This window comes from Saimiri boliviensis, chromosome X, assembly GCF_048565385.1.
Source record: "Saimiri boliviensis isolate mSaiBol1 chromosome X, mSaiBol1.pri, whole genome shotgun sequence".
Lineage (NCBI taxonomy): Eukaryota > Metazoa > Chordata > Mammalia > Primates > Cebidae > Saimiri > Saimiri boliviensis.
This window is the reverse complement of record NC_133470.1, coordinates 101,146,279-101,249,999: the sequence shown is the minus strand read 5'-3', so window position 1 is coordinate 101,249,999 and position 103,721 is coordinate 101,146,279. Positions and strand designations below refer to the sequence as shown.

General features: G+C 41.2%; 2 protein-coding genes across 3 annotated transcripts; one reads left to right on the top strand and one right to left on the bottom strand.

The window, feature by feature from the left end:
* Window positions 1-2,509: 2,509 nt before the first annotated feature.
* Window positions 2,510-15,253, bottom strand: MMGT1 (membrane magnesium transporter 1). The gene is made up of 5 exons (XM_010351504.3): window positions 15,163-15,253; window positions 14,860-15,061; window positions 12,447-12,499; window positions 8,650-8,753; window positions 2,510-6,457 (listed from the first exon to the last, which is right to left on the bottom strand). Exons 2-5 carry the CDS (start codon window positions 14,936-14,938, stop codon window positions 6,298-6,300), a joined length of 396 nt encoding a protein of 131 aa, XP_010349806.1. The 5' UTR covers window positions 14,939-15,061; window positions 15,163-15,253; the 3' UTR covers window positions 2,510-6,297.
* A 12,523-nt stretch (window positions 15,254-27,776) lies between these two features.
* On the top strand, window positions 27,777-88,443 carry SLC9A6 (solute carrier family 9 member A6). Of its 2 annotated transcripts, XM_039464081.2 has the most exons (17): window positions 27,777-28,126; window positions 37,397-37,596; window positions 40,204-40,281; window positions 40,560-40,636; window positions 40,924-41,036; window positions 44,132-44,237; window positions 52,574-52,715; window positions 54,774-54,879; window positions 55,173-55,261; window positions 59,138-59,251; window positions 64,206-64,317; window positions 65,869-66,022; window positions 70,478-70,567; window positions 71,759-71,789; window positions 74,739-74,818; window positions 81,394-81,499; window positions 85,751-88,443. In XM_039464081.2, exons 1-17 carry the CDS (start codon window positions 27,802-27,804, stop codon window positions 86,021-86,023), a joined length of 2,196 nt encoding a protein of 731 aa, XP_039320015.1. In that variant the 5' UTR covers window positions 27,777-27,801; the 3' UTR covers window positions 86,024-88,443. The 2 variants fall into 2 exon arrangements, with proteins under 2 accessions (XP_039320015.1, XP_003940794.1); XM_003940745.4 differs by lacking the exon at window positions 70,478-70,567.
* The last annotated feature ends 15,278 nt before the right edge of the window (window positions 88,444-103,721 follow it).

The window sequence follows — 103,721 nt, the reverse complement described above, 5'->3', positions numbered from 1 at the left end:
CATCAGTAGCAAAAAGCGAACCTAGTGGCCAGACCTTGGTTTATACCATTCTTCAAGGAACCAGGCTCCTTGGCAAAATGCCTGATTCTAGAACTGGGGAAGGAAATATACAACACAAGCCTGAAACATCTTTGTAGTGCCAGAAAGGAAGTGTTCAAAAGCAAACAAACAACAACAACAAAGAAAAAAACCCACAATGACAATGATGGGAATACGTCAAAGGGACACAGGAGTCTAACTGAAAATGCTACCAAAGTCTGAAACTGGAACAATTTCAACAAAATATAGTATTAAAGGATAAAGCAAGGTATAAAATGAGTCAAGCTCATAAAAATAAGTGAATAAATGGGGGAGAAGAAACATCTCCCATGCAGAATTCCAATTATGTAGATACTCTATCCGCAAGGAGGTGCAGCATAACATTATCACTCCTTAAGCATGGGCTGTGCAGAGTGACTTCCTTTCAAAAAGTACAGTATGGAAAGGGGGGGAAAAAGAGAGTACATTGGGGAAATCTGACCAACACTACCTTAGCCAGGTGATCAAGATTAACATCAATAGTAATAATACATTTGTCCTTGATGTGATGAGAATAGCACCTTACCTTAGTGGTCTTCCTCCAAAAACATACACAACTTTATTTCCCTGAAATAAAATTTCAGGGAAAATATCAATATATTTTAGATTTGGACAAAATGATATGAAAGCTTATTTGAAAAATCATGTAAGAATAACTAGAAAAAAATCCTGAACAATGAGGTATGGACTGGTTTAATAACCAAAAAATCATCAGACAAATCCCAGTAGGGGAAGATTCTACAAAATACCTGACCAACACTCCTGAAGACTGTCAAGATCATCAAAAACAAGGGAAGTCTAAGAAACTGTCACAACCAAGAGATGCCAAGACATGATGACTAAACATGATGTGGTCCCCTTGATGGAATCCCAGAACACAAAAAGGACACTAGGAAAAACCAACAGAAATCTGAATAAAGTATGGACTTTAGTTAATAAAAATGTATTGATATTGCCTGATTGTGTCAAATGCCTCATGCTAACATATTAATAGGGGAAACTGAGTGTGGGGTATGTGGGAATTCTCTGTACTATCTTCCCATTTTCTCCATAAATCTAAAAGTTCTAAAAAATATTGTTTAGAAAATGCCAATTTACAAAAGTGGTAGACTGTTGAAAAGAGACTACAGAGACACACTAATCAATGGAATTTGTCAACCTTGATGGGGACAGCGATAAAAGCTATTTGGGGGATACATGGGAAAATATGAATATGAAATATTAGGTGGTTAATCCTTTTTTCAGTTGTGAGAATGGAATTGTGGCTAAATGGGAGAATGCCCTTACTCCTGTAGGAGGGACAAGCTGACATATTTAGGGATATCCTGAAGTGTGATGATAAAGTCTGCAAATTAGCTCGAATGAATCAGGAGCGGGGAAAAAAGCACATTTGGAGAGAGCAAAAGCAACAGTGGTAAAATGTTAAAAATGGTGAACCTAAATGAAAAGTATACAGGGTCCATCCTACTATTCCTCCATATTTTCTGTAGATATGAAATTTTTCAAAATAAAATTTCAGGGAAAATATCAATATTTTAGATTTGGACAAAATGATATGAAAGCTTATCTGAAAAAAATAAACATGCAAGAATAACTAGAAAAAATCCTGAAGAAGAATGAGGTATGGACTAGCAATATCCAAGATTAAAATGTATAATGATTTAAAATAATTAAAAGACTGGTATTTTTTCAACAGACTACAGAGCCCAGAAGCATATCTGAACAGTATGAATGAGGATGATGGTTTTTCCAATCAGTGTGGAAAGTTAATAAATGGGGTTGGAATACTTAGCTATTCAAGGGAGAAAAATGTTGAATCCTTTCCTCACTCCTACTACCTAGACAATTCCAAATGAATCAAAGATTTAAAAGTTGAAGAAAAACCTTAAAAGTATTGGAAAAATACATTAAATTTATTCTTAAATGCAGAGGCAGCCTTTATAAGCAAGGCAAAATCTCAGAAGCCATAAAGACTAAGTTTAACTACATAAATAAAACTTAGGAAAATATTATTAAACATGACAATGGACCAATTTTCTTAGCTTACAGAAAACTCATACAAATCAATAAAAAACATACCACCTAAGAGAAAACAGAACATGACTACGGAGTTCACAGGAAATATAAGTAACTGATAAACATGAAAATGTGTTCCATCTGCTTCATTAAAATGCATTAGACCTTCATTAAAATGCAAGATACCATTTATTCACTTTCACATAATCAGTCTTCAAAATTTTAGTACCCAGTATTGGCATGGGTTTGGCAAATAATCATTCTCATACGTTGTATGTGGAAGTAAACTGGGCAAAGTTTCCTAGAGGAGAGTTCAGCAGTAACTACTGAACTGAAAATAAAAAATACCCTCTGATTCAGCAATTCTATTGCTAGGAACCCTGTAGAATATAAACTCATTATATGCACAAGTATATTCATCACAATGTCATTTAATAAAATATTGGAAACAATCTAAAGAGCCTATCAATGTTTGAACATTTGTAACACATTCAAACATTAGAATACCACACAGTCATTTAAAATAACAAGGTATTTCTATATATACTGATACAGAGTGATCTCATAAAACACAGGTAGCAAAAAAAAGCAAGGTACAGAAGAATAGAGTCTGATTCCATTCATGTGAAATTTTTTAAAGTACATATTTGCTGACAAATAAAAAATTGTTTTCCTGTGAGAACGTACAAGACACTTGAAACTGGTTACTTTTGCAGAGAATTATTAGGGTAGAAGGGAAGGGGCCAAGTTTCTATGCCTTTCTGTACCATCTGATTTTGTCATGTGCGTGTATTAGCTTTCTTGCCCCCAATCCCCTAAGAACACTTGCTTAGCAGGTTATTTTGAGACATTCCTAGGTAGGTTTGAATATTGGTGGTGTTATTTTTCAAAATACTGTAGGTAAGTGCCAAGTTTTGCAATTTAGAATGTCCCCTTGGATTTTCACTAAACTTTCTATTTGCTCCCTGGATGCTTTAATCATAACGAATTCCTATTAAGTATAAAGTGACATTTTTTAATGGCAGTTTGGCTATTTAACAAATTCATGATAGACTCATTAGACACTAATGCTCAGGAACCCATTTTTATACCCCAAAGGGCATTTGATGATTTATCAGTATCATCGAGATTATATATTCTATTAAAAACATAAAATTGTAGTAAGATTTTACATGCACATTGAATTTAGTAAAACAGCAACACAGTAGAAAAATACAGTCACAAAATTAGCTCTTACATTTTTCTGGGGACAGAAAAGCAGAAGAAATGAGATTTAAAGTCCAAAAAACCCAAAAAGAACCCAAAAAACGCTATCAAAAACAGGTGAGACAATCATTTATTTATTGGACAGGGCAAGGTCATTCAAGGGGAGGAAACATATTCCAAAAACATGTGTTTACCTTGGTGTTACAGGCATTGATGCTCACAACAAACAACATTACTCAAAACATCATGAAAACAGGCTACATACAACCAGGAAGATGCTCTCAAGCCACTGGGAAGCCACAATGCTTAGGAAATAATCATTAGAGAGTTACAAAGCATAATCGTCTCCAAGATTCACTGCTATGCATATTCTGCGGCTGCACAGTATTTGGCTGGTTCCCTGGTTATTGAGTCTTCCTAGATTTTAAAGAGCCTTGACTGGTACACACCTCTGAACATTAGTCAAGTGAAGGCTTAACTAGCTCACATTGTCCTATTTTTGAACGTTCCTAGGCAATAATTGACTGTCTCATAGTACTGTAAATAAATTCTGTACTTAGTACATTTAGCAATGTTACAACGCATCCAAATCACCTTTAAGTCCTATGGTACATACTTGAAAAAGACAGCAGAAACTCATTGGTTTCAAAGAAGAAATTTGGTGAGCTCACCTGGCCCAAGATATGCAAGCTGCTAGCAAAGATAGACACAACTGAAAACTACTTTGTCAATTATTTGCCAAGTGACTTGGCCTGATATTTAGCAGGACTCTCCCTGACTGTGCAGGCAAAGATTTCAACATCCGTTCTAGAGACTAGCCACCATACTATAAGTAGTAGTATATCATGAATGCTTCCTTATGAGGAAAAACTAATAGCATAAGATTCACAGAGAAAAAATCTGTTAGGTATGTGGCCCTCCTGCCTGAAATCTATTGATTTCTACCAACCACTCCCTTTCACAGCAATAACAGTTTTCAAGATGAGAATTCACTCCATATAGAAAACCACATTCGGGAAGCCAGTTCCAAAAGACCAAATATTGTAGAACTCCATTTACAGGAAATGACCAGAACTGGCAAATCTACAGAGAGATAAATAGATTAGTGGTTGCCGGGGGCTAGGAGGTGGGCACTGGGAGAAAATGAGAGGTGACTGCTCAAAGGTGCAGTGTTTCTTTTTGGGTTAACAAAATGTTCTCAAACTGACTGTGGTCACGGTTACACAACTTTGTGAATACACTAAAAACCACTGAATTGTACCGTTAAAATGGGTGAATTGTAAGGTATATGAATTTCATCTCAATAATGTTACAAACATATTAAGAAAGGAAGACAGCCCCCAAAGAGAAGGAAACAAGAGGCTCTTCCAAACCAAATCATACCTGAGGAAACAGTAGCCAAGTCTGATGGAATGAGCTTGTTTCTTGCATGCTGTTTTAAGTTATCATCACTTTAACCAGATTTCACATTTTAATTCATTTCTAAATTACTTTCAGTTATCAGATTTCTAACTTTGTTCTCATTAAAGAGCAGAATCAGTGCTCAACAGACTGGGTTGGCATAACAAACCAAAACTAAACAACAAGAATAAAAACCCAATGAAAAAATAACTTCATGCTTTGGGGCTATGTGTTACCAGTCAGAAGAGAAGAGCTGAGGCTCATTTCTAAAAGAAAAAAAAAAAAATGTCTACAAGTACAATGGCATCTTATGACTTGTGCTTAAAGCACATTTCCTTTTAAAACCCGCATACGGTTATTCCCTTTACACCTATACAATTCAAAAAAAGCAATGTTTTTACACCTGTACAATCCAACAAAAGCAACGTTCTCTACAAAGAAATGTTGAGCTTCCTACTGCTCTCTAGCTCCAAGAGCTAGCCAATTTCCTTGAAAATAAAATTACCATTTCTAAAAATATCAACTCTGTATCCTCATCCTCACTTTCAGCACCATATAGTGAAGATGGAAAACTCGAAGCCTGCTATAAGTCAGAAACTACAAAACAATTTCTTAAATGACCTGATTTTTCTCAAAACATTAGTCCAAATATTGAGAATATATTTGGCCCAAATTCCTTTGAAGTCTGTCTTTAGATTAATGGCAAGTTTCCTTTATTTCGCTTATTCACTACTTTAGTATGAAGTAAACAGATTTTAAATCAGTTAAACTGGCTAATGACAATTTTCCTCAATGATTTTTCTTCTACATAGGCAAGATAATGAAATCACAAAAGGTCTTCAACTAGTCTTCAACTACTCTTACACTATATAATCAATTAGGGAAATTTTTACAGACAAAGGAGAACACAAGTAGCTTTACAGCAAGTTGAGCTTGTTAAATATATTTGTTCTGACAAAGAATTTCTGACACAGACATTGCCCACTACACACAGAACCTCAGAGAAGTGATGAAACAAGACAGCCAATAGTAGAAGGCATATGGGAGCAGGTTGGGGTGAAAAGTCACACATAAATTAAAAACTGGCAAGTACTTCTAAAGCACAGCCACTTTTTAGGGGACACAAGAAAAACTGTTAAATCACCATTTTGGTCTCATTAGGGAAGTCCATTTGTTAAGAACTGAAGACCATTTTACCATAATTCATGCTGCAAAATGCAGTAGTCACAGAGTATTTCCAAAAGGATTTCAAACATTGTAGTGCAAAAGAAAAGACATCTACGAAAATAAATAATCACAAAAAACACCAATGGTTTTCAAGGAAATGTGTTCAAAACAGTGGCTTTTACAAAAGATGTGGATTTGTTTTAAACGAAAAAAAAATTCCCTATATGAAATACCAAAGACCCATTTCACATATAACTTATACTGCATAATGATTGAATTAATAGTATATAAACAAGGGGCATGGTTTTTCCTAAAGTAGGTCTGAAAAATCAATATAAATACTAATGGGGGGGGAAGGAGTGTTTTATACCCCAAACTCCGATATTTCAGCTCTGTGTCTTGTCCTATTTATCATAATTTGTAAAAATCTTAACGACGCAGCGATTCAAGTTTTCGTAACTTCAATGATGTGTTAGAGGACAATGCATCTTGATTTGAAGAATTTGCTGTATCCGAAGGCCGGAACAGTACTCGACCACGATGATTAAATACATAAAAGGATGGGTGATTTCTTAATGTATCAAATGTCCTTAAAAGAAAAAAAGCATCAATTTTAGATAAACCTTTATAAAACCCTACTTGAAAATAAGCAGACTTCTAACGAATCATCAATTTGCTACGGGTTATATTTTTTAACAGATATTAACACATAAAATCCGACTGTAAATAATATTCATACTGTATCTCTTTTCCTGTATAAAGTAATTAAGAAACCTGAAAAAGCAGCATAAAGCTCTCAAATTTCTTCTTTTTTTAAAAAAAAGTAATGGGGTCTCATTCTGTTGCTCAGGCTGCAGTGCAGTGGTGCAAACATAGCTCACTGCAGCCTCAAACTCCTGGACTCAAGTGACCCTCCTGTCTCAGCCCCCCAAGTGCTGTAACTACAGCTGTGCACCACCACGCATGGCTAATTTTTTTTTTTTTTTTTTTTTTTTTTTTGTAGAGACAGGGTCTCCCAATGCTGCCCAGGTGGTCTCAGACTCCTGGACTCAAGCAATTCTCCTATCTCAGCCTCCCAAAGAGCTGAGATTACAGGTGTGAGCCACCATGCCTGCTCCTAATTTGTTTTTTATTCAGCCATTCCTTCCAGGATGCCTATGAATTACAACACAAATACTAGCTCAACTTTAATTGTCCCTGTAAATCTAACAGTAGCCCATGCCGAATAGTCTTTTTTAAAAAGCAGCACACAGATTACAGCTTTGATTATTCTCATTCATTTGGCTCTCATTATTCAAGCCATATGATCATTTCACTGATCTGTTTTCTAAGAATCTTTCAAGTACAACAAAAAATTCCTTTTAGCCCTCTGCACCTGCTATTATCCAAACTCACATACTTTTCTACTACCTACCTAATGACATTTGTTTTACTTCTTTCTTTCCTGGCCCCTTGCCTGTGATTTTTGGTAGACTCTTTGTAAGAGTAAGCAGTGATGACACTAAAGTATCCTTTCTACCTTTCCAGTGAGAGATAAAAGAGTTCACAAACACCTTGGTGTATGACCTTTCTGGTTTTTGTTTTTCAATATTATTTTCCTGGAAATGATAGGAGAACTCTTCCTTTGATACAAACACAAATCTCAGTCAGCCCACCTAAACATGCAAGCACACCCCCATATAAAAAAGGAGGCCTGATATCTAACTCTTCGAAATGTACATATTGGGTGAGGCACCATGGCTCACACCTGTAATCCCAGAACTTTGGGAAGCCAAGGTGGGTGGATCACTTGGAGGCCAGGAGTTTGAGACCATCCTGGCCAACATGGAGAAACCCCATCTCTACTAAAAATACAGAAGTTAGCCAGGTATGCTCGCGGGTTCCTTTAATCCCAGCTACCCAGGAGGCTGAGGCAGGAGAATCGCTTGAACTTTGGAGGAGGCGGAGGTTGCAGTGAGGCAAAATCACACCACTGCACTCCAGCCTGGTTGTTAGAGACCCTGTGTCAAAAAATAAATAAAATGTACATAATGAACTAAAAGTAAAAGAGGGGTATGAGTTTCCTGTAACACATAAATGTTTACTCTGACTCCTTCTAAGCAAATATTGTAAAGGGGTATCATGTCCAGGATAAAGAAGTTGGGTGAAGTCCAGGGATGGAACTGAACAAAGCTAAAGGATGATTTTAGGAAAGTAAAAATATGAAAAAGAAAAGCAGACACAGCTCATGAAAACAGTTTAGAAGTAGTCCAAGAGAAAAAAAGAAAGCAGAATAACAAATATACTTTTCATCCAGGAGTAGAAAAGGGCCTGGGAGCAGAGCTTATCTCCTAGAATAGGTTCAAGTGAGAGAAGAAACCGAAAACCACTTATTCTTCCAAAGACTATGCTGGGACAAGAGGATAGAAAGATGGTAGGAAGAGAGGGATGGAGGGAAAGAGAAAAGGGAAAAGGAGGGGAAGGAAGGAAAGGAAGGAGGAAGGTTAAAAATTCGGAGGCATTATTTTTCTATAAATCTATTTTCATCCATCTGTCCATCCAACCAACCAATCAATTTAAGCAACATCATTTTTTATTCTACGGTGAATAATCTGCCATTCATGTTCCATTTTTCTTACAACATCAAACGCCACCTCAATGTTTTTACCTCATTATTCATACAAACTGCGTAATCAAAATGCAGAAACAAAACTTTTATGTACCAGAAAATGTACACTTTAAATTATGTGAATACAGCAAACCTCTATGAAACTCAATACCTATGAAAAGGGAAAGACTTACTTATTTTTCAGTTCTGAAGTAGCATCCATGTCTTTAAACTCCCCTGCAATATGAACTATGCCGTAACAGGTAACTGCAAAGGCCAGAAGTGTCTGAAGAACTATCTGTGAGTATAAAGATTGAGATTACTAAATAACACAAATATTATTTTAAACATTTACAATTTTCTCTCCATCTCTTTATCACCTCTAACAGGTAGTCCTCTCAGGGCCACTATCAGGGAGACAATGCTTGCTTGAAATCACTGCGATTCAGATGCAATACAATCTAAAAATTCTGTGACTTGGTTGCCAAAATACTTCTGATGCTTCAATAAATAAACCTAGTGACATGTTCAAATAAGCAAAATCACTGAGTACCGAATGGTACTAAGCCACTCAGAACTCAATGATCAAATATTACCTGCTTCCAAGAGCAACAAAGAATTTTTAAGGTATTATTGGTAAATATCATAGAGTACAGAAAGCATATGTGCACAGTATAAAGCAATTAAAAGACCACGTACCCACCACCCAGCTGAACAGAACATTCCTAGTACCTTTCAAGTCCCATGTCCCTCTCAGACTGTATACTTCACCATCCCTCTCAAAGTTAACTATTGTCCTGAATTGTATATTACTGTTTCTTGCTTTTCTTGATAATTTTACCAGCTATTAAATATATACGAATCTCTAAAACATATATTCATTACTTTTGCCCATACTGAACTTTATTTAAATGAACTCAAATGTATTCTTTTGTGTCTAGCTTTCCTCACTCAACATTACGTTTGTGAGATGCATCCGTGGTATAGTACGTAGTTGTAGTCAGTACATTTTCATTGTGTGGTTTGTTTTTTTTTTTCTTTTTTTGAGACAGAGTCTCACTCTGTCATCCAGGCTAGAGTGCAATGGCTTGGACTCAACTCACTGCAACCTCTGCCCCCCAGGTTCAAGCAGTTCTCCGGCCTCAGCCTCCCAAGTAGCTGGGATTACAGGCACGTGCCACCACATCTGGCTAATTTTTGTATTTTTAGTAGAGACGAGGTTTCACCATGTTGGCCAGGCTGGTCTCAAACTCCTGACCTCCGGTGATCTGCCCACCTCGGCCTCCCAAAGTGCTGAGATTACAGGCGTGAGCCACCCGTGCTGGGCCAATTTTCACTGTGCTTTGTATTTCATTATATCAAAATGCCACACTTTATCCATTCTGCTGTTGTTAAGATATGTGGGTTGTTTCCTGTTACTTTCACAATCAACACAAATACTTATATGCATGTCTCTCAGTTCATATGTGCAAACACTGAGTGTAGACTATGCACATGTTCAATTTTACTGGGCAATACCAAATGCCTTTCCAAAGTGGCTGAGCAAGCAAAAATGCTGAATGTTTCATTTTAACCAATATGGGATTATGGGCATGTTCAGATTACAGAAAAAAGTTCTTTAGGCCGGGCGTGGTGGCTCAGTCTTGTGAACCCAGCACTTTGGGAGGCCGAGGAGGGCAGATCAGGAGGTCAGGAGATTGAGACCATCATGGCTAACATGGTGAAAACCCACCTCTACTTAAAAAATATATATACAGCTGGGTGCGGTGGCTCACGCCTGTAATCCCAGCACTTTGGGAGGCAGAGGCGGGTGGATCATGAGGTCAAGAGATCGAGACCATCCTGGTCAACATGGTGAAACCCCGTCTCTACTAAAAATACAAAAAATTAGCTGGGCATGGTGGCACGTGCCTGTAATCTCAGCTACTCAGGAGGCTGAGGCAGGAGAATTGCCTGAACCCAGGAGGCAGAGGTTGCGGTGAGCCGAGATCGCACCACTGCACTCCAGCCTGGGTAACAAGAGCAAAACTCCGTCTCAAAAAAAAAAAAAAAAAAGAAAAAAGAAAAAAATACATATATATGAATATATATATGAATATATATATATGAATATATATATGAATATATATATGAATATATATATATATATATATATATATATATATATATATAATTAGCCAGGTATGGTGGCAGGCACCTGTAATCCCAGCTACTCGGGATGCTAAGGCAGGAGAATTCCTTGAACCCGGGAGGCGGAGGTTGCAGTGAGCCAAGGTTGCACCACTGCACTCCAGCCTAGGCGACAGAGTGAGATTTAGCCTCAGGGGAAAATTCTTTAAAACAGAAATAAGAATGAGTGAGTGAGTGTTAGTGAGTGTGACTGTGTGAGTGTGTGTGTGTGCGCGTGCGTGTGTGTGTCCATCACAAAAAAAAGGGTGACAGGAGGCGTTAACAGCCTCATCAACCACATCTTTAATTATAGACAAAGTCAAAATTAGCCACAATCTATTTTCCTGTTTAAATTAAAACCTAACATTATATATCATACCATTTTACATTCCCACCACCAGTCTACCAAGAAGACTTGTATTATACAATGCAATCAAAGGTACTTTTAACAAAACTCTATATGAGCTGTCATGAAAATAAGATTGAAGCTGCTAATAAGTTAACTATAAAACTATACATATATACACATATAACTTTTTTTTTTTTTTGAGACAGTCTCGCTCTATGTCCTAGTCTGCAGTGCAGTGGCACGATCTTGGCTCACTGCAACCCCCAACTCCTGGGTTCAAATGATTTTTCTGCCTCAGCCTCCTGAGTAGCTGGGGCTACAGGTGCGTGCCACCATGCACAGCTAATTTTTGTTAATAGTGACAGGGTTTCACCATGTTGGCCAGGATAGTCTCAATCTTTTGACCTCATGATCCGCCTGCCTTGGCCTCCCAAAGTGCTGTGATTACAGGCATGAGCCACCGTGCCCGGCCTACATGTATAACTTTTTAAAGAAAAAAGTGTTTGTACTAAGTAAAACTACACATACATAATGTTGTTTGTGCATAGGAAGAAGACCAAACTACTACTGTACTCCAAACTGTTGGGGATCCAAGTGGAACTGTCAAGGAATGAGGCCAGTTTTCTTTTGTTGTTGCTGTTTTTATAATTGTATAGGGTCAGTTTTAATTTTTACTGTTTGATTTTGTTAAAAGAACTTAATATTTGTATAATTTCAAATCTAGTAAAGATAAAAATTGTGAGTGATGCTGGACTATTTATCATTTTTGTCTAAAAAAAGTACTTTCCTGGCAGGGTGTGGTGGCTCACACCTGTAATCCCAGCACTTTGGAAGGTTGGGGTGGGTGGATCACCTGAGGTCAGGAGTTCAAGACCAGCCTGGCCAACATGGGGAAACCCTGTCTCTACTAAAAAAATACAAAATATTAGCCAGGAGTGGTGGCAGGCACCGGTAATCCCAGCTACTTGGGAGGCTGAGGCAGGAGAATTGCTTGAACTTGGGAGGCAGAGGTTGCAGTGAGCCCAGATCACGCCACTGCACTCCAGCCTGGGCAACAAGAGCAAAACACCGTCTCAAAAAAATGCAAAACACAAAAAACAAAAAACACTTTTTTTCTTTCATTTTACTACCTATGCATGTCCCTAAACAATGTATTCTTGGCTTTATTTCCTTTACATAAAAAGGAACTTTTCTCAGAAATAAAGCCAAATCATCAACTTTTTAAGTCCATCCCATACTATGGACAGAGCAACTTCTAGAAAGACTATTTTAACTATAGTTTTAGAAACCAAACAGAGAAATCTTTTAAGGTTTCCAAATATTTGAGCTTTATAATGAGTGATGAAAAGTGGAGATCAGATGTTATTTTACGTCTGGAAAACTTTAAGAGACTAAAAACCAGTAATACAATTATAATAAGCTATGTGTCTAATTTTAAACATACATGTAATGGAATATAAATGACCAACTTACATCTATTGGCAGTGATTCATCTTCCTTTTCTGTTAGTCGCATATAAGAACGATCTATAAACCAGAAGCATACCATTAAGGAAATTGTAGCTCATTTTTCTTTCTTAAAATGCAAGCAAATCAATATACCAAAGAAGTGGCTGACTTACATGCTACATAAAGTAATGCTAATCCCGGATTCCTCAAAACCTCCTATCTTCCAAGGCAGTCAGCCCTATCTTACTGAACTATTTGATTTTCATCATCACTACCTGCTTTGTCACCTTATAAAATGGGTCAGAGTGACAGGTGAGCAAGTATGAGGCAGAAATACCTTAGTATAATTTTCCTTTCATTATTCTAGAAACTTCTCAAACTGTTACTTTCACTAACTCATCAAAGAAATCACAATTATTTAAAAGGTAAAGTCTACAGAAAATTTCAACTCTGAAACAGCACCATCACCACACAGTATGGATAAAATACTGTTATAGAAATGGTTCTCCTGAGAGGATACGCTGGGGCAGTGGTTGACAGGAATTCCATGAAATCAGTTTCTGCCTCTACCAGTTAATTATAATTCTGCTGCTGCTGCCTAACCTCAGGAGGCAGCAAAGAATAAAAGAATCGGGATTTGGAAACTGGTAAGCCTAAATCAGTGCCAGCTCTTCAATTTCCTATAATCTCATTTAATTAAAGAAGCTCTCAATGAGCATAATACATATCTCAAGTTCAGAGTGTTAAAATGGGGGGTGTCTTTAAAATCAAAGAAATACAGTACCTACTTTTTCATTACCTGAATTTCCACAACAGTAAAATGAGAATAATGTGAGGTGAGGATTAAACAAGATACAGTAAATAACTGGTGCCCTACTAGAACAAAGTTCATTACAGCAAAGATGAGCATGTCGCAGCGCCACACTGTGCTGTCTGCTGCCACAATCTGACATGACACACTTAGTCTTAAATGTATATATTACTCTCTCTCTAACATAAGCATGTATAATGGTCTTTATACATGAGCATGTATAAAGAGGTCTCACTGCAGTGGCAAATCCACAAGGCATTCTCATCACCCAAAACATAAAATACAAAAATCTTAATTCTAGATGAACCTAGGACAATCCCTATGTAATAACTTACTTTGGACTAAATAACTCAAATTGGTTTTGAGTGCATATGTATTGACTCTTAAAAGAGAATGTGTTTAGAGACATTTCTTAAGTTTTAACCTACAGGTTTGTCATAAAGACAAGAGTAAAAGAAACATCAAACCAATACCAAAGTAGATTTTGACTAATCTCCTATCTGGTTCAATTCCCAGCTAGATTGCATGAAGGCTCGCCTGATTCTAACACTACATTCAACCAGGAATTTCTTCATCCGTAAAATTAAGGGGTTGGAATTCAGTGAACTCCAAGAACGCTTCTCGCCCTACAATTATATAATTCTACAGCTAAAGCTTAGTGTAGAAAATGACAGAGTGCTCCAGTGTATCTTAATCTCCTCTAGGACAGTGTTTCTCAAACTAATGTGCATACAAATCACCTGGGGATCGTATTAAAACCAAGATTCTGATTGAACAGATCTGGCCTGAGCGTCTTCTAACTACCTGCCAGGTGGTGCTCATGATGCTGGTCTGTTGACCATACTTTAAGCAGCAAGGATCTAGGATACTTTCTTTCCTTAACCTCCCAGTTCCCCCCCCCCCAACAAAATGACTGTCCCTGCTTCCATGCATCCTTATATACTTTTAGCATACCACTTCATTGTAATTACTTCTTGATACACTTGTTTTCCTCTAGACTTTGAACTGGCTCAGGGCATCGCTGTATCTCTAAGCACCTAAGCACAGTGCAATTTCAACCAACGACCCAAAACTGAAGTTCATAACTCAGTGTAGCACAAATCTTTTGCCCAAGGTCACACAGATTTAGCGGTAATGCAAGTTTTCTAACAACCAGCCCTTCAGACTCCCAGTCCAGTGCTCTTTCTCCTGTACCACAGTGCCTCCCTGAGGCAATCGGTCACTTAACTACTCAGTCTTTGCCTGGACAGTCCAAGAGTGCCCAAGATTATTGTCCACTTTGTTGTCAGGGGACCATGAGCATCCAGAGTCCTCAATCCCACAACTGTGCCTAATCTGCCCCGTACTGGATCTGTCATCACTTGTCCTGGATTCCTGGAGACCCATTTTGAACCCTCCCAGACACCTCCTTCCAACTTTCCTGCAATTCCAGGCGCCACACTCTCCTCAAATTCAAACTCCAAACCTTCCACTGGTGACTCCTGCATTGATTTTCTTAGTCATTCCAAACTGTAAGGTCTCAAAGGACCATTAACCGGACATTCGCTCTGATGGTCCCTTAGAAGTGCGCCCACACACCGCCCCTAAGGTCCCACACCGGAGCGGTCCCCGTGCCCAAGGCACTTACGCTGCGCAGCGGAAAAGGCGGCGTGGGCTAGGGCAAAGAGACCGATGCCTACCAGCCCCTTCCAAAGCGACGGCGCCATAATGCCGAAGAAGCAGCAGCCCAGCAAAAGAAACGAAGGGTGGCGAAGCTGTTTCTTCTTCCACCTGCGGGTGTCCGCGCGCCGCAGAAAGATGACGTCACTGAAGTCCTGAGCGCCAAGTGTCTAAGTGGTGGAAAAGCCAGAGGGTCGTGAAAAAGCGGAAACAGGCATGCCGGGAAGAAGGAGAAAGCTACACGGAAAAAGGTCCGCGAGAACCCACGAACCTGCGCTACGGAGGCCTCTCTGGGAGGGGCGGGGCTCAACGGAGTCGTAAACGAAGACGCAAAAGCAGGAGCAATGCGGAAGCGAAGAGGAAGGACGCCGGCTAATCAGCGCGGGCCGCGACAGCGGGGCGGGGCCCGTGGCGAAAATAGGGTGGGGAAGAGGGGCGGGGGTCTGCGTAGAGAATGGGTGGGGCCGAGCGGCGGGGTGGGGAATAGGAGCGGGGCCTGCGACAGGTGGGTGTAGCCGAGAGGCGGGGCCTGGGATTGGTGGGTGTATCCAAGGGGGCAGGGTTTGGTGGGTGTGGCAGAGGGGCGGGGCCTTCGGGGAGGAGGTGGGGCGGAGGGGCGGGGCCTTCGTGGAGGAGGTGGGGCGGAGGGGCGGGGCCTTCGGGGAGGAGGTGGGGCGGACGGGCGGAGGGGCAGGGAGGAGGTGGGACCGAGGGGCGGGGCTGGGGTGGTGGAGAAAGGCAGTAGGTGCAGAATACAGACCCTGGACAGTTGTGTTTTGTGGGTTGGTTGGTTTGGGTTTTTCTTCAAACTGTGCCTTTTGTTTTCTGTAGGCCTTTCCTGTGCTTCTGCTCTGTGGGAACTGGCACTGCAGAAGGAGGCAAATGTGTTAAAACGAGAAGGCAGTTGGAGGGTCAAGGACAAAAACCCAGGATTTGGAGCCCCAAGTACTTGGCCAGCCGGAAGTGCTCAGTAAACCCTTTTAAGATCCTGGAGAAAGATTCAAGCAAAAAGAGGTGTGTAGGGTGGTGGGAGTGTTTTGTCATGAAAAGAACCAGCTTACATTAAGGAAGAAATGAAAGAGGAAATTTTAAAATGCTAATAACACAGTCTTGTCTTGTGGGTAAAATGTATACTCCTCTGCCCATTTTTCTTTGTTTTCATCTCCTAAAATGTAGACATTTAACAGTGAGCTTCTCCCCTTGACCTCATCACTCTGCTCTCCCCGGGCGAGCTCGCCCATTCATTCCCACCGCTTCAGCTGGTGTAGATATTTCAGTGATTCCAAATCGACATCTCTATCACAAATCTCTCTCCTTAGCTCCATGGCTGCATTTCTGACTACCTGCTAGGCGTTTATTTCCTGTGACATTTCAAACGTAATATGGCCAAAATGGAATTCATCCTTTTTTCCCCAAATTCTGCACCAGTTCCTCCAGTGACCCCTGACTGAGTGGCAAAGTTTTGTAAACTGCATATCACAAAGCAAATGCAAAGTATGATCACCATTCTTTTCCTTTAACGCAATCAGAATTCTGTGTTTTAGTCGCATCAATTTGCTTTTGCTCTAAGATGCCTCCTATCCCGACCACCTCTTTTAAATGTCCAAAATTCCCATTCCTGATCCCCTTACTCTGTTCTACTTTTTATATCACCTTCTAACATACTATACAATTTACCTATTTATTATGTTTGCTGTGTTACTGTTTACTGTCTGTCTTTTCCCACTGGAATGTAAGCTCTGAGAGGACAGAGATGTCTCTGTACCTAAAAGTTTAACTGTCATGTGGTGGGCATTCAATAAATGCTTGTTGAATGACAAATGAATGGATTACGGAAAAGAAGTGGGAGGGTATCCCTATTTGAAAAGATCTCTACAGAGAGTCCTTTCAATATTTTGAATTGGGCCCAAAAATCCCTATGGACTTGCATATACTGTCACATTTTGACAACCTTTTGATTGTAAACATTTTCTGATATGCTTGAGCTTCCTCAAAGCTGGAGGAAACAAATAAAGAAAACATCTCATTGGCTGGGCATAGTAGCACATGCTTGAAGTCCTAGCTGGTCCTAGCTACTCGGGAAGCTACAGAAGGAGGATTGCTTGATCCCAGGAGTTCAAGGCTGCAGTGAGCCATGATTATGCCACTACACGACAGCCTGAGTGACAGAGCGAGACCCTTTCTCTAACCAAAAAAAAGTAGAAGAAGACGTCTAAGATTCATCATATTTCCTCAACTTTACTTATATAATTTTTCTTCTAGATCTCATTTTCCAAACCTTTAGTCATAGTCATTATTTTTTCTGGGCCTTCTCCAATTTCTTCACCTCAAAGCCAAAATTTCACACAGTACTTGATCAATGTCAAGTGCCATGTAATGTATTCCTTACAAATGTAGTTTTGTTTATAAACTTCACAATCAGGAAGAACCAGGAGATAATCTCTCTGTAGTTGACAGGAAAGTGCTTCCTTCTCCACCCCTGGGAGCTAATAAGATAGAAAAGATAGTTGACCAAAAAAAATCTTAAAACTTTGTTTTAGCTAAGGTAATGGTCAAATTAAAATTAGCCTTTTCAGATTCCCTGTTAAATTACCCCTTCTTTGAGACCAGCCTGGCCATCATAGTGAAACCCCATTCTACTAAAAATACAAAAAAAAAAAAAAAATTAGCCGGGCGTGGTGGTGGGTGCCTGTAATTCCAGCTACTCGGGAGGCTGAGGCAGGAGAATTGCTTGAACCCAGGAGGCAGAGGTTGCCGTGAGCCAAGATCGCGCCATTGCACTCCAGCCTGGGCAACAAGAGTGAAACTCCCATCTCAAAAAAAAAAAAAAAGAAAATTACCCCTTCTAATATCAATTTATCTGAAGCAGAAAATGATTAAGAATTTTCTTATAGGACCTGAGATCTGGTTATTTTCCTTTAAAAGGATGAGTTTATAGGAAAAAAGAGAAATTCAATAATGAATCTGGTATTTGTATAAACCACCAATGCATTATCCTAGTCTTCAGGGACGTCACCCATGTCCAGATATTGAGTTTTGTTTTCTCTCTTGCCCTCTTAAGATGCATTTCTCACTCTTTTCTTTTTTACCTCTTTACCCATTATAGTGAGTCCAAGAGAAACTAGCCTAGTTTCACATTTTCTGGTAATACACGATTAAATTATGTTCAGGGACTGAGATTTTAATTGTCTTTTCTGTAGTTTCCAACCTGAAAGGAAGCCAAGGTATTCATACTCACAGTTACCAAGGACTGTATCATTCAAATAAGTACCCTGGGTCCACTCACATACAGTACTGTAAATTGCAGTTAATCCCAAATATGCAAGGTACAGCTAGTGGTAGCACTGTTTTCATGAGCTCCTAGAACAAAAGTCAAACCTCATGAGAAAGCGCATTTAAATTTCTAAGTGACCCCAGAAGTGCTGTTTGTTTTTCCAAAGCAAGAGCTATTTTCCATATGCACCTTGAATAAATGATGTGGATGTTATTAAAGGTGGGGATAATGGTCTTTAAAGCATTTCCTACTGAGGTGTTATTTGTGAAGACTCATCACATTTCCCAGGCTAGTTCACTGAATAGAGAAAGCATGGTGAAACCCCGTCTCTACTAAAAATACAAAAAATTAGCTGGGCATGGTGGCGCGTGCCTGTAATCCCAGCTACTCAGGAGGCTGAGGCAGGAGAATTGCTTGAACCCAGGAGGCGGAGGTTGCGGTGAGCCGAGATCGTGCCATTGCACTCCAGCCTGGGTAATAAGAGCAAAACTCCGTCTCAAAAAAAAAAAAAAAAAAGAGAAAGCACTGCTATCCCAGACTTGTCTTGACTTTGTTACATGCCACTGAACTCCATGAATATCTTCACACACCACTTATCCACATCTCCATTACCCATGCAGATTCTCCATCTATCTGGCACACTCTGTCCTTTCCTACCTTGTTCAAAATTCCACTTGCTCTAGGAATATGCTCCTGACTATTATAGATATTTATAAAAGGTACATATCTAGTGGAGGCACAAAACCTTTCTTCAAGCTATTTATATTTTGTTCAACCTCTCTGGGTAACACATTCTAGAAGTTTACTGCCTGCTGAGTAAACTAGTACTTTCAATATTGAAATCGCATCTTGTTTACTTTTTTTTTTTCTTTACCAAAGTGGTATGAGCTCATTGTAAGAAATTCAAACAAACAAAAGTAATTATCTTGAAGCATTGAGTGTACCTTGGTATTTTAAGTTTTGAATCTTAGTAAACAGAACTGTGGTTTGTGGGTAACAACCCCCAGGGACACTGAGGAAGGAGAACTGTGCAGACCCCAGGCACAGTTAGTGCCTGAAGCATAACTCACTGCTTACTGTATCTAGCTTGTATGTATAATCATACTTAGTCCCATATAATCTTTCTATATAATCCTATAGGTATTGTAGTCGGAGCTGTACTGACACATTTAATGCTGATTTATATAATCCTTCCATATAACCATATAGTAGTTTGTAGTAGGAGGAATGCCTAGAACAGTCACAGAACAGAAGCAGTACATGGGAAAACAGCCAGACCAGGGTGAGAACCAAAGATCCAGGCATTGGCGTCCCTGCCTGAAAGGGCATACACCGTATGGCAGGCTTGGAACAAGAGCCTCTCCTCCTGATAAAGGAGTTGTAGTATCTTGCATCCAGTTTCTGTGGAAAGTAGGCCTCAGGCCTGAGATCCTGCAAATAATGGAGGGAGAAGAACCCCTCTGGTGTGACCAATCACAGCTGCTGTACACCCTGTCAGTCTTTTCTTGCTTCTGTGCTAGCTCAAATCATCCTCCCATAAATATCTTAAGAGAAGAGCACAAGTCTGTTGGCTCCCACTGCATTGGCTTACAGTATCCTACTATTAGAAATCCTTTGAAGTCTCCAGCCCCCAGATAAGAAGTGTTGCGCATGACACCTGTTGCACACAGCCCACCTCCTTGCCTCGGTGACCTAATGGGGGTGGACCCCTTTTCTGTACATGACCCTCTACTATTGCGCACGGCACAGCCCTCTACTGCACCTGGCCCACCTCTCTGCCCAGGTGACATAATGGGGTGGCCCCCTTGCTTGTGACTCACGTGATTATATATGCCCTATCACTAAGGCTATAGATGATGACCTCACTTACAACCCTGCCCCCTGCTTGTACCCAACAAATACAGACACTTCTGGGCATTCAGGGCCTCGCCTGTCTCAGCTCATAGGTGGTGTGGCCCCCGAGTCCGGATGCTCTTCACCAGTTCTTCAGTGTCCTGTCTCTTTACTTCTCAGACCCTGCAACTCAGCACAGCATAAGGGACAACCGACGACCCTGTGGGGCCAACAGCCCTACAGTGGTTACATGGTTCATATCTTTAAGATTTGTTTATTTGCTGGATGATTTATACTACAGTGGTTAAAAACATACGCTCTGGAATCATATTGGGTTTGAATCCTTGCTTTTCCTGTTCTACCTCTGAGAGACTGGAGAAGCTACCTAATTTCACTGCACCTCAGTTTTCTCATCTGTAAAGTGAGGATAATAACAGTGTTTACCTGCCTAGGTTGTTATCAAGATTGAGTGAGATGATACATATAAAGTGATCAGAATAATATTACACATAGTAAACACGAAATAAGTGTTAGCTATTGTTGTTGTTGCTATTGATTCTTCTAGCTATTTTTCCAAGCTAAAGAGGCTCTTTACCTTTTTAGTCTTTCCTAAAACATCAGTTGCTTCTCCCGTTTGATTATTGCTCTTCTCTGAACCATTTCTTGATCTACTATTATCTCTCTTAGGGTTTCATTACCACATCTGCACAAAGTAGCCTAGGTTACTTGTATGAGGTTAATATGATTATTCATTTCAAATAGCCTTCCTAGCTGGGCATGGTGGCTCACACCTATAATTCCAGTACTTTGAGAGGCTGAGGTGGGCAGATTACTTGAGGTCAGGAGTTCGAGACCAGCCTGGCCAATATGGCGAAACCCATCTCTACTAAAAAATACAAAAAAATTAGCCAGGCATGGTGGCAGGCACCTGTAATCCCAACTACTTGGGAGGCTTAGGCAGGAGAATCACTTGGACCTGGGAGGTGGCGGTTGCAATGAGCCAAGATTGCACTGCTGCACTCCAGCATGGAGAGTGAGACAGAGTGAGACTGTCTCACTCTGTTTCCAGTTATCCAGGTCTGTCTCACAGAGTGAGACTCTGTCTCAAAGAAAGAAAAAAAAATAATCAAATAGACTTTTTGAGCACATTGGGTTGGTCTGTTTGGCAAATAAACTGAAATTTATCCAATAGTCCCATAGACGGTTATTTTTGATAAACATAGAAATTGACCCTTCTGGTCTTAAAGCTTGAAATGTATATTTGTTTGATCTGAGTTCCTTCCTCAGGAAAGAACCTTCAGGCCTCTCAAAAAAAGCATCAAAGAACTAAAATTCACCAGACTACCACATCAGATGTGGGACCCCTCGTTCATCATGGTCGCTTCCTTGCCCCTCCGTACTTCTTGTTTTCTTATCTATTACTGCATTTCTTCCCTGCTATGTAAACCCCTAGTTTTAGTCGGTCAGGGAGATGGATTTGAGACTGAGCTCCCATTTCCTCAGCTGCAGCACCTGATTAAAGCTTTCTTCCTTGGCAGTACTCATTGTCTCAGTGATTGGTTTTGTGTGCAGCGAGCGGCAAGACCTAGACGGAACCCCTGGTATTTCAGTAACAAAACTGTGAAAACCTCAGCATCCTTTTCTTTGTTCCACGTGAATATAAGCATTTCCTCTACTACTGCCTTAGGTCCAAGTCTCTTTACACCTTCTCTTCTTTGGCACTCCCACAGCTTTGATATTATGCATATAGCTCACAAATATAGCTGGTCCAGTCTTTACTACTGAACTGCAGAGCCACGTTTCTAAGTGCCTATGTTGACATCTGTTCTTGGATATTCTACCAGTCCCTTAAATCCAGCCTGTCCATAGTTGAGCTCTACTTTCTGACTCCCACATTAATGCTACTGACAGCCCTCTCTTTTCCAGTTATCCAGGTTCAAGCCTTTGGAGTCATCTCTCAGTTCTTCTTCCTCAGACACTCTCCACTCACCCACCCAATCAATTCCAAGGCAGGTTAATCCTACCTCTGCATTGGTTCTTGCATCCAACTTTCCATGTGCATTCCTACTGCACCTGCTAAGTTAAGATCTCATTACTACTTTTCAGCAAGATGAGCTTTCTAACCTCCTAACTGGCCTCCCTAGTACTTATCTCTCCTCTTTTTTCTTTTCTTTTCTTTTTTTTTTTTCTTGAAATGAAGTCTTGCTCTGTCACCCAGGCTGGAGTGAAGTGGCATGATCTCAGCTCACTGCAACCTCCATTTCTCAGGTTGAAGCAATTCTCCTGCCTCGGCCTCCTGAGTAGCTGGAATTACAGGCACACGCCACCATGCCCAACTAATTTTTGTATTTTTAGTAGAGCTGGGGTTTCACCATGTTGCCCAGGCTGGGTCTTGAACTCCTGACCTCAAGTGATCCGCCCACTTCAGCCTCCCAAAGTGCTGGGATTACAGGCGTGAGCCACTGCACCTGGCCTCCACATTTCATTCACCCACTTTTCTGTTGCCAAATTAATATTGGGGAGGTTTTTGACCAGGGAAATTAATGAGTTAAAATTTTTGTGGCATAGAGCACTTCCACAATATGACTTCACCCTAGTTTCTCAGCAGCTCCCCAATATGTGATTTTTTTTTTTTTTTAAGACAGAGTCTCACTGTGTTGCCCAGGCTGCAGTGCAGTGGTGCAATCTTGGCTCAATGCCACCTCGGCCTCCCCCATTCAAACGATTCTCCTGCCTCAGCCTCCTGCCAATACATGAATTATTTAATTCAGTGTTTATCAAGCACCTCCAATGAACCAATGACTGTGTTGACTAAACTTATCTACACTGTTCAATCATCAAGTATTATACTGACTGAAGCTCTCTTTTCAGTTTAAACTTGAATTGAATCTCTCTACTTGGAGAAATTAAATATTATCTGCAGACGTGAAGATTTCTTTGGTACTTAATTAAATTTAAGGGATATTTATTAATTATTTTTAGAGTTGAGGTGTCACTCTGTTGTCTAGGCTGGAGTGCAGTGGCAAGATCATAGGTCACTGTAACCTCGAACTTCTGGGCTCAAGCAGTCCTCCCACCTCAGCGTCCCAAGTAGTTGAGACCACAGGTGTACACCACTATACCTGGCTAATTTTAAAAATTTTTGTAGAGATGAATTCTCACTGTTGCCCAGGCTGGTCTCAAACTCCTGGCCTTAAGCAGTCCTCCTGCCTTGGCCTCCTAAAGTGCTGGGATTATAGGTACAAGCCACCATGCTTGGGCCAAGAGACATTTATTGATGCACAGATATGTTTTATAAAGTTCCTGTTTTGTTTAGGCCTTGTGCTAGATGCTGTCAGTAAAGAAATAAATGAAGCCTAGTTCCTGCCCTTATGGTGCTCATGACCTGTTGAATGACAAACTCATCAATCAAGCACAATACATCATGAGAACTACTAGGATAGAGATCTTCCAGGGAGCCTTAGAAGCCCTTTCTGAAAAGGGGCTCTGTATTAGTCTGTTTTCACACTGCTATAACGAACTACCTGAGACTGGGTAATTTATGAAGAAAAGAGGTTTAATTGACTCACAGTTCTGCAGGATGTACAGGAAGCATGACTTGGGGAGGGGGATCTTGGGAAACTTGCAACGGTGTTAAAAGGCAAAGGGGAAGCAAGGCATGTCTTCTTACGGCAGCAGGAAACAAAGAGCGAGGGGGGAACCGCCTTAAACCATCAGATATCCTGAGAATTCACTCACTGTCACAAGACAGCATGGGGGAAACTGCCCCCATGATCCAGTGATTTCCCATCAGGCCCCTCTCCAGACATCTGAGGATTACAATTTGACATGAGATTTGGATGGGGACACAGAGCCAAACTGTATCAGGCTCCTAACTCAGCCTGAGGGCATCCTGGAAAATTTGGTGATCTGTAATCTGAGTTTCGTCAGACAAGTAGAAGTTAGTTAGATGAGGAGAAAGTTGAGGACTATCCAAGCAGAAGGAACACATGGAAAGGCACACAAATGGCATGAAACCACATGAAGCATTTCAAGGAACTAGAAGGAGTTCAGAATGGCTGAAGCAAAATATATTTAGGAAAGAAGGACAGGATAGAAGGGTGAAGAGGCAGTCTGGAGGAGCATTGGCTGCCAGGCTAAGGAGCTAGAACCAAAAGCAAGGTGGGGAGAATTAGAGGATTTGTGCTCCAGAAACACCCCTCTTATGAAAGTGTAGCGGAATGGTTGGCAGAGACTAAAGAGGAGGTCAGCATATCTTTCTGGCAAAGGGCCAGGTAGTATACATGTAGACTTTGCAGTGCACAATCTCTTTTGCAACTACTCAACTCTGCCCTTGTAGTGCTAAAGCAGCCATAGACAATAAGTCAAGGAAAGGACATGGCCATGTCCAATAAACCATTATTGATGGACATAGAAATTTGAATTTCACATCACTTTTACATGTCACAAAATATTCTTTAAATTTTTTTCTCAGCCCTTAAAACATGTGAATAACATTCTTAGCTTCAAGACATGCAAAAACAGGTAGCAGGCTGGATTTGGCTCTCAGACTATCATCTAGTTTTTTGTAATCCCTGTACTATGGGATGGGAGCCCAGAGAATGCAGACAGCTCTTTTGAGAAGCTTATCTCTGAAGAGGAAAGGAGAGATAGTGCAGTAGCTGGAGGGGGTGTGGATGAAAAGCTCTTTCTCATAGGAGACCTGAAAATGTTCATGGAGAGCAGAAAGAGATGATAGAGAAGGAGCCACTGAAGATGGTGGAGGCAGGGGGGTGATTGTTGGAGTAGATCCTGGATGAAGAGGAAAGGAAGTGATGACATGCAGAGTACAGTTTGGTCAATTCACTTTTTTTTTTTTTTTTTTGAGGCAAGGTCTCACTCTGTCACCCAGGCTGGCCTGATCTCAGCTCACTGCAACCTCCGCCTCCTGGGCTCAAACCCTCCTCCCACCTCAGCCTCCTGAGTAGCTGGCTAATTTTTGTGATTTTTGTAGAGACAGGGTTTCGCCATGTTAACCAGGCTGGTCTCAAACTCCTGGGCTCAAGTGATTCACCTGTCTTGGCCTCCCAAAGTGCTGAGATTATAGGAGTAAGCCACCATGCCTGGCCAATTAGCTTCTTAAGGGAGAAGGAAACACCTCTTTCCACTGAGGCTGGGGGGAGAAAGACAGGATGGGCACTGATGGGATATTTAAGTAGATAGCAGGGTAGGATTTTCCCAGGATACCTTGACTTTCTTAGTGACGAAAGAAGCAAGGCTGGGATTCCTGGTGAGTTGTCTATATGAGCAGTGAAGTCACTCGGGATGATGTCAGTCTGGGCAGTGGGGTGGGAGGAGAGAGGAAGCCTGTAAACCAGATTTCCAAGTACTCAGCGAATGTGTAGGAGTGACCAGGAAGTCATTAAGAGAGGACAATGTGGGAAGGAGATGGTGTTAGACCTTCAATGGAGAGGTAATGAACTTGAAACAATGTGAAACAATGGGGAGTGAGCACAGTGCCAACTCCTTCAGGCCACCTGATACAGGATGTGAGTTGTGTATACGTGTGTATCTGTGTGTAGGACAGTGGGGCTGTGACCAAATGAACACGGACAGCCTCCATTTGCAACAGCATCAGAACATGTGATATCCTGGGAGAGACGTGGATTCTGGTAATGAGAGGAGGTGGAGAGGCCATTCATGCAGTGACCGAGAGGGTTGAGTAGTATGTTTACAAGGAAGAACATTCCAGGGACCACACTGGCAAAGATGGACAGAGAGGGCAGTAGCAAGAGGAGAAACTGGGGTGTAGACGTCAGAAGTATAGAGCAGTGTTGGATGGAGAGAGAAAAGTACCTTCTCTCGAGAGCAGAAGTCTCAGGGGGATTGGCTGCCTGGTAGAAGTCATTACCATTTCAAGACTCCTCCTGGAACTCGAATACAAAGAGGTTGCTGAGGAGCATACTAAGTTACTGGGGCCACATAAACAGAAGCAGAGTCTGGTGCTTGAAGACATTTGCTGAATCTGGTCTGGGAAGCAATCTGTGTCTTCGTTTTCGTTTTCGTTTTTGTTTTTGTTTTTGTTTTTGTTTTTTTTCAGGTTCTAAACACTCAGTGAAAAGTGGGTTTGTGTTGGGACAAAACAGCCTTGGAATGAGAGTTAGGCGTGAAGTAGCAGGTAAGCTCATTTACTAGGTCTTCTGGGGAGGGGATGATGGGGAGACTGGGAAGGATCCTTACCTAGATTTCTTGCTTTCACAAAGCCCAGCCCCGTGTGAACAGGGCAATGTGGTTGGAGTGGAGTCAGGGGGACAGGCAGCCATGAGGTTTCTTGGGAAGACACAGGCAGACCCAGGTACTAATAGCAGAGAATGGGCACGCAGTCACTGGCTCTGATCTGGGGCAGTTCTTGACCTAAAAGGGACAGAAAGTGGAATTGGACATCGTTGGAGTGCTTTTTTTGTTTAGCTCATCATCCTGAGAGTTTAAAGAGTTGGTTAGTGAGGGTGAATACACACAGAGGCAGCTTGGTGTTGCCTGAGTATTACAGGTTTTAGCAAGGAGGTTTTATGGCCATGAGATGGAAACATTTAAGAATCACGAGTTCCAGGCAGAATGCTAGGAATTGAACTGATAGTGGTACCACTGATGGTATGAAGAATTTGAGAAAAAATTTGTCATTGTAGGGGGAACTAATTTCAAATAAGTCCATTTCAAAATATTTTCAGTTTTGAGGTGGTAGGAGCTTCAACAGGATATGCTCAGAATCCAACAGGTAGAGGCCTGAAGTTAGGGCAGCAGGCCAGGTCTTGACACTTGTAGCTCATTCATATTGAAATCAAAGTCTTGAGAAAACAAAGAGCCCACACAAACTAAGGAGCGATCTGAGAAATATGGAAAAAATAGGAAGTCACTGTTCTCAAAAGATAAAGCTCGAGTTTGGAGGTGAGAACTGTGAAAATTCTGGTGAGAGAGGTTGGACAGGCTGAGAACAGAAAAAAATACTGTTCTGAGGAATTCCAAAGAGGAGAGATGAGAGATAGGGGTCAAAGGTGACTTCTGAGCTGGGGACATTAGCTTTAAAACAGCTGTTAAAAAGGAGCAAGAGGAGAAGGAGAAATCTACCACACTACCCAAGATTTTTTCTTCAGGAAGAGTGTTTACGAGCATCGGGAAATCTGAGCATAAACCGATCTGTTTACAGATTTCTGGCGTGAGAGATATCAGATGTTTACATGTAGAGAAAACCGACTACACAGACATACACATAATCCGCACACCTTTGAGTTGCTTGTTTTACGAACTGCTAGTGTTTTTTTTTTTTGTTTTTTTTTTTTTTTTTTTTTTTTTTTTTTTCCCCCCGATAAGGATAATACAAGGAGAATCCGATTTAAATTACAGAGATGGAGATTGAGGTCCCTCCCAAGGGGACAACTTATCCTGTTAAGAGACGCTGGGGGACGATATTGAGATGGGTTATGAAAGATCGATTCCCCTGAGAGCTCTAGGAATAGGATCAAAGTAGACAGTGCGGTCGGCCTCTGCTTGATTACACTGAGCCGATGTTTCTAGCAGAAGGCAGGGGGCTAGTTCACATGGCCTTTCATTCCTCGGCAGCGCTTGTGGGTGCGTGTGACCTGGGACAGAGGGGCAAAGGAACCCGGCAGAGCGAGCTGGGGATGCCGCGGTCCCTTTAAGAGCGGTGGCTGCGGCGCGCGCTCCGACGGCTACCCCCGGGCCCCGCCCCTTTCCCGTGAGCCCTCGGGGAGTGGTCCGACCGCGGGCGGCCGCCGGTGAGGATAGGGGCGGGGGGCGGGGGTAGACATGGCTCCGCGCGGCTGGCGGCGGGCACCCCTCCGCCGCGGCGTCGCCGGCGGTCCCCGAGTCCGCAGGCTCATGCGGCCCCTCTGGTTGCTTCTCGCAGTGGGCGTCTTTGACTGGGCAGGGGCTTCGGACGGCGGCGGCGGAGCGGCGAGAGCGATGGACGAGGAGATCGTGTCCGAGAAGCAAGCCGAGGAAAGCCACCGGCAGGACAGCGCCAACCTGCTCATCTTCATCCTGCTGCTCACCCTCACTATTCTCACGATCTGGCTTTTCAAGCACCGACGGGCCCGCTTCCTGCACGAAACCGGCCTGGCTATGATTTATGGCAAGTGCCTCAACCCTTGTCAGCCCTAGGCGCTGCCCCTTTCTCTGCCCGCCGGCTGCTTCGCCTCCTTTCCTGGTCCTGCTCGGCCTACGTTCGGCTCCCCTTCTAATTCCTTCCATTTTCTGCCTCGCCTTCCCCCCACCCCGCGTTTCTTTGCCTCATCCCCTTTCCTCTTCAGCCTCGCGCCCCATTTTCTCTGCCTCCCCACACCTTTTTAGCTTCTGACCCCACCCCCTTTTTCCTCCGCACCCCCAATCCCCACCCTTTCTCTGCCTACCAAGCTCGGGACCCGGGACTGAGGATGGAAAAGGAGTGGGTGCGGTGTCTGGAATTGGACTGGGGGCTGGGGGAGGGGAGACACCATTGGGATCCATTTCTCTGGGGTGTCAGTTTGTTTAAGGTTCATTGAAGCTGCAGTAGTATCTCTGCTGTCCAGAGTCTGGCGTTCTTTTGGAGCCAGAGTCGACCTTTACTCATCACCTAGCTCCTGCTACGCCCTGTCCTTTCGAGGTTGCAAAGGAAAAGCTTATTCCTGTGGAGTCCAAATAAAAACCCGAACGTGAAATAGGCTACAGAAGGCTTAGGACATTTTTAATGACGTCCCATTTATTGTACTATGCCTCTAATATCTGATATGGATACACATATAGTTGACCCTTCCAATTTAGGCGTACAAAAGTGAGGACGAGGAAGAGTTAAGATCCTTCCAGCAGTGTAGTGTACTATACGATGATCAGGACAGTTCAGACAAACAGTAATTACAAACACCACGCATATGCAGAATGGGTGACTTGCTGTTGGTATAAGGTTATTGATGATTGTAGAATAAATAGCTTCCGTCCTTGTGATTCAGTCTGCTTCTGAGGTTTATTTGTGTTTTGGTGACGAGGTGAGAAAGGTAAATCAAACTGGGCTTAGACACATTTTGAGCTGTGCTGGGGCCTCGAGGAGAAAAGAAGGTACATATTGCCGACTGTCTTCATCTGACTGTGCGGGTGCTGAAGATGATGAGGGCAGACACACAGTTCTTTCTGTACAGTATATGTGTGAAGATTATCTTCATTTGAAACAGTTAAACTGATGAGTTTGTCGAGGTTTGTCTTTCAGACTTGCAGATAGGTAGATGAAGCTTTGGCACAAAAGACATTTCTCCACGCAAACCCCCACCCCCCAGAAAATCCAGACTTCTGGAATGTGCATCTCTCAAGGGTAGCAAGGAAAGGTAGTTGTGTGCCTCAGGAAAATGCATGAACTCCGTCTTATTTTTCATTTGTAAGAGAATACAAGTATGAGCCTGCATGTAAAGTATCTCTGCTTGCTAAGATTCCTAGTTTTAGACATATTAGATGGTTTGTATATTTCGTGTGTTTTGCATTTCATTTGCCGTGCGCCTTAAACCAAATTGGCCAGATAAGCTATACATTTCCATATAGTTTTCTGCATAACAGTGTGTGATTTATTTACTATCCTCAATGAGCATTTATTGATAAACCATCTATGTATTATGCTCGGAAAATACAAAGAGGTGTAAGATCCTTGCCTTCAAGGAACTATAGGCAGGTCATATAAAGAAAATAATGGCATCTTAAATTTGGTTAAATGCCAAATGAGTATTATAAAGTAATGAACTGATCACAGATAACTCTTTTATAGAGAAAGATAGTATGATGTGGTAAAGGTACAAGGCTTTAGACCAGAGGTCAGCATTTTTTTTTTTTTTTTTTTTTCTGTAAAGGGCCAGGTAGTAATGATTGTTGACCTTGTGGATACATAGATCTCTGTCTCTGTTGTATTTTTTTCATTGATTTTTTTTTTTCTTTTTACAAATCTTTGCAAACATAAAAACTATTCTTAGCTCTTGGGCCATACAAAAACAGACCAAGAGCTGTAGTTTGGCCAACCTCTGCTTTAGAATCAGACCTAGCTTCCTGTCCCATTCTGCTCATAGGTATGTGTGATCCTAGACAAGTCCCTTACTCTCTTTTACCCTCATCTATACGTTGGGGATGACGATAGTAGGATTACTGTGAGGAAGAAATGTTTTTAGTCTATTAACTGACCCTTAAGTAAATGTCCAGGGAATGATAGCTATGCTATTATTATTATTATTCTGTTATAGCTGCATTTTCTCAGATTAGGCCCAGACAACTCTTTCTTTCTTTCTTTCTTTCTTTTTTTTTTTTTGAGACAGGGTATTACTCTGTTGCCCACGCTGAAGTGCAGTGGTGCAATCTTGGCTCACTGCAACCTTTGCCTCCTGGGTTCAAGCGATTCTCCTGCCTCAGCTTCCCAAGTAGCTGGGACTACATATGCCCACCACCGTGCCCGGCTAATTTTTGTATTTTTAGTAGAGACGGGTTTCACCTTGTTGGCCAGGCTGGTCTTGAACTCCTGACCTCAGGTCATTCGCCCGCCTTGGCCTCATGCCCGGCCCAGAACAACTTTTTAAATTGCTCAGTCTCATAAGTCAAGGGGCAAATACAGTCTTTTTAAAAGAATCAAATAGGGGCTTTGAATTGCCCTGAAAATATTTTCTCTTTGGTAGCTGATATCGTTAACCTCGTCTAACTCTAGGACTGCAGTATAAAAGTAGGATTACTGATTGCATTTTGTGAGGTTTCTAAGTTAATAAAAAGTGATAGAGCACCCTGGTGTTAGTATTTTTTGAAGGAAAACCAAGGGCATCTCTTGTGGACTGTAAAGTGCAAGAGTGTTAGTCTGGGAGACAAATCTGGAGTTGACTTGGCATTCTGTAACCTGTCCTGTTTTCTCATTGTGGGCAGTGGGTGCTGTGGACCAAATAGCCTCCTAACTTAACTTGCAAGTCCAGTTGGAGAATAGCTGGGATTGAGTCAAAGTATTTTCAGTACCTTAAAAATTGAAGTTTTCTTTTTTCTTTTTTTTATTTTTGATACGGAGTTTCCCTCTTTCGCCTAGGCTGGAGAGCAGTGGTGGGGTCATAGTTCTCCACAGCCTCAACCTCTTGGGCTTACGAGATCCTCCCACCTCACCCTTCTGAGTTACTGTGACTACAGGTGTGCACTATCGCACCTGGCTACTTTTTTATTTTTATTTTTGTGGAGACGGGTGGAGGGGAGTCTTCCTGTGTTTCCCAGGCTGGTCTCCAGCTCTTGGGCTCAAGCTGTCCTCCCACCTTGGCCTCCCAAAGTGCTGGGAGTTTAAGTGGGAGCCACCTCGCCTGCTGGAAATTGAAGTTTTCTAATCCTTATTACTGTCTGTCATTTTTCTTATAGCTCTCGTGACATCATAGCTACTGTATTATTATTAATGTATTATTTTAAGACCTTTATTTTTCAGCATGACTCTGGGTCAGAATGGAATGCCTAGACCTTTAAGATTCAGCCCACTGGTGATCTTATTTCTGTGATATTGGGTTAGCTACGTAAATCCTGGAAAATGCTATTAAAAATAAGCTTTTCCTTTATCTGAGATGCAAGAGTAAAAAGTTTAAATTACCAGAGTGGTCAGTTTCTAGATTGTAATATAGACCAGTTGCTCCAGTTACAAATACACAATCTCAAAGTACCCACATGTTTTGCTCATTGGGCTAGCTTTCTTAAGAAGCTTAAAAGTGAGTCACTGTTAGTAAAAGTTGAGGCAGTTAAATTAAGTCTGAAAAGTGATCCCTCACTACAGTGCGATTACAGATGGTGTAAAAAAGCAAAATATGGAAGAAATAATTGTTTTGCCTTAAGCTGAAGACATCTGGAGTCCGAGGCTTAACCAATGTGATTCATCAATAAATATTGATTAGATGTCTATGATGTATGGGATGTGATGAGAAATACAGGTCTGAGCCACAGTATCTGCCCACAAAGCACTTACCATCTAGTGACTATGGCTCATACCTTGTTTCTCATCATACCTTCCACAAAACTAAACGTAATCTGTAGAAATTGTATCAGTTTTGGTCACACTTAATGCCCTAGGGAAGTTCTTCCTATATTTTTGACTGTCAGAGGCTTAAGGTGTGATCAGCTGGAAGAGTGAGCTGAAATCCACAAGGAAACCAGTCATTGCCAACTGGGAGAATCACACATTGGTGGGGCCTTGGCTGGTGCTGAATTTCTTATTACTGGTAGAGTTTTCAGCACAGGAGGATTAGGAATGCGTAGGTGGGGTAGAGGACTTCTCTGTCTTGTGAAAGATAACTCTTTGTGGCTGTGTTCTTTGTTGCCTGTTAGTGGTAATTTTAAATTTCATAATATAAATATTTTCTGTGCCTCCCTCTATGTAGGAGGCTAGATGTTTCTGCTTTAGCCTCTTAACAAAGCACTGTTTTTGTATCCTTTCACTGAGAATTGCTTTAACTCTATGACTAGGATTTGACCTTTTGCAGAACCCTCGTTAACTTGATCTGTGCATTGTTTTCAAAGAAATCCCAATTTTTCAGATGCCTGGTGCCATAATAAAGGAATCTTGATTTTTTTCCCACGACCTAAATAATTATTCTCCAAGCTGTTGTTTTATCAACCTTGCATTATATGTTTCAAATTTGCCCAAGGGCTGAGCTCTCCTCAGGGTACCCAGTGATACTTCAGGGTAGAGTCTGGCAAACAGTAGAACCAGTGGGCACTCGGGAGGCGGAGGTTGCTGTGAGCCGAGATCACGCCACCGCACGCCAGCGTCGGTGACAGAGCAGGATTCCATCTCAGAAAAAAAAAAAAAAAGAACCATAGTTGGGATTGGGGACATGGAAAGAATTTGTGCTGTGATTATTAATATTTGTAGTAGCTTGTCTGTGATTTGTTGCATGTAAATATAAGAGGACAGCTTTTACTGAGCCTCTTAATTAGCTCTTGTGGAATAGTAGAGAATAGGGCTGCTTTTTTTTTTTCTTTTTTTGTGACCGAGTTTCACTCTCGTTACCCAAGCTGGAGTGCAATGGCGCGATCTCGGCTCACGGCAACCTCCTCTTCCCAGGTTCAAGTGATTCTCCTACCTCAGCCTTCCCAGTAGCTGGGATTACAGGCATGCGCCACCACACCCGGCAATTTTGTATCTTTAGTAGAGACGGGGTTTCACTGTGTTGGTTAGGCTGGCCTCAAACTCTTGACCTTGTGATCCACCTGCCTTGGCCTCCCAAAGTGCTGAAATTACAAGCGTGAGCCACCGCGCCTGGCCGAAAAGAGCTGCTTCTATCTCATACAGGCAGAGGCTTTTCTAGGTTATGTCTATCAAGCACAGTTGCTATCTAACAGCCACTTTTTAATTTTATTTTTTGGAGGTGAGATGTTTTTAAACGGTGTCTTTCGTTTATTTTAAATTTGAACCTTTGTTAAAATGTTTTTAAAGTTGGTGTCATCATACAGTTCATCAATTAATCGTTACTACTCTAAAAATATATGTGACTATAAATTGACTAGAAGGATCCCTCATCTCTGCTCCCTCCCTGCTTCCTGGGCAACTACTGCTCTTTTTCTTCTTCTTCTTCTTCTTTTTTTTTTTTTTTTGAAACTGAGTTTTTGCTCTATTGCCCAGGCTGGACTGCAGTGGCGCAATCTCAGCTCACTGCAACCTCCACCTCTTGGGTTCAAGCAATTCTCCTGCCTTAGCCTCCTGAGTAGCTGGGATTACAGGTGCCTGTTGCCATGCCTGGCTAATTTTTGTATTTTTACTAGAGATGAGGTTTTGCCATGTTGGCCAGTCTGGTCTCAAACTCTTGACCTCAAGTGATCTATCTGCGTCAGCCTCCCAAAGTGCTAGGATTACAGGTGTGAGCCACCGCGCCCAGCTGGCAACTGCTGCTCTTATACTCCCTCGTTTCTGCTTCATCACTTCTCACTTGGATCTGGTTTCCACCCCTGTTACTCCACTGGAACTGCTCTTACCAAGGTCACCTAGGGACTCCTTGTTGCCAAACCCAGTGGATACTTCTAATGCCTGCCTTACTTGACTTTGCTGTAGTATTTGATTTTTTTTTTTTTTTTTAATCACTTCCTTCTCCTCAACAGTGAATTTTTTTTCCCTCTCTTTCTGACTTTGCCACCACTAGTTCCTTTTTTTTCTACTCCTGTGGGTTTTCCTTCTCAGACTCCTTCGTCAGTTCCTTCTCCTCTAGCGGCCCTTTAATGTTGGCTGTTAATAGATCCAACCCCAGACCTATATCATAGTTTTCTTCCCATTTTGTTTGCGCCCCTGGTGATCTCATCTACATTTGACTTCAGCCATCTTATGACTGCACGGTGTGTATCTCCAGTTGAGACCTCCTGTTCTAGCTCCAGATACCACATACTCAAGGATGCATATGTCACAAGTACATCCAACTCAACGTGTCCAAAACAACGTAGCCCTTTTTCCTGTAAATCTGTTCATCTGTCTGTGTTCCTTACCTCATTGAACAGCCTTGCTATCCCCCGGGTGCTCAGGCCAACTTACCTACCTGGTTACCAAATTAAGGCTTCTCTTAGTCTTTCATCTCCCTTTCTCATAGTCTGTTCTACTCAGTCACTAAATCTTACTAAAATATAATACCTTCTAAAAATCTTTCTCCTCCCCTCTCAGTTCTTAGGTTAAGGCCTAAATTCTTTTGGCTTGAATGCCTGCAGTAGCCCTATATCTAGCCTTTTAGACTCTCTCTAGTCTAGGCCAGTCTTTCTAAAGTAGAAATCTGATATGAAGCCTCTGCCTTCTATGATTTCATTTTATTTTTGGGATAAACTAAAAACTCCCTTCCCCAACAGATAAGATCTTTTATGATTCAACTCCTGCCAATCTTTCAAACCTTAACTCTTGTTACTTTACAAGCCAGCCATTCTGAACTACTTGATTCCCTGGATGGGCTGTGTTCTCTCCATCCGTGACTGGATATGTGGTACTATTCCCCTACTTGGAATAAACCCATTTCTTCTAGTTGGTTACCTGCCCAGGTGATGTCTCCAGAAAGACTTCTCTAATATCTTACTCCCCCAGGTTTGGTTAGATGTCTCTTTGGTTTTTATAATGCCTTGTATACATATACATTGCATTATCATTGTTTATTCAGTCTGTTTTCACTAACTGGAGGAGTTTTCCTTGAAGGAGGGACCTTGTTTTCATCTCTGAACCCTGGAGGCCCATCTAGCATAGTACACTCATTTGCATATGAAAAGAATGGCTGGCTAGTCAGAAAGAAAGGCAGAATGTAGCTAGTAGTGGTATACTATGTATCTTGGAGTTAAAGAAAGTTCCAGAAGTTTGGGTTATATTTGTGGTTGAGGTATGTTCATGCAATGAAATATTGTTTGGCCATAAAAATAAATGAGGTTCTAATCCATGCTACAACATAGATAAACCTTGAAAATATTGTGCTAAGTGAAACAAATCAGACACAACAGGCCATATATTGTAGGAGTTTATTTATATGAAATGTCTAGAAAAGGCAGGTCCATAAAGAAAGAAAGTAGATGAGTGGTTGCCAGGGACTGGGGATTGGGGTGGGGGGAATGAAGAGTGACTGCTAATAGGTGTGGGGTTTCTCTTTGGAGGGATGAAAATGTTCTAGAATTAGAATTAGATATATCCAACTCCGTGAATATACTAAAGACCACTGAATTGTACAGTTTAAAATGATAAACTTTTGGTGTTTGAATTAGATATCAGTAAAGCCATTATTAAACGATTACAGTTGATCAATGTGGATTTTTTTTTTTTTTTGAGTTGGAGTTTTACTCTTGTCACCCAGGATGAAGTGCAAGGGTGCACTCTCAGCTCACTGCAACCTCCACCTCCCAGTTTAAGCAGTTCCCCCTCAGCCTCCCGAGTAGCTGGGATTGTAGGTACCCGCCACCACACCTGGCTAATTTTTGTATTTTTAGTAGAGATGGGGTTTTGCCATGTTGGCCAGGCTGGTCTCGAACAACTGACCCCTGGTCATCCGCTCGCTTCGGCCTCCCAAAGTGCTGGGATAATAGGCATGAGCCACCATGCTTGGCCCAATCAATGTAGTTTTATAGGACCGGGCGTGTTAGCTTATGCCTGTAATCCTAACACCTTGGGAGGCCGAGGTACATGGATTGCACGGTCAGGTGTTCGAGACAAGTCTGGCCAACATGGCAAAACCCTGTCTCTACTAAAAATACAAAAATTAGCCAGGCGTGGTGGTGGTGCATGTCTGTAATCCCAGCTACTAGTGAGGCTGAGCCACGAGAATTGATTGAATCCGGGAGGCAGAGGTTGCAGTGAGCCGAGATCATGCCACTGCACTCCAGCCTGGGCAACAGAGCAAGACTTCATCATGAAAAAAAAAAATTAGTTTTATGGCACCTAGAACATTGTGCATATTTGAATGTCAATAGGATGATCCAAGTAAAATCTTAGCAATCTGTTGATGTCATAGTGCCAGATTCAGGACTTCCAATCCATGTTTTGATTTTAAAGCAGATATTTTAAAATTAAAATCTGACTTCTAGAATTAGAAGAACCCAATCAACCTACAAACATTATTGGCTTTTCAATTTGTTAAATATGCGTTATTTGGCCAGTCATGTGCTTTGGGAATAAACTTCGAAGTGCATTGTTTAAGTCTTGTAAATTGATGGATGGAGGTGAAAAAAACATTTCTTTTCTTTTCTTTTTTTCTTTCTTTTTTTTTTTTTTGAGACAGGGTTTCCTTTGTTGCCCAGACTGTAATGAAGTGGCATGGTCTCGGCTCACTGCAACCTCTGCCTCTGCCTCCCAGGCTCAAGCAATTCTCGCACCTCAGCCTCTTGAGTAGCTGGGATTACAGGCGCCTGCCACCACGCCTGGCTGTTTTTTTGTATTTTAGTAGAGACAGAGTTTCGCCTTGTTGCCCAGGCTAGTCTCAAACTCCTGAGCTCTCAGCCAGTCTGCCTGTCTCGGCCTCCCAAAGTGCTAAGATTACAGGCGTGAACCACTGCTCCCGGCCAGAAAACAGTTTTCTGACATGATTGCACTGCCGAGTTGGGACACCTTGGAGCATATTCTGTCTACAGATGATTTGAAGATATTTTCTCCTTTTGTTACCTCCCTCATTACTTATTTAAATATTGATCTAGAAATGCAGGGATCTGTGCTGTTGCCTAGGGAATATTTTTCTCTCTTGTTTCACTGGATTATATGAAGATTGGGCTGTAGGTTGTATGAATTTAGTGATACTTTAAAATGTAACTGCATTTCATCTAAAAACTAGTTCTGAGCTACAGGGAACTACCTACCATAAGAGATTTTCTCTTACTCGTAGTTATGCATGGGATACAAAAGAAATGATCTCTGTTGGCAAGAAGAGCTTACATTGTTCTTTTTTTCCAGGTCTCTTGGTGGGCCTTGTGCTTCGGTATGGCATTCACGTTCCAAGTGATGTAAATAATGTGACCCTGAGCTGTGAAGTGCAGTCAAGTCCAACTACCTTACTGGTAAATGTTAGCGGAAAATTTTATGAGTATACGCTGAAAGGAGAGATTAGTTCACATGAACTCAATAATGTTCAAGATAATGAAATGCTCAGAAAGGTAAGTTCTTAAAGGAAATCTTTGAATTTTTTTTGCGTGTGTCTAACAGCAGAATGATTCAGGAGAAAATAAGTAATGAATTTTAAATGATATTTAAAATAATGAGTCTTTTTAAATGAGATAAAACCTCAATTAACAAACGTAATATGTAAGGAAATGGAGATGCCTGTGCAACTCATTTTCTGATTGAGGCTAAGTAGTATGACTCTTTTTGTTTTACTCTGGGTTGTTTACAGCTTGTGATAAATGGAGACTGGGATTGAGTTAAGCAGAATCTATAAGCGTTGCTTTCCATTTGCAGATGGTCCTTACAGTTTTATTTTTATTTATTTATTTTTCTGAGACAGGGTCTGACTCTAGTCTAGGCTGGAGTGCAGTGACGCAGTCTTCACTTATTGCAGCCTCTGCCTTCTGGGTTCAAGCAGTACTCCTGCCTTAGCCTCCCGAGTAGCTGGATTATAGGCTGCCACCACTATGCCCGGCTAATTTTTGTATTTTTTAGTAGAGACGGGTTCCACCATGTTGGCCAGGCTGGTCTCTAGCTCCTGACCCCAAGTGATTCCCCCGTCTCGACCTCCCAAAGTGTTGGGATTACAGGTTTGAGCCACCGCCCCCAGTAGGTCCTGATAGTTTTATAGTACTTTAGCACACTGACTTTATTTGATAATTCCTAAAGTAATCTATTAATATTTCTTTGAATTCTTTCTTGCCTTGGTTGTATTCTATACTGATCACAATGTAATCTTCCTTTGATTCACAATCTGGCCCAACTTCAGGGGCCCTAAGTGTGAGTCTGAGTTATTGTACCATGCTGTGCATAAAGCTTTATGTTCAAGTTTGAGTTGCAATTGTACTGACTCCCAGACGTCCCTGGAGCTGCTTTCTCCTGTCTCCCTCATAGTTTCTATCATGACGTTTCTCAGTGCCACTTCGCTCATGTCTCTTTGTTTTCTCCACCCTTTGCTGTTTGCCTTCACTTCTGTCTGCTGCATTGGCAAGACTTGACTTTTTTTTTTTTTTTTTTTTTTTTTGGACACAGGGTTTTACTCTGTCACCCAGGCTGGAGTGTAGTGGTACAATCTCAGCTCCCTGCCACCTCCGCCTCCCAGGCTCAGGTGACCCTCCAACCTCCAGGGATGTCTGGGAGTCAGTACAATTGCAACTCACCCTCCTGAGTCACTAGGACTATAGGCATGTGCCACCATATGTGGCTAATTTTTGTATTTTTAGTAGAGTTGGGGTTTCATCATGTTGTTCAGCCTGGTCTCAAACTCCTGGGCTCAAGCGAACCACCCACTCCAGCCTCCCGAAGTGCTAGGAGTACAGGCAGGACTTGACTTTTTAGCTACTTAATTGTGTTTCTGACCATCTTTAATGCTTTTAAAATTTTACATGAACTTGAGGTTTACCTTGCAGCAAGAGTTCTTTCCACCTGTGGAACATTCCAATTCCTTAAAAGTTCTCGTAAATCAAGTTTTAGCATGGATATGTGTATAGTTGCTTTGTGTTCATGTCACATTCTACGGCAGCCTTATGAACAGAAGGGGGCATTTTCATTTTTATGGTGACTAGGTCTTAAAATGAGTGGGCTGTCAGAAGTAGAAATCTGAGTCGTACAGAAACAGTGCAGTGGCGTGATCTCAGCTCCTCCGCCTCCCAGATTCAAGCAATTCTCCTGTCTCAGCCTCCTGGGTAGTGTATATTACAGGCATGCACCACCATGCCCGGCTAATTTTGTATTTTTAGTAGAAATAGGGTTTCGCCATGTCAGTCAGGCTGATCTTGAACTCCTGGCCTCAGTTGATCTACCTGCCTCAGCCTCCCAAAGTGCTGGGCATACAGGCATGAGCCACTGTACCCAGCTGGGTTTCTTTTATTTAGAGCAAAAATAATGTTCATGCTTTCTTTTACTCTTTTTTTTTTTTTTTTTTTGAGATGGAGTCTCACTCTGTAACCCAGGCTGGAGTGCAGTGGTGCCATCTTGGCTCACTGCAACATCTGCCTCCGAAGTTCAAGTGATTCTCTTGCCTCAGCCTCCCGAGTAGCTTGGATTATAGGGATGTGCCACCACACCTGGTGAATTTTTGTATTTTTAGTAGAGATGGAGTTTCACCATGTTGGCCAGGCTGTTGTTGAACTCCTGACATCAGGTGATCCGCCCATCTTGGCCTCCCAAAGTGCTAGGATTACAGGCATGAGTCACTGTGCCCAGCCCTATTTTTAACTTCTTTGTCTCTTTGAGATGGAGTCGTAATCTGTCCCCCAGGCTGGACAGCAGTGGCGAAGTTTCGGCTCACTGCAGCCTCTGCCTCCCAGGTTCAAGCAATTCTCCTGCTTCAGCCTCCCAAAACATTTTTTTAATAGCATAGTATTTTAATACACTTTCTACAGATAGGGCTTAACTGATTGTTCCAGTGCTATCTCCTGGTCGTTTGGTTGAGAAGTAGAACAGAAGCTATCCTATATGAAATGTTAAGTTAACACAGTAATGTTCTTGCCTTGAGTAATTTAACATTTAATTGTTTTGTTTTTTTCTTTTTGATCATTTGATAATGGAATATGAAGTCTTCTAGGGAATTGATCTAAAGTAACTCTTTATTTTAACAGGTTACTTTTGATCCGGAAGTATTTTTCAACATATTACTTCCTCCTATCATATTTTACGCAGGTTATAGCCTGAAAAGGGTAAGTCCTTTTGTCTTTCATATACTTTGAACAACCTTAAACTCCGTGGGCTTTGTAATATTTGACACTTCAGAAATGGGCTGTTCTGTCCAGATTCCCCTCCTTTCTCCTCTCCTTATTCTTTTTAGATGCTGAAATTTACACCTGTACAAGAATGCTTTCTCTTATTTATCCTTGCCCATAATGGATTTAATATTAGCATAGCATAGAAAACCTTTTCTTTTTCAAATAACTGGTAAGTATTCTAACATAATGTAACTTTTTTTTTTTTTTGTCAGAGACATTTCTTTCGAAATCTTGGGTCTATCCTAGCATACGCTTTTCTTGGAACAGCAATTTCTTGTTTCGTTATTGGGTAAGTATTTGAAGCTTAAAATACTTTGTAGCCTTCAAATTATAATTTTAAAAGAATATATTGTTAATTTATGCAGTGTTATATTCTTGATGAGGTCTAAAGACTTTTGCAATATTCACATAGGTAATAAGTTGTTTGAATTTTCCTTAAGGCCAAGGTATTACCATATTTCAATGATGTGAATTAAATTTGGGATTAGTCACAAAGGGCTACAGTAAACCAATCTTCTTACTCTTACTGTATCCTAATTTTTATAACAGTTGATTTTTTTCTAAAAAATTGAACAGGTCAATAATGTATGGCTGTGTAACACTGATGAAGGTAACTGGACAACTGGCAGGAGATTTTTACTTTACAGATTGCCTTTTGTTTGGTGCCATTGTATCAGCAACTGATCCAGGTATGTTTTATATGAATGGAGTATGTATTTGAAGTACATTGTTTTGCGGTCAAATACGTGTGGGATTTTCTTTCTTTGAGCTGTAGAATTCATGATTAGGTACTTCCTTAGTGCTATACTTTCTAACTGGGGAGGAAAAAAATAAAATTCATGATTCCTTTTGGCTTCAGCACAAATTTGTTTTCCTTTTACTTTTTTAAATTACATTTGCCTATTACTGATCCACAAGTTGATGCTGTTTCAATAAGGGCTATAAGATATTTTCTTCAGAAATTCATGTTGGTCTTTATCCCTAGTGATTGGGTATAGAAGAATATGAACTAGATTATAGATGAGTTTAAATGGGTGGTAATTACATATTTCCTTTCAAGCTTTTAGAAAACCAGTTCCCTAAAAATCTTTTTGTTTCTGTTCACCTATATGCATTTAACAGTAAGCAAAAATGTTTTAAAACGATTATTAGAAGGCAGTTGTGCTAAGACAGGTATGATTTGGAGTCATTGGAGAACTTTAATATACATTAAAGAACTGTTTTTATAAAATTGGCTTGATGATTATACAGTTGCCTGTTAACACAGCTTGTTCCCCTGTGCTTTTAGTGTCAGATATTCTAAAAGCTGTATTCCAGAATGAATTTAATTGTACTGAGTTAGGTTTTAGTCTTCCTGATACAGTACGACATTGGTAAACTTAACAGTTACATTCAAATTAGGAATTTGGAGAAGATATGGAATGGAAAGGTTGGGGTAGGAACACAGAGTGATGTTTTAGAGGAGGATGGACGTTTTCTTTTAGCCTGCTTTCAGACTTTCGTTGAACCTTGTTTTGTTTTACCTTTTTTTTTTTTTTTTTTGAGATGGAGTCTCACTCTGTCTTCAGGCTAGAGTGCAGTGCCACGATCTCAGCTCACTGCAACCTCTACCTCCCGGTTTCAAGTGATTCTCCTGCCTCAGCCTTCTGAGTAGCTGGGACTACAGGCGTGCACCACCATGCCCAGCTAATTTTTTGTATTTTTAGTAGAGATGGGGTTTCACCATGTTGGCCAGGATGTTGTTTTACCTTTTAACTCTGTAAGTTAATCATCTTTAATTGTCATCCAGCACAATTAAAGGTAGGATCTTAAGGTTATTTCTGAATTCCTGTGTTAACTCTGATAACACAGGGCCTTATGGGAAGGAGAAAATGTTCAATACTCTGTGAGAGATTATTTTGACTGGGCACAGTGGCTCATGCCTGTGAATACCAGTGCTTTGGGAGGCCAACGCAGTAGGATTACTTGAGACTAGGAGTTTGAGATCAGCCTAGGCAACACAGCAACACCTTATCTCTACAAAAAAATGAAAAAAACATTAGCTAAGCATGGGGATGCGTGTCTGTAGTCCTAGCTACTTGGGAGGCTGAGGTGGGAGGACCACTTGAGCCTAGGAGTTTGAGGCTGCAGTCTCACTCGACCTGGGCGACAAGTGAGACCCTGTCCCAAAAAAAAAAAAAAAAAAAAAAAAAAAAAAGATTTTAGAAGATTAGTTAGAGGGCCGTTTTACAGAGACATTTGTGTAGTTTAGCATTTTTAAAACTGGAAATTAAATTGCATCCCTAAAGACCACCAAGGCTGTCCTCTTATTGTTTTTAGCTACTCCCATTATCAACATGAAGATAGGATGGTTTTTGCAAGGAGCCAGTGGACTCTGGTTTCTGTGTCCTTTCATTATAAGCAAGCTTCTCAACTTTTCAAATCCTATGAGAAATCTGAGTCCATTGGCTTGGCTACATTATTTCAACTTTCTGGTTTTGTTTGGCAGGACTATTGCCTGAATAGCCAAGAAAGACTCTGACTTACATAAAGTTTGACTGTTATTTTTTTCTGAATTATATAGGCACTTGCCCCATTTCTGTTATTTTGCCTTTGTTAACTTGCTCTTACAAGGGTGAGCTATGGGTTCTCTCTTTGAAATTCTACCCTATTGCTCCATGCTCCTTCTCCCCCTCTCTTGGTGAGCTTTGGTGTCAGTATATTCCAGCTGCAATGCTTTGTAGTAGAAACTATAGCTCTTAAAATATGCTGGACATGGTGGCTCATGTCTTTAATCCCAGTGACTCAGGAGGCTTAGGCAGGAGGATCACTTGAACCTCGGGGTTAGAGGCTGCAGTGAGCTGTGATTGTGCCACTCCATCCTGAGTGACAAAGCAAAACCCCATCTCTAAAAAAATAAAAAATTTTTAAATAAATAAGATGCAAGTTTCTTGTTTTTATGATTGGCATTTGAAAAGGTTCTCTCACCTCTGGTTATATTAATCTTCCATGTCTGCTTGGGTTTATTTAGTGAGTTATGTGACTTAGTAATTAAAGTTATAATGTAACTTCAATCTCATCTGATTTTCTAAGCTTTCTCATATAATTGCTTCCCTAAAAGGAGGATTTGTTGGTTTTTTTTTTTTTTTGTTTTGTTTTTCTTTAAGACAGAGTCTTGCTCTGTTGCCAGGCTGGAGTGCAGTGGCGTGATCGCGGCCCACGGCAACCTCCACCTCCTGGGTTCAAGCGATCCTCCTGCCTTAGCCCAGGAGGCGGAGGTTGCAGTGGGCCGAGATCATGCCAGTCATAAAAACAAGAAACTTACATTTCCTACTGTCTTTGCTAAACCTGTTGCATGCAATTTGTAAGTCAAGTACAAGTGAGTTGTAAGGCCCCGAGAAACAAATGAAGTTTGCAACAGTAGATTCTTTTCATAATATTCTTCCCCATTAAAGATTTATGACTACGTGGTCTATAAGAAATTCTGAATATATTTTTTGGGAAAAAATGTACAAGATGTGATTATTAACATGTGCATGAAGAATATAGGCTAACTCAGTTCTTCAAGTTTACTTTCAGCCATTTTTGAGAGAGAGAGAAAGGAGAAGTTTGTACAGGTACACCATTTGAAAAGAAAAAAGTTTATATAAAATTATAGGGTCTTTAATATGGTAAAAGAATGTTTATTAGGATTGAATTCTAAGAGGAAGAAATGAATTTCTCATAACTCTTATAGTCATCTGCTGAGGAGAATATGTTATATTTTTAATGTCTAAGTTTTCCTCTGGCTCTTTTTCCTTGCTAGTGACTGTTCTTGCTATATTCCATGAGCTTCAAGTTGATGTTGAACTCTATGCACTTCTTTTTGGTGAAAGTGTCCTCAATGATGCTGTTGCCATAGTGCTGTCCTCGTAAGTATTTGTTTTCTTACTATATTCTGAATATTAAGTGTGAGGGTACTTGGAGCTGAAAGTCACTTATTGAATAAAGTACATTATGAATGGAAACATTTGGAATAATGAGGCATTTTTTACCCTCTTGAAGAAATCCATATTTTATAACTAAATTGGAAAACTCAGGGAAGAAAAAATATGTACTGCCACCACTGAAAGACAATTACTGTAAACATTCTAGAACATTTCATTTTCCTTTTTCTGTGTATGATATTTTACGTAGTTGTGATTGTAGTGTCTACATAATTTTATATTTGGTTTTAACATTATAACATGAGCATTTTGTTTTTTAAATTAGATTTAATATTTTCTTTTTCTTTCTTTCTTTTTTTTTTTTTGGAGACAAAAGTGTCACTCTATCACGAAGGCTAGAGTGAAGTGGCGCAATCTCGGCTCACTGCAACCTCTGCCTCCCAGGTTCAAGCTATTCCCCTGCCTCAGCTTCCTGAGTAGCTGGGACTACAGGCACCTGCCACCACGCCCAGCTAATTTTTGTATTTTGGTAGAGACAGGGTTTCACCATGTTGCCCAGGCTGGTCTTCTGACCTCAGATGATCCACCTGCCTTGCCCTCCCAAAGTGCTGGGATTACAGCCATGAGCCATCATGCCCAGGCTTAATTTTTTCCTGAATACATAATATATTCACATGGCTCATAAATCAAAACCATGTAAAAAGTTATACACAGAAAACTCACACTCTTACACACCTGTCCTCATCCACCTGTCCCCCAGTTCTTTGTAGATAACATTCTTATTAGTTTATTATATATTTTAGTATTTCTTTATTCAAATGCAAGTACAATTGTGAATAAATAGTCTTATTTGCCTCTCATTTCTTATTTTTAAAGTCACATACTGTATATGTCCTCTCACATAAGTATCTTCTGGAGAACTTTGCATATCAAAAGAGTGAGTGTTCTCATTCTTTGTTTGCAGCTATATAGTATTCCATGAGCGAGCTGCATTATTGTTTATTTGCTCAGTCTCCTATTGCCAGACACTTGAAGGGTTTTTGATCCTTTGCTGTCCCAAATGGTGCTGCAGTCATTACCTTGAACTTACCTTGTTTTATACATGCATAGGTATATTGGTATGCTGAATGCCCCAAAGTGAGATTGGCAGGTAGGTTAAAGGGTAAATCCATTTGTAATTTTGTTTGGCATTGTTAAATTGCTCATCAAAGGGATTGTACCACTTTGCAATTTAACTGTGAAATTACAGGTCTGTTTTCTCAGTTTCACCAGCAGAATATTTGTTAAACTTTTATATTTTTGCTAACTTGATAACTGAGAAATATCTCATTGTAGCTTAATTTGTGTTTCTCTTATTTAACATAATCATTTCCAAACATTTTTAATCTTTAGAAGTGTTAAATAATACATATTATAGTTATTTAATTACATATTATATTACTTATAACAATTTAATTGCAAGCAACTATTGAATGAGCAAGATTTTTAATCTAATTATAGAAGGTACTATATATGTTACTATAAGGTGTGTGCAGGTTGAAGAATGGATCTGAACCTCTGAGGAATTCAATCCTGCCTACCTACTCTTTTTTTTTTTTGAGACAGAGTCTCACTCTGTTCCCCAGGCTGGAATGCAGTGACATGATATTGGCTCACTGCAACCTCCACCTTCCAGGTTTAAGCGATTCTCCTGCCTCAGCCTCCCGAGTAGCTGGGACTACAGGCATGCACCACCACGCCTGGCTAATTTTTGTATATTTAGTAGAGATGGGTTTCACCATGTTGGCCAGGCTGGTTTCGAACTCCTGACCTCAGGTGATCCGCCTGCCTTGGCCTCCCAAAGTGCTGGGATTACAGGCGTGAGCCACCACACCTGGCGCCTGCCTCTCTACTCTTATTAAGCAAATATCTAACTCCGTGGGCACTTGGCTTTAACTTCATACCAGAACCTTGTGTGAGACAGAAGTAAGAACCCTTCACATTTTCTCTTTATTTTTATTTTCTTAATTTCCACATTTAGTTACGAAATAGTAAAATATCACTGGCTCTGGTTTGCATAGCCTGCTTTCTCCCTTTGTCTTCTGCAAAGTTGGAAAGTATTTCTAGGATGTAACATTAATTCCCTAAATGCTATGTATTAAGATACACACAAAAAAACCTTATCCTTTTTTGTGAATGCAATGTATGTAAATGTTACCCCCCCACACACCAAATTTATTGCCAGATTTTTTTTTTTTTACAGCTGTCTGCCACTAATATAAATTTAACTTGAGAAATAAAACCTAAAGGCTGTAACTAATATTGATAGTGAACTTTAGCACCTCCAATGATGATAGGTACAGAATAAGAGTTTTATATTATTTGAGGTAAAGGAGAAATGGATAGTGTGGTATAAAAAATGTTATAAAAATGAATCAACAAAGATTGTTGAAGTTTCCAGTACATAGGTACATGAGAGATTCCCAGCACTACTAAGTAAAGAGAACAAGTACAGGCAGTCACTTTTAGCATCAATTCCCTATCCTAGACAACTATTCTACTGTTCAGTCATCTTACTAGTAACTTGTCTTATCAATGCCCTAATGAATTAAGAGTTAAAAAATCTCTGTCTTATCTTGAACTGATGTGCCCTGTGCCTTCGTTTTTCCCATTAATAAAATAGCCTGTTTCCTGCATCTTTAGAAGCAGTTGATTAGTGTTAAAGGAAAAGATAAAACCCCTCACTGAAAGATTTTGAACTTGGGGTTAAAAATATCCTATTTCCTGCAACGTCTGAATAACTGATTTGTGTGAAAGGGGGCAAAACCTCATTGAAATATTTTCATCTTGGGGGTGTACATACCAGCATTGGTGAAGAATAAATGTTAAAAAGAGAGAGCTGGCTGGGTGCATTGGCTCTCGCCTGTAATCCCAGCACTTTGGAAGGTTGAGGCGGGTGGATCACCTGAGGTTAGGAGTTTGAGACCAGGCTGGCCCATATGGCAAAACCCCGTCTCTACTAAAAAATACAAAAATTAGTTGGGTGTAGTGGTACACGCCTTTAATCCTAGCTACTTAGGAGGCTGAGGCAGGAGAATATTTTGAGCCCAGGAGGCAGAGGTTGCTGTGAGCTGAGATCGTGGCACTGCACGCCAGCCTGGGCGACGGAGCAGATTCTGTCTCAAAAAAAAAAAAAAAAAAAGCCCTTTCCGTAGCAGTTCTCACAAAGGGCCATGCTTGTTCTTCTCTTATAGCCTTTCTCAAACAGAGTTTTCTGTGAGAGAATGAAGCCTTATAGGAAATGATTTGAGTGAGTCTTTTTTTTATTTCACCTAAGGATAATAGAGAGCTAGTGCCATTTTAGATTGATACAGGATAATAAGTTAACTCATTACAACCTCATTGGGACTCTGATGGAGAAGGACTGAAATCTAGAGAGGAGCATAAGATGGAAATTGTTAGCTCTGTGTCTTAATAGAGTTGGAAAAACGAGTTACTGCCTGCAAGCTGAAGGGCAAGCAGTTATGTTGCTTGCCATGGGAGTTTACTAGTTTACTTAGTGGTATGTTGCTCATTGTTCTTCATTTACCTTTTATGTGTTTTAAAGTGAGTTAGATATGGATAGTCTACTTTGTGTTGAATTTTCTTAGTCTGAGGATTATCTACTATGTGTATTTTGTATAAGCAGCTTTGGATTAAAGGGGAGAAAACCCCTTTCTGAAGGAGTTCTGTTTGGTAATTAACAGGTTAGGGCTACTCATCCTGAAATTTATGTTGCAGGTTGTTTTTGTTTCTGTTTTTTGTGTTTTTGGATTTCCAACTTTTAAGTTCAGGGGTACATGTGCAGGATGTGCAGGCCATAGTGGTTTACTGCACAGATCAACCCATCATGTAGGTATTAAACCCAGCATCCATTAGCTATTCTTCTTGAAGCACTGTTTTGTTTTGTTTTGTTTTGTTTTTTGAGATGGAGTCTCACTCTGTCGCCTAGGCTGGAATGCAGTGGCATGATATCGGCTCACTGCAACCTCCACCTCCTAGATTCAAGCAATTCTCCATCTCAGCCTCCCGAGTAGCTGGGATTATAGGCACCTGCCAGCATGCCCGGCTAATTTTTATATTTTTATTAGAGATGGGGTTTCACCATCTTGGCCAGGCTGGTCTTGAACTTCTGACCTTGTGATCCACCTGCCTCGCCTTCCCAAAGTGCTGCGATTACAGGCATGAGCCACCATGCCCGGCCTTTTTTTTTTTTTTTTTAAATTAACCTATTGGAGTAGCAGTTGTTTTTTTTTTTTTTTTTTTTTTTTTTTTTTTTTAAATAATGCTTGCAATCCAGTGAGGGTAAAGTGAAATTGATTTCATCATACATGGCTGCATGACGTAGATCTATATGTATATTGATATAATATGATAGATACAGTATATGTAGTTAGAAATAAAGTGTAAGTTGCATGGTGTTCCACTGAATGGATTACCATGATATCCTGAAGACCTAAATTCACACCATTTTAAAATATGTGGTTTACCATCATTTACATTTTTATAAAAGAGGATATACAGAGAGATGACAAACAGGACAAACTGTTTAACTTCACTAATTACCAGAGATACATACCAGGATCAGTGGCCATTTTTACCTATTCAATTAACAAGACAGAACTTTTTTTTTTTTTTTTTTTTTTTTTTTTTTGGTGAGATGGAGTTTTGCTCTTCTCACCTAGGCTGGAGTACAGTGGCGCAATCTTGGCTCATTGCAACCTCTGCCTCCCAGATTCAAGCAATTCTCCTGCTTCAGCTTCCCGAGTAGCTGCAATTGCAGATTACAGGTGCATGCCACCACATCTGGCTAATTTTTGTATTTTTAGTAGATACAGGGTTTCACCATGTTGGCCAGGCTGGTCTTGAACTCCTGACTTCAGGTGATCCGCCTGCCTTGGCCTCTCAAAGTGCTGGGATTACAGGTGTGAGACACCTGCCCAGGATTACAGGTGTGAGACACCTGCCCAGCCATAATTGTTAGTGATAATAGTTACGACTGGTAATGATGTAGTATAGTCATTCTTAGCCAGGGGCAATTTGTCACCCTCCCACCCCCACCCCCCCCCGTGCGCGCGCGCGCACACACACACACACACACACACACACACGGGATATTTGACAGTGTCTGGTGGCATTTTGGTTGTCATCAATGGGAACAGGTTCCTACTGACGTGGCCTAGTGGATAGAAGGGTAGAAGCTTTCAATGTACAGGACAGCATTCCCCTCACCCCACCCCTGTCATAGCCAACAAATAAATATCTGACCACAAATGTCAATAATGCTGGGCTTGAGAAACCCTGGTGTAGTAAAACTAGACCACTCATACATTGTTGTTAATGTTGAAATTGATATCACCTTTTATCATTCTTTATGATAATATTAACATATGTTTCTGGCAAAAATTCAAAGCATTTGACTCAGAAGGTAGAAAATTTATGAAATTTCAGGTCAGAAATAACCACTATTAGGATTTTCATCCAGACTTTTTCCATTAAGTTAGTAATATACATGTAAGTATTCATAATATTTAAACAAAAAAGGCATAGTAGTATACATACTTTTCTGTAACTAGCTTTTTCATTTGGATATTGTACTATATTAATACCTCTGTTATCACATTGGATGGATGCATTTCAAATTTACCTCTCCAATCCCCTATTGATTGATTAATATTTGGTGTTTTCTAAGATTGTGTTATTGTGACTAACATGGCAATGAGCATATTTATGTGTAAATCTTTGTGAATCCTTGATAGTATTTCTGTAAGATATATTTTAGGAGTAGAATTGCTAGGTCAATGCGTATGATCATTAAAAAAAATTGGGAGATGTTATTATATTTCCCTCTAAAATGTAATGGAGACCTTTTGGAAGGCAGTTGTGCAACATGTAAAATGAGCCATAGGTATGGTAATAGGTCTATTTTTAGAAATATAGGGTAAGGAATAGTCTAAAATATGAAAAAAGCATGAAGATGTTCTTTCAGTTATTTATAGTAACAAAAATAGTAGAAGCAATTTTTAAATAACTAACAATGAGGAAATGGTTGACCAAAAATTGTGCTATATCCATTTGAACCATTGTGAAGTCTTAAGAAGACTATGAAAAAAATTTTTTTTGAGATGCAGTTTTGCTCTTTTTGTCCAAGAGGGAGTGCAATGGTATGATTTCAGCTCACTGCAACCTCCACCTCCCGGGTTCAAGTGGTTCTCCTGCCTCAGCCTCCCAAGTAGCTGGGCTTACAGGCATGTACCACTACACCCCACTAATTTTGTATTTTTAGTAGAGGCAGCATTTCACCATGTTGGTCAGGTTGATCTTGAACTCCTGACCTCAAGTGATCCACCTACCTCGGCCTCCCAAGGTCCTGGGATTACAGTTGTGAGCCACTGCACCCAGCCAAGGCTATGAATATTTTTATGTCATTGTCAGTTAAAAAAGCAGAATTCAAAACCACATGTTCACTGTCATTACAGCTAATTAAGAATTAGCATGCATGTAACACAAAGAGGGGAAAGGAATACAGAAGGAAACTAAAATCTGTCTGTCAGGATAGTGGAATGATGGAATGATTTTTCCGCCTAAACTGTACATTATATTACTTACACGGTTTAAAAAAAAGTATTCATAAAAAATGTTACTGCCTCAAGATAAAATATTGATTGATATGGAAAAGATGTAGTTAAGATTTCAATCTAGAGGCCAGTGTCTGCTTAAAAAAGAAAAAAACAAGCCTGTCATCTGTTCTCAGCCCATCGTGTTTCCCATGTGTTCTTATACATTTTAATGACTAAAGAATGAAATAATAATTAGTGTGAATCTTGAATTTACATGAACAAATCCAGGGAAAGCAACCTCAGGAGGCATGGCATAGATATTTTGTTCCAGACAGCATTTTGAAAAATACCACCAAAGAAAAGGAAGGTTGTATAGCATTTTTTTTTTTTCTTTTCTCCAGCCAGTTACTGTATTTTCATAATGGAAGCAGATCTCATTTATGGTGGTGGGACCCTTTATGTGTAGGTAAGGTAGCTTGATGTTAAAGGCCATTTCATATTCATCAAAATGATATTAAAGCTACTGTTCCAAAATGACCTGGTTACTTTGCACATTTAAACATAAATGTTTAACATTTTCAATTTAGAGTGTGTCTCCGAAATCTTTGGATGCCATTATCAGAAATAATTGTTAGTGCTATATTTCAATAAAATAAGTACAAATTAGGAGATTTTAGTTTGATTTTAGATTTTTTTTTTAACCTGGGAGATCTGAAAAGAACTTGTACATGGTATAGCAAACACATTTTCCAACCTTGAATCAGAAAAAAACATTGCAGCAACCACAGGGAGAATTCATTATATTCTTAGGAATGTGTTTTTCCTTCTTTTCTTTGATGTGATTTGTATGATGTTGTTGAGTCTGGACTTTTTATAATGCTGGTTTCTCAATTAACTGAGATGAGAACTGATTTAGTAACAGTAAGCACTGTTGCCAGAGACCTGCTGGCAACAGCAATTTTCTCAGGCATTTCCATTTTCTGGGGTAACTGTTATAAAAGAAGCTTTTTCAGACCAGGTTTGGACTGTGAGTTCAAGATGGAGAGCATCTCCTATAATTGCCTGTCTTGGCCTGGTAGAGAGTGACTTTCTTTCAGAAGCTTGAGGTGGAGGATCCAGCTGGTTATGCTGAAAGTACTGTTGAGTAGATTCTACTTCCTTGGGAGGCCTTTTGAGTGCTTTTTCCTATAATAGTCCATTTCAGTGAATGAGTAGATATTAGGCATTTGGCCCATTCTGGTATTCTAGAAGTTGGAAGGGTCCTTCAGTTACCTTTTTTCTCAGGAAAAACAAAATGTGACTGGTTCGAGTATTGAATAATGTTCTTTATGTTCTTATGCCTCTACTGGAAACAAGTGGGATTTTTCATTAGTTGGTTCACATTAGTATGTTAAGGCTTTCGGACACAGTACTAGTCATTCTGAAAGAGAATCACAAAAGAATAATACTCCACAGTATCTTGAGGGTGGAGGAAAAAGCTTGGTGCAACTTTCATATACAGAATTTTACAATGTTCTCACCCCCCCTGAAATTAACATTTAAGGAAAAGCCAAGTTTTCTAGTTTTCTTGCTAGCCAGATACATTGCAGGATTTTTGGATAACTTTGTCCTTATTTTGGCAATTCTAATCAAAAGATTTCTTTTTCTTCTCCCTCTAATTTCATCTTTCAAGCTCCACACTACATAATTTTTTTTTTAAAGTAAAAGTTGCTTTCAGAAGTAAAAGCAGTCTCTCTTCTGTAGCTCAATAGTGGCATACCAGCCAGCTGGAGACAACAGTCACACCTTTGATGTCACAGCAATGTTCAAGTCTATTGGGATCTTCCTTGGAATCTTCAGTGGATCTTTTGCAATGGGTGCTGCTACTGGAGTGGTGACAGCTTTAATATCCTTTTGTTATATTTATCTTTTCTTGTTAACCTAATGTAGCAGTTGAATGCTGTGTTCTGGGGTTTTTCCTAGTTCTATGATTAGAATAATGTTAGAATTATTAATCTTATAACTTAAGTACCTGGTTTGAAAACATTAAGCAGTAGTTTTTGCCAATAAATAAATAAAAGAACTGTTTTGTTCCACGTGGGGTTTGGTGTCCTAAAAATAATATAATTACAGATGGTATCTCTTTGAGGGTGAATTTTATAGTTGTAGATGAAATAGCTATAAAGGTAGACATATTCCAAAGAGCCTCTGGGTGTTCTGTGCTGTTGGTCAGCCTGGCAGTCTTTTGCTCTTTGTTTAATAGGGCAAATAGGAAACGTACAGCAGCAATGCCAAATGAACAAAATGTGGTTCCCTGGTTAGGATATGTAAGAGTTCATCTCAGCTCTCCCGATTTTAAACTTTGTACTCTAGAGCCCTGAACAGGGAGCCCAAAGGACCTGAGTTGTAGTCTTGGTACCACTACTAGTTAGCTACTGAAATACTGGGCAAGTTATTCTTGTGTTCATGTAAAGACCATTTTATCCCAGACTTCACCCCTATTCAGTACATCCATGTAGTAAATCTGCACTTGTGCTTCTGAATCTATAAAAACAATTTTTATTTTATTTTATTTTTATTTATTTATTTATTTTGAGATGGAGTCTCACTCTTTCACCCAGGCTGGAGTGCAATGGTGCGATCTTGGCTCGCTGCAACCTCCGCCTCACGGGTTCAAGCGATTCTCCTGCCTCAGCCTCCCATGTAGCCGGGATTACAGGTGCTCACCACGATGCCCAGCAAGATTTTTGTATTTTTAGTAGAGACGGGGTTTCACCATGTTGGCCAGGCTTGTCTCAAACTCCTCACCTCAGGTGATCCACCCACCTCAGCCTCCCAAAGTGCTGGGATTACAGGCATGAGCCACCATGCCGGGCATAAAAACAAATTTTAAACCCCCAACCCAAAACAAAAAGTCAGAAGACATGTCTTGATCACCTGCTACATGTGCTGTACTCTGTATATCAAAGCTAAAGACGACAAACATGACCCCTACCTCCCTGGAGCTTTCGGGATAGTGGCAGACACAAACATGATAGAAGCTTTGACACTTTACCTCTTTGGCTCTCAGTGAAGGAAAGTGGAGGGTGGGGACGGTAGGAAAGAGGAGTGGGACTAGATGATGTCTAAAGGGTTTCCAACTTTAAAACTTCTGTGATACTTGTACAAAGTGGAGACATTCTTCTTCGCTAAGTACCTTTTAATTTGTTATACTTGTCAACCTTGTGCTGGAAGAGGCTTCTTTTATGGCTTTTTATAGGTGAACTGAGGCATAAAGCAGCAGTAAAAAGAGTTTTGAAGGTGATGCCAAGACAGATAGTATCTTTTCCCCATTACTGGTTCCTTGAGGGTAGTGAGTATATCTTGTTAATCATTTTGTTGTAGTGCCTAGTTGTGGAAATGACTCTAGATTCTAGCCTGAGATTGGTCGCAATTTGGCACAGGCCGTTTCACTGTCAGCTAACAGATGCTTGTTAAGCTAGTATAAGTGAGTGAAGTGCCTCAATTTCTTCACCATGGAATGAATGCTCTATATCACAGAGGTGGTAGAGGATCAAATTAGTGTGAAATCTCTTGGAAATTATGTGTTTTTATAAATGTAAATTGCTATGGAAGCTGTCTGGCTTTGGGTCTCAGATTAATAGAGGTGGCATGTTGTAGATCTGATCTGTTACTCCTGACTCTACCTGTCTTTCACTGCATGATTTCTGACAAGGTATGTGACACCCATGAAACAACTGGCGTGGCTGAACTATAAGGCTTCCTCACTGAAGGGAAGGCAGCTGAATCCTCAATAAGATGTTCATTTTAAAAGTTTCCCACTAAGGTGGTTCTTCCTTATTCTGGGACTTTTGTGTTAGAGAAGCTAGAGAGCCCTTCTTTCATGATTGCCTTGCTTAAACTGTTATTTTTTCTAGTCACACTTTGTGTTACAAGATCTCATTACCAACCTTAACAGTCTTACGTGACAAAGTTCACCAAATTACGGGAGTTCCAGTTGTTGGAGACAGGCCTGTTCTTCTTGATGTCCTGGAGTACCTTCCTCTTGGCTGAAGCATGGGGCTTCACAGGTGGGTGACTTGCTCCTTTTGATTGTCAACCCTTACAAGGAGTGACTTTGCCAGTCAATTTTGCTCCAAGTGAATCAGCTTCATTAGTATTTGAACATACTGGTTGTGGTTGGGATTTAGGCTGTCACTTTAGAACATAAAAAAAATTTTCAGTGGAAGTGGTTCCTCGTAACAAAGTAAGTCACAAATGAGAATTTCAAGGCAAAGCATATAATCTACCGTGAAGAGGGAACCTCAGTAGAAAAGATGGGAACCATCCTTTCATGTGAACTTGGAATTTGTTTTCTTTATAGGTGTGGTTGCAGTATTGTTTTGTGGCATCACACAAGCACATTATACGTATAATAATTTGTCCACAGAGTCTCAGCACAGAACTAAACAGGTAAGAGGAACTTAGTAATTGTTTGTGAATAGGCTTTTCCTTCTTTCAGCAAAATAGAAGTCTTTTTCACTAAAAAAAAATAGTCTTTGATCTGTTCTAGGTGATATCTACTAATTTCAGCTCCTCTTCGTTTGACTGTAAAAGTAGGTGGGATTGGTAAACTGAAGAGTGACAGCATTTAGCGTGGAAATACATCAGCAGAATAGCCGGGGACTGTTGTTATTGTGGCTTCAAAAACCAGTGAAGTAGCTTCCTTTTCTCTCAGTGTTTTCCCAATTTAATGGCTTTTAAGGGGAATGTTTTGGAAGCTCACTCTGGTTTCACTCGAACTACTGTTGTGTGACGTAGATAAGATTAACTTCTGATCTGACTAGACCTAAAAGAAGATCAACTTCCTTTAGTCTTTGCTCAGGTACTACAAAGCTACTATGTTTCCAGGAACGTCAGGGGACTAGTCAGCGGTCTGGCTTTATTTGGTATCGAATGATCAGTTGTGCAGGGTATCTGAAGGTAATTATAAAGGAAATAGGAATAGGTTTTTCCAGTCTTAGGAGGTATATGAGACAAATACATGAACAAAATGTAATGTCTGGAATAGAAACAGGTGCATACTTGACTATGGCTATAGTGAGAAACAGAAGGTTTAAATTTTGCCAAATGACAAGAATGTTGTTGGATTCTCCTGAAAAGGAGTGGTGCTAAAAGCAGGAGCAACAGTACTACTACTTTCTGCTGGAGCCATAAATCAAGTTTATGACCTGTGCTTTTCCCCAGCCCCTCAAAAGAGATTAGGCTTTTTCCCCCCAAGCATACACATTGGGGTTACAAATCCTTGTTACAAATTAATTCAGTGCAATAAGTATAGAGAAGAAAATCAGCTGGTGGTGGAGGGAGTGGGGGTGGGGCTGGGTCAGAATTTTCCAGGTTATGGGTAGGGAATAAAAAACAAAAACAGGCTGGGTGTGGTGACTCACGCCTGTAATCCCAGCATTTTAGGAGGCCGAGGTGGGTGGATCACCTGAGGTTAGGAGTTTGAGACAAGCCTGGCCAACATGGTGATACCCCGTCTCGACTAAAAATACAAAAATTAGCCAGATGTGGTGGCACATGCCTGTAGTCCCAGCTACTTGGGAGACTGAGGCAGGAGAATCTCTTGAACCTGGGAGTCTGAGGTTGCAGTGAGCCGAGATTATGCCACTAAACTCCAGCCTAGACAACAGAGCAAGACTCCGTCTCAAAAAAACAAAACAAGAACAGTGTAAGAGCTTCCAGTGTTGTTGATGATATGAAGCTTATGTACATTTAAAACATATGATGAATAGGAATCCTAGATTGTGTACTTCCGATTATATGTCACAGAAGACATCAGAGAAGTAGGGGAAATGGTTTGAGGCTTGAGGATCTGGAAAGCTAACCTAGAAGAAACAGTACCCTTAGAAGGATGGGGAGGATTTGGGAAGGCCTAGGGGAAGCAGTACAGATAAAGGCAAGAATCAAAAGAAGGCAGTAAACTGTAGAGCAAAGGTTGGCTGACGCCAGCCCTCAGGCCACATCCGGCCCTTGCCAGTCAGTGAGCTAAGAGTAGTTTTCTTTCCATCCATTTTTAATTGGTTGGCAAAAGATCAAAAGAAGAACATTTTGTGACCCATGACAGTTATGTGAAATTCACATTTCCGTGTCTGCCAGTAAGATTTTCTTGGCACATAGCCACACTCATTTTTTAAAAAGTGTATAGTCTATGGCTGCTTTTATGCTCCACTGGCATAAAAGCAGTGGACAGAGACCTCTTGGCCTGCAAATACCCTCATGTTTACTCTGGCCATTCATGGGAAAGTTTTCCGATCTCTGTGTTCCAGAGTAAAGCTGGGACTTTGGAGTCGCTTCAGTTTTGCCATCTCTGAAAATGGACATAATGATAGTACCTACCCCACTGAGTTGTGTTGGGATTAAAGTAAGATAATGCATATGAAGTCCATAGTATAGTATCAGACACGGTAAAAGCTGAAAAAGGTGTAGCTGTTATCATTAAGTATTAATAAGTAGTAGTAATAGCATATTCAATCATTTAAAGAAAATTAAATATGTACTTACTTATTTTAATTTTCTCATTTTTTGTTAATAAGGCAACCCTGGTTTAAAGAGATTACCTAACTTACCTAAAGTCACACATTCAGCAAAGGGGAAGACAGGGCTCAAGTCTAGGCATTTTCTTTTTTTTTTTTTTTTTGAGACAGTGTTGCTCTGTTGCCCAGGCTGGAGTGCAGTGGCGTGGTCTCAGCTCACTACAACCTCTGCCTTTTGGGTTCAAGCTATTCTCCTTCCTCAGCCTCCTGAGTAGCTAGACTACAGGCGTGCACCACCTCGCCTGGCTAATTGTTGTATTATTAGTAGAAATAGGGATTCACCATATTGGCCATGCTGGTTTTGAACTCCTGACCTCATGATCCGCCCGCCTTGGCCTCCAAAAGTGCTGCGATTACAGGCATGAGCCACAGCGCCTGGCTGGCATTTTGATTCCTAAGCCCATGTTCTTAACCACTATTTTGTTATGTGGCAGAGGGCTTGTAGTAACAAGCCATTGTAGATAACTTTGGTGGCCAGAGGGATACCACATTATGAAGGACCTTAACTTCATTCAGCAAGTATCATATACCTTTGCCAAGGCTATGATGTGAATGGGGTGGAGTGGGCGGGCAGCAGGGGAGGACACAGGGTTTAGTTCTCCCTACAGGTAGTTTTGCTATCCTGTAGATGGTTTTCTTCTATAATGTGGAAACCTGATCTCTAGGATGCTTACTCCCTACACAACGGTAAGACCCATGCAAAAAGTGAAGTCACAGGGCAAGCCGGGAATACAAGAGTTCTCACGAAGCACTCTCTGCCGGGGTAAAAAAGGTTGAAATGAATCTTACAGCTTACAAGAGGAAAGTATCTCGAAACTATCATTTTTCGAGATTCATTGGTTTGGGGGAACTGAAGGATGAGAGATGATTAGAGGTCCTTTTTCATCATCATGGGTTGGAAGTGGTGAAAGTTTGACTAGGGCAGTAGGAGGGACACAAGGAATATTCCTAAAGAAAAACTGACAGAGTTTGGAGGAGGAGGAGAGGAATAACTGAAGATGGGGCTTTGGAGAAGAGAAGCTGATTGGGGAAAGTAAAGGGGCAATGTTTCTGGCTTTTTTTTTTTTTTTTTTTTTTTTTTTTTTTTTTTTTTTTCTGAGACAGAGTCTCACTTTCTTGCCCAGGCTGGAGTGCAATGGCGTGATCTCAGCTCACTGCAACCTCTGCTTCCCGGGTTCAAGCGATTCTCCTGCCTCAACCTCCTGAGTAGCTGGGATTATAGGCATGCATCACCCCGCCTGCCTAATTTTTTGTATTTTTCCTTTTTTTTTTCTTTTTTCTTTTTTGTTTTTGAGACAGGGTCTCACTCTGTTGCCCAGGAGTGCAGTGGTGCTCTCTCGGCTCACCACAACCTCTGCCTCCCAGATTAAAGTGATTCTCCTGCCTCAGCCTCCTGAGTAGCTGGGATTACAGGTGCACGGCACCATGCCCGGCTAATTTTTGTATTTTTAGCGGAGATGGGGTTTCACCATGTTGGTCAGGTTGGTGTCAAACTCCCCACCTCAGGTGATCTGCTTGCCTCCCAAAGTGCTGGGATTACAGACATGAGCCACCGCACCCAGCCGTTTCCGGCTTTTTCTGCAGGACTAGAAATGTCATCTCCACATTTGCTCCCTTCCAAACCACATATTGTGTGTGTATGCATGAACTTTATATATTTGAGTGTCTGTTTTATTATCTTAGTAATATTCATGTTTTCAAATTATGTAACTTAATTTATTTCCTGGACTAATCTTTTACAATTTCATTTCAGTTGTTTGAGCTTCTCAATTTCTTGGCAGAGAATTTCATCTTCTCCTACATGGGGCTGACACTGTTCACCTTCCAGAACCATGTCTTTAACCCAACATTTGTAGTGGGAGCATTTGTATCCTTTATTACGTGTTTTATTTTGAAAAGTATTTTTAATTGAGATTTTTCATGTGGGTTTTGGGTATGTGGTTGATAAGAATATGTTTAAATATATGCAGTTTTCCTCTGAGTAAAACAAAGATTCCAGCTCTTTTTTATAGTTATCTTACTATATTCTATTTCAATTTGTATTTTTTGCACAAATAGTGTTGACAGATTAAAATGACAGACAAGTGTCCTACTGTTTTGCCAATCCCAAAGACAAGTGTTTTCCCTTTATTACTACAGGGAAGGAGAGGTTGGATACTGGGGAACAGCTAGCAGTCTCTGCCACAGGGCAATAGGTGAAAGATGAGGAAACGTTAAATGAGGCCACTTTCTCTCCCTCCTTCAACCCCTCTCTCACCCTCTCTCTTTCTCTCGCATATATACAAAGAGTCTTAAAAAACCCCAGCCTGAGCAACATAGCGAGACCCCATCTTTACAAACAAAAATTTTAAAAATTAGCCAGGTGTGGTGGCACATGCCTGTAGTCCCAGCTACTTGGGAGGCTAAGGTAGAAGGATTACTTGAGTCCAGGAGTTTGAGACTGTAGTGAGCCATGATTGTGTCACTGCATTCCACCCTAGGTGACAAAGCAAGACCCTGTCTCAAAAAACAAAAAACAAACAAAAAAAAGTTGCAGTTGAAGGAAGAAACTGAGTATATGAAAGAGAAGGGGCAATAGTGAAAGCCTCTTGAGAGGGCAGGAATGAAATCCAAAGCATATAGAGAGAAATTTTACCTTCACTGCGAGGAGAGACAGCTCCACCATTGCTACAGGAGAGAATAGGGTATGTACAGATGAAGGCACATGTGTAAGATGGAGCTCCTGTCTGATGGAGCTCCTGTCTGATGGAGCTCTGTCTGATGACTTCTATGTTTATCTGTTAAGTAGGAGGTGAGATTATCTGCTGAGAATAAGATTGGGAGTTGGGGAGTGTATCAGTTATCTATTGTGTAACAAATTACCAAATTACCTTACATTTAGCAGCTTAAAACAACAGACGTTTATTATCTCACACGGTTTCTGAGGGTCAGGAATCCTGGAGCAGCTTAGCTGGGTGGTTCTGGCTCCAGGCTCTCTCAAGAGGTTGCAGTTGTGCTCTTGGCTGGGATTGTACTTTCTCAAGACTTGACTAGGGCCAGGGAATCCACTCCAAGCTTGCTCAACTCACATCGTGTCAGCAAGAGGCTTCTATTCTTCTCTACATGGACATCTCCATAGGGCAGCTTACCCCATGGCTTCCCCCAAACTGAGTGAGCTGAGAGAGCCCTAAAATGAAAGCTGAAGTGCCTTTTATAACCTCATCTTTGAAGAGACATGCCAGCATCGCTTCTATAATATTCTGTTGGTTATACAGACCAACCTGGTACAGTGTGGGTGGAGATTATACAAAGGTGTGAATACTAAGAGGCAGGGATGGTTAGATACTACCTTGGAGGCTGGCTTACACAGAGCATAGGGATTTTGAGGAAGGTGGAAGTTTGTGAAATAGTTGTAGAGAATGGGAGAATAAGTTGACCAAAGAAATGCAACAGGACTGCTAAGAAGTACTAGGGATTCATTGTCTTTGAGGAATAGGCGTAAGCGGTAGAACCAATCTGCCCCATTGAATGACTTTGTCCAACAGTACTTACTGTAAGCATGGAAAAAAGAGATAGTTGGCTCCTTCCAGATTTGGAGTTTTTTCAAGTGGATGCAATGAAAACAGAAAGATGAGAGATCATAGTGTTATTACAGGACTGATGCAATCTAAACACTTCATTTAATGTTTAAATGACATTAAAGGGTGTTATTAACATGATAGTAAGAAAGGAAGTGAGGAAAGAAGACATCGTTTAAGGAAAGAGTATAGGGATCTTTGGACTGAAAGTCTCAGTGCTGTGGAAGAATGATCAGGGTGGGATAGTTGAACACAAAATATGGAAGGAGCAATTGTGGCCAAAGGGAATGTTTGAATAAGAATTTTCAAAAGACATATTTTAAAACCCCACCTCAGGATGAAGAATCTGCCAAATAAATTAGAAGTTTATTTTTTTAATTAAAACTCTAGGATCTCTGTTAGAAGTGAAGTTTTACTGAAATACCATTCCGCAGAGCCTTAGTCTGCAAATGAACTTTAGGCAAAAAAATAAACTTCTGTCAATAGGAGATCTTAGCTGAAAGACAACCATGAGACCAGTAACTTAATGTCCTGCTAGTCTTGGAGAACATTTTGAGCAGTCAAGTGGCTTGATCCACTATACTTAATCTGGAAACAAAGCTAAATATTCTCTATAGGTTTCTGAGTCTGTTAGGAATTAAAATTCCTCAATAAGAAATCCTACCATGAGAATGGCCTCTAAACAGGAGAGAGTAGCTCTATTTCTGGCTATATTAGTTAGGATGTAGGTTTGGTTGCATGTGAAAAGACTCAAACTAATGCAGGTTTAAACAACATAGACATTTCTTTCTTATCTAAAAGTCTGAACTGATGTGGCAGTTCTGCCGCATAGGATCACCAGGGACTGAAGCAGCATTGTTGCTAACATCCTTAGGGACTTGCCCTTGTTCTTGAAATCCAAGGTGGCTCACCCCTGTCTGTCAGTTGCCTTCAAGGGCTTGACCCAGAACGTGCACACGTCCCTTCCACTTAACATCATTGGTTACACCTACTCACAAGGGAGGCTAGGAATTATATTCTTTCTCTCGGTGACTGTGTAAAGATGAAAGGGAGGAGTGCCAACTACCAAGGAAGAAAGCAAGAACAGATGTTGGGGAGAACTAGCAGTCACTGCCACATTGGCCCACATGGTTAGTGGTTATGTTTTCTTTTCTTTTTAGAAAATCACTTAATTTTCTGGCCGGGCGCGGTGGCTCACGCCTATAATCCCAGCACTTTGGGAGGCCGAGACGGGTGGATCACGAGGTCAAGAGATCGAGACCATCCTGGTCAACATGGTGAAACGCCGTCTCTACTAAAAATACAAAAAGTTAGCTGGGCATGGTGGCGCATGCCTGTAGTCCCAGCTACTTGGGAGGCTGAGGCAGGAGAATTGCTTGAACCCAGGAGGCGGAGGTTGCGGTGAGCCGAGATCGCGCCATTGCACTCCAGCCTGGGTAACAAGAGCGAAACTCCGTCTCAAAAAAAAAAAAAAAAAGAAAATCACTTAATTTTTTTTTTTTTTTTAAATTTTAGAATGGTTGTAGGTTTACAGAAAAATTGTGACGATAGCCTGAATGTGGTGGCTGACGCCTGTAATCGCAGCGTTTTGGGAGGCTGAGGCGGGAGGATCACAAGATCTGGAGTTTGAGACCAGCCTGGCCAACATGGTGAAACCCTGACTCTACTAAAAATACAAAAAATTAGCCAGGTGTGGTGGCAGGCACCTGTAATCCCAGCTACTCGGGAGGCTGAGGCAGGAGAATCATTTGAACCCAGGAGGCAGAGGTTGCAGTGAGTTGAGATCATGCCATCATACTCCAGCCTGGGCAATAGAGCTATATTCCATCTAAAAAAAAAAATTAGGAAGATAATACATAAAGTTCTTATATGCTCTACACTCAGTTTCCCTTATTATTAACATATTAGCATAGTACATTTGTCACAATGAATGAACTAATGTTGATAGATTAGTATTAACTAAAGTTCAAACTTTATTCTGATTTCCATAGTTTTTCCTTAATGTCCTTTTCTATTCCAGGGTCCCATCCAGGATACCACATTACATTTAGTTGACATGTACCCTTAGGCTCTGCCTGACTGTGACAGTTTCTCATGTGTATTCTTTGTTTTTGGTGACCCTTGACAGTTTTGAGGGCTACTAGCTGTGTATTTTGTAGAATGTCCTGCAGTTGGAACTTGTCTGATATTTCCCCATGATTAGACTGGAGTTACATGTTTTTTGGGAAGAAGACCACAGAGGTAAATGCCATTCTCATCACATCATATCAAGGGTACATACTTAATAATGTTGATGATAGTCTTAATCACTTGGTTGAGATAGTGTTTGTCAGATGTATCCATTATAAAGTTACCCCTTTACCCCCTCTCTATGCTTGGAAGGAAGTTGCTATGAGCAAGGACTGAGGAATCGGGAGTTAGGTTCCACCTCCTTGAGGACAGAGTATCCGCAAAATTATTTGGATTTTTTTCACACGGGACATTTATTTATTCTTCCTCATGTATTGTTTTATTCAATCATTTATTTTTAAAATTTTATTTATTTAACTTTTTTTGAGCTGGAGCTTCGCTCATGTTGCCCAGGCTGGAGTGCAATAGTGCAGTTTCGGCTCACTGCAACCTCTGCCTCCCAGGTTCAAGCAGTTCTCCTGTCTCAGCTTCCCGAATAGCTGAGATTACAGGCATGAGCTGAGATTATAGGCATGCACCACCACACCTGGCTAAATTGTATATTTTCAGTAGAGGCAGCATTTCACCATGTTGGCCAGGCTGGTCTCAAACTCCTGACCTCAAGTGATCCGCCCATCTCAGCCTTCCAAAATTCTGGGATTACAGGCATGAGCCACTGTGCCCAGCCAACTTATTCTATTAATAATCTTAAAAGTATAGTAAAGAAACTCCTCTTTTAGACCTGTTTCTCTTCAGCTAGTAAATTTCCTGCATGGTACACCTGCTCTGTCCAATTTGGTGGCAACTAGCCAAATGTGATTATTTTAATTTGAAGTAATTAAAATGAAATAAAATTAAAGTTTCAGTTCCTCTGTCAAACTAGCCACATTTCAGGTGCTTACTGAATTGGACACTGCAGATACAGAAAATTTCCATTGTTGCAGAAAGTTCTATTTGGATAATGCTGTGTTAGGCAATGGAACCAAGGGACTGTGTGTTAGAAATTGAGTTCCCTAAAATAGTCTTTCACTATCTGGAATGCATAGTCTAAATAATAGTAAAATGAAATTATCCTTAACCTATTAATAATTTTAGGTTGCTATTTTCTTGGGAAGAGCTGCCAATATTTACCCCTTGTCCCTCTTACTTAATTTGGGTAGAAGAAGTAAGATTGGATCAAATTTTCAACATATGATGATGTTTGCTGGTAAGTTATGATTTTCTTCTCTTGCCCATCCCAAGCAACCATTCACAATGCATATGCCAGCTTGATGTAACACTGAGATGTTATGCTGGTAATATAATACTCCATTATTTTTATATTATTTATTTATTTATTTTGAGACACGGTTTCACTCTGTTACCCAGGCTGTAGTGCAGTGGAACAATCTTGAGTCACTGCAACCTCTGCCTCCCAGCTTCAAGTAATTCTCATGCCTCAGCCTCCCAAGTAGCTGGGATTACAGGCACCCACCACCAAGCCCAGCTAATTTTTTTTTTATTTTTAGTAGAGATGGGGTTTCACCATATTGGCCAGGCTGGTCACAAACTCCTGACCTCAGGTGATCCACCCACCTCAGCCTTCCAAAGTGCTAGGATTATAGGCATGAGTCATCGTGCCTGGTGTGTAATACTCCTTTAAACATTGAAGTTGCATCCTTGAGTGGAAAAAAAATTATAGTGTCCCATTGCCTTCTATGGGAATTTCTTCATATTCTGGTTCCAAATCCTTGGTTCAGAATTATGTCACCCAAACTGAGAAAGATAAAGATGAAGTCATTTTCAAACAAAAACCTGTAGGTGAGTGTTTATAGCAGTTCTATTCATAATTACCAAAACCTGGAAATAACCCACTTGTCTGTCTCTCAATGGGTGAATAGCTAATCAAACTGTGATACATCCATGCTATGAAATACTACTCGGCACTAAAAGGAACAAACAATTTACCCATACAGCATGGATAAATCTCAGAGGCATTGTGCTAAGGTGCAAGAAGCCAGTCTTGAAAGGCTACTTGCTGTGTGATTCCGTTCAAATGACATTCACAAAAAGACAAAATCATAGTGTTGCGGAGTACATCAGTGGTTGCCGGGGTTTGATGGAGTGATGAGGTTAGACTGAAAAAGGGTAATGCAAAGAAATTTGACAGGGGAGGGATGATGAAACCATTCTGTGTCTCTACTATAGTAGTAGTTGCACTCACCTCTATGAATTTGCCAGCACTCATGTAGCTGTAGATGAAAAAGAGTGAATTTTACTGTTTGTAAATGAAAAATGAATTTTAAAAATTATTTTAAAAAACATCAATGCATGTCAGTATCATATACAAATTCTATTTCTATTTGTATTTTTTTTTTTTTTTTCAAGACAAGAGTCTCACTCTGTCACCCAGACTGGAATACAGTGGTGTGATCTCGGCTCACTGCAACCTCTGCCTCCCTGGTTCAAGCAATTTTCCTGCCTCAGCCTCCCGAGTAGCTGGGATTACAGGCATGTGCCACCACACCTGGCTAATTTTTGTATTTTTAGTAGAGATGGGGCCTCACTATTTGGCCAGGCTGGTCTTGAACTCCTGACCTCTGGTGATCCACCCGCCTCGGCCACTGCACCCGGCCTGTACATATTTAAGTATGTTAGTATTTACTGCATATTTATTCACATGCTTCTAAGTTTTCAGAATGTGCTTTCTTGCTCTGAATTTATGAAGCCTGGATTCTTAACGAGTTATTGAAGAAATACCTTTTCTGTTCCCCTGTAGGCCTTCGCGGTGCGATGGCATTTGCCTTGGCCATTCGGGATACTGCCACTTACGCACGGCAAATGATGTTCAGCACCACGCTTCTGATTGTGTTTTTTACTGTGTGGGTATTTGGCGGTGGCACCACTGCAATGCTCTCATGCTTGCATATCAGGTAAGTACCAACTAGAGACCTCATTTTAAGATTAAACTTTAATTTGGTTTATTTTCTCTGCCCATTTTCAATTTTTAAGCTTTGGTGAATCTGTAATGTTTATATTTTCCTTTTAAAAAATGTGTAATATGTAGTACACCGAAAGGAAAATATATATGCAAGAGGAAAAGAAAATTCATTGTCAACACTTTGAGGGATGTCTTTCCAGACCGTTTGCTATACATGTTACATATTTTTGACAAAAAGGGGCAACACTAAAGGTACTCTTGTAGCCTGATGTTTAAATGTAATATAGCATGGACATTTTCATTGTGAATATATTTACATCATTGTTTTAATGGCTGCTTATGTCCTGATTCGTTTAATCAAATATCTGTTGCTGGACTTCTGTATTGTTTCTAGGATTTTCCTATTACCATTACCATTTGAGGATTTTGTTATCAGTATTACCATTAACAACGTGAACATTCTTAAATGTATACACCACTGTGTACTTGTTTGATTATTTTCTTAGAATGCGTGTCTAGAAATGAAATTGCTTGCTCAAAATATATGTATATATTTAAGGCTTTTGATCGATACCACTAGGTCAGATCAAAAATTTGTCTTCTACATGCAATGTATGAGACAGTACAGTTTACCCCAACCCTAATATCTACTAGATATTATCATTTTTCTCATCAGCACTGTTTTTTTTTTTTTTTTTTTTTTTTTTTTTTTTTTTTTCCAGTACTGTTTTTAACCTAACAATCCAAAGCCAAGATCTTGAGGTCTTAGTCTTAAATGTGTACCAGTTAATGTATTCAATTTGAAAGCTCCCTTGTATCTCAAGAGTTCTGCATTTGTTTCCATGGATACAGCAGCCTATGCTGTAAAATCTTTGTAGATTTTAGTTCTGTGTTTGGCTGAAACTTCATAGACATTAAGAGCTACCAAGCTTCCAGAATACATAGGGCTCATTAGAGAAAACAGTATTTCACACTTTAGAGATCCTATCCTCCATTTTTTTTCATTCTATTATGCCTTTTTAAAAACATTCTAAAGACCAGCCAGCCCTAAGTCACACTTTGAATGTTGTTATTATTGTCTTAATTTCTCTTTACTATTCAAATCCCTTATCATTTCTGTGATTTTTATTGTGCATAGTGTAAAATACACAAAATAATGTTCTTCTAACCTTAATTCTTACTTCAGGGAGGACCTGGCATTTATTGAACACTTACTATGTGCTGGGCATCGTGCTAAGTACATTTTACATATTTACCCAAACATGATAACTCCGTTTTCCAAGTGATGAAATAGAGGCTTAGAAAGGTTCTGAGTTGTTCAAGGTCATCTGGATAATTAAATGGCAGGCAGAGTAGCCTCCAGTCTTTCTTAATTTCTTTTAGAAATTAATTTCAAGAAAGGGGTGTGGTACATTTTGAAAGGACACAATTCCTTTTTCTCAAGAGCTTGTAGATGAAGACTTTCCCTATTTTCCTAAGGAGAAAAAAATTAAATGTAAGAACAAACCAAACAAAATCCTTATGCTTATCATCCCCCTAAAAAGAAAAGACAAAAACATACCTACTCACACAAAATCTAACCTGTATCACTAGCTGTCAAAGCTCTTTATCTGGCAGCATAGTGCCTGTCCTGTAACATAGTTTATCACTTAACTATATATAATATTGTCTTACAGTCTTAGTTGCTTCTTCTTGTTTTCTTGGTATTATTCTTGGCCTCTTCGTGAACAGGGGCTGTATTTTAAGCTGCTCTCTCCCCCCAAATTTGTCTAGTACAGTTTTAAGGGCACTGCTAAATCCTGAAAGTTTAAGATTTGTCTCTACTTAGACTTGGCTTTGAGTTCTTGCCCCTTCACTGACGAATTCTGTGATCTTAGGCAAGCTCTCTAACCTTTTAAAGCCTCAGTTTCCTCATCTGTAACATGTATGTCATAGTACCTACCTCCTTGGGTTGTTGTAAGGATTCAGTGAGCTAATAATATCTGTAAAGTTCTTAGCACAGCATTTCAAATATACCTTTTGTTCATTCATTCGATAAGCATTTACTGAACACCAGCCATGGTGCCAGGCACTGTTTTAGGTTTCAACTCAGTGGTTCTTTTTATTTATTTATTTAGAGACAGAGTCTTGCTGTGTCGCCCAGGTCGCAGTGCAGTGGTGCAATATTAGCTCATTGCAATCTGTGCCTCCCAGGTTCAAGCAGTTCTCCTGCCTCAGCCTCCCAAGTAGCTGGGACTACAGACATGCACCATCATGCCTGGCTAATTTTTGTATTTTTAGTAGAGACGGGGTTTCACCACGTTGGCCAGCCTGGTCTGAAACTCCTGGCCTCAAGTGATTCGCCTGCCTCAACCTCCCAAAGTGTTGGGATTACAGGCTTGAGCCACCTCGCCCAGCCTCAGTGTGTCTTAACTGGGGATAATTTTACCCCCCAGGGGACATTTGGCACTTTATGGAGACATTTTTGGTTGTCACAACTGGAAGAGGGGGCTGCTGCTGCCATCTAGTGAGTAGAGGCCAAGGATGCTGCTAAACATGCTCCAGTGCATAGGACAGGCTCCTCCCCACCTCGCCACCTGCCAACAGAGAACTATGTAGGCCAGAATGTCAGTAACGCTAAGGTTACAAAATCCTGCTCTAGAGAAGCACAGTGATTATAATAAAAGGTTCCTGGACTCATAACATCTATACTTCAGTGAGAGAAGACATACAATAAGCTAGCAACACGTAAATGAACCTGACAACTGTAGATGATATTGAATGCTGTGATGGCAGTCGGGCCAGGTACTGTGATAGTGACTGCGGATGGGGATGTATTTTACAAAAGGAGGCCAGGGAAGTTTTCTCTGAGAGGTTACGTTTGAGCTCAGTCTTTCCCGAGTGACTAGATGTTGCCAGTTAAACAGTCATCAGGAAGGGGAGCAGTCTAGGCAGAGGGAAGAGTACAAAAGTCCTGAGGCGGAGGCAAACTTGGCCTGTTCAATGAACAGGAAAAATCTCTAGTAGCTAGAGTATAGTGACTGAAGGGTAGGTAGAAAATGAGGTTGGCAAGATCCTATGGAAGCAGGGGTCTGCAAACTTATACTGTAAAGGGTCAGAGAGTAAATATTTCAGGCTTTGGAGGCCATACAGTCTGTCTTAGCTACTCAACTCTAGTGTGAAAGCGGCCCTTGACAATATGTAAATCAATTGGCGTGGTTGTATCCCAGTAAAACTTGATTTACAAAAATAGAAGAGGTACCGACGTGGCCCGTAGGCTGTAGTTTCTGGACCCGCAATAGTCTTGTAGAGCATGGTAAGGGATTTGGATTTTAAAATCCTGGAAGATTTTAAAGCAAGGGAGTGACATGAAGTCGTGTACAGTGTAAAAGGCTCACTTTAGCTGTCATATGGACAGTGGACCCTCAGTAAATTAGAAACAGCCAGCTATTCCCATGTCCTTTCACATAGTTTGTGACAGTCACATTTGGCTCTATCATTTACTCTACATGCTTTGCACTTCTGTGTCTCTGAGCCTTTGCTCATACGGTTCCCTCTGCCTGGAATGTTCTTTCAGTAAATGACACAGCTAAGTGCCACCTCCTTTTCCCCCCGTTCTTTTCCCTCAGAACCACTCTTCTGTTGGTGCAACATTGGGCCTCTCCATTGTAGCATTTGTTTTATTCAGTCTTGTAATAATATTGTTATAAGAGCTATCACTTAGTGTTAATGATGTTTCAGATGCTCTTTAATGTTAACGGCGTTTCAGGTGCTCTTTTAAAACCTTTTCATACATTTTCTTATTAAATCCTTGCAGCAACTCTGTATGGTGGATATTAGCTCCATTTTCCAGGTGATAAAATGATGATTTACAGGACTGCATCACGACTGAGTTCACGCAGCTAGAAAACAGCCAAGGCCACATTTGAACCCAGAGCTCCCCGAGAGAAGCCCTTAGGGATTATGCCCTAGTTGTGTCTGTTTCCCCCACTAGTCTATGAGTTCCTTGAGGGCAGAGGCCGTGTTTAATTCATTTCTATGCCCTGTGCCTAGTACAGTGCCTGGCAAATAATAAGTGCTCTATAAATGTTTATTACATTGACTTAGCTTCTGATAACTAACGGAGTATTACAAGTGTGCTATCTTCAAGCCCTCTAGATGGCACTCAAGGTGCATAAATGTAGTTAGAGTTTAATGTGACTGAGACGATGTTAAGCAGCTCCTGGCCATTTTAACAAAGGAAAAATGAGCCAGTGTTTGAATTAAGAATCTGGTCATGACAGTCTGTTTTCAAGTCCTTGACCATGATTCCTTTGCTTTCCAGATGCAGCTTTGCATCATTTTCTCCCTTCAGTGTTATTCGTGTTCTGGGATGCTACTGCTACAGCTTCTCATACTGCTATTTTTTCTGTGTTGTCTGTAGTAGTTAATTTAATTGATAAACATTTGAGCACCTATTGTGTGTCAGGTACTGTGCTAGACTCTGGGGATACAGAGATGAATTGAGACATGGCCTTTACCCTCAAGGAGCTCACAGTCTTTTTGGGGAGACTGACAGGTAAATAACTATACTCTACTGTGCTAAGTATCGTAATAAAGGACTGTAGAAAGTACTGCATATGCACAGAGGAAAAAATGATTCTGCTTGAAGGGGTCATGGAATGGTTACTTTGGAACTTGGAAAAACGAGTAGAAGAAATGAGGGAAAGCACATTGCAGATGGAGAGAACAGCATGAGCAAAGGCATGGGAGGCTCAAGAGAGGACGGATTTGGGGAGAAGAGTAGGCAGGTATGGCTAGAATGGGACATGTAGAAGAGAAGGATGGAAAATGAGGATGGAAAGGTGTAGGCTGGAGTGGGTTGGGGGTGCTAGTTTGTAGAGAGTCTTGAATGCCCCACAAAGGACTTCAGACTTGACCCTCTGGGTGGTAAGCCACTCTCAGAGTCCTTTGTCAAGGGAGTAACACAGTGAGTTCTATGCTGGCGACAGCTGGCTCTCAGGGAGAGCCTGGCAGCTGGACAAGCTTCCATAACAGACCCCATGAGCCTCAGGATGAGGGCTGTGCTTGAGCAGTTGGGATGGAAAGGAAAGAGGAAACCTGAGAGACCATTTAAAGGAAGAATGAACAGAATTGCTGGGTGCTCATGTTTAGGGAATAGAGAGGAGCTAGAGAACTTTGTAAGGAAGGTGTTCCCTGGGATACAGAAAGCAGGAATTTGAAGCAGATAAGGAAAGAATTGTGAAGAGGCAAGGCTGATGTCTGTCCATTAGCCTATGAAAAACCTATAATTGGACCCTCTCTTCAGTCATAGTAACAGAATGTTGCCAGGAGAGCTGCGAGATCCAAAAACATGCAACTCCCTCGCAGAATTGCTCTGTGCCAGCCTTGTTTTTGGAGCTACCCCAGTACTTATTTAGCATCTGGGGCGGTGTTGCTCTCCCTGATTCCGCTTCAAGTGGACCTATATTCAGAGAAGAAAATCCTATTTTTTTTTTTTTTTTTTTTCTGGTAAGTAGGATTGCAGGAAGAGAATCATTGGTATACCCTGCTTGCCTTAGAATCCAAGCTGTTGCTAAGGAAAGTGGCAGGAACCAGAAATCTGCATCAACAGCCATAGAGAAGCAAGAAAACATTAACCATTCCGTAGCTTCTGTGTTGAGGAAAGTAGTTGCCTGACAATGTGCATGTGTGAATAGACCTTTTTTTGGCTTCCAAATCTCATTTGCTCTTTGTGTTTCTCCTTTAGGGTTGGTGTTGATTCAGACCAAGAACACTTGGTAAATATGCGTTTGTGTTGTTCCTGGCATTTCTGTCAAATGTGCAGTGATTTGGAAAAAAACCAATCTACTGTAGACTTCATGCCACTATTTAGATCCTGTCCTCTTTGCCTCGGCTTTTAACTGACATCATTCCTGGCTTTTCTCACTGCTCCACAGAGACAAAGCCAAGTTAGCCACAGTGTGTGGTTATCAAGGGTGACAGCTTTCATGTCTCTGGGCCATCCTGCCTGGGATTTTGCCCCAGAGGAGAGCAGTCTCGTAAGCACTCCTGGGTTTTCAAGTGACTCCTCTGGCACGGGGAGGCTTTTTCCACTTCGGTTTGTGCATGAAGGCTTGTCTCTGATGTAAGCCTCACTCCAGCTGCTCTTCCTGCGTAACTTTCAATTTGGATGACCAGCAGCTGCCCTTGAGAACTGCCTAGAAGCTTTTGAATGTTCAAGCCGTCTTCCCTGCCTGTTTAGGGGAGTGCACTTTCTTACTTTGTCCCTCAGCCTTGGCCACGTTTCCTTGCTTCCTTCCTTCCGTTGTGTCAGTTTCTCAGTTGTTGCTATGAACTGGAGCCTGTTGGACTGAATGCATTGTAACTGGCTGCCCTCTCTAGACTGACCACCCTTGTCTGGTATTTTCCATCTGCTTTTCAATGGTTTCTGAGCACCGCTGAATACATGACTCCGTATCAGACGTTAGATAAGAAATCTCAGAAATTAGGTTTTTGAACATGGAAAGCGTCTCTTTCAAAACACAATTCTTCTTGTCTGAAGCAAACCCCGGTATATTTGTCTTCAGGGTGAGGTTAAAAAAAACATTTCTCAGATTTATTTCCTAAATGCGAATTTTGTTAGCTGTTGAGTAATGAGTGGGAATGTATATACGAGATACAGTCAGTACTTGCCTCTTGTGGTCAGACCCCTAAAGTAGAATTCCATGGGCTTGACATACTTGTACAAACCAAGCTGGATAAATTCCCATGATGCCAAGCTCCTGGGATAGTGTCCAAGGGGTAATTAATCCTCAGTGCCTCCTCCCTGTGTCAAAATAAGAATAAAGTTAATCATGCAGCTCAAAAGCACTCTCTGTATAAGTCTCCACCAGCTGTGTCACCTCTGTAACCACAGAGGACAAATAGAAATGGAGTGACAGGGAGAGAGCCAGGTAGGTGAGTATCAGTCATCACATACAGAACAAAGGACCAATTTTTCTCCTTGCCTTCAAAACCCTATGGCTGGGCCAGGCGTGGTGGCGCACGCCTGTAATCCTAGCACATAGGGAGGCCGAGGTGGGTGGATCACCTGACGTCAGGAGTTCGAGACCAGCCTGGCCAACATGGCGAAACCCTGTCTCTACCAAAAATACAAAAATTCCCTGTGCATGGTGGCAGATGCCTGTAGTCCCAGCTGCTTGGGAAGCTGAGGCAGGAGAATTATTTGAACTTGGGAGGTGAAGGTTGCAGTGAGCCGAGATCACACCACTGCACTCCAGCCTGGGCAACAGAGCAAGACTTCATCTCAAAAAACAAAACCAAAAAAACAAAAACTCTGTGACTGTCTTGATTATATTGTTTCTTTAATGTTTTGAATGTCCACTAGAAAGCGCAGAGGAACATTATAGTAAGTATGGAGTCCGTGGGGTGGGGTGTACAGGTGTTCATGTGGTCAGGGGTGGTGAGATTTATAGATGAATTGCTCTTCAAGGGGCAGAGGCCCACAAAGCTACTCTTAATGACATGAAAGGAATTGCAGGTATTCTTCAGCTTTTGTAAGCCCAGTGTTTCCAAATATTTTTATGTTATGTATAAATTGATACATAACACATTGAGGGGGAGAGAAATTTATTTTGAGCATTAGGAAGGACAGGAAGAAGCCAAACTCCAGAATCTAAACTCTGTGCTTTTTAATTTATTTATTTTTTGTGATGGACTTTCACTCTCTTGCCCAGACTAGAGTACAGTGACACAATCTTAGCTCACTGCAACCTCCACCTCCCCGATTCAAGTGATTCTCTTGCCTCAGCCCTTCGGGTAGCTGAGACTACAGGCCCCTGCCACCACCACACCTGACTCATTTTTTTTGTGTGTTTTTAGTAGAGATGGGGTTTTGCCATATCAATCAGGCTGGTCTCGAACCCCTGACCTCGAGTGAACCATCTGCCTCGTCCTCCCAAAGTGTTGGGATTACAGGCATGAGCCACTGTGTCCAGCCTAAACTCTGTACTTTTGGAAAAGATAATCATGGAACCATAGAACATGAGCACTAGAAACGGCCTTCGGGATTCTCTAACCCTCATGATGTTTTTAGACATGAAGAAATTCGGGCCCAGAGAGAAAAAGGGACTTACTTAAACTACTTCATGTCAATGAGCTGGGACTGAAAGCAGATTGCCTCACCTCCCAACTGCTGACTGCACCGTGTTACAAATAAGGGCACAGTTTATATTTTTGGAAGCCATTTTAGAAGACGCCTGTTTGCTATGTTAGTTTTCCCTCCTAGTTGGTCAGGCTTACCATACAATTTCCCTACTTGTTTTTATTTTGCTAGTGTTTCAAGAACATAGTAGCAACTTTGAAGTTGTTAGTTGTTTTTGAGACTCATGACAACTCTCAAATACATAGGGATGTTGATGTCATGTCTTCTAAGGTGCTATTACATAGAGAGTATAACTCTTTCAGGTTTAGGACATGAATTCTCCCACAATGATTTTTTAAGTGACAGTAGATTCATAAATTAACAGGCAGCCTGAGTAATAGAGATGTTCTGAAAAACATTTCAATTTCTTATTCCAAAGCTGCAATATACAAGCTATTAAATTTCCAATATTACCCATGTTGGAGAGTGTCTTATATTTAATAGCCTCTATTTCTGATTCTCCAAAGAAATGGCTCTAAATAAATGTGTTCAGGTCTTCGTATATATATATATATATATTGATTTATATATTATCTGTCTGCAGGGTGTTCCTGAAAATGAAAGGAGAACTACCAAAGCAGAGAGTGCTTGGCTTTTCCGGATGTGGTACAACTTTGATCATAAGTATCCTTAATTGAGAAAAAGAAAAGGATAGTGTGGACATGGATAATTACAGTTTAATGGAACAATTGTTTTGACTGTTCTCTTTCTGGAGGGGAATATAAAACCTACCTTTCATCTTCCCTTTCCCCATCAGTGCTACGGAAAAAGAAACCCACACAGATACATTCCTCTGCAAACCCATGAAACCATAGGGACTGGTTACTTCAGAAGCTGGCTGTGTAAAGGGAACCAAGAGCCCAGATGACATACTTTCTTTGATATATAGGTTTATTTATTGAGCAAACTTTAATTTAATTTACTGTCCTTTAGCTAATTTAGTAAATCCTGCACAAGATATTTCTTGGTTCTTGTCAGTGTACTTGGCAGGGTAAGAGAGGAAAGGCTTAGGGAAGACCATGAGAATAAAATAAATGTGGCAGTGTTCGATACTGCACTGTTCAGCAATACACCTTTTTTCCCCTGACCTTTCCAAAGACTGGTAGATTCTCTGTATTCAGCATGCCACAGATAGCTAATGTTTTTGTTTGCCAGATAGCTAATGTTTTTGTTTGCCACCAGTAGTGGTCCGTGGACTGTTAGGAACCGGACCGCACAGCAGGAGGTGAGCAGTGGGTCAGTGAACATCACTGCCTGAGCTCCGTCTCCTGTCAGATCGGCAGCATTAGCTTCTCATAGGAGCTCAAACCCTATTGTGAACTGTACATGCAAGGGATCTGGGTTACATACTCCTTATGATAATCTAATGTCTGATGACGGGAGGTGGAATAGTTTTATCCCAAAACTGTTTTGTTCCCAGCCCCGTCCACGGAAAAATTGTCTTCCATGAAGCCAGTTCCTGGTGCCAAAAGGGTTGGGGACCACTGCTTTAAATCATGCCTTTTAAATATTTTATCACTATTCAAATTAATTTCTTGTTTGAAAATTCACCTAGCAAAAAGAGCCATGGAGTTCCTTCAGGCTCTGATTTATCAATAAATAATTCATAACTTGGTTTATGTATTGAAGCAAGTTGGAGACAGCCATGTAAGAAATTTGTCCTTGCTTTCAACTTTCTGATGAAAGCCTTGTATATTTAAGAGAAATCACTTGACACTCAACAGTTAGAAGCTACTGCTTACCATGTTCTGTTTGCTAATTTCTGCATTCACTGTTTGCAAGTACTTCGGAATTAAATTACTGTATGGAAACAAGAATGCAAGCCTATCTGGGGTATTAAGACTCCCATTAGAGAGAGAGAGAGCCTGGCTCTTTAAAATTTTTTAAAGATTATGTCATTACTTTTGGCTCCATTGTCAGCCTTTTGGATATAAGCCACTTCTGTATCTCTTGGGGCTTTTTCATCCCTCTAATTTAGCAATAATTTTTCAGTGAGTTTTCTGCAAAAAATGTTTTATACATTTTCTACATAATATATAAAACAGTTCAATGATCCTAAGGTTGAGAAAAAGTAGAATAATAGTTGATTTTTCTGTATGTTTTATAGAAGTAAACATCGAAGCTTGTTTGACTCAGTACTGCTCTGTTAAGTCCTGCTCAGTGAAGACCTGATCATTATAATACCTAGCGCCCTGATATATTTAAATATTCATTATTTTAGATTTCAATTCATTTGTGTAGGAAAATGATTTGTTATAATTGACATATAACTTGAATACAATAAAGTACAAGAATCTTAAGTGTACCGCTTAATGAATTTTGACCTATGTCTATACTTGTGTGCCTACCACCCATATAAAGATATAAATGAACATTCTCTATCCCCCTCCACAAAGGGGTAACCATGATTCTGACTTTATCAACATGAGTTAGTTTTACTTGATTTTGATCTTCATATATATGGATTTGTATATTAGGTATTCATTTCTGTCTCACTTCTTTCACTCGACATCTTCTGTGTAATTTATCCGTATTGTTTAATGTAACAGTAATTCATTCTTTTTTTATTGCTATAGTAGAGTTCAGTAGTAGGAATATACTACAGGATATTTGTTTTTTACCAGTCTATTGTTAATAAATATTTGAGTTGTTTCTAGCTTTTGGCTATTACAAAAACATACATGAATATACATCTTTTGGTGGACATAAGCATTCATTTCTCTTGGGTATATACCAAAGAGTGGAATTTAAGACAAGTATGTGTTTAACTTTTTTTTTGAAGCAGTGTCTGGTTCTGTTACCCAGGCTGGAATGCAGTCGCGCAATTTCAGCCTTTTAAATTGTAGCCATTTTGGTGGGTGTGTAGTGAAACCCATATGGTTTAGTTTGCATCTCTCTAATGACCAGTGAGGCTGAGCACCTTTTCTTGTTTTTTGACCACTTAGATATCCTCTTTTGTGAAGTGTGTCTAAGTCTTCTGTCCATTAACTGACTTTTTTTTTTCTTTTTCTCAATGATTTATAGTTATTTCTGTATTCCTGAATTGGGTTTTTTGTTGATTATTGTATTTTCTCACAGTCTGTAGCTTACATTTTCATTTTCTTAATCCTATATTTAAGGAGTAGAAGTTCTTCAATTTAATGAAGTCTATTACATTTTGTTTATTTTTGAGATAAGGTCTGACTCTCACCCAGGCTGGAGTGCAGTGGTGTAATCATAGCTCACTGTAGCCTCAACCTCCTGGGCTCAAGTGATCCTCCTGCCTCAGCCTCCTGAGTAGCTAGGACTACAGGTGCATGCCACATGCCACCACACCTAGCTAGTTCTAAAAAAAATTTTATAGGCTAGGCACGGTGGCTCATGTCTGTAATCCCAGCGCTTTGGGAGGCCGAGGCGGGTGGATCACCTGCAGTCAGTTTGAGACCAACCTAACCAACACGGTGAAACCCCATCTCTACTAAAAATACCAAAATTAGCCAGGCACGGTGGCAGGTGCCTGTAGTTCCAGCTTCCTGGGAGGCTAAGGCGGGAGAATTGCTTGAACCCAGAAGGTGGAGGTTGCAGTGAGCCGAGATCATGCCATTGCACTCCAGCCTGGGTGACGCGGTGAGACTCCCATCTCAATTTTTTTTTTTTTTTTTTTTTTTTTTTTTTAATAGAGACAGGGTCTCATTTTGTTGCCCAGGCTAGAAAGCCATTTTATTCACCTCTTATGGTTAGTATTTTCTGTGTCTTAAGAAATCTTCCATATCCTAAAGTCATGAAAATATTTTCCTATGTTTTCTTCTAGAAATGTGATTGTTTTGACTATCACATTTAAGTCTTTGATCCATCACAAATTCATTTTTGTGTATGGTGTGAGATAGTGGGTCAAGAGCTACTTTTTTCCATATGCATATCCAGCTGATGCAGCACCATTTATTGAAAAAATACCATTATTACCCCACTGAATTTGCAATACAGTCTGTTATAAATCACTTTGCTGTATAAGCAGGGATAAGTTTCTGGACTCTCTTTTTTATCCTATTTCTCATTTTTATATCAATACCACACCCTTTTAATCACTGTGCTTTATAATAAGTCTTGCTATCCAGTAGAGTAATTAAAGTCTGACTTTGTTCTTCTCTAGTATTGCCTTGACTATTTTGGGTGCTTTGCATTTTCCTTTAAATTTTAGAAACAGCTTGCCAATTTATACACATGGGTGTGTGTGTGTGCGCACACACACACACAGAAGTGCTGGCAGTTTTATTGGGTTTATATTGAACCCATAAATGAATTTGGAGAGAAATGATATCATAACAATATTGAGATTTCCATATCATAAACACAGCATATCGCTCCATTCATTTAGGTCTTTTAAAATTTCTCTCATTAATGATTTGTACTTTTCAGTGCACAGCTCTTATACATCTTTCATTAGATTTATCCCTAAATATTTGATGTTTTTGATCCTATTGCAAATGGTATTTATTCTATTTTCTATTTGTTTTATTTAAATACACACACACACACACATATATATATATGTATATATATATATATATATATATATATATAAAATTCGATTTTGTATATGAACCTTGGGTCCAGCAATCTTGCTACGTTCGCTTACGAATTCTGATAGATTCTTTGTTGTTGTTGTTGTTGTCGTTTTTGAGCTGGAGTCTTGGTCTGTCACCAGGCTAGAGTATAGTGGCACGATCTTGGCTCACTGCAACCGCTGTCTCCCAGTTTTAAGTGATTCCCGTGCCTCAGCCTCCCAAGTAGCTGGGATTACAGTTGCGCACCACCACACCAGGGTAATTTTTTGTATTTTAATAGAGATGGGGTTTCACCACGTTAGCCAGGATGGTCTGTATCTTCTGACCTCGTGATCTGCCCGCCTTGGCCTTCCAAAGTGCTGGGATTACAGGCGTGAGCCACTGTGTCCAGCCAATTTCTGATGGATTCTTTCTTATCTTCTATATACATAATTAAGTGATGTATGAGTAATGATTTTTTTTCCTTTTCCAATTTTTTTTTTAGTCTTTTTACATTGGCTTTTGTAGGGGACTTCTCCAATGCAATGCTGAATATAAGTGATGATACTGGACATTCTTATATTCCTGACCTCAGAGGGAAATTTTTCAATATTTCACCATTAAGTACAATAATAGCATTCTCTTTTTTTTTTTTTTTTTATCAGATGGAGTCTCGTTCTGTCCCCAGGCTGGAGTGCAGTGGCATAATCTTGGCTCACTGCAACCTCCGTCTCCCGGGTTCAAATGATTGCTGAGAGTTTTTAGGAGTTTTTATCTGCTGAGAATTTTTAGCATCAGATGCTTTTTCTGCATCGAGATGATCATATATTTATATTTTTCTTCTTTAATATGTCATTTTGATTTTCATTGATTGATGGTTTGAATGATAAACCAATCTTGCATTGCTGGAACAAATTCCACTTGGTCATGATGTGTTATCCTTTCTGTACATCACTGGATTTAATTTGCTAATATTTTGCATCTGATTTCTGTGTCTATTTTTATGAACAATATTGGCTTATGATTTTTTTCTTATACTGTCCTTGTCAGGTTTCTATAACAAGATTAAGCTGGCCTCATAAAATGAATTGGGAAGTATTCCTTCATTTTCTGAAGGAGTATTAAGATTAGTGTTTTTTTTTTTTTTTAATGTTAAGAAAATTTTACCAGTGAAGCCATTTGAGCCTGGAGCTTTTTGTAGGAGAAAGTGTTTAATTTCATTAATAAATACAGGACTATTTTTTTAAACCTTTTTTCTTTTGTACCATTTGTCAATATCTGGCAAGTTTTGTTTTCTAAGGATTTTTTTTCTTATAGAGTCAAACATCAAGACTTGTTAGCCTCAATACTACTAATTCAGTACCATAAGATGAAGACCTGGTCATTTACTTTAAACACTAGTAGAATTCATCATTCCAGTTTTTTAGTTGCTTTGTGTTTAGCCAGATGTTTTATAAATCATGTTTATATAGAGTGCTTTAATCTTTACTTAGATTTTATTAATATGAGGATTCATGAAATTTTCTCTTTCTCGTTTTTGATTGAGAACCACCTTAGGTTTGCATTTTAGAAAATGAGGAGGCAGGGCATAGTAGCTCATACTTGTAAACCCAACACTTTGGGAGGCTGAGTTGGGAGGATTGCTTGAGGCAGGCTCAGAGTTCAAGACCAGCCCTAGCAGCATAGCAAGACTCTGTCTCTGTAAAAATCAAATTAAAAAAAAAAAATTTAGATTAGTTGACCATTGTGGCACGTACTTCTAGTCCCAGGTACGCTGGAAGCTGAGATGAGAGGGTCACAAGTGCAGGAGTCTGAGGTTACAGTGAGCTGTGATCACCCACTGCACTCTAGCCTGGGTGACACAGCGAGACTCTGTCTCAAAAAATAAATAAATGAAGTGGGGAATTTATGTGTCTGTATCCTTTTCTCCTTTTTCTTGTGATTCCCTCTTTTTTCTTCTGAGTGTCATGTATTCTCATTTCTATTTTTATTTTTGGCAAATAATTTGAATACGAGGGCCAATGATAAAGGGCCTCATGATACATAGTTTTTAAAACTGTCTTGAGGTTTGACTTGCCTTTCCTTCTTACAGCTTCATAAGAAAAAGAGTCCGTCTGATACTGAAATTTCAACTTACAAAATGCAAGAGGCCAGCTGAATTCACAATCCATGATGAAAGCCATTTTATTGCTATGTTCCACTGGCATGTTTAATTTCCTCTCTGGCCATTATCTTTGTTCACTTTCTCCCTTATCTCCTTTAGTGCTCAGTTTACAGTGATGTTCCTTTTGGTTTTAGTAAAATCAGAAAAGCAATATGATGGAGTGGAAAGGGCACAAGATTTGAAATTCAGACCAATTTGGGCTAGGAGATCTGTCCCCATTTACCTCATTGTGTGGCTTTCAGCAGGTCATTGACCTCTCAGAGCCTCAGTTTTCTTATCTGTGAAGTGAAGTTGATAAGCTATCCGTTTACTGTTTCACTGCCATAAAGTGAGGAGGAAATGAGACCACAGACGTGAAAGCCTTCTGCTGTCCTCCCAAGTGGTTGCTACACTGTGGTGGTGATTATTACAAATGACCAAGTGGTTGCTACACTGTGGTGGTGATTATTATCAAATGAGTTGCTCTTCTAAATTTGTAAAGAAAGGACCTCCGCTCTTCCTTAACCATGCAGCTATCTGAAGCCTCTGCTGACTCACAGTGGGCCTCCACTGACGACGACACTCCCCGCCTGCTGTGGACCCATCGCCAGGTGCCTCACCAGCCCCCAGGCTTACGAAGTAAGTTAGTTTTATCCAAAACTAAATTTTTCAGTAAGTTAAATTTATCTGCTCTGTGGATGAGTCGCTGGTTTTATTTTATTTTGGTTTGGTTTTCTGCCTTTGAGGTATAAATTCCATGAAAGGGAATTTAAGCGTATTTGGCTCAACCAGAAAATACACTGAAACCTATAAATATAATTCACAGCCTTTGAAGCAGCATTTGAAAACAGATATAGAAGTGTGCCTCTTCTTACTGTGGGTGATTTTAGTAAATAGTTCTATTTCCATGCTGGCTTTCATTTCTTTGCAGTATGTGTCCTGAACTCAGTACTAAATGTGTGTGCTTTCATCCACAAATGAGGGTTGTCTCAGTTACGTTGAGAGGATGTTAAAACAATTTTGACATCCCTAAAGTGCAACAGATGGTCTATTATTTCACACCTCTAACCTTTGGATGTTTGAGAAAGCTTATCTGCCTCTGTTCCACATTGCTGGGAGGCAAGAGCATATCTTGATAGAATCTGGATATTTTTTCCTTAGCTACCAACATGTGATTGGTAATTTGGTAAATATTGCAACTAGGAAATAAATGACAAAAATGTTAGTCGGCCTTTGTTTTTAAATGTGCACATTTTTATTTTTCAAGTTCTTTTTTAAAAACCTCCCATTCTGGCCAGGCCCCGTGGCTCATGCCTGTAATCCCAGCACTTGGGGAGGCCAAGGCGGGTGGATCACCTGAGTTCAGGAGTTCAAGACCAGACTGGTCAATATGCTGAAGCCCTGTCTCTACCAAAATTACAAAAATTAGCTGGGCACAGTGGTGCATGCCTGTAATCCCAGCTACTCAGGAGGCTAAGGCAGGAGGATTGCTTGAACCCGGGAGATGAAGGTTGTGGTAAGCAGAGATCGCACCACTGTACTCCAGCCTGGGCGGCAGAGTGAGACTCCATTTCAAAAAAGAAAAGAAACCTTCCATTCTAAACCAACCTTTCTATGACATCAAATAGGGTCCCGTTAACAAAGCCCACCAGTTTTGACTACTCAGATGCAACATGAAGAACCTTGAGAGGGGAAGCCGTACTGAAGGTGGGTAGACATGAACCACCCACACCTCCATCCCCATACCCCCGTTCCCTGTGAGTGAACCTCATGTGAGAGCAGATTGTATAAGAAATGGACAGGAAAGAGTAGGCAGAGTGGGGGTGGCATTTGGGCCAGGGAGGAGCATCCTCTGGCTTTGTGTTATGTCAAGTCAGTCCATGTTTCTGACAGACTGTGCCCGTGAGATGGGCAGCACACCCCATGTTGCCCCTCCTCTCCCTTCCACATTGCCCAGGCTCCCCTCTCAAACATGGTCTCCATTTCCACCATGCCCTTTGAACCCATATGACTGTGCAGAGAAATCAGCCAGCTCTGTTGCTTCAGGCAGTGAAGCTTGGCTCTTGGATTCCAGAGACCCACTCACCATCACCCAAACCCAGAAAAGGTCCACCACAACCCTGTGTCCTTTGGAATGTAGCAAAACATGACAGGCTTCCTAGAGCAGCTGTAGCAAAGTACCACAAACTGAATGGCTTAATGAGTACAAACTTACCGTCTCTTAGTTCTGGAGGCTAAAATCCAAGGTCAAGTTGTGGCAGGGTTGGTTCCTTCTAGGCTGAGAGGGAGAATCTGCCCCAGGCCTCTCTTCTAACTGCTGGTGACTTCCTGGCAATGTTTGACTTTCCTTGACTTACAGATACATCACTGTGCATCTCTACTTTCATCTTCACATGGTGTTCTACCTGTGCGCATACCTACCTCTGTCCAGATTTCTCCTACTCATAAGGACACCGGTCATGTTGGATCAGGGCCTACCTTATTTCCAGGAAAGACCCTATTTCCAAACAGGGTCACATTATCAGGTGCTGGGGTTTAGGACTTAAAGATCTTTTGATGGGGGGGATACAGTTTAACCCATAACAAATATCACACTGATTTTTTTTTTTTTTTTTTTTTTTTGAGACAGAGTCTCGCTCTGTCATCCAGGCTGGAGTGCACTGGCACAGACTTGGCTCACTGCAACTTCCACCTCTCAAGTTCAAGCGATTTTCGTGTCTTAGGCTCCCAAGTAGCTGGGATTACAGATGTGCGCCACCACACCTAGCTCATTTTTCTGTATTTTTAGTAAAGATGGGGTTTCACCATGTTGGCAAGGCTGGTCTTGAACTCCTGGCCTCAAGTGATCTGCTCACCTTGGCCTCCCAAAGTCTGGGATTACAGGCATGAGCTACCGCGCCTGGCCCAGATGTAATTGTTTATATTATTTTTGTTAACTGCTTTTTTTTTTTTTTTAAGTTATAAAACTAGCAAGCTTATGGCCAGATATCCATACAGTATAGAATGTACAAAGTGAGAAATCAAAGTTGCCTTCTTCCTACCTGCAGTCCTCAAGTCGCTCTTTTATTATAGGCTCACTGTGGATACATCCTGATATATTTTATTGCAAACAAATATGTGTATATATAGCTTTGTTATTGTTTTACACAAATGGGATCATAATAGGCAAATTGTCCTGTTACTTGCTTTTTTTTTCAATTACTGATATATCATGGATACCTTTATATGTGAGTACATTAGATGTCTTACCTTCTCTTTTCATGGCTATATACTATTCCATTTCATAGCTATAGCAAAATTCATGTATTCAGTCTCTTTTGGATGGACATTTCAGTCATTTCCTTTTTTGCTATTATAAACAATACTTCTAGTGAATATCCTTTTACGTATAAACTTACCCAAATAGTAAAAGTATATAGAATAGATTTTAAAGGTAAGATCACTGAGTCAAAAGGCATGTGCATTTTAAAATTTGATAGATATTACCCCAAATTTCAAACTTAATAAAGATATTAGAAGGTGCTGAAGACCACTGTGGGCCTGTGAAGGAGCCACAGAGCTTTGTTGTGAATATTGCTGAATTAAGTGATAGATACTGGTTAGGTAGACTTGTCCTAACTAGATTAGACAGGAAGGGATTTGGGCTGATTGGTGGCTATGAGTTTGTTTTTGAGATGGGTTCTGGCTGTGTTGCCCAGGCTGACCTTAAACTTCTGGGTCCAAGCAGTACTCCCACCTTAGTCTCCCCTGTAGCTAGGACAATAGGCATGTGCCACCCATACCCAGCTATTTGTTTTTGAGTTCACACTTATTTTGGTCTTTGAGTATTTATGGAAATTCTAGCAACAGCAGATTAAATGTCTTTTTAGATTTTGTCTAATAGTCTTGTCAGTCTGTTTAATGGTCTTAGACAAATTCAAAATTTTCAAACAAACATGGGATTTAGAAAGCTGGAGAATGTATTTCCCTCAAGGAGTATTAATGGCAGACTGTTTTTTGTTGGATCAATGTGAATATTAAGAATGATCTTTTCTCTTTACACTAGAAGAAATGACTTTCTTCTGATTTTTAAAATGAATATGTACTCATTATAATAAAATTTCAGATAATACAGAAACATAAAGAAGAAAAGACTTTTCTACACAAACATTTTTTATTTGCCAAAATGGGACTATGTATTCCTGATGCTTTTCCCTTTTGTGGAACCTTATTTAAGTATACTATTTTGGCCCTGATATTTCCATGAGAACCAAAGCTTATGGAGCTGGGAGACACACATGCAGTGAGGGCTTGATATGTTTCTCTGTGCCTCAAAGCATATTAGGTGGTTGGACTATGTAGCATTTACCCTGTGTCTTCACCACATGTATATCTCTCAGCTCCCCCCACACACTAGACTCTAAGCCTCTTGAGGGCAGATCGATACACACGCAGTTATAGCTCAAGGGTAAGTGCCACTACAGGGAGAGGGCCAGGTACAGGATGCCATGAAAGCACACAGGAAGAACACCTAACCTAGTCCTAGAAGCTCAAGGAAGACTTTAGGGCAAAAGTGATAAATGGTGTTAGTCATGTGAAGGGGAAGAGGCGTCATGTAGCAGGGCCTGGAGGTAAGAGATGGTGGAGGAGTCTGGGCAGCTGTCAGCACTTCAGTCTTGTTGGCAGACAATAGGACCGTTGGTGTGGGAGAGGCAAATTGTGGCAGGAGAGGAACTAAAGGGGCCAAGTCATGCTGTATTTTAAGCTAAGGTATGGACTTTAGACTTTATCCTGAGGCCAGTGGGCTCCCACTGAAGGATTTTAAATGGGGAATCCTCTAGAATTCTCCTATTGGAAATGTCTCTTGAACTCCACAATTCTGAAATCTTACTTTTATCTGTTTGCATTTAGAACCAGGAACAGTTGAAAGATGATGATTCTGATCTTATTCTCAATGATGGTGATATCAGTTTGACATATGGAGATTCTACTGTGAACACTGAATCGGCCACATCCAGCGCCCCAAGGAGATTTATGGGAAACAGTTCAGAAGATGCCTTGGATCGGGAGCTTGCATTTGGAGACCATGAACTGGTCATTCGAGGAACACGCCTGGTTCTTCCAATGGATGATTCCGAACCCCCACTAAATTTGTTAGATAATACGAGACACGGTCCAGCCTAAGCTTACTAATATTCACATAGTGATTTGTAAAATTTGCACATGTGATTGTGAAGAAATTTGTACTACCTAAAAGTCCCAGTGCATGTCTCTGAATGTGTAAGCTATATAAATGCTATTTATATGGCATAGAAAGAATATAAATATCCTGTACATGGCAGATTGTGAACAAACTATTCCTTTTAAGTTTTCCTGGCTGCACTCTGTAGACTGGATCTGTTTTAGAAAGTTATTTTCACAGTGATGTTGTATGTTCTGTTAGTTTTATGTCTCAGTTAAAGTATAAAAAGTGACGGATTTTCTCTTTCTTATACTTACCTGACACTTAACCAGAGTACCAAGTTCTTGTGATGTGAATTAATTTTTGTGTGTGTGCTAGGGGAGGGAGAGTGAGGAGGGAGTGTCATTTCCTTGGGAGCCCAGGGAGGAGAGGTTCCTTTGTTGGGAAACTTGTTGATAGCTGCTGCCTTTGTTCTGACCGTTTTCTTTCCGTTTTTTCTGATGGCCTGTTGTGGTGCAAGGAGCTGATGGCGTTTTGATCTTGCCCCATTCAGGTTGGGGAGTGAAGTGTGGGGACCCTTTTCCCCCCCTTGCTGTGAAAGCATAGATTCATTGACTGCAGTACACTGTTGTTCAGTAAAGAAGGCTGCAAATGACTTCCGAGACCCTGCATCTTTTCTTCCAGACCCAGACCATAGAAGGAGTCGCATCCAGCCGGCTTAGCCAAAGTACAGGTGTATATAGTTCAGGGCACTTGACTTCGATTTGGAGGGGTTGGGGTGGGCAGAGGGCAAGAGGGGAGTAAAGAGAATGGTGGTTTTAGAAATCTCTCTTCCCAAATGTGTAAATATTCTATACCAGATAAGTTTAAATGAGAAATTTAATTGCTGCTTAAGTTTTGATTATGTACTTTATCTGTATAGCAAGCTTTGTCGTCAGAAGTTTTTATATCGATTTAAATTGCTGCTCTTTAGCAGCCAAACAGGAGCAAAATGTAAAATTTTGGAACTTACTGTGTCTAAGTATCATATGTTAGTCTGTAGTTAATGTCAACAGTTGGTTTATGAGCCCATGATCGTTTCACACTACACCGAAGTCAGTCATAAGAGAAGTCGCATGTTCTGAAGTGTCGATTGCAGCAAGGTGGCTCCTTTGTGTGTGGCAGGTGTAGTGTTCTTCATTTTCATGGTACTTTTTAATATTAATAACCTAAGCTGCCATGCGTTTTTTTTTTTAACAGTTTTCAAGGAAGAACACAGAACCATTTCTCATTTCATATTTGGAGTATGAAAGCAGATTCTATTTTGTAATGCTTACAATACTTAAAGGTGCATTGAACGCTTGGAAGGAGAATACTTTTTTGATTTTTGATTTTGACCTGTTCATGATTCAGAAGAAAAATAGAAACTTTTCGGCATTTTTTTTTTCCCCTCAGGTCTGAGTAGCATTGCCTTAAATCTTACCCAATTAGAAAATTGGTTTATTTACATGATGTTCAGATTTTCTGATGGAAAATACCCTTCCAAACAAAACGTCTACTTACTCTCCAGAAGGTATCTGTGCTATCGCAAATACTCCTTGAGATTTTAAGGGAATTCTAATGTTGTACCCTTTCGTGGCAGCTTCGACTGTTGGCATAGCCATTTGTTATGTAGTGGTAGTGACTTTCCTGCTATGCAGGAATCCCTCCCATGAAATGTGTGTTTTATATAATGTGTGCCTCTTCACGCAGTAAATGGTTTCTTGTTAATGTATGTTTGAGGGGTTTGAACGTCAGTGTCATTTACCCACAAAGTTATTCAAGTTGTAAAAGGTTATACAATAATTTTAACAACTACCTTTTTTATTCTGTCAGGTTACTGACCTCACTTTATGTAAATACTTCGCATGACAAATTCAGTAACTCGTCTGTTTCAGCATGCATAAGACTTTTCATTAGGGAAACTGATAAAGCTTGAGTCAACTAAATCTGCCTTCATACTTTATCAAGGGGAACCAAGCCTGCTGTGCTTACATCAGCATCTGGAAGATTTTCCTCTCCTCTAATCTGTGTACACATCTCCAAGCAAGGAAGAAAAAACAAACTCCGCTCAGACGCCGATGAAACACCTGAATGAACTTTGATGAAGTACAGTCTGAGTTACCATCATGCACAAGTAGAACTGCTCTTGGACTTGTTTTCCTGTTGTTTGTGGAACCTACACGTTTGAATGACTTGAACGTTGCATCTTTTGAAGTTATTTTTTAAGGTTTCTTGGCATTTATCCTAGTTGTCCGTGTTTGGCAATGTGCTGTTAAAGTAATAGACTTTCAATCTTTATGTATTTTTTGTTTTCTCTGGAGTACTTGGACAGATGTTATAGTGGTTTCTTTTAGGAAAATCTGTCATTAAAAAAATTATAGCCTTGCAAATAACCACTCACCGTATTTGAGTCACAGTTTATTCTAGTGAGACGTAAAGAGTGCTGACTTCGTTTACTTTTCTACCTATATACCTACTGGAAAAGGGGAAGACTGATGTTTTCAAATAAACAAACAGAAACCTAACAGAACTTAACTTATGGGGTGGCAAATTGTTGGTGCTTATGTGTAAGGGTGGGTGTATTTGCTTATGGTCACAATTGGACTCTTTAGGAAATATGACTCAAAGCAGTCAAATTATGTTACATTGATTTGTAGCCTGTTAGCTCAGTAATGGATAAGGTCATAAAAATGCTGGTATGGGGAGAGAGGAGAGTAAATTCTATATCCAGTTAGGTAGGAAGGCAGTTCTAAGTTTGGCTGAAAGCATGATCACACAAATACAAATAGTCCTTCCAAGTTAAAGACATTTCTCTCTTCTGTGCATGAGAAGTATTTTTTTTTTTTTTTTTTTTTTTTGAGACGGAGTTTCGCTCTTGTTGCCCAGGCTGGAGTGCAATGGCGCGATCTCGGCTCACCGCAACCTCCACCTCCTGGGTTCAGACAATTCTCCTGCCTCAGCCTCCTGAGTAGCTGGGATTACAGGCACCTGCCACCATGCCCAGCTAATTTTTTGTATTTTTAGTAGACACGGGGTTTCACCATGTTGACCAGGATGGTTTCGATCTCTTGACCTCGTGATCCACCCACCTCAGCCTCCCAAAGTGCTGGGATTACAGGCATGAGCCACCGCGCCCGGCCTTGAGAAGTATTTGTTTTGTTTTGTTTTGTTTTGTTTTCTTATTGAGATAGAGTCTTGCTCTGTTGCCCAGGCTGGAGTCCAGTGGTGGAATCTCGGCTCACTGCAACCTCTGCCTCCCAGGTTCAAGCGATTCTCCTGCCTCAGTCTCTTGAGTAGCTGGGACTACAGGCCCGCGCCACCGCACCTGGCTAATTTTTATATTTTTAGTAAAGTCGGGGTTTCACCATATTGGTCAGGCTGGTCCTGAACTCCTGACCTCGTGATCTGCCCGCCTTGGCCTCCCAAAGTGCTGGGATTACAGGCATAAGCCACAGCACTCGGCCGCATGAGAAGTTTTATAGGCTAGAGTTTGCTGACTGCAACTCTGTCTAGTCTAGCAATGGCACCATCCACACTGTTGTGTGTTGCTGTCATCCACTGCAGCTTGTTAATTATGGCCCAGTGAGAGACATTGGTGGGGGATGGTCCACACACCACAGGCTCTTTTCTTGAAAGAACCCATGTTTTCTAATTCGCCACACAAAACCCTATATTAAATCTGAGCAGGTACATTTGTTAAGCTGACCCAGTGCAGGAGTATAATGAGATTAGAGTCCCCAACAGGACGTATGCCACGCAAATGATGTAGTGTGAGGCTTGAAAATAAATTGGAAATGACAACAGTAGTAGTTCTGAGCCCTTCTTAGGTACTGGTCACGTATATACTAGGCATTTTAAAATCTATAATTCAATCATGCTGTTGAGGGCATGTTCTATCATCCTCAGTACACAGATGAGGAGACTGAGGTGCAGAAAAGTCACGCAGCAAGTAAGTGGTAGAGCCAGGACTCCAGTCAAGTCTGACTCCAAAGCCCAGATGCTTACTCCTACGCTGGTGCCAAAGGCAGGCTCTGCTGATTGATGCTGAGCATAACTAGAAGGATGGAGGGAATTGCAGATTTCTAGCCTGCTGTCCCCGAACTGCTTGCCATCAGGCCAGGCTGGAGCATGAAGTCTCAACTGTCCCTCCATTTGCTGTCATGCTCTTGGCTGTTGGGCACGTGTTCCCCTGGTTGGGAGGGCCCTCACATTCATAGCAAAGGGTCCTCCAGTCTCTTGTTGGGCCCATGGGTGAACAGTCTGCCTAGCAGCATTTCTTCATGCTGTACCCCCCAACATTATCATCAAGGGACCCGGAATTTATAGCACAATTTGTGGTCCTGAACAATGGCTTTGCATCCCCACAGTCAGGCATAGTAGAAAAAGCCCAGGCTCCAGAATGACATAGACCTAGGTTCAAACCCAGGCTCTGCTGCTTGGTTATTGTGTAATGTTGGCCAGTGACTTCAGTGAGCCTCTTAGTGTTCTCAGCTGTAAAGTCAATTCACTCAGACAAAAAGTAACTGAGTGCTTACTTTGTGCCACAAACAGTAGAGATAGCAGCAAATAACTAAACAGTCCCAGCTCTCTTGGAGAATATTCTACAGGAGATGTAGCTATCTCACGAGGTTCTTAGTAATCATTCATGTAGGAAAGACTGATTGCCTTCTTGCCTTCTAGTAGGGAGATTTTTTTTTTTTTTTTTTTTTTTTTTTTTTGAGAAGGAGTTTCGCTCTTGTTGCCCAGGCTGGAGTGCAATGGTGCGTTCTTGGCTCATTGCAACCTCTGCCTCCTGGGTTCAAGCAATTCTCCTGCCTCAGCCTCCCAAGTAGCTGGGATTACAGGCGCCCACCACCACACCCAGCCAATGTTTGTATTTTCAGTAGAGACGGGGTTTCACTATGTTAGCTGGATTGGTCTCAAATTCCTGACGTCGGACGATCCACCCATCTCAGCCTCCCAAAGTACTGGGGTTACAGGCATGAGCCACCATGCCCGGTCTATATCTATCTTAAATAATAAACAAATAAAAGAATCTTAAGTGCTAGCTGGATGTAATGGTGTGCACCTGTAGTCCCAGATACTCAGGAAGCTGAGGAAGGAGGATTGCTTGAGCCTAGGAGGTCAAAGCCATAGTGAGCACAATCGTGCCACTGCACTCCAGCCTGGACCACAGATCGAGAGCCTGCCTCAAAAAAACAAACAAACTGCAGGACACTATGAGAGGGTGCTGTACTCTGGTGGGAAGGGGACTGGGGAAGATTGTCCTGATAAAGTGACATTTAGATCTCGAGTAAGTCAAGAGTCAGCCATGTGAAGCGGGGTGAGGACAAGGATCATTCCAGGCAGAGTGAACACTGATATTCCACATGATCTTTTTTCAGTCAAAACATTATTGAGTGACAAACACACCACGTGTGATGTGCTCTCCTGCTTATGTACAGTGAGGAATACCATAGATACGGGCCACCCTTTTTGGCACTTACGGGCTAGTGGGGAAAACAGTAAGTATCCAACAATTAGATAAGCATAGCAAGGAGCATCTTGAACCAAAATCTTCTCCCACAGCATCCCCTCCCTTGTCCCTGTCCCACTGGATCGCTTTGTGTTGCTGACTTCAGACTTTTTTTTTTTTTTTTTTTTTTTTTAGAGACGGAGTTTTCACTCTTTTTGCCCAGGCTGAAGTGCAATGGTGTGTTCTCAGCTCACCGAAACCTCTGCCTCGTCTCCCAGGTTCAAGTGATTCTCCTGCCTCAGCCTCCCAAGTAGCTGGGATTACAGGCATGTGCCACCACGCCCAGCTAATTTTTTGTATTTTTAGTAGAGACCGGATTTCTCCATGTTGCTCAGGATGGTCTCAAACTCCCTACCTCAGGTGATCCACCCACCTTGGCCTCCCAAAGTGTTGGGATTACAGGCGTGAGCCACTGCGCCCAGCTGCCTTCAGACATTTGAAAGGAGCTGGTAAGTCTTCCCTCAGTCTTTCTGCCCCCCATGTTAAATAACTCCATTCCCTTTCTGTCTTCAGGACATCTGCCGGAAGTCCATTATTCTTTATTTATTTTCTTTATTTTTTTGAGCTGGAGTCTCGCTCTATCACCCAGGCTGGAGTGCAAATGTGCAATTTTGGCTCACTGCAACCTCCGCCTCCCAGGTTCAAGCAATTCTCCTGCCTTAGCCTTCTGAGTAGCTGGGACTACAGATGCCCACCACTATGCCCGGCTAACTTTTGTATTTTTAGTAGAGACGGGGTTTCACCATATTGGCCAGACTGGTCTCGAAGTCCTGATCTTGTGATCCGCCCACCTCAGCCTCCCAAAGTGCTGGAAATACAGGTGTGAGCCACTGCGCCCAGCCACAGCTGGCCCCATTATTCTTTTATGAACATACCCAAGCACACACTGGCTTTGTTTCAGCGGCCGCCTCACGTGCTCATCTTAAGTGTGGGCAGACTATCCACAGAAAGTCTGGGCCAGTAACGCCCTGCCGTCATACAGCTTACATTCCAGTCGGGAAAGGCAGACCGTAAATCAACACGCACACAAATTCATTCAAGGTTGGGATAAGTGACAAATAGGAAATGAGATTGAGGGTGATGGGTGTGTGGAGGTGGGGTGGGTGTGGGAGGAGCAGTCAGGAGACCTTGCTTAAGGGGTAACATTAAAACCAAGACCTGAAAGAGCCAGCCAGGCAGAGAACAGTGGAGGAGTGGTGAAAAGGTCTGGTTTAGGGCAGATGCTCAACACATGTTTGTTGAGAAGGAGTGAAACGCTCATCTAACCTTTATGGAGTCGGATTTTGAAGTCCAGGGTAGTAGAATAAGAGAAACAACAGGGTGATAGGAGGCCAGAGTCCTAGACCCGCCTGCCACTAGGCACTTTGAGGAAGCCACTTCAACCTGCCTGAGCCTGTTTCTTCCTTTATAAAAATGATGGCAGTTTGCTGAGCTATTACCATGTGCCAAACACTGTGGTAGGTACTAGATACTGGTTCCAGCACCAAGTCACTGCCAGGCCTCTTGCGGGGCGATTGGATGAAGGGATGTACATTGAAACATTTTGACTGGGATTCAGAAGAGTCTCGAAACCAAGGTTGAGTATTGGGAAAGGTTTTGCTGATGAAACACTATTTGAATAAAATGTGGAAAAGTCTTTGCAGACCATGCAGCTACTTTGGGCTGCTTTCCTTTGGAATCTCCAGTTTAGCACTTTGGAGGTGCCCCAAGTGGTTGCTGTGGTAAAGACTGAACTCTGAGAACTGGATTAGTTGGGATTGTCATGGGTGGAGCCTGAACTCCATGAAACCTGACAATTTCTGGCCAATTCTACCCAGTGAAAGAACCCTTTCCATTTTTTTTTTTTTTGAGACGGAGTCTCACTGTTGTCGCCTGGGCTGGAGTGCAATGGCATCATCTCAGCTCACTGCAACCTCTGCCTCCCAGGTTCCAGCAATTCTCCTGCCTCAGCCTCCCGAGTAGCTGAGATTACAGGTGCCCGCCACCACGCCCAGCTGACTTTTGTATTTTTAGCAGAGACAGAGTTTCACCATGTTGGCCAGGCTGGTCTCAACCTCCTGACTTCAGGTGATCCACCCGCCTCAGCCTCCCAATGTGCTGGGATTACAGGCCTGAGCCACCGCACCCAGCCAAGAACCCTTTCCTTTGCCATGAACCTGTACTGCAATTGCAGCTTGAGGAGAGGACTCCTGTCCTAATGGACACCAGATGGACTCATTTTCCACTTGTTGCTGCCTGATGGGCACTGGGTCCCGCTAAAGACACACAGCTTAGTTGTGCAAGTCATTTCTTTTTCAGTGATGGAAAAATGTATTGAAAGCTCTGTCAGCACTTCTTGGAAACAAGGTTTAATTTCTCCAGATTTGTTGGAATTGAAGTGGTTCACTGTGTGTTTAAATACAAATCCTACAAAAATTGCTTGAGAAGCATTCAATTTTTGGTTGCTTTGGGAGTCACGAGGCCTTATTGCATGATTTTTTTTGTTGTTGTTCATTTGAATTTCTTATACAGCTGTGTTCCCATGTGGACTAGGCAAAAAACATGTGAGCTGTTTTTTCACCAGAAAAAATCTGGAAAACTTCTGACAGATAATAGAAGTTGTCTGTTTTTTCAATCTGAGCTGGTTTCATGTGAGAAAGCAAGATAATGGCAATTGGATCCCCCAATTGTGCTACAAAATTGGTTTTTTAACACTTTTTGAAACTCAACAATCAAAGTTTCATTTGCTGAGGGGAACGAAGTGATTGATATTTAAACACTCCAGTCAATTGATATTTTGCTTACTAACATCCAGTCAATAGACAGCACCCCACCTGGGTCAAGCCCTGGGCCAGGCACTGGGGACACAGAGGTGACAAAATCATAGTTTCAATTGAAAGACGAATGCAGCCAACTAAGTAAGAGCATTGCCATTTCGTGAAAAGCATTAGAAGGGGCCGCTGTATGGAATTCAGGTCCCTCACCTCCTGCTGCCCATGGTGGGCAGAATAATGGTCCACTCAAAATGTCCACACCCTAATCCCTGGACCCTATGAGTATGTTAGGTTACACAGCAAAGAGAATTAAGGATGTCAGTGGAATTAAGGTTGCTAAGGAGATGACCTTGAGGTGGGAGTTTATCCTGGATTATCCAGGGGGGCACCCAATCTTTTCAAAGTGGGAGAGCCTTTTCTGGCTATAGTCAGAGAAAGAGGTGATCACAGAAGCCGGGTCAGCGAGAGACTACGTTGCTAGCTTTGTTTTGTTGTTTTTGTTGTTCTTTTGAGACAGAGTCTCAAAACAGAATCTCACTCTGTCTCCCAGGCTGGAGTGCAGTGGCACGATCTTGGTTCACTGCAAGCTCGACCCCCTGGGTTCAAGTGATCCTCCTGTCTCAGCCTCCCAAGTAGCTGGGACTACAGGCGCATGCCACCACGCCCAGCTCATTTTTGTATTTTTAGTAGAGACGGGGTTTCACCATGTTGGCCAGGCTGGTCTTGAACTCCTGACCTCAGGCGGTTGACCCACCTTGGCTTCCCAAAGTGCTGGAATTACAGGCGTGAGCCACTGCACCCAGCCGAGGTTGCTGGCTTTGAACATAGAGGAAGGCAGCCTCTAGAAGCTGGAAAGGCAAAAAAAAAAAAAAAAAAAAAAAAAAAAAAAAGGGATTCTCTGCTAAGACCTCCAAAAAAAACACAGCCCCACTGTCCCCTTGATTTTAGTCCAGTGGGATCCTGGTCAGACTTCTGACCTACAGAACCATCAGGTGACAAATGAATGTTGTCTTAAGCCAGCAGTCCCCAATCTTTTTGGCAACAGGGACCAGTTTCATGGAAGACAATTTTTCCACGGATGGGTGGTGGGGGGTGGGGAACAAGGGTTATGGTTATGGGATGATTCAAGTACATTATTTATTGTGTACTTTATTTCAATTATTATTACATTGTGATAGATAATGAAGTAATTATACAACTCACCATAATGTAGCATCAGTGAGAGCCCTGAGCCTGTTTTCCTGGAACTAGATGGTCTCATATGGGGGTGATGGAAGACAGTGACAGATCATCAGGTATTAGATTTTCATAATGGGCACACAACCTAGATCCCTTGCATGCACAGTTCACAATAGGTTTTGCCCTCCTAGGAGAATCTAATACCACTGCTGATCTGACAGGAGGCAAAGCTCATGCAGTAAAGCAAGCAATGATACCGGTACTGGTCTGTGGCTTGGGGGTTGGGAACCCCTGTCTTAAGCCATTAAGTCTGCAGCATTTTGTTATGTCAGCAATAGGAAACTAACACATTGCCTTTGAGGGAGACACTATTGCCTCTGATACTATTTTATTGTGAGTTCTGCTCTGTGCTAGGCACTGTGTGTAGTGCTGCAGATACTGAAGTGAGCAAAACCCAGACGTCACAGTCTGGTGGGAGAGACTAGCAGGTATATGGAAAACCTCAGTGTGGTGCAACAGAGCCACAGTGGAGAAGAATCCAGGTGACAAATGCTAGGCTGGAGAAGGTCCTGCTATTTCTCTGACATTAACCTAGCTCTTCTTTCTTCTTCTTCTTCTTTTTTTAAATTTTTTTATTTTTTTTGAGATGGAGTCTCCCTCTGTCGCCCAGGCTGGAGTGCAGTGGTGCAATCTCGATTCACTGCAATCTCTGCCTCCCGGGTTCAAGCAATTCTCCTGCCTCTACCTCTCCAGTAGGGATTACAGGAGTGCGGCACCATGCCCTGCTAGTTTTTGTATTTTTAGTAGAGATGAGGTTTTGCATGCTGGCCGGGCTGGTCTGGAACTCCTGGCCTCAAGTGATCCACCCACCTCAACCTCCCAAAGTGCAGGGATATCACCTGGCCTCTTTTTTTTTTTTTTTTTTTTTGAGACTGTGGCCAGGTACAGTGACAGTGGCCCATTCCTGTAATCCTAGCACTTTGGGAGGCTGAGGTAGGCAGATCATTTGAGGTCAGGAATTCCCTGGCCAACCTGGTGAAACCCCATTTCTATCAAAAATACAAAAATTAGCTGGGTGTGGTGGCAGATGCCTGTAATCCCAGCTACTTGGGAGGCTGATGCAGGAGAATAGCTTGAACTTGGGAGGTGGAGGCTGCGGTGAGCCGAGATCATGCCATTGCACTCCAGCCCAGGCAACAGAGTGAGACTCCATCTCCAAAAAAAGAGAGAGAGTCTTGTTCTATACCCCATGTAGCCCAAGCTGGAGTGCAGTGCCATGATCAAGGCTCACTGCAGCCTCGACCTCCTGTGCTCAAGTGATCCTCCCACCTCAAGTAGTTGGGGTTACAGGCATGTGCCACAATGCCCAGCTAATTTTTTAATTATTATTTTTTGTAGAGACAGGGTCTCTCTATGTTGTTCAGTCTAGTCTCAAACTCCTGGTCTCAAGCAATCCACCTGCCTCAGCCACCCCAAGGGTTGGGATTACAGGCATGAGCCACTGCGCCCAGCCTCACCTAGCTTTAACTAGATCTTTCTCATCACTTGCTGGTGTAAGGATTTTTCCCAGGTCACCACTATGTTACCAAAGAGTGTCAGTGTATGGAAGACATGATCATACAGGGGTTTCAGAAAGATCACTTATTGTGGCTACTGGAGGAAGGATGAATAATTTGGAGAGGAATAAAAATGGACACAGAGATGATGGTTAGAAGACCTGGGGGGTGAGGGTGAGTGGGGGTGGAGAGGAGGGGACAGATGCAAGAGACATCTGGTTGGTGTCGATTTGGAGACTAAGTGTAGTGAATGGATGAGGGGAGGCAGTTTACAATGATCCCAGCAACCTGCATTGGGCAAATCAGTGGATGGAGTGGTGGGAATCACAATTTTAGAATATACCTGTTAGGACCAAGAGATTGAGAGATCAGTGGTCAAAGCACAAATCTAAATTTGTTTCTGGATCACTTAAGTAAAGAAGGTGGAGCCCAATTTAGAAAAGAGGGGAGGGAGAGGATGGCTAAGGGTCCCAAACAAAAGGGCTGGGAGATGATACAATTTTGAAAAGCACCAGGGTTTGCCATCCATTCTCCCATTATAACTTAAAAACATCTGGAGTTTTTTGTTATGGGTGGTGTCTGGGGAAAAATAATTGCTTTAACCAAAGTACAATAGATGGAGGAAAAAATAAATTATTTTCCCTCCTTACAAAAAACAGAAAGCTTCAGAAATTCTCAGGAAATGATGGGTGGTGTTGTTAGGAAAATTTTTAGTCTACATCACTTTGGATTTCAGTGTATCCACCTCCAGTCTGGCCAGAAGAGTGAAAATACATGTTGCAGGCTCTCTAAAATGCAGTTCTTAGCATTTTCTAGAAGGGTCAAGGGCCAAGGAATGAGTACTGGATATGGGAAGGAAGCCACGGCTAGCTGGCCAGACCCTTTCTGGTTCTGTGGGGGTTTGCATGCAAGCAAAGAGACCGCTTCGCTTTTTGCTTTTCTTCAGAAGCTGTTGCAAGGGTTCTCAAGCAAATCCAATCTAGTGTCCAAGCCCTCTGGTATGCTGTTCACAAACACTGAGTGCCACGAGCTTGCTGAAACAGTCCGTGCTGGAGCTGCTCTCTTTATGGAAGTTTGAACCAAATAGCAACTGTTGGGATGGAGGTCATCCAATAGGCATGGATACAAACTTTCAAAATGTTGGGTTTTGCCTCACTAGAAGGAAATCAGTAAGTGACAGTATAACTGAAAAAAGAAAGCTTAGGGGCCTATATTAAGATGAAGGAAACATCTGGTTTTTGTTTTCTCAACTTTTATTAATTCATCTGAGGTGTGAGTCACCAGTACGCCCAGCCAGTGTTTCCAAAATGAAGTTTTCATTGCCTCCGGAGTGGCTGGGAAAAGTCACTTCAGAACTATCTTGAGAGAAAGATGATGGACAGAGAGGTGTCATTTTTTATTAAAGAAATGTAGTATTGGTCCTGATACATAGAGGTGTTTCTGAAAGTTGCTTGTGTTAAACCCCAGTTACACTCCTTCCTCGGCAGGAATGTATTTCTTCATCCAGAAACTGTAGGACTGATGTGCTGACCTAAAAAAGATATATTAAACCCAGAGCCTCCCCTTCACCTACAAAAGCAGTCCAGGACAAAGCTGGCAGTTCTGTGTAATGATGGAGCCCACGACTCTGCTCTTGTTACACTGAGCTCTGTTCTTTCTGACCCATTGACTGATGACTTGATTCTTTAAATCCTTCCTTTGTTCCTTCTGTCTGATCTAGAAAGTCAGAGGTACATCAGGCATGCTTCCTGCCCTCAAGGAGGTCACAGTTTAGTGGTGAAGATGGTCTTGTCATTTGATGTGATTAGATATATCGTTTTAGAGCTCAGCATTTCTAGTTTGTTAATGAAATAGATCAAAAGGGCCATTTTTTTTTTTTTTGGTGAAGAACTTCATGCCATCTTTTCATTATTCTCTTCAGCAGAATCAATAGCTTGTTATTAGCTATCTTTTGGTATTTCTCTGATTTCTCCACTGATTTTATTTGAACAAGTAGCATCTGTGCATGTAATTTCTGTACCATGCATTTTGAGTCACTTCTAAGGATGAACCAAAGAGCTTACAAGGTAAATTAAAAACAAATGTACTAGGCACACTGCTTCTCTCTGTGCTGAGTCAGTTGCCACTTCCTCTCCATTACACTGGTCTATTATAGAACTTTCTCTTGTTGTTAAGCTAAGGAAGAAATGAAAGAGTAGCTTCAGGCTGGTGGCTCACGCCTGTAATCCCAGCACTTTGGGAGGCCAAGACAGGTTGATCATCTGAGGCCAGGAGTTTGAGACCAGCCTGGCCAACATGGCAAAACCTCGTCTCTACTAAAAATACAAAAATTCACTGGGCGTGGTGGTGCACACCTGTAATCCCATTTACTCAGGAGGCTGAAGGGGGAGAATTGCTTGAACCTAGGAGATGGAGGTTGCAGTGAGCTAAGATCATGCCACTGCACTCCAGCCTAGGCAACAAGAGCAAAACTCCATCTCCAAAATAAATAAATAAATTTAAAAAAGGTAGCTTCAGATACCACCCCAATTATCCAGCATCTAGAGTCTGTACTTATAGACAATGATCCACTTCTATATTAAATAAAGCACAAACGAGGTTTCAAATATTTAAATGACATGACTGAACTCAATAACAGTGTCTAGCCGAGTAGTGCAGGACAGAAATTTCTAGCTTGTGGCCAATGTAGTTTCTTACTCTAAGATAGTCTTTATGTCGTGTCCCTTGTAGTAAATGAAACGCCCAATTTTCATAAAGAAAATGACATCATTGGCTTGCCCTTTTCTCTAGTCCCCATCAGACTGAATTTAAATATGATCCTGGCAAAAACAACAGGGTAAATGATCAGTTTGTGATGTGTCTGATCCAAAGGGGATTATTTTGACAGTCTGTTCTAACCACACAAGCAATGTTTCCAATAAAAAGTTTTATTAGGTGTTGTCACAGATATAAATGTTTCATAAAGATAGCACTCCAGTTGTAAATCATATACTTGAAATCATTCTAAAGTCACTGCACTAGATACCAAGAAAAACTATGTCTCTCACATAAATTATTGTCTCAAGTTGACTTTAAAAAAAGGAGCAAAGAACAAAAAAAATCTCAAGCCACAGACATCTAAGGCTAAACTTTAAGAGAACTGACAGGAATAAGAAAATGTCTCTTGTCTGTTTTTGTAATCTTTTTAAGATCATACACTTCAAACATTTTATTATCTTCCTGGATCCATCAGATTGTCTAGAAATGATAGAACTGGAAAAACTATGTAAACTCACTTTTTCAAAAAACTCTGGCTCGTTGGCTGAGTGCAGTGGCTCACATCTGTAATCCCAGCACTTTGGGAGGCAAAGGTGGCCAGGTCACCTGAGATCAGCCTGGCCAACATGGTGAAACCCTGTCTCTACTAAAAATACAAAAGTTAGTCAGGCTTGGAAGTACAGGCCTATAATCCCTGCTATTCAAGAGGCTGAGGTAGGAGAATTGCTAGAGGTTGCAGTGAGCTGAGATCATACCACCGCACTCCAGCCTGGGCAACAGAGCGAGACTCCATCTCAAAACAAACAAACAACAAACAAAACCTCTGGCTTATTGAAGTATGATTTACATGCCATAAAATTTATCCTTTAGTATATAGCTCTGTGAGCTTTGAGAAACATAGACAGCCGGGTGTGGTGGCTCACGTCTGTAATCCTAACACTTTGGGAGGCTGAGGCAGGTGGATCACTTGAGGCCAGGAGTTTGAGACCAGCCTGGCCAACATGGTGAATGAAACCCCACCTCTAGCAAAAATACAAAAAACCAGCCAGGCTTGCTGGCAGGTGCCTGTAATCCCAGCTATTTGGGAGGCTGAGGCAGGAGAACCTGAGAGATGGAGGTTACAGTGAGCTGAGATTGCACCATTGTACTCCAGCCTGGGCAACAAAAGCAAAACTCCACCTTAAAAAAAAAAAAAAAAAAAAAAAAAAAAAAAAAGAAAGAAAAACACGGACATGTAACTATCACCACAATCAAGAGATGGATAGGGTCCATCTCTCCAAAAACTTCCCCTGTGCCCTGGGCTTCTGACCACCACTAACATATTTCCTGTGCCTGCAGCTTAGCTTCTTCCAGAATGTCATATAAACAGAAGCATATAGCACATAGCCTTTTGCAGACTCTCACTTTTGAAATTAATAACATTGTTTTTGGATAATAAAAATAACATGTTCATTGTGGAAAAAAATTAAATATTTAAGAAACAAGACACAAAAATGCTGCCCAAAGGTAACCATTGTTAACATTTTAGTGAGGTTTCTTCCAGTCTTTTGACTCTGTACGCATATGCACGCACACATTCAGAAACTTTGGAAACTTGAAATCCTGCTGTATATAGGATTAACTCTTTCTTGATGGGGAAAGGCAAGAGCCTAATCAGTGGGCTCGGGGATAGACAAGAAACAGGCACAGAACAACATGCAGAGGAGAAACTTCGGCGGCTTGGTGGCCTCTGCATTTGGTTTTCCAGGCTGCTGCTTTCACTTGTTTTAAGCAAAGATCATTTTTTATTTTTAAAAAAATTTTGGAGGCAGAAAGTCTTGCTATATTTCCCAGGCCGGTTTCAAACTTTTGGGCTCAGGCAATCCTCTTGCTTTGGCCTCCCAAAGTGAAGGGATTACGGGCGAGACCCACCACTCCTGGCCATCTTTCCGATTTGGATGCTGGCTTTTTTGTGGACTGGAACAAACACATTCCCAGGTTGAGTTTGATGCTGGTTCCTCCGGGGACTGACAGTACCCTGTGTTCCTTAGTTGCAGAGAAGTCCTCTCACTATATTAGAATTGTTCATTTATTTTATTCATCTCCCCGACTAGACAGTAAGCCCTGGGCTCAGGCACCCTTGTCTCAATTGTCTGATGTCCCCCAGTGGTAGGCATATTACTTGGCAAAGAGTAGATGCAGGAACATATTAAGAATGTGAGGGATGAACAAAGGAGCGAATGAATAACAAACCAAGATCAAACATTCCCTTCACTGGACTGGTGACTGCCACTCATGTTTTTTCTCTTCTGCTTTACCTATAGAAGAAGAAAAAAATACCTTTTGAGCATTACTCTGGCGGTTGTCACAGAAGGGGTGAATTCTGCTTACAAATGTTTTGGCATTTTTTTGACTCACAGCTACACAGCCTGGCAAGATAGCCAACTTGCTACTTCTCACGTTGCTGTGGCATGCCTCACACGCTGCACTGTGGAGCCAACCAAAACCATATTGGCTGGGAGACGCAAACGGACCTGGCAAGGAGAAAGAAGAGGCAGTCTGCTTGGAGTTGCCGCTGGTGGGCACACAAACCTGGAGGGCCTCATGCATGCTTCTTAACAGCCATGCAAGCTCTTGCCCTCCCTGCACTTCACAGAGTGGGGAGAGAACGGAAGGTCTGTGTTTAAGGCCAGGGTAAACTCATGCCTGTAATTCCAGCACTTTGGGAGGCCAAAGCAGGTATGGATCGCCTGAGGTCAGGAGTTCAAGACCAGCCTGGCCAACATGGTGAAACCTTGTCTCTACTAAAAATTAAAAAAAAAAAAAAAAAAAAAAAATTAGCCTGGTGTGGTGGCAGATGCCTGTAATCTCAGCTACTTGGGAGACTGAGGCAGGAGAATCACTTGAATCTGGGAAGTGGAGGTTGCAGTGAGCCAAGATGGCACCATTGCACTCCAGGGCAACAAGAGTGAAACTCAGTCTCAAAAAACAAACAGAAAAACCAGGGTAAGGTGAGAAGGAAGAAGGTGAGGAGAGGGAGAAGTACAACAGAATTAAGGCCATTCTCCTCTTCCCCTTTGATCTGAATCATCGGCTATTTCCCATGTGTGATAATAGTAGTCTTCTCTTGTTGAAGCACCTAATCTGGGCCAGGCACAGGGTCAAGCCCTTTGCAAGCATTGCCTCGTCAAATCCACATAACAACCCTATGAGCTGAGTGCCACTGCTATCCCCTCTCTTACTGATAAGGAAGAAACTGGGGCTCAGAGAGGTTCAGCAAAGACCTAAGATTACACAGCTACTTAGCACAGTGCCCGGCCTACAGTGAACACCCTGTCAATGGTAGCTGCCATGGCAATTATTACTATGAGTAATAATAAGAAATGGCTGGTGCCACAGTCTGCTCAAAGCAGACTGAGGTCCCAAGGCCCAAAGCAGGCTCTGAGCTGCAGACTCCTGGGGGCCTGCTCAATGGGCAGGAGGACCTTGACTTCCCTTTGTGCTTCCTCAAGACTTGGGACGGTGGCTCCTTGGGTGGTAGAGAAAATGATGTCATACTTGTGTCTGGCTCCTTCTTGGTTCCCACAAATGTCCTTTACATTTTCTATTTTCTGAGTGGCTTTTGTGAAACTGCTCTGATGTGGTTGACAGAACTTGTAGTGGGAGCCAAGTCAAGCCTTCCTCCAGAGGAAAGTTGGAAGCCTGTAAGGGTCTTGTCAGTGCTCACGTAGCCCACAGCCTCCCTGCCTAGCTTCTCCCAAGGCCAAGGTTTCCTGGCAGTCAGCTCCAGATCACAGCGCGCTCATTGATTCCTGCGCTGTTTCTGGGGCTGGGAAATCAACCCCCTATCGGCTTGACTTGGGCGTGAGGGGCCCTTTCTCTAGGGAGAGCTTTCCTGGGGCCTCTGATCTGCATGTGACGCTCTTCATGGTTCAGGAGC

Excerpts from the sequence above, each read along its gene's own strand:
- SLC9A6 (XM_039464081.2), top strand. The coding sequence starts at position 27,802 with ATGGCTCCGCGCGGCTGGCGGCGGGCACCCCTCCGCCGCGGCGTCGCC. Across the intron at positions 28,127-37,396 it reads CGGCCTGGCTATGATTTATG|GTCTCTTGGTGGGCCTTGTG; the intron begins GCAAGTGCCTCA and ends CTTTTTTTCCAG. Across the intron at positions 70,568-71,758 it reads CTTTTTGGGGAGACTGACAG|GGTTGGTGTTGATTCAGACC; the intron begins GTAAATAACTAT and ends TTTCTCCTTTAG.
- MMGT1 (XM_010351504.3), bottom strand. The coding sequence starts at position 14,938 with ATGGCGCCGTCGCTTTGGAAGGGGCTGGTAGGCATCGGTCTCTTTGCC. Across the intron at positions 8,754-12,446 it reads ATGAATCACTGCCAATAGAT|ATAGTTCTTCAGACACTTCT; the intron begins GTAAGTTGGTCA and ends TTATACTCACAG. Across the intron at positions 6,458-8,649 it reads ACTTCAGAACTGAAAAATAA|GACATTTGATACATTAAGAA; the intron begins GTAAGTCTTTCC and ends TTTTCTTTTAAG.